The sequence below is a fragment of the Hirundo rustica genome, chromosome 2 (genome assembly GCF_015227805.2).
Source record: "Hirundo rustica isolate bHirRus1 chromosome 2, bHirRus1.pri.v3, whole genome shotgun sequence".
In the NCBI taxonomy this organism is placed as follows: Eukaryota; Metazoa; Chordata; class Aves; order Passeriformes; family Hirundinidae; genus Hirundo; species Hirundo rustica.
Genome location: NC_053451.1, coordinates 81,722,705 through 81,866,883, shown reverse-complemented (window position 1 = coordinate 81,866,883; position 144,179 = coordinate 81,722,705).

Here is a 144,179-nt window from a genome sequence, read left to right as displayed (position 1 = left end):
TTAGGATGAAAATGAATGATTCTGAAGATGCCATTTTCTTCCATTTGCATGAAGAACAGTCCACTAAAAAAAAAAAAAAAAAAAAAAAAAAAAAAAGGGATCTTTAAGAATAGAAGAACAAAGAGAAATAATTAATTTGCTTTCTAAATCCTCATGTTCCAAAGTCTGTCAATATTCCAGATAATTAGTCCAAGTGTATGTGCTCCATGGTCATGCTTTAGTAACTTATTTCCATGTAAAAATAGTTAAGGAAAGCCAAGTTTTGTCTTTTTGTGAGACAAGAATCTCCATATATATAAAATAGAGGTGTCCACTTATTTTTCAGCAGCCTGTACTGTACATTATCAGCCATTCCAGTAAAAATCAGACATTTTTTCATTTGTTGCTTAAATGAAGTTCATGGCTTATGAATTTCTATTTAGTTGTGGTGGTTTTAGAAGCTGAGAAATGATCATTCTCACACAGGCACTGGCACTGTTAATTGAGATGTGCATGAAATCATCTTTATTGGTGTGACTACTTTATTAAGGCAGAATTCAAGAGCACCATTGTTTCAACATGGCATTTTTTTGTCACTGAAGGACCTCAAAATGAAATAAACCTAGTATGGTTAGATATATTTGCATGTATGTCAAAAATTACACTCTCAGATTTTCACCAAATTGCATGCAGGATCAGTCCTATTAAGAGCAACAACATAAGCTGTAAAATGCATGGAATGAAAGCTAGTGGAACTTGAGCAATCCAACAGAAAAGTAGACAAGGTGGGCGATATCAAGAGAACTTGGGCAAAAAATATACAGCGTAGGACTGTATTATCTTTTCCAGGCCTCCTACACTTGCAGCTGTTGCACCAAAGAACTGATGTCAGTAGAACTTTAATTACCTTTCAGAGATACCCTGTATTTTTTTTTTTTTTTTTTTTTTTTAATAATGGAAAACACTTTCCATTTTGTGAAAATACAGTTCACGTTACCCTAATTAAAAGATAACCACAAACTAGCTGCCATCTAATTTTCCTTTCAGAATACAGCAGGTAGAAGAAACACTACTAAATAAGACATGTCACAGTCTAAATATTAGAGTATATAAAGATATACTTAAACACCCTTAAAGACCATTTTTATTATTAACCTTGAACACAAAATTGAAATATCATTTTGAATAGCCGTTCTGAGCTTGTTACATCCAAGAGAAACTGTAACTTTTAATTCCAAATACAGCCTTTTCTAGATTAGATTATTTTCTTGTCTCCATTGGAATTCTTTCCATTTCATTTTGCCATACTATCTTTCTTAATGCTTTTCCTCTAATATACTTTCCTTTCTTTCAGAACCATTTCATGGTATTCCCTTCCTGTTTCCCTTTCAACTTCACAGGAGCTTGTGGTTCACTTGCTGAAATTTTAGCATTCACATGTCCCTCTGAAATCCTTTGAGCCTTGAGGGATTATTTTTCTCTCATATTCCTCCTAATTAACATCTCAATATCCTGCTGGCTTTTCTTCCAACTACAGCCATGATGATATTTCTATAACCAGAGTAAAAACAGCAGAAGAAACATTTTGCTTTTATTTCTGGCATTCAATGCAAAATTCATTCAGCAAACAAGTCAACTGTACACCATCTAGTGCTGGTTGGAGCATAGTTCAAGAAATCAGAATATATCTGAAATACACTGCTTCAAGTGACTTTTTTTTTTTTGTTCAAAGAAGTAATTTTTTTATTTACAAATAGCAGGTATGCTCTTTGCACTTCAGTATTGTTTTTCATATAACAAGCATTATCTACAGCTTTTAAATCTGCACAGCATATACCACCAGAGAAAAGCTGCTCGAGTATATCGTACACCCAGGGCAGAACAGAAAATTTCTATCTCTAGACCATATAAAGCCATTCAAAAAGCATTAGATTGAAAGATTCACTAGGGAGGAGAGGTAGACTGTCCTCATCAAGAAGAGAAATTTCTGTCTCTCATAGTTTTATCTCCTAAAACACGTCAATTTATGAACAGTAAATTATGCAGAAAATTTTTCACTAGCATGTTTTAATGGTTTTGTTCTCTTACATCACTACAAATCAAGACATCCTTAAACAAAGTTTGCCATGTTTTGTACTTTAATGAAAACTGAAGAATAAGTAAATGAATCCAATGCAGTATAAAGAGTCTGGATATTTGTTATGCATTCATGCAATATTTTACAACTCCTTTAAAAAGTTCATAAGAGATCTGACTCTTTGTCATAAATTAAAGGGTTACCCAAATTTCAGGTATTTAGAAGTTGTGGCTGTGAGTTCATAGGATGATGCAATACACAAAACCACAGCTTTATCCTCTATATTTCACTACTTTGCTTCAGATCACCACCAATGTCACAAAAAATCACTTGTAGCAGGTACACCTATGATGAATAGAATGAATATGAATAAGGTTTTACAAATTGCTATCAACAAACAGTAGAATATAATCAATCAATAGTATGGTATCAATCAATATTATCAATTCATATTGTCATACAACCAACAGCAACAGCAAATACTTAGAGGCTATTAAAAACTACTACAATTTATCATCAAGCCAGCTTATCAACAATATAAAAGATACGACTATTAGAGATTACTTGTATGACTATATAAAACCACAAAAATTAATTGAAATCAATTTCAAAAGGAAACAATTCCAAAAGTGAGGGACAAACTGATCCCAGGTCAAGAGGACCCTTGAGGTGAAAAGATGAAGATAGACCAAAACAATAAGATAACAGACAGAATCTCAAAAAATTATCCATGTGACAGAGTCTGGAATCAGTCAGACATCCCACCTGGTAAGGTCTCAGAGAGAGAGAGAGAGAGAGAGAGAGAGAGAGAGAGAGAGAGAGAGAGAGAGAGAGGCATTTTTGGAAAAAAATTAAGTCCTTTTTAAAACAGCAACATAAGAGAGCATAGAATATCTCTCTTTGAGAAGCTAATAAAAGTTGCTAATTTCTACTTCTCACCTGTAACAGAGAATAAAAGGTGATGTTTGCTGTTGTTCCTGAAAAAAAAAAAAATATTTTTTTGAACTGTTTTCCAGCTCCTCAGACAATGATTTGTTACTAGACTCCCATGGTTTTGCGCTAAATGGTGGTATCTCAGGATGTCTTTGTTTCCTAAGCACCCTGTCTGCACTTCAAAGAGGCCACCTGCACTTTTCAAGGGTGTTTCAGGTTGACAGGTCTAGTTCCCAGGCTCACAGCTCCAGTCTTTCTCTGTTACTATTTTTCAGCAGACAATTTTCCCCTTCTAACCAGGCCATGTGAGGACGTGTGGATTTGTGACTGGTCACATCACCACAGCTGACTTTTTATTTGCTGATGGAATATACTTCAGAGGTATTCAAACCTCCAATAGTCAATTTCACTCCAGAAATGTTACTTCACTAAATTCTCTTTAATGTCAGTTTTTGTTGCAACATGAAAAAAGGACTTTCCTGAAAGCCTCATTTAAGAATTTCTATAAGGATAAATGCAATAAAAGTATGCTGAAGGGTTTGTTGTTGTTGTTGTTGTTGTTGTTTTTTCCCCCTAATTAACTATTACATCTGGTGCTACCAAAATTTTTGCTGTATCTCTAATGTTTCCCACACTGAATAGTTCAGTAAACATTAGTAACTTATGTTCTTGATGTGCACCTTTGCTTTCATTGATAGACACACAGGAAAAAGGTGAGGATGATGGAATGGTCTGAATGCTTTTTGTCTGTCGTAGCATCTCTCAAAATGTTTGCAGATTCTACAGAATCAGTGAATAATAATAGTCGAGAAACCTAGTTTCAAATGAGGAAAAAAAACTAACAAAAACAAAACAAAACAAAAAGCCAACCAACCAACCAACGAACCAACCAAAAACCCCCACAAATAAATCCCAATCCCACCCCACCCCCTGCCAAAAAAAGATTTTTCTTCTTGAACATGCATGTTTGAGGCAAGCTACAGACCAAGGTTCACAGAGCACTTCCTATGTAAAAGAATTTCAGTGAAAATTAGATATTCTTCTAAAACATCTTTTTGAAGAAGCCATTTCCTATGGCTCTTGGGCCCTTAAAGAGCCTCCCAAACAGAGGAAATCAAGTCTGTTGAATGCTTCTTTTTCTACAAAGAGGCTGACATTGAGGTAAGAAAATAGTAACATTTTTTCACATTTGTCACCTCCCTTTTCCCGGAAGGATACTACTTTGTGGAAGCACTAGGTTACACTTGTCAAATTCTAGGAGAAACTGTATCTTATATCCACAAGCATAAACACAGGAGAAGATGCGAGGAAAGCTTCAGAAAACTGTCGTTCTATCAGGAGATTGAATCCTCCAAGAAACAGTATGCCCACCTTGTAAGTGGCAGATTCTCAAGAAAAAAAAAAAAAAAAGAAAAAAAAAAAAGGTCAATTTAATTAAAATATTCATATTTTCATACATTAATTAATAAAATATAATTAAAATTAGAGCTATTTGTTTTTTAAATGTGTCCATATAAATCCAAATGAAGTTGCTTGTACACCATTCTTTACAACTACACTAAAGAATACATGGCATTTAATCTGTAACTGAATAGATGGCAGGCTATAAACTATGATTTAGGTTCATCCTTTTTGCAGGTTAGACATGATCTAAATTTGGTTGGCTTCTCTCTGGCACCTTTTGATGTATTGCAACTCAGTAAGTCCAGGTTCATGTCCCATATTTTCTTCATTCTCTGTATACCTACAAAAGAAGGAACTTTAAAATGAAAGCAGTTCTATTTTCAGAGCAGATTAATGGTTTTGGTAGTTGTCATGGGTTAGTACAGTTCAGTTTTTTAGTTATAGAAGAATGTGGAATCTACATTCTTCTATAACTAAAAAATCAAACTGTACTAACCCATAACAGTAGTTAAGGTGGATAACTAGTTGCAAAAAACAAATGTATAAAATATTCCACAAAAAGCAGATTATTACATCTCTGAGAATTAGCTGTGATAGAAAATGTAAATGAACATGTTCTGTAAGGAATATAAAAAACCCCAAAACTCTACATAGACCCAAACCCACAGAAGCCTCCATGAGTAACCCTTGATAAGTTCTTGATGAAGATACTGTGTAAAAATAGGTTGTGTGAGACAAATATTGACATTGATAAACAGTACAATTTCTCAGAATTTCTCCAGTAATGCTGATACTCAGTTTTCTTTTAGGGATTTTTTTTTTTTTTTTTATTTCATTTGGATGAATTCCATAGGTATCTGTTCTGCTATTTAACTTACCTTAAGAGACAAATGGAGTGGCAAAAAAAACACTTTCCAAAAATTTGGTAAGATTGACCTATATAAAGTGCTTTAAATTTTCATTTAGAATTGTTTTGAAGAAGAAATTACTGAAATGAATAAATGATATATTTGGGCCTCTAATTGATGATTTGTTACCTGCATAAATTATCAGTAAAATTATTACATTTGTGCACTAATTATCACTGGAAATTATACTGCATCTAAGAAAACATCATCTCGCTTCTGAACTGCTGTGCATTGTAAGATCAGAATGCCATTAGATCCCCAGATAATAAGTCATGCAGCCATGTTACAGCATTGCCATATCTGTGATGATCTTTCCTGTTCTCAGGACATCATCTCATGGGATAATTATTTTTGAATTCTATATATTTCATAGATTTTTAATTGGTATACAGGCTTTTCTAAACAAAGATATTTGTCAAAAATTTGATTGCTTTTAATTCTACAAAGCTGCAATCACTTGAATGAACATTTAAGTTGCTTTGCAATTGTATTCCCTTAGAATAAGAATTAAGAACTACATTTTTTTCACCCACTAGTATCTTAAAAAAAGATAATTGACCATAAGTTTCCAATATGAACCTTATTGATCAGGTCAGGTTTTCTAAAGTAAGATGATATTTGAAAACCCATACTCTCAAAGTAGGTATGTGACATCAATTTTTCTTAATCCTTCAATAAAGTGGTTAAAACTGTAACTCTCTTTCACAAATAATATAATCTCAGAGTTACTTAAGGGCATTTGGATAACAGTAATAGAAGTTTGCAACTCAGCTCAGGAAACAAAGAGCAGAAAGGACAGCCAAAATCTAGTTCTAGGTAGCAGTCCACAGTATTTATAATTGTGAGTCCCTTTACCCATTAAAATTATTTTCATTAGTTTTTGTATTTAGCAACAATATTGATTATTTACTTTTTATTTCTGCTCTGCCAAAAGTATAAGTTTATTTGACCTTCTTATTCACTATTCCTGGTGATAAGAGAAGGATGACACATCCAGAGAGATATAGCACAGCTGTTCCAGGTTCAGTGACAATTTAAAAAAAGGATTATCTGTGGAACAATTCAGAAAATAATATTGAAATATGTCTATAAAGAAATAAGCCTTACTACTCAACTTCTTCAGGAAAACTGAAAATACCTTTGAAATACAGAATAATGAGTACCCAAGAATTTATTAATAATAAAATACCACATAAAATTAGTTTAAAAAATATTTGTCTCTCTAGTAAATGTCTTTACAAAACATTGAACAGAATACATCTATTTGAAAAATTTATTGTAGAGTTATTTGAGGTTAGGATTTAAATTTATAAGCAGATTGCTACAAACAGAAATTAGGGCATTTAAAAATAACATTTAGAGTGTGCACATGCCTATTTTTATTTCTGGATTTAAGAACTTATTCAAGTGGCAACACTGCTGAAGGCTTTTTCACCCTTTATATGTCTATTACTTTCAGTGAAATTATTGGTAGGAAAAGCAGGCAGGGTGCCTTAAGGTCATGGATGTAAAAAGAAAAAAATCCTTTAGAAATGTAAAATGTTTGAAATAAAATTTTAAAACAATACAATCATGTACATCAAAATAATAATATTTTATTCACAAATGGGTCAAATAAGTTACTCTTCAGGGCATAATTTGTGATGTTAATTTAATTTAAAAATTCATGTCAGGGTAAAATTCAAGAAATTATGCACAGTATAATAGAAAACAAAGAATTCTTTCAAAGACCTGTTAGTGTTATGGAGTGAAATTCATTCCAGAAGAAAGGGTTAGGACCTTGGTTGAGCTAGGAACAGTCTCAATATATACCAATGTTTTGCACACAAGAATTAGAAGCTTCATGTTAAGATTCTTGGGAAATACAGCTGAAAAATGAAAAGTAAATCAAATAAATGCCACTCATAAAATGTATATGTTCTTAAACTGCCTATAACCCTTTATTTTGTCTTTTAATTTTGTTATTAATTTTTCTGAACATTTTAAGATCATTTTGTCTGCAGTCATTGTTGCTCGCAGTTTCACTACTTCTGCTCTTTGAGGACTCTCGTACAAGAACCTTTTATGACATTGTCATCTATCCTTTCTCCCATGGTGAATCTCTCTTCATGAAATAAGTATTTGCCTAAAATTGCCATCTCTAATATGAATGATGTATTGTAAAAAGGTTAACTAGATTAATGATGTTTATCATGATCATTGGTCCTCTCTCCTCTTACAGTTCTTGACTTTGGTAGCCTTTTCTGATCTGTCTTCAATCATTCCATCTCCCATATAGGTAATTTCCTGGATTTCACAGTAAGTGCCTCATGTTTTATTGCACTTCCGACTATTTTGCAACCTCACTGTTTTCTCAAAAAAAAAAAAAAAAAAAAAAAATCCATTATAAAATTAATCTGGTATGTATTTTCTGGGGTTTTTGTCTTCCTTTAGTCTTGGAGGTGGTGTGGAGGTGGTGACTTAAAGACCTGTCTTGTCTACTGCTTCCCCTCATTAAAACTGAGATGAATTCCTGATTACAAATGCCCTCCTGTGGTTCCTTTTCCTTATGTATTCCTACACAGCCAAATTTGTTTCAAATTTATTTCAAGAAGCCTTTCTTCACTGGAAATATTTTTTCTCTCCAAAGTATGTATTCCTCCAATTTTTCTTCCATTTCTTTCTATAGATGGATAGATGTAGATGTAGATGTAGATGTAGATGTAGATGTAGATGTAGATGTAGATGTAGACGCAGACGTAGATGTAGATGTAGATGTATGTATGATATATGTATATATATGTATATTTTCATTGACTTCTTTTTATTTGTAAAGTTGTGAAGAATCACCACTACATTTTTTATTAAAAGTAAAATTTTCCATCACATTTTCACAAACTGTGGAGTGTCTCTGGGTCTTTCCAGATGTAAGAGGACATGTGATTTCTCAAATGAGTCTGAAAGAATTTTTAATATATGGGAAGAAGTAAGACAGCTGTTTACAAGAGTCACATACATTGAATTTCTCTACCACTAAGAAGTAAGTGTACTGAAATACTTTCCAGTGAAAATGTCTTGCTTAAAGATATTATTTACTAGTTAAGAGTTGTACATGTATGTATGCTGTAATAAATACAGCAGGGTATTTTTTCATCTTGGAGTTCATATCAATCTTTATTGACATATAGTACTTAATTCCCACTTAAATTATTTTAAGAAATGTTTAATGCCTGTGGCAATACAAGAAATCCAGGAGTATTTTTTTTTCAGTCCATCTATGTGATATACCTGAATGATAAACCTCCAAATTAATGGAAAAGTTATTTTTATGACTGGGCATTATTTTTAATAGTCGTTGTTGATTTTTAAGACACTATGTTCACTGAAAGGGTTTTCAAGGAACCAACAGGCTGCCCAGGGATGAGATTGAGTCACTGTATCTGGAGGCATTTAAAGGATGTGTAGACGTGGCATTTATTTAGTGTTATAGTTTAGTGTTGGACTTGGTAGTGTAAGATAACCAGTTGGAATCAATGATCTTGATGGTCTGTTGCAACATAAACATTTCTATCATTCTATGAATATGCACAAGGATGTAGTGTTTATTTTATTAAATGCAATTTTGAGAGGTGCCATTTTCAGGAAACCTGAGTTTCATGAACCTGACATCTTTGACTAAGTTGTGTATTTGCATATTTCAATTTACTATTTCAAATCATCTTAACACTTCTTATTATTGTTTACATTATAGTATATTCTGAAATCTACAGTAGCTTCTAGCTAGTTTACCTATGATAGGATATTTTATGAAAACATTTAATTATGTACAATAAATGCACTCTAATAATAAGCTTTACCTGTAAGAAGTTTAAGTCGAAGAAGGCACAACCAGTTACTGTGAAATCAAAAAGTATCATTTTCAGTGTAAAACTGAAAATTAATTTTTTACTCACTAGACTGTACATACAGTGAATATTGAATAGTAAATGTTTAATGAGATGATCCAAAGCAAACACCAAAGTGACTAGTGATCCACCTACACACCTGAGAGGGAAAGAAAGACCTCTGCAACTGGTACAGGGGTTTTTCAGATAACGAAATATAGAACATTGTCCTGATTGTATTTGTAAAACATCGGAGTTTTGGTTTTTAATCATAATTATCTATTTCCCTTAATTGTCCATACTTCATGGAGATAATTTCTTGTCAGCCTGCAGTAAATATAAACTTATTACCTGTGTCCTTCCAAGCAGATATACCTTTACTCTTCCTTATTGTGCCAGGATCCCAGCAGGGCTCCGTTTTCTTGTTCCCATCTCACATAACCATTCTGGAACACAAGCAATTGACCTGTCCATAGAGTTCCCGGTGGAGTCCAAATAATGGCACCAAGTAAGTGTGGTGGTTTTTTTTCCTTTCTTTCTTTTTTTTTTTTTTTTTTGTGTGTGTGTGGTTTTTTTGTGGGTTTTTTTTTACCTATTTCTCTGAGGAAATACAGTAGAAAATCTCTCTCTCTCATATGATATCATCATACTGTGGGGCTCAGTCATCTCACCAACATACTTTGTTTTCAAGTCACATTGTCTGTAAATTATTTCAAGAAGGCATCTTATCCACCTGCTCCCTCTGACAAAAAGCAGATATTGGTAAGGTATTTTCACTTTCTTATCTCCAAAATTTCAAAACTATCTCTTCTTCAAAAAATCTATTCTTTCACATCATTACTTAAACCACTAGAAAGTGTTTCACAGTTCAAGCCTGAAGTTTCTGATTTTTATTCAGTGTAGGTTCAACACCAAGTCTTACCTTTTGTGTATTCAAAGGAAGAAGTATTTCATTTTGCCTTTCAGAAATACTTTATTTGTTTGAAGTCTGTGATATTCTACTTTTTAGGTTAATGAATTTTAGTTTGCTTTCTCAATTATTTGTTTTGTGTTCCTCTGGACCATTTTTAGACTTACAATTTTAATACAACACCTCAACCCTTGGTGTAATAAAGCACACAAATATCCAGCTCCATGTTCAACTATGCTAAGATATGACTTGTTTTTTACAACAATATGCAGGTTTCTACATTTTTTTTCACCTCATCAATCTCATTTTCTCAACAGACCTGCTGTATCCACTTGTCTTGGGATAAGGAGAATAGTCATCCAAAGATCCTGTATGTATTCTTTGATTGTCATGGAACAGAGACAGATTACCTTAAATTTGAATGTCTAAATTTAAGACATTCTACTTAATATTATGAAGGTTGCATTTTTACCCCTGGTTATCAGCAGTCAGAGGAACCTAAGCAAAGGCAAAAGGATGTGAGCAAACTTTCAACAGCAGTCAACAAAGAAATGTTCTTAATATCTCCCCAATTTCCTTTTGAGTTCACAATAATTTTAATGAAAACTACAAATATAGTGAAATCAAACAAGCTCTTAAATATGAATATTTCCTCAAACTTAGAACAAGTAACAACCTTCAATACAGTCTAAAAACATTTTGCTATATTTAACTTTGATTATTTTAATTTTATTTCACTGCTTGAGTGATTTGACAACTGGTGATATGAGAAGTGGGTAAAAGGTTCAAAATTGGGTCCTTGGCAGGGTGACAGAAAAATTTTAACAAAAAGAAAGCTTTTAAAACCATAGAAGTACCTGGAGTAAACTAGTGGTAAGATGGTGTGTTCAAGTACTTTTATGTTGCAAGTCATATTTAAGATGTGAATAGATACTAGGAAGCAGATGGACCATGTTCCATTTAAACATATTTAGAATCACACAATTCTTTCCTTCTAGGCTCTACTTTGTGATTTTTCTTTTAATCTTCTTTCTTGTATTTCACTATTCTCTTCCTAAATCTAGGAAAGTCTTTGCATTGGTTCCACATGGTTCTATCCACTGGTATTATTCAGTTTTCATCTGTTAGGGGAAGAATGGAATAGTCATTATGCTTGTTAAGATTACTCTTATTAATTTTTTTTTGCTGTGAACAAACTTTAACGAACCATGTTTCCTTTGCTAGGAAAATATTTATAACCAGGGAGTAAACATGGTAGTATAATATCAGATACTTTGCTAAATTTGTGTTGCAACATGCTCTGTTCTCCATTTTCTTTGCTGTCTTTATCATATACTTCAACATTTGCTCTAAAAGCTTAAATAAAACCTATATCAGGTTAATGATCCTTCAATTTACTCAATCACATCTCCATTAAGTAAATATTGATATTCCATTTTCTATTATTTCTTGATAAAGACAGGTTTATTAAAATACCTTGTTTCTCAGTCTATAATTTCCTATATCATTTTTCCCAATTTTCCTGCACTAAATATCATAGCATCCCATTTACTCTGAGATCTTGAAACTTTGCTTTCACTAAAGATGTAATTAAATTTTTTTTTCACATATTAATCCCATGAGTTAACCTGCCTTTTCCTTGATGTGCCATGCCTTCAGTCTTACTGAAAAGTGAAATACGCATTCTCTTAAGTTTTAAATACTATGCAGATTATTTATAATCTCTACTATATTTTGGCATCATTTGCTTCTTCTTTATTTATTTATATAGCAAAGAAGTTTTGATATTTGTATTAATTTTTCCTTTGTGGCTGAACCATCTTGATTTTTTCACAATACTCATTTTATCCCTATGCTTCCTGATGTGTAGGACTACAATTTTGTTTTCTAGTCACTGTTACATTCTATTCCACACAGACTTTTTATTTGCTCTTAATAACACATCTGACTGCTGGGCTGATCCTGCCTGGATGCTGGATGCCCACCTGTCACGTTCCAATGTTGGGAACTGCAAGGAATTCTTTTAATAATGGATGGTTGAGAATGAAATTAAGCCATGCAAGGCATGCATTGTATCTGAGAACTGTTTACTGGTAGGGAAAAGACAAAATAAAAGGAGTTACTCTACTAAAGAGGGCACGAGAAGGCAGAGAAAGAGGAAGGAAAATGGGAGGTAGAGAAAGAGAGAGCAGAGACAGAGGGAAAAAGAGGGCTTTACCACCGGAGGTCAAGGAGTGCCGTCAATGCCCTGAGGCAGGGCTGTGCCTGCCTGGGCATGGCTCCTGTGGTGACAGGCAACAGGACATGAGGTGAGGGGTACTCGGGCAGGAGGTCCAGGAGCCTGGAAAGGGTCACAGCGAGGATCATGGTTGTGGGCAGGCTCGCAGGCAGGCAGGGTAGGACGCAGGTGCCTCAGGCATGGATGTAGAGATGGAGTAGGCAGGACACTGTTCAGGGACACAGGGAGGCAGGACAGACACAAGGGCAAGCAAAGGACTCCAGAAACAAGTTCAAAAAGCCTCAAACATTGTCAAAGGGCAAAGGACAGAACACTCTGAAGCTTGGGGTGCAGTTACTTTTTATGCCCCCGGCTCATCCCCAAATCCATCTGCTGACAGGAGACCTTTGGCCCAGTCCAATGTCCTAGCACAGTCCATCTGCTCTGTCACCTCCGTCACCTGGGGCACCTTCTTCCTCACTGGCCCTGTTGTCTGCAGAGTTGTTTCTCTAACATATTGTCTCTCCTCTCTCTGGCTGCAGTTGCTGTTGCACACAAAATCCCTGCTGCAACCCTGCCCTCCACCTCCTTCTTATATCTGCTGATCCTGAGGTGCTGCCACCGTCACCAATGGGCTTAGCCTTGGCCAGTGGCAGGTCTGTCTCGGAGCTGGCTGGCATTGACTTTTTGTTGGACGAGGAAAACTTCTATCAGCTACTTATGGAAGTCATCCCTGGCACTCTCTTTCATCAGAATGCTGCCACACAATCCCAATACCAAGGGGTTATTAAAATTTACTTGCTTCTCCTGCAACACTGTCTTAAATCTATTTTATTTCTATGTACTTAGTCTCATTTCTAATGAAAATATCAAGGGCAAAGTTAAGTTCAATTATGTTTAAATGGTAAGGCTTAGGAAGTAGACTCCTAAAACTGAGGTAATGCAAATGTGGTGGAAAGTTCTAATTTGATAATTTCCTGTATCTGTTTTTTGCAATCATCAGCTAAAAGAGAAAAGCATTGAAACTTCTGTCTGTACAGTCTTAGTTTACACTGCTGTGTATCCTGGGCCTTCTATTACCAATAGTTTGCATTGAACCTGTCACCTTAGACAAGGCAACTGGAATAAAACCATCTTGGCAATAAGGCGCTCCTGTGGTATGTATTTGTTCCATGAAACTTAATGGTTCATAGAGATGAAAAAAAAAATATAGGCTACAGTCCACAGGGATCATTATCTTACCACTAAAATAGTTCTAGCGAAATCAAACTGACAAAGACCAAACACAGATTTGGGCAGTGAGTTACTTTTTGGGAGTAAAACTACACCTTTTTGGAGTTTTTTCTCCCAAAAGGTGTAGTTTTTTCAGAGTCATATTATGAACATACTGGTTAGAAATTAAAAGAAATATGGGCTATTGCTATCTGTTAAATTTTCTTTATAAGGGTGATCTTTTGTGTTCATCAGCTCCTTCATTACTGTTATTTACCTTTATAGAGAAAGGAAAGAGAGTATCTTCTTTCTCCCTTGTGCTTTCCTCAGTTAATAATATTGCCTCCCACAACCCACAATAAATAAATTTCATGGGAAAGAGCAACCTTCTTAGGAATGCAAGAAATGTTTTTCTTGCATTAACCTTGGTCTGGCTGATTACCTGGCTCAGTTATCACAGTGAACATATAGCAATAATCTAGAATAATTATTTCTGGAGTTGCCTGTAACTGCATTTTTTACTGCAGTAGTTAATGTGGGTAATTTTACAAATAATTAATTCTAGTAACAACAAGATAAAAATTACAGGTGAATTCTGGAGCAGTAATTACTATCTGAACATAACAATATAATCTCTTCTTATTTCTTTGGCATTCTAGGAGAGGTAGTTTTATTGAAAGTGAGGAAGAGAAACACAGACCTCATTCAAATTATTGAAACCGAGTGTTATTGTTTTCTGGTTTCAGTTGGGCGTCTTATTTGCATCCTGACTGTCCGTTGGTAGAAAACTTGACAACTTTGTTAATATACTGTACACACATAAACAAACAAATTCATGTTTCTCAATGCTCATATTTTCACTAAAGCAAATTTAGGCGCACAATAAGTGACAAAGCTCAGGTGATGTTCAATCTTGATGGACAGGTGAAACAACGTGGAGTGTAGCATAAAAAGTGTAACACTTTCCTCGGAGTTGAAACAAGGCCAAAGCCCATAGATCTGCATGTTGGGACGCAGGGACAAGTAGAGATTGGAGATTTCACAATTGTGATAACAATTATTAAATTTGAAGGTCTTGATTCAAGATGATAGTTGAGTAAGATTTAACCTATTTTGGGTGCTTGGAGGAATATATATTCTATTATAAAGTTTGTGGTTTTTTCCCTAAAATTTTTGTAGTTATAATCTGAAATTAGTATTCACTTGGTAATTTTTTTGTGACAGCACACACACTGTTGAAATGCTAATAGCTCTTAAAATTAATCATAAATGTTTTAATAGTCAGTACTGAAAATAACCATAAAATAGAGCTACATTTGTCGCATTTAAATTAACTGACATTTTCTTTAAAAACACTTTTTTTTTTTAATTTATAAATATGCCCTCAATATCTCTTTGTTCTAAAATATGCAGAAAATGTTTCTTTATAAACCTCAAACCATTAAATATTTGGTCTTTGGGGACACGTTTGTAGATTGACATTATCATTCTTAATTTACACAGTTTTGAATGCATAATTTAGCATGACATTTTTTGATTAAATTCTTGGTTATAACCAAAAAAATAATATTACCCATATCCCTCTTTAAAAAGTAGATAATCACTTTATTTTTCTCTCTTTTTTTCCCCCATTTAAATTTAAGTCATTATTGTTCTCCCATTAATCCCTAGTAGCTAAATTTTGGAATTTTTTTTTCCCTTTATTCAAAAGGTAATACAGTTTTAAGGGGTAGTGAAATATAATATTGTTGCCCCCCAAGGAAGATTATAAACAAAATGGAAGAGCTCAATTACTTTGTCTCAGCCATTTTTCTTAAGGTGCTAATTTGCCAAAGCATTTCTGAATTATTTCATATACTTTGAGTATTGTATTCTGGTATTGGATAAGCTTTTATGAAGAGCTTTGAATATATCACTAGTAAATGTTTACTCAGTGTTTTGTGTTTGATCTTTTTTGTACAGTCTTTAAACCAAAGCTGGAATTTATTTTCAATGACTACATATAAATGCAACACACGCTCTGTGTCCTAACAGATGCCATCTGTAAAAGCATTTACTTTAAATTAGTGGAATAAGTAATCAAAAGGGCTTTGTACTTAATGCAGAACTTTTGGTGACTATTAAATACTCATTAGAGGGTGTTTTTGCTGTATGACTGTCAAAATCAGCAGGACGTTTATGTTAGATTTCCTGAGTGGGTCAAGATTGAATATGATTTTACAACTTAAATAACATAAATGAATGCAGGTTATTTCAGAATCTCCAGATGTTCCTTAAACTCCCTGCCCCTAAGAAAAACTTACAGCCAATTTAAATTTTGCAGCAATATTACTGTGCAGATTTTTGCTTCAAACACTTAACAACTCTCTTGTTACATTCTGCTCATTTGTGACTTAACCATCACAAATGAAAAAGATGAATGCTATTATATTGCGAGTTTCTCTCTTTAAAACATGTATTAATAGATTGTTCAGATCAGTCTATCAAAAAATGCTTTTGGTGGGACAAAAGTTCTTTTCAAAAGTTCCATACAAAATCTTCATAAATGTTCCTAACAAAATTGGGTTGTCTGTCCATATTTCAGATGTCTTGACTAGTCTTAACTGAACTTAATTTAAAAACTAGGTAACTGCTGAGAGCATGTTCTAAAGGTAAATAGAAGCTTGTAAGTTAGCTGTACAGGCATATGAATTTTCAATATCATAATAAAAACTTCTACATTTTTATATAAAATTTATGATACAATGATTTTTTTTTTCAGTAAAAGGTATATATCTACTTGTTAGTTGTTGGGGTTTTTTATATTATAATACTTATCCCAATTTTAACCTTTGAAGATGGCAACATCTGTTAGTATGAAAGCAATAAACATGGATCAAGAACCAACTTTAAAAAGTGTAGTAAAACCTGCTTAAAATCAGCCTTTAAACAAGACACTTTTCTAGGCAAACTTTCACTGGGAAAAAAAAAAAAAAAACAATTCAGAGGTTTTGCAATGATAAGAAAAAAATGGTCTGATCAAAGTTATCTTTGAATACCCAAGCTCCAGTATAAAAACTTCAAAACATTAGAGCTTTTTATAATAAAACAGTTTTTAATAGTTTAGCTACAGTACAAGATGAAGAATTCATGACAAAAAAAAAAAAACAAACCAAAAAACAAAAAACAAAACAAACAAACAAAACCCCACAAAACCAAAACACAAAACCAAACCAACAAACAAGCAATAAAAAAACCAAAAAAACAAAAACAACAAAAAAAACCACCCCACACAAGAGAGAGAATACCATAGACCATTAACCCTGGTCCCTATGCCAGCTGCAGGTGTTGGGTCCCAGATCAGGACCTGCAGGAATAGCTCCCACAATCTTCATTTAAGTATCACTGTTTAAGATATGCAAGAAGTTTTACAACTAGATATTCAAGAGATTAAATTGTTAAGCTAAAATACAGTTTCTTTTAACTAGTGAATGCAAAGAATAATTAAGTCTGTGTATATGACAAAACAAGTCAGTTCACTCTAATTTCTGTCTACTTATTTTAGGATATGTCCACAATTAGTCAATGTCCACAATTTTATTCTCTTCATTAGGAAGCTAGGATGATTCAGTTTGGAGCCAACCTCTTGTTAACAGCATGGTTAGGTCAGATCTTGAGGACTTTAGCCAGTTCTGAAAATATCTAAGGACAGAACCAATATGACCTCTCCAGGTAATCTCTCTTTTTCTTAACAGTTCTTGCAAAAAAAAACTTGTCCTACCCAGCCTGAAGCTCTTTGGTTTAAATTTATGCCTGTTGTCCCTCATCCTGTCACGATGAACCACTATGAGGAGTGAAATTGTACTCACAGTCACCTTCTTGCTTCAGGGGTGTGGTTGTGAGGCGCCTCAAAGCCATTGCTGCACCAGACTGTACAAACCTCACTCTCCTAGCCCCTCCTTGTGGGGAAGCTACTCCAGTCTATCATCTTGGTGTTTTTCCACTAACTGTAATACAGTATGTTGATATCTTCCTGTAATGGAGGTTCCAAACTGGACATAGCATATGTGAGTGCTAGATGAGGCAGATAAAATTTTTCTTTTCTCTCCTAGTGATGCTCCTGCTGATGCAGCCCCAGATGTTTTTCCTGCCTGGGCTTGCTGAAGGTTCCTGTGTGACTCACTGCACCCAGTGCCCATTCCTCAGATCTGTTCTTCTCTCAGTCCACCCCAATCCTGATTATGTTTCAAACCTCTGTGAGTTCTGATGTAAACAATCAAAAATATTCCAATCTTCCTCCAAAAGAATCCAAACCAAATGGAAGAAATGCTACAGACCTAACCATTTGCCATAAAAACCATGGATGGATACATTCTTCTATTCTAGAAAAATTCATACTTGATTCTAACTAGGTTGTCTAGCTGACTAGAAATAAAAAACATGCAATACTCATTTTAAGGCACTCAAATGGATCCCTACATTAAAAAAAAAGAGTCCTAGAGGCACTGGATTTTTTTACTTATGTTTCCAGGATATTTGTTACTAAAGGATGTAATCTTTGTAGCTATGCCTCTTTGATTAAAAATAATGAAGGAATTTATGAGAAATCAAATAAGTAGACTCAGTGTATGTCTCTAAAACTAGAATCACAAAAGTTTATTTCATCTGGTTTAGCTACTTCAAGTTGCTCGGATTTCCGCCATGTACTACTACTGCACTTATATCTACTGGTGAACAAAATATCAGGAACAAGGCAAACACCTTTAATCAAATTTAAAAATATTATTTTAATGTAATTAAAGTAAAATTAAGCACAGAATCAATTTCAATTAGTCTCAGTTGTAGGAAAATTCATACCAGTTCCTAACTGCATTCTAAATATCTGTCCTAACTATCACGTTGTAAGATATTATGTGGAAAACACGTAAATACCACAGTATCCATACTGAATACTGATACTGGCTGATTAATTGAAACAGTTTGTGGAAAATTATAATTTTTTCATTCCCTATGAAACAGATATTTGTAATGGAGAGTAAAGTCATCTTGTTGCTGTATTTTTTTCCTCTATTCCTCCAACAGTCCTTTCTTGCCTCTCAATACTTGTTGTGTAAAAAAAAAAAAGGAACTAACAGGAAATCACATCCTTAAATATTTATGATTGCTTAGGCCACATATTAAGACATTTCAACTCAACATAAAGGTAATTATTTCCCTCACCCATGAGCCATTAAGTATTAGAGATTATTTTTTTATTTTTACTATTAATGCTGGAGTCTGAAGAAAAACCATCTTCATTGAACCAAGACAATAGCAAGTTATTGACTTTTAAGTTGCCAGTCAGTGCATGGACAAGTCATACTTGAAGTATGTCATTGAAGTATCCTTTAGAAAACAGAAAGAATGTCTCCATAAATATAGGGACAGGAGCTCTCTGTGAAATATGCATGGAGATATTACATAATCAGATGTAAAAGGACCATTTATGAAAAGTGAGAGTTTTAATTCCTTTAAATTCATCTGGGAATCAAGTTTGACTAGCCCAAAATACACTTAAGGCTCAAAACACAAGACAAAAATAGCTATCAGTAGTACATAAACCCTAAGTTTTGTGGTGGTTTTGATTTTTTATCCTTCTTTTTTTTTTTTCCCACTTAAAATTACTTCAATTTTTTTATACTGTTAAAAAAGCCCAATTTTAAAAACTTTTTATCAAGAGACTACTCCTAAGTGGACAGTTTAACATTCCCCACTCTAATGTTTAGAACCCTCTTCAAATAAAATGTCCCAAAATATGGGGTAATAATGAAAATTAATTTGTTTTATCCAAGAACTATAATTGCCTGCCTTGTTTTTGTTTTCAGTCTTACATTAGTTAAAATCAAGCTTGGTCTGTGCTCTATTACCTGTTTACCTGAAGATTTCAACTGATATATTAAAAATCCTACAGCTACTCATATATGCATGTTTATTTCAATGTAAGAGTGATTCGTTGAAAGGAAATTTCATTTGAGTTCCTGTAAAGAAGGGTCATAAGAAACTGAAATAAATAAATTTTGAAATAGAAGTCACCTTTCTGTACAGATTTTAGCACCAATGTACTATGATTGACATATTTATTTGTGTGTAGATAATGCCTTTCAAAATGGCATAATGCAAATATTTTGCACTAAGTAAATATTGTTTCATCTGAGGATAGAAGAAACATACAGTCAACAAGAAAACATACTGGATGTAAAGAAATACGGGAAAACTGAAAGCAAACACCTTTTATATGCATAAATTTTCTCAATATTGAGTCTATTAAACTATTTTGTTTGGGTTTGTTTTTTGCCTTCTTCAGAGCTAGCACGTAAGTTTGAGTAAATATTTTTGGGCTGTGTGTTAGAGTACACATTATCTGAATGAGAACTTAAAAAGAAAAATAACTTTTACATTTCTAAATAGCCCGCACGTGTGGGTTTTTTTATTATTAGTTATTGTCATTTTTCACCTGTTTTAACATTATTAGAGAGGTTATTTAATGAAATATAAATAATATCCGAATCAATTTGTGCTGCTTCAGCAAAAGTAAGTCACTGCAAAATTGAGCCCTAATATGGTCTGAATATTTTGTTAAATATAGGGTACAGGTGGCCAGTCTACACATATTTTCCAAAAGTACACCAGGTCACTTCTGTGCAGGGCCAGTGTTTTTAGAAAGCATTTCCTTTTTCTGAAAGTGAGATTTAACTGCTAGTTGTCAAAAGTATCATTGCCAGATGAAAAACAACTACAATAACCTCTCTCCAACTTCTCTCATCTACATTTTTTTTTTAATGTTAAAATTTGTATTTCAGGGTAATGATGAGAAAGTATGTGGAAGTGCCATGCTTGGATAGTATAAATGGAACTTTATATTTCTTTTGGTTGCAGTTTTCAGTTCTGAGATTCCATTGAGTCCCCCAATTAGAGAAAGGAAATCTCTGCACAAAGAAAAAGATGAGGGGAATTAATTATTTAATATTTTTTGTGGCTCCCCAAGATAGATGGTGATGATGATGATGATTGTGAATGCTGTTGAGCTTTGTTTTCAAGGTTTAGTAAGTACTAGGCACTCAGATAGTAGACACAATGAGGGCAGAAAAGAAATTTCTCCTTATGTATTTAAGTCTTCTCCTCTGTCTACTTGTATCTACTTCAATTTTTTTCATTCTCAGATATTTCTTCAGAAAACACATAATCCCTATTTTTTTTAATATTTTCACTGAATATTAAAGGGAAAAAAATATTAAAGGCTATTCAAACTGTTTTAGCCAAATGTCGCCTCATACTTTAGTGACCTATACATAGACTTCACTATCAGTTTTCAAAACATCCTTAGATGGGTAGAATTGGCATGACTATAACTCATTTAATCCAAATTCCTCTGGAACAAAGTTAAAGAAAAAGATTAGGCAGGAGATATCAGGCCATAGACAAGTAACAGAACACCATGATACAGGTCTGACCAAAGGTGAAAATTATTATTTAAATAATTTAGTTTGAAAAAATTATTTATAAAATTCTCTGAATAGAGGTTCAGCAACATCCTGTATCATTAAACCAGCTTGATTAATCAAGTACAGGCTCACATACACACAACTTTTTTTTTTTTTTTTTTTTTTTTTTTTTTTTTTTTAGATAGGCAAAGGGTTTCTTGGACTGATCTTAGTTAGCTAAATCCAAGAAAATTATTAAGTGAAATTCAAGGGAATTTTTTTATTCTTTATTTTGGAATTAATTTATATAGTTCATTTATTTATATAGTTCATTAGTTCTTTTATTAAGATGTTCCCTTTTTAGAAGAGACTCCTTGTAAAATTTAGTAGGTAAGTAGAAAAATAAAAAGATACTAACTTTTCATTGCATCAGATCTTGATTATTTGGGGCATGACAGTCATCTTAAACTTCTGTTTAATGCATAGTAATTGTGTCATACATACATGTACATATACATAAGAAAGTTAATCAATGAACTTTTATCATCAAAGTGTGTTTAAGCTACATTTATTCATTTAGTAAGTAGGATTTATTTTATTTTCTCAGGTCTTACTTTTCTCTAAAACTTTTTCAAGGATAAGAAATAGAGAAGTCAAAAGGAAATGAATTCTTGAATTGTATTATGATAAAGAACCACACAGAGTTCCTTCATGTGTAACTGTCACAGAACCGTAGAATCACAGAATCATTAAGATTAGAAAAGATCGCCAAAACCCAGTCCAAACATTAACCTGACACTGCCAAATCCAGAAGTAAACTATATCCCCAAATGCCACATCTACACATCTCTTAAGTACCTCCAGGGACTCCACCTCTTTCCTGGGTAGTCTGTTCAGTGCTGTCAGCGCTTGACAATCCATTCAGTAAATATTTTTTCCCTGATATCCAATCTAAACCTTGTCTAGTGCTACTTGAGGTTGTTTGCTCTTGTCTTTTCACTTGTGACTTGAGAGAAGAACTGACCCTCAGGTGGCTACATTCTCCTTTAAGGTAATTGAAGAGAGCAATAAAGTTTCCCCTGAGCCTCCTTTTCTCCAGGCTGAAGAGCTCCAGCTCCTTCAGCTGCTCCTCCTAATGCTTGTTCTTGGTTGCATGGTGTCTTGGTTTGTGACAAATTTGGGAGAAAACCCTTGTAGAGGATCCCTCTATGGAAGCAAACCCAAGTGGCCCCTCCCTCCAACCAGTCCGGTAAAAAAAAACCTTTTTGGAGAAAAGTGGAAAAAACTATTTTACTAAACAAATGAAGTGCATACAAGTATAAAGAATGAATAGTATGAAACAATAAAACCTCTCCTTCTGAAGTGAGATGGCAAACTGAGAAAGTCCTTGCCGTGGGTGTAGCTCGGCTCTCTCTCTCAGTCTCTCCTCAGTCCCAGTCCCTCCGGCGCTGCTGGAAAATGCCGAGCTCCAGGCCCCGGTGGGCCGCAGGTGCAGCCCCCAGTGCTCCCCTGGGTTTTCAGTCCAGAGCAGGTTTAAACAGTTCCAAGAAAAAGGAAAAAAACAGTCCAGGGAACTTCTCTGCCCTAGCTAGCTGAAACTAACCAAAAGAAAAAAAAAAAATCTCTGTCCTGCAGTCTCTCCAAGCCTCCGCCGAACACGCCGTCCGCAGAAGAATGTGGAGGAGTCAGGCAGTTTTCTCAAAACAAACTCCGCGCTTCTCCTTGCTCTTAGAACCAGTCTTAAAGGCACAGGACTCAATATACAGCACAAACAGAACAGACGATTGGGGATACAGGCATCATAAAGTTACCCTAGGACACATGGGAAGACAAAAAGTCATGGCTTCAGAAGTACCCCCTTCCTCCTTCTTCCCTTCTCTTCGTATGCTGAGCATGGTGCCTTATGGTATGAAATATCCCTGTGGTCAGTTGGTTTTGGCTGTCCTGGCTCTGTCCCCTCCTAACTCCTTGTGCACCCCCAGCCTGATCTCTGGTGGGATGAGAGGCAGAAAAAGCCTTAACTCTGTGCAAGTGCTGCTTGACAAAAACTTAAATAGATTTAACAACACTGTTTTCATCACAAATCCCTACCACATACTATGAAGAAAATTAACTTTACCCGACCCAAAATCAGTACACTTAATTTTATCCCATTTTATTAGTCTCCAGGAAGAAAAGTAACATATGCAATAGATATAAGTTATACTTCAATGGTATAGATGATAAACATATATTTCTGTGATGTATTGAACTTTAAATCCCTTTTTTGGGATTAAAAAACATAACTTCTGAATTCCGGAGTAGCTATTCACACTTGATAATTTTATTTTCACTTTCTAAAAGTGCTCTCTAGTATTAGGCTAAAATTTAATGTATTTTATTTTCTTTGAGTTTCTGTAAATTAATTGGTTCATTATGCTTTTCCTGAAGAGTAAGAACAAATGGATAGCAATAAAAAAAGCAATCACTTCTTTCATAATTAAGACTGAAATTCAAAAATATTTAATTCTTTAACTACTCTCACTAGAGTCTAATTATTTTCCCAGTGGCTCAGTCCAAAGAGTCAAAAAGCAGTTTTGCCATGAAGACAAAATAGTGTTTAGATCTTTTGTATTCCTCTATATTTTACGTGAAGACTATTTTCAGCCTAACTTTATTGGTGAGATAAAATTTTCTTCCTTTAAAAGGTTCTATATGGCTACAACAACTGCTCACCTATAATTCTATTTTCTGTTTGATTATTTATGGATTTAATTCAATATCTGCTTTAAATCAGTTTTACTTCAAGTTCCTTAGATTATGTTGCCATATGACTGACACTTGAAGTCAATAGTAAAGGTTCAATGCAATAGGCATTAGAGAAAAATAAATGTCAGTTTTATAATAAAGTTGGTTTAAAATTAATTATGAAGGTATTGTATTTAAAAAACCCTTAGATCCAAAAATAAAGACTATATAAACGACCAGCCAAATTAGCTAATTGTTAGTTGAGTGTTGAATGGCTGTAGTGTTTATGAAATATCATCGTATCTTCTACTTTTTTTGATAGAACAACTTTCAGTTCTTCTCCTAGTAAATCATACACCTGCACAATAAGCCTATCAGTAGAGCTACAAAACGGTCTCTGATATGCTTCAAGTAAAATACCTTTATTATTATTTTTACTATTCCCTAAAACTACTTCAGTCAGGAACAGATGGGTTATCACTTTTTTGAAGTCATGACTATAACATCAGCAAATTATTAATCGTATAATAATTGATCTGTCATCAGAAGGCTTAACCTTCTTAAATTGATGGTGAAACAGATGTCTAGGATCATAAAAACTTTTTTTTTTTTTTTAATAAGCCATCTGAATGTGTTATTAGGGCCTAACCCAGGTGTAGATTTTAAAAAAGAAAGAAAACAACACTGTCTATCATATAAATCTGCATTATCTTATATTTGTTTAGCTGTTGATTAATTTCTTAAAGCAAACAACCAACTATTTCCTTCCAACTGACCAGGCAGAATATTTAGGCTTCAAAAGCTGTAGCTTCATTTAGAATTTCTTTCTAAACAAAGATTTCTAAGTGTGTGTTTCAGCAGCTGTCTTGTCAGGTTTCTGAAAGAGAAAAATTAAAGCTCTACTATATTTATTCTATGTATTCTCAGTGAGTGATCTAATATGAGAGTTAATTTTATTTCCTGTTTATCAAGAATAAGGCTTATCAAAGATGCCGTATGTAAGTAATTATGAGAAACTGTCACACAGATGGTGGATAATAATGTGTAGCTGGGGAGGATAATTTCTTCCTTTTGACAAGGAAAAAGAAATGGCATTTGACTTCTCTTCAGAAATGATAACACTCAGTTCTTGACAGAGATAGTCTGCTTCCATTTTCCTAAGCAATGGAGCTTTAATGTTGGTAATAGTCTGCTTCCACTTACCTAAGGACAGAAGACCTAACACTGGTAATCAACATGTCTTTCAGAGAGCTGTTTGTTGCCCTTTTTCACGTTAACATTTTATTAGCTTTCAAATTCCTAAGTGGTTACTCTACCTTTGGGACTATGGAGTTGAGCTTGGCAGGGAGGAAATGGGCACTGAACTATATTACACTGTTTATATTGAGAGGAATTAGAGAATGAATATAGCTAAACTTATCTTTACTACTGTTCAGATGCCTTTCTTATATACATTCCATTCTGGAATATCTGTACAACTTGCAGATCTTTTGGGATATTTGAGCATGTTGGTATTTCCTGGACTTTACTGATGAAGATTAATAAAAAATGAAATTGTAGTTGGCATGTATAGTCACATGTTCAAACTAATTTGTTTGATGGGGAGCTTGTGTCTAGTGTTTCTGGAAGGACATTTTTCTCTCCCATGATGAAGGCTGAGCCAAACCTTTCAGTGACAATTTTATTCTCACTGACCCAAAGGTGCCTGCTCTTGCCAAGCTAAAAACAAGCTTCCTGAAAGTCAATGAGCAGATTTTAAGCAGGGCTGGAATCTTCTCTAAGGAATTTTTTGCAATGTGAATCAGAAAAGGCACTTTGGAGGAAAGAGATTCCTGAAGAAGTTGTTCTGGGAACTTGAATTTATATATATAATTTTATAAGATTTTTTATATTAGTCCTGTTTTGAATCTCTGCTTGATTTTGTGTTCCAGGTAAGCAGGTATTTCTGGTTTTGAAATGTATGTCCAGCTTGTTGTGAAGAATTAATTATCACTGTTTGCTTTAACTCAAATAAAGCTATGCAGATTTTCTAAATATTTCTAGATTCAGAATGACTTCGATACCTAGAGATGATTTTACCAACTCCATAATTGCCATTTATGATTCCCATCATCCTAAATGATTTTATGAAATCACTAAGCTACTGTTTTTTGTTTCAGTTTCATTTTCAAATACAGACTTTAGCATATATGTTGTCACTCTGGTTTTAACTATATCTGGTTAAAAAGAAAATTGACCTATGGATAAGGTAGAGGCAGGAAGTAGTACAGGTAAGGAAGTGAAAGTCAGACACGCTGGCTCTCCATGTACAATAGAAGCCTAAAGGAAATACAAGAATACAAAACCTCAAGAACACTTACACTACTTCTTTCTGCTCAGGCAATTGTATCAGAGATTCAGGACCTCACATGGGATTCCTGAGACATCTTCCAGTACAAGTTTTGTTAACTTTATTTTCCCCAGGAAGTTCCATCCTCCCACTTCTAAAGTTTTTTGCTTTCAAAAGGAAGAGAGATATCTGGAAGCGATAAAACAAGATGGATTTTTGCAATTAATTAAATCTGCATTTATATTTTACTATATCATGGTCACTACTCTTATAATGGTTGAGAGAAAAATATTTGAAAGAGAATTATAACATTTTCAAACCTTCAAAATTTGCATAAATCAACCTTTTGCTGTGGTGAATGCTTATTCAATCAAAGGCAGTAAATCAAATGGATGGCAAGGGTTAGAATGAGAGCTAAAAAGTGTTTTGGGCCCCAAGCTATGTATGTAGTTCTGCAAACTACATTCACTAGCAAACAGAAATTGTTAAATAAGGGAGTAGCTAGTAGAAGGAAAAGGTTATCTTCAATGAATAGTGAACACTACACAATAAAATGTCAGCCTAGGCTTCAGTGAAACTTTTGTACTCAGTAAGAGGGTTAACAAATCCCTAAGAAACATCAGATAAGGTGTCACTTGAGAAAAATAGACAAGAAGTTTTCCTACCAAGAAGTTAGACGGGGAACATTCAAGTGATAACACTATAATGAGAAGGAAAAAACTTCCCTTCTCCATAATCTTGTTTTTCTTTGTGTTGTCTGTCTACTTTCTCTCAACAAGAAATCCATGTTTTGCTAAGTCACTTCATTAATCTTTCAAGAGCAAGAATAGAAAGCTCATAGAGCACATGCTGTTGTTTTAGAGTTTCTCAGGTGTGCTGATAAGAGCTCAAGCTAGTGTTTATTCCTGATTATCTAAAACTTGATACAGTCCTTGCATTTGTCAGAAACTGAGTTATGGAAGGCCTTTACAATTCACAATACAGAGTAAGATAAATTATATTGTAGATTTCTGTAGATACAAACTAGTCTATCATCATATGTGGATGTGTCTTATGACAGTTGAACTTCGGCCTTCTAAAAATTGTCATAGTGTAATTAACAAGCAGAATATCCCAAAAGATAGGAGCTACATATAAAATTGGATATTTGTAGAGGGCAGTTTCCCCAGGGAAGAAGAGAACCCTGGAAAATGCCTTGGGAAACCCCATTTTTAGTTCCATAAGCAAAAGGCTTATTCACCTGCTCTCCATGCCAATTGTTACTAGAAAGTTCTTAGTTGTCTGTGTTATCATAGGTTAATTTTTGGTGCAAGAATTTTAATATTCTTAATTGTTGTTCCCTATTGGACCCTTCCCTCAGACCCCACCTTAATTCCCCACCCACACCAGGGTACACAAGTACCCCTGTCTAACCCAAGACCACAGCTTTTGCCCCTTGTTACTGCCTTGATCCAGTTCAGTCCAGTAGAGTGGATGCCCTATTGTTTGTTATTTTGGTATTATTAAATTTACTTTTCAGACAATGGGATCAAAGCTGTCTCTCTCTCCATTAAGTCACCATAGGGCTGAGTCCTGAGAAAACTCAACAGGGTCTGAGAGTCTGAGCTCAGACTCCAGGGAGTTTCATATATTCTTGGATCTAAGCTTCAATAAGTTAAGGCATTCTAGTATGTAATAGAGCAGAAATTACAGAATCAAAGAATATCCCGAGTTGGAAGAGACCTATAAGGATCACAGAATTAGAAATTCCATGAGGTTGGAAAAGACCTCTGAGATTGTTAAATCCAACCTATGACAGAACATAACGTTGTCAACTAGACCATGGAGTGCCACGTTCAGGCTATCCTTAAATGCTTCCAGGGACGGTGACTCCAGCACCTCCCTAAGTAGCCCGTTCCAATGTGTAATCACCCTTCCTGTGAAGAAATTCTTCCTAATGTCCAAAGTAAACCTGCCATGTCACAGGTTAAGACTATGTCCTCTCAACCAGGCTTGTTGGCTGGGAGAAGAGGCTAACACCCACCTGGCTAAAACTTGCTTTCAGGCAGTTGTAGAGAGTGATAAGGCCACCCCTGAACCTCCTTTTCTCAAGGCTAAACAAATCCATCTCCCTCAGCTGCTCCTCATAGGACTTGTGCTCCAGACCCTTCAACATCTCTGATGCCCTTCTCTAGGTTTCCTCCAGCACCTCAATGTCCTTCCAGGATTGAGCCTCCCAGAACTGGACACAGGGCTCATGCTGTGGCCCCACCAGTGCTGAGTACAAGAGGACAATCCCTGCCCTGGTCCTACTGGCCGCACTGTTGCTGATACAAGCCAGGATGCCTTCTTGGCCACCTGGGCACACTGTCTCATATTCAGTGGCTGACAACCAGCCAGCTCCTTCTCTGCTGAGTAACTTTCCACACTCTTTCATCAGTCTATTGTGCTCTATGGAGTTATTGTGGCCAAAGTTCAGGACCCGGAGCTTGGTCTTTTTAAACCTCATACAACTGGTCTCAGCCCATCAATTCAGATGGTCCAGAGCCCTCCTACACTTTAGCAGATTGACATTCTCGCTCAGTTTGTTGTCATCGACAAATTTACTAAGGGTAGAAACAATCCTCTCATCCAGATCACCAATAAAGAGATTGAATAGGGCTGGGCCCAGTAATGACCCCTAGGGAATACCACTAGTGATCAGACACAAAATGAATTCCATTCACTACCACTTATTGAGCCCATCCAGCCAGCCAGTTCTTTATCCAGTGAAGAGTGAACTTGTCCAAACCTTGGGCTGCCAGCTTTTCCAGGAGTATGCCATAGAAGATGGTGCCAGTGGTTTTGCTGAAGTCCAGGTGGACAACATCCACAGATCATTGAGTCCAGCTCCTGGGTATTTACAGCACAACCCAAAAATCACCATGTCCCTGAGAACATTGTCCAAGTACTTGACAGGCTTGATGCCATGACCACCTCCCTGGAGAACCTCTTCTACGCTACACTTCCAGTGCCCAACCACCTTCTAGGTGAAGGACCTTTTCCTGATATCCAATCTAAACCTCCCCTGGCACAGCTTCATGCCATTCCCTTGGGTCCTGTCACTGATCATTGCAGAGAAGAAAGCAGTGCCCGCCCCTCCACTTCTCGACACAAGGAAGTTGCAGACTACAATGAGATCTCCCCTCAGTCTCCTCTTGTCTGAACTGAATAAGCCAAGTGACCTCAGCTGCTTCTCGTAAATTTCCCCTCTAGATCCTTCACCATCTTCATGTCCCTTCATCACATGCTCTCTAATATCATTAGATCCTTCTTATATTGTGGCACACAAAACTGCACATGATCTATAGAGTTATTTCTGGAAATGCTTTAATGGCCATCTTTTGCTTAGCCGCTAACTTTAATGCAATAATCTTATAAACAGTTATTAGTAAAAGGAAACACCTGTGAAAATTTTTGAAAAGGGACTACTAACAAGTAATAATAAGTAGTGGATATGGAATCTGGACTCCACATAAAGGCTATGTAATTTTGCCTCTGTTTCTTCCTAACCACAATGTTTTGCAATGAATGTGAAAAATGTACAGACAATGTCACAGACACATAACAAAACATGAATAAAACCTCTAAAGGTAAAAGTCTCATAACATTGCAAGGCTTTTTCTTAATAATATAAATAGAGGAAGTCACTCAATTACAGCTGAAAGAACAAGCTTAACATGTTTCTCACAAAGAGTAGGTAGACTCAGTAAAAAAGCCAAGTAGATCCTTTGTGTGTACTGCTTTACAAGCAGAAACAAGACTAAAATTCAGCTAGAGATATCAAGAAGTTTTAAATAAAATGGATGAACTCCTGTCTACCAAAGGAAAAACTATTCATAAAAATAAATAAGTTACCAGAGCAGAAATTAACAGCCTAACAATTAATTGTGGGAACAACACTGCATGGAAGTTAAACATGAACTTCACTGTTTTTTCTACCACAAATTTAGCTGCTGAACATGAGGATTGCTACTTGTTACATTCAGAGATGAATGAATAATTAAAAGACAAAACCAACAATGAATAATTTATTCAATGAATTTGGCTGGGTTGTTTTTTCTACAGCCTAATTATCACAACTTTCTTAAATGTATTCATTATGCAAATTAATTCAGCTAATAGTCATTTACATTCTTAAGAGATTGGATTTAATTATCCAAAGGGTATGTTGCTTCTAGTGGTTTTTGACTGGTCAAAAAAAGTCAAACAAAATAGCTATATCACCTGATTGGATAAATAAATAACCAGTTAGTGAAACTATACAGCAGTACAATTATTGTCATGTATTGCTAAATACAAGTTCTGAAATACACCTTTTAAACAGTTATGCTGATGTATCAACCCTCAGACATTTTCTTTCAAGAAGCAAAAGGAATTAATTCAAAACTTGAAATAAAATATAGTTCCTTAGCTCCAGCTCTCCATCTACCTTCTGGAAGCTGAGAGAGCGTTTTAAGGAAATGAACATTGTATGTTTACCCTGTCCTATTGTAAAGAAACTGTTGCTGACCACTCTTGCAAGAATAGCTCTCAAGTAGAGGGGCCATTGGTATGACCCAGGACAGTTCTAACAGTTTAGTAACTCAAATTACAATGCAGTGAAATATAATCCTTTAAAACTGCTGCATTTAACCTACTACTATTATAGTACATGAAAAGGGCTGGAAATTGAAAATATTTCAAGATTATCTGTCAATGGTTTGCCTTCAGAGCTACCTCTTCATCAAAGTGCATCTCTTAAGCATAGTCAAATATGTTGCTACTCATGACTGGCAACAAGTTCATGAGGTGATTACTTTACAAAGGTCTACTACATTCATTTGCTGAAATTTCGAGTTTGAGCTTTAACAGTAATGTCTCAGAAACAAATTGTTTGCTCACCCATTGCCAGAAACAAGATGCTTCTCCTTGAGTCTTATAGTTCCCATGACAATTAATGCTTATCTTTGAAAAAATGTCAGAACTTAAACAAAATATTCAAAAAATAACGTAATGTTTTGATCTGATAGATTTTATATTTCTTCCCTATAAGTAGAAATTATTTGTTGGTAGTATTGTCTTAGTTGCTCTGAGACATTTAACATTTTTAAAGCATATAGAAACATAAACAATTTTTGAATTTTTGAGACAGCTTGTGGTAGATCCTTTCATAATCAAAACTCATTGTAGCCTGCATCCAATCTCAAAAACTAAGTAACAAGTTCATTAAAAAAACCCAACTAATAAAATTTCTGCCAGATGATAAAGTGAGAAGCAAAACAAGACTGATTTCCTGCAATATAGAGCATCAAGTTTTCTTGATTTTCAGTGGTCTAGGGAATTCAGAAATCTTAGCACTGCATATCATTTGCAGTTAAAAGGTGTTGTGAAGAAAGGCAAAGAATGCCACAGCTGAAAGCTTGAGCTCATTTGAGCTGTTCAAGTCTTATTTAAAGGCAAAACTGTTAAACTGAAACAGAAAATATCTTATGGCTTTCATAGTACTGCTTATTGATCTGTAAAGTCTTTTTGAGTCTAGGCTAAGAATTAAGTTGTCTGGTTAGTAGGAAACTAGTCCATGTTTCTGTGGTGTAGGTGACATGTAGCTTTCTAAGTGTTCTAAACTCTTCAGAAATTTTGATTTAAATTACCTATATGTTTCTAGAAAAGGACCTGAACTTATCAACCCAATATTTTCCATGTCTCAAAAATGCAATGGCTGGTAAAACCCAGAGTATGAGAAAGCAGACACAAGGGGCTGTCATTAACACCCCTGAAGAACCTGTGGTAAGCTAAGATTTCTCCACTAATGTGCACTATTGTTTTGCTTTTGTACAATTCACATGAATGTCAAAAGAGGTATATGTCACCTGTAGGGTCAATGTTCTCTTAGTCTCTGCCTGATATTATGACAAACTGTTTTAAAGTTCTCTTTTAAATTGTTTTCTATTTAACTGTTTATCATGTACAAACTACTTATAACCAAAAAAGAGGACGGAGCTTTGACCAAATAATATCAGAATCCCATAACAGGACCTAACACTGACCTTAAAAATTCAATGAGCCAGGCAGACTTTACATGCCTGTTTGCCACAGACAGTGCAAGATGAAAGAAATTAATTTAAAGTTTATTAAAGTGTAAGGCTTTATGCTTTTTGGGTTTGATCCTATTTTTAAATGATGCAGAGAAATAGAGAAATCAATAACATATGGACTTACCTGATTGACTCCTTGGCAAACAGCCCCTTCTTTTCAGATATGTTTTTATAGAAATAAATGAGGATGTCTTACAAATGTGCAGTTTACTATTTTAATACACAATTTATGAGATTTATTATTTCAGTTTCCAAAAGTAGTTTGTAGGACATAAGGCAGCATTACTTATTCAAAATGTGTGCCATTACTCACAATAAATTCAATAAAAGTAATAAAATATATAGTTTACTTTTTACACTTCAACAGCCTTTTCTATCCTAAAAATAAAAGGCTTAAAAAGTGTGAGAGAACCATTCTGACAACAACAGAGTAGTCTGAAACAGGCCAGTGGATGGTAGTTCAGACTGTCAGCAGATATTGTGGAAAACACATTAACTTGCAACAATATAATAATGTGATCTTATACTTGTAGAGAAAGTTTCATCCTAAAAAGTATTATAGTATCTTAAAATATATTATAGTTACTAAATACATAATTTTGTCTGCTGAGAAATGGACTTGACATATAATGGAAAACATTGTAATTTAATGAATGGGGCAGCAGATCAGAAGCCAGGAAACTTCAGTTCTGTTGTGGGTTTTGACAATGGCCTCCTCTATGTTTTTTGACAAGTCATAGATCACCTGTGATTTTCTCCTGATCCTTTGCATTTCTGGCCTCCTCATAACGTTCTTTTTGCCGAGACTGGATATTTTGATACTGCATACAGCAAGTAGTCAAAGAGAAAGGATTCAGCTTAGTCAGGTCCCCTGTTCCTCCCCAAAAAAGTGCTGTGAAAAGCAGAGTAAGCTAACATACATTGAATTATATGTGTGGGGGTTTTTGGGTTGGGTTTTTGTTTATTTTTTGTTTGTTTGTTGGTTGGTTGGTTGGTTTGGTTTGGTTTGGTTTGGTTTGGTTTGGTTTGGTTTGGTTTGGTTTGGTTTTGGTGTTTTTTTGCTTTTGGGTTTGTTTTTTTCTGAAAGTCCTACCAGTTCTTGGTTTAACTAGTGTTTCTACACATTGCTACTACTGGTGTCAATAGTGTAGTGAAAAATATTCTAAAATAAAGTTTCTCATGTAAGAAATTCAAACCTAGTAAAATCTAAAGCTGCAAGCTCCTATAGCTTGGGAAAAAAAATCAACAGTTTATATTATCTTAGATAAAAAACTTCCTAATTTTATATTTCTGTATTACCAAAAAGGGCAAAATTCATGGAATAATGAGAGAAAATTACAATTAGAATATACAGGTGAAAGAAGTCTGCTAAGAGTGTTTTTTTCATTTTTAATTGTTCAAGTATAACATTTTTGGATGCATTTAAGACGTTTTTAGCTATGAATGCCTCCTAGGTTATAAGGCTTCCCAGAAGATAAAAAAACTATTCACTGAAGCTGTTATTACCTTGTGTTCCATGTACTAAGTGATTTCTTAGCAGTTTAAGAGCTGCATTTGGCACATGAGAGGAAATGATAAGGTATCTTTACAATAACACATATAATTTATATTTAATATTATTATGTATTATGATCTCTTTACAACACTATAAAATGCCAAATAGAAAGAGTCTGAAGTGGTTGCATGATTATTCAGAAACATCTTCAGACTTGATATAGATGATGTCAGATATAGATGTATCTTGGCTTCCCCAGAATGATTCTGTATCATAGGACAGGCTATCTTACTTCAAATGCATTGTTGTGGCCAGGGCCCAAACATGAGACATTTGATTTATTATTTTAAATTACTAGATGAAGTGTAAAATATTTTTGTAACTGGAGAGGAAGAATAGTAAGGTAGCTCTTTGCTCTTAGAACAATACAATATATAGAAAACAAGCCCAAATGAATACAGATCAGAGTGTACTGCATAAAGAATGATAAAATGCTACAGCTCCACCTGGATTATTATAAATACTTGGAGGGAAATAAAAACAAAAACAAAACAATAACAAAAATTAAAACTAAAATAAAAATAAAAACAAAAACCAAACCAAAACAATTAAACTCACAAACAAACAAACAAAACCCCCAAACAAACAAAAAACCAAAACAACAACAACAAAAATTAAACCAAACACAAGCCCAGAAATAAATGGAAGCACATATTGAGTTCAGAAGAAGTAATTGGGTAGCTGAAATACAAAAAGGATTGGAAGACTTTTATTTATTAATGATATATTTGTTTGGGTTTGGCTTTCATAGCTACTCATTTTAACTACTATACCACCTTTTGACAAAAATTAGGAATTATATTATCTTATTTCAAAATTAACACAGATATTTATATTAGAGTTATATTTTAATTGATGTAATTAATTTAATCATCATCTTCAATTAATTAATTTTCTCATGATCTGTAGGAAATATGGTATTCTCAAACTGAATTTTTATATATAGGGTGCTTGCATTATGTAGATTAGAGGATTTTTTTTTTTCCTGGGGAGATATGTTTAATTACAGTGTTTTAGAGATCAGTAGGAAAAGTGTAACCCTTAACTTCATTAGTTTAAGCAAATTTAAACAGAATTTAAAGTGACTGGGGAGACACACAAAATTGAGAAGTGGAAGTTGCAGCAGTAATGTCTAAAGCTATGACTAGGGATAAGCTTCTAGCTGGCTAAGATCCGGATTAGTAGGTTAAACAATACATGTGACATCTCTGATAATGAAAAATTAAATAACACCTTCTTCAGACAACTGGAAGAAACCTCACATTTACAGGCCTGGCTCCTTGTGGGGGACTGCAACCACCCCATTATCTGCAGGAGGGTCAACACAGCAGGGCACAAATATTCAGGAGGTTTCACAAGTGACAGAGGAGCTAACAAAAAGAAGTGGTCTTCTGGACCTCCTCTTTATATAAACATAGTAAAATGTTATACTAATTTTCCTACTTTCCCCTGCTGATATGTTAAGCTGAAAATTTTTATTTCATGAGAAAGAGTTAACACCTGCAAAGTACCTGCAAAATGTTGTTATGGATATAAAAAACAAAATGTCCCAGATACAGAGGGGTTTTTTTTTCTGCAAAAAATAAATTAAAAGTAATTTTCACCTTGGAAAATAGTACTATTGTAGGTAATAGTTATTGTGAATTTAAAGACAGACTATTGTTTTTTCCTACCTGTGAATTTTGCACATAAATTTTTAACAATTAGGCTCATGGATTGTAAATGTCCCATCTTCTAATAATTTTTGACAAAACATGTAAAAAGGAAAAAGTTACATTCATTTACTAACACAAACATTTATAAACAAAGACATATGAATTAACTAATATCTTAAAATTGGACCCTGAACAAATAAATAACTAATATCTTAAAATTGGACCCTGAACAAATAAATGTCTGGTTAGTTAAGCTTCTTCAAAGTATGTTTTAGTACTTCATTAGTGCTCTGATCACTGTTCCTACTCTCTTTGGCAGCGCTTTCTCATTTATTTTTTATACTGCAGTAGCTCCCACATCTCTCATATACCTCTCTTTAAGCTGTCGTCTATAGCTGTGACAGACAGTTTAGTCTAGTGAATAGGACAGGGGAATGTGCCTAAAACTCCTTGACTGGTGTTTTGGCAGCTAAATATAGGTTTATAGGTCTGTGTGCAAAGGGAGTGAAGGAATATATTCCCAAGGTACTTTCCACAAGTTGATCAAGTTGAGTTCATGGTGATTGCTAAACTTTTTTAATTGCAGCTACTTAGCTGGGATACCCCATGGGTATCCCTTCTGGTAACCTTAACTATAATCAAAGTAATATCACAGGCATTACACAATCAGTAATAAGGTATCCCAAAATGAATCTAAGATGATTAAGTATTGGACACTTAATCAATGACATCCATGTGGTAGTCTGTATATATTCTCAGAGAGAAAAACTTTGACAAATATCCTCCTGATCCCCACTAAAAGGATGTGGTTTATATTTGTTAAAAGTGGCAAACATGAATGGGGCAGGAGGGGGAAGAGTGAATATTTTTAATTTCCTATTGAAACTAGACAGTGAATAATGTCTCAAAAACAATTTTTGCTTATGAAAAATTTGTGACTTGAGGGTACAAATTTAATATCTATTTCTTTCAATATCAGTATAAACCATGGAAAATTCCTTCCTTTTGATTCAAATCAAAACTACTAATAAAGGAGAGATAGAAAGGACATTATCCTGACTATAGTAGAGGCGACCCCCACTATGTGTGTCTGTGAGCACTCATCCCACTGATGACAGAGACAAAACCTTGTAAAGCTCCCGTAATGTCAGCTGGAGTTGCTTCAATTACCTACACATTTTGCACAGGCAAAATATTGTGTGAATGCTTTGTAAATTGTTTTAGGTAAAATCAGTCACATTGAATCTGGTCACAAGTTGAACTTTTTGAGCTGCCTCAGCAGACTAAATATCATTCAAACCACTCCCACGCCAGTTTTAACCACTTCAATTCCCTTTGCTGTATCATCCTCCGTCATTTAACCAGGTTTAGCAGAAAGTAAAAGACCTTTGATCTTTGGAATTATAGTTTTTATTTTCTTTTGCTTCTTTCCTTTAGGTTGAACATGAGGAAACATCTTCTTTGGTATAGAAGCTTACTCACATAATGCTGACATCCAGTGAACAGTTGACAATACCACTTAATACCAGCTAACATCTATGGAAATTCTGGGCTAGATTGAATTGGAATTCCTACTTTATAATAGTTCTATTTGAATATGCTAATAAAAATATATGATGTTGGAGCTATCCAGAACTGAGGCAGACACACGACCTGTGAGACTTCCTTTTGAAAAGCCAACACAAATTGACAGCAGCGCTCCTGATTATATACTGCTTTCTGAAGGATACCTGACCCAGGCATTCTTCATCCATGTCATGTACAAAATAACCGTGGTCGGACTGACTGGCTAATACAGTACTAGAAAAAGGTTAGAGGCATATTTCAGGGAGTATTAAAGAACTCCAAAGTTATTTGTCTCAGAAGGAATTGTGTTATCTTTAACAGTGATCCTCCTTTCCCTATGGACAACTGTGACTTCTTTCCCTGACCATTTTCTTCTCATTGTGAAGTTAATCTCCTTTGTTTGGAACAACTAACTTGAGAAGGCAATTGAACACAAAATACAGATACTAAACATTATTCTTATAAATAGCGTAAAAGTCTATGCATATGTCTCTTTTAAAAAACTTCTGCCTGCACAGAATAGCTGTAATCTGAATTAGTAGATGGCTGTTGACATGGTGAGAATGAACAAGAGAGGGGTACTTTAACCAGGTATAGACATAAGAAGATATCAGTGAATTTCACAGTGGGTTTCAGTTTTTGGTCATGTGCCATGAATAATTTTAGCAAAATAAATTGAATCAATTTAATTAACTTTTTTACTAAACGAAACTATCAGTATGAAAATAACTAATTTTAAATCATGTTCATACATTTAATAGAAGACCAATGTAGCTCTTCTGAAAGGACAAAACCTGAAGTGATATCTTGTTCTATTAATAAATACAAGGTCTCAGATTAAACAGCTGTACTGACCATATATATTTTCAAAAAAAAAAGTGTAATTCTTTTATTTCTCTTAAAAAATGATATAGCAATATTGATGCTATTTCACACAGTAGTGTTCTAAAATGTTACTACTTACACTAGGTTTAGGATGCAGTGATGTCAACCACCAGAAGTGCTAGCATTGTCATCATTAAAGATAGCTTCCAAATTGGATTTGCAGATCTAAACACACAAACAGATATGATTTTTTTTCAGGATAGAGAATGGATATATTAAATAAGGATAAATTTGTAATAATTTATTTTCCCAACTCTGATAATTTTTTTCTTGTCCTTGTATTCATACACTTTCAAAACATGTAACTGTTTACAATCATGATCATGACTACACAAAAGGCATAAATAAATCAGTCTCCTATCTTATTATTAAACATATTAAGCATTATATCAAATTAATAAGCTCTACTGAAAATATATATTTTTTGTTAGAGCACTTATGTCCAAAAGGACCTTATTATCATTGTGCCACTTTAACTATCAGAAAAAGAATTTCCTTAGATCAGAAGAATTTTTTTCTTTTTCTGTATAAGGTAAAATTTGCCTGTTACCTTATCTTTAGGATAGACTCTTTCATCTGAAGGTTGGTTCACATATTTTGTTTATTTGACCTCTTCTACTTGCATTTTTTGCCTTAAAAATAAGTTACAAATTAATGGGCTTGGGCATTTCAGACTACCTTTAAGTGGTATGCCTCATTTTCAAACTGTATCTTACAGAAAACAAAACAAAGTGCAAGAAAATAAGTAATTTTTTCCTTATTTCAACAGAGAAAATAATGTGGTTTCTAAGTTTGCCTTATTCAGACCTTATAGCAAAATCAAACAATTAAACCACTACTAATAAAACCTCCAAACCAAAGCAAGCAACCAATCACTAATTTTAACTTTGGCTTATATCTCTATTTTCCCAACATTATGAACACAAATATTCTCTAGCTGTATCTATAACCACGTGAGGTAGAATCAGCTTTGAAGAATTAATGTCTCACTCATATTGTAGTCTCAGAATGATTCCATCAAAAATCAGAAGTTATACATTGAGCACAGATATGAATTTCTGATGTTATTTGCACACTTTCATTCTATGTCAGTTAAATCTTTAGTATGTAATTTTATTAAAATCTGGGGTTTTACATCAAATATATCCTGTTACATATGCCTCTCTCCTCCATCCTTCCTTCCTTGCCTCCATTGTCCCCAAAAACATAAGGAAACAAAATAAACTTGAACCCTGCTAAGATTGCCTTCTGCAAGTTGATTAAATAAGCACTTAGTTGTTGATACAAGACTGGCTGACGATTGACACTCTAAGTCTCCTCTGTTAACAGTTTGTTATCATAAGCATTGTAACCAATTAGTGTCAAGCCTTGTTTGCCCAAGATTAATTTTCCAATATCTGAAGTTCAGAATCAGTTTTTCCTGAAATTAATAAAAAAACTTGGAGTCCTTGAACTAAGTATATAGCTTTGAAGATAAATCCTCTAGAAAGTAAATAAAGTTGGTATGTTTGTTTATTTTTTTTCTGATTAAAGTATGCATTTAGAAATAACTTAGTCTGTATGAGCTAAAAATCTGTAAAAGTAATTCAATGTTCTATAAATACCAACTTATTTTCTAGAAAAGTTTCTTAAAAAATTGTAATAATTTTTAATTCAAAGGATAGAAATATGGTGAGCAGTTCACAAATGGAAAATTATGAAAGTCAGTATCAGTTATGTCCACCCTCATTATTCCAACTACATTGAAATAGGTAATTTTTTATTGGTAGTGTCTAATAATGAGTCAAACTGCCTGTTATTAGACACTACAAAAGAATGTTCCGTTCTTAAAGGTACAAAAATTTTTATATTGCAACAACTATTTTTAAGAATACAAGGTTAATTCTTTTTTTGGTTACTTTATTGATTTTTAATTGAAAGTGTTAATACATTGAAGCCAACAAATTCAGTTTCACAAAAGAAAAGCAAATTTGCGGTTTAGTAAAACTGCCATTAGAAATTTTTTGAGCTGTTTCATCCATTCAAAGAGAGTTTAGAACAAGCAAGTTGAATAAACTTCAATTTCTTTTTCCATCATGTACAAAACATGCATCTGAATCTTGTTTTCTATTATGTCTGATAAAAAACTAATGCACTAGATAAGTATATTACAGGATAAGGATGCATTTCACCATTTCTGACTGTTTGGCTATTTGGAATCTGGCGCAGAGTGTCTTGTTTAATAGCTAGATAGGTAAATGGAATGTATTTGTGTCTGTGTGTGTATATGTATTTATTTATGTATATGTGTGTGTTTGTGTGTGTGTTAACAATGCATATGCATGCAAATATAATTTAGGACTTGGTTGCAATACAAAGAAAATAAAATGCATGATTATACACACCCACCCTCCTCCCTTGAAATGCAATTCTGCTTTTGGCCAGATGCATAGTTTAATTGTTGCCTAAAGTTAGCTCAGTCAATAGGGTATCATGCCTATATACATAAGCTGTTACTTATTGTAATAACAATGACTATTATTTTAACATTATTTCTGTTATTTTTATTGTTATTATTATGAAATTAACAGGATATGTTATAGTATGGCACATTATGTAGTCATAGCAATGGAGTATCTTTTCATTTTGGACAATTGTTCAGGATTTCAGATGAATAGTTCAGATCTGGCCTCATCCAATCTTAGTCAAAAGAGGGACTGTGAAGAATTTCTATATGTAACAGGAAAGACATCTTTTCTTCCTTGATTGGAAACACAAGCTGGGGAAAGAGAACGGTTGAGGATCAAGGTGAGTGCTTATGTGTGACTGCAGGTCTCACACTGAGAACCACTCCAAGCTTTTCTCACTGGTGCACCAGAACTACATTGAAAGAAAGGTCTGGTGTGTAACTGTGTTATTTAATAGGTTTAATATTGCCACACCTCAGGTTGTTGTCCCTTTCTTACAAAACAAAACAAAACAAACAAACAAACAAAAATAAAGTAGGAGTTAAATAAGCAGTGTATCAAAAGGAGCTGTATCAGATTTAGCCATCAGGAGATTTTTCTGTATCTTCAGATATATATATTTGGGTTTACAGTACTGTGATCAAAATATTTTTAAAATTCAGTGAAGTATATTTCAAATGTAACCTACTTGAACGTATCTAGCAGTAGCTACCAGATAACTGAATGTATAGGTAAACTTCTGAAACATTTCAACCACGGTATATTTACTCTACATTCAGAGACATTATAAAATACTACAATAAAAAATAAACTTATTAAGCGAATTATATCATTATCTGCCTACTGTTTAGGCATCATGTCAGCATATATTGTCCATATAAAATATCTAATCCTAGAAATCAAGCACCATTACTATGTTCCAAATATATTTCAGAAATATTTTCACAACTTGCATGCTAAAATCAGTTTAATTTCCTCTGCTTAATATGTCTTAAATTGGTACTTAATTATCCAATTCTGTGGTAAAAGCCTGTATGGAAAATGAATGAAAATACTGTAGTCTTCTAGAGTAAAGACAAGCAAGAAATTATTTCCACAACTTCTGAGAGTGGTTAATTCCCACATCCCTGTTAACATCCTGTGGCATTAACATTTAATGGGTTTAACTCTCTGACATAAATATTTTGAATCAGATAATTTGTATCAGCAACAAGCAGAAGTGTAAGTAAGTGAGAAAAATAATTTAAAAAAAAAAACAACTTAGAAAACAAATCTCTTAAAATGATGCATGCTTTTAGGCTTTTTTGAGGGGTGTGAATTTTAAGATTTCATTCAGTAATGACACTGATCCAGATCTCAGTTGGAAATGTCATTGTTGTGGTTAATCGATAGCTATACCCTACACCAGGGAAGCATATACTATTAAATGGAAAAGTCATAGATAGAGGCCAATTACCACCATGGTAAATGATCAGCAATTCCAATAACAAATGTCATTCAGGGTCTTGTTATGTCATGCCCTTTCTTTTTTCTTCTTCCCTATCCTTCCAAAGCTGTCCTATTTCAGTCTTTCATTATAAAAAATCATTATTTAAAAGATTTCTATACAATTTAAAACACACTAAATCTTAATTTCTTTATGTTAATGAAATAACACCAAAGATGAAGAGAAAGCAGCCTTCTAAAGAGTCAGCAAAGGTCAGCAAGGCTGGTTGTGAATGCAAACACTAAATTGTGATTGGAAACACATGCAATACTCAGTAAACAACATCTGAGACCAGGGCTACAATTGCTGTGTACCTGTGCGCACACAGAGGTGTCGGAAGGCAAAGAACTTGTGTTCCGTGTGGATCCAGCCTGCACTATTTCAACTTTCATTCACAGGGTGTTGGATGCCACATGACGGGTAATGGAGTTCATGAAAGGTCTCAAAGAAGATCAGGCAAAACCTCTCAAACAAAAACATACTAGATAATTTCTTTTGTTGTTTTCTATGGTTTTTTTTCCTGTGTTTTCCGGAGTGTCCTACTGGGGACAGTGTGGTACTCTAATCCACCAGTGTGGTCCCACTTGCAGGATCAGGGCCTTATTTTATTAATATAAATTGGTAATATTTATTTACTTACAAATCAGCATTTAACTGATGTTACAGCAGGCACTGTGCAAGTGTTTATTAAATATAAATTAATTTAAACAGATAGATTCAGGTTGTATAAAATATATACATTTTAGATTATATTAAATGCCTGATTTATTAAGCTACATATTTGTGCTTATATTCAACACATATTACCTTTGTAAATGCAGGCTTTACTAGGCTGGTGAGGATGGATGAATGATTATCAAGGGTTTTTTAATCACCTTTTATGTATTGTTTGATTCTGACTCTTGTTTTTCTGAAACACATAATTCATGACAGATTTGGGGACATATGGAAAAGGTAACATACTTTTTAGATCTGACATATATATAAAAAATTATATACTTAAAAGTATGCACATAAGAAATGAAGAAATATTTTATTATAAATATTTTTGTGTCTTCTATTATTCTTTTTTTTGTGAACACTTAAGGCTAAAATTCATATCAAAATTGTAAAAAAAATATGGAGTGGGCCTAAGTTAGTAGCAAATGAAAAATGGAAGAGAGAGTAAGAATACTTTGCTGGTACTAAAATCATATGTGCATTGAGGCTCAAAATCTGGCTTTATTTGCATATTTTTAACATTCACATTCCTCTAAATCTATTACAAAATGTCTTCTGTTTAAATGTATTAGAACTTCAAGATATACTTTTGCTTATATTGCACTTGACAGCATTTTTGAAGAATTTAAGCCCAAAATATTCATTTAAATAATTTATCTCTAATAACTAAATTAAGATGGGGAGAGGTTTTGAGGAGATTTAAGAGCTGCATAAAATTACACAAACCATAATATTTTGGGCAGAGTTTTATCTCAACGAAATATAGTTCATAACATGAATACTGTTTGTATTGTACTCTTTGACTTGCTATTTCATATAAATCAATCAGGTGATCTGAAATTTAAAATGGAAGTCCTGCATCACTAGTATTAACACTCCCTGAGTCTCATTGCTCTCCTCCACTTTCAAAAAGAGGTCTTGCAGTGTGTGACCTGACTGATTGTCAGATCATATAATCAGGAAAATGCTGAGTCTTCATTAATATTTTCTCCAAAGATGATTTTGTGAAGAGTGCCATCTAACACCAATATTTTAAAATTCTTTTTTTTTACCTCTCAAAATAATTTACGACTGCCACTTGCCCCTGAAAACTTCCCTCTTCATGTGTCCAAAACCAACATTTCTCAGGTCATTTGATCTTATACAGTCTTAATCAGATAAATTATTAATTATCATGATATGCAGGGTTAGTTTGATCATAGAAGATCAATTATTCTCTATAATAACATTTGGTTTTCACATTAAGTGTTTATAGGAGTGGCATGGATTTTCCAGGGTGCCCTGGAAATAAAGAGTAAAAGTGAAAACCCTTAGGCCTTCTGTCCCAAACTTCTTTGAATATTCAAAGAGCACCTTGACAAGATGGTGTACATAAACTACTCTTACACTGTTTGTCATTTTAGGTCTTTGTTTGTCATTTTACATTTCTCATCCTGCTTATTTCTTCCTCCAAAACATACCTGGTTTTCATCTCCAGATACCACCTTCTACATAGATTAAGTTGTTTCTCTCTGAGTTCAGATGGTTTTGTGTGGTTTGGGATGTTTCTTGGTTTGGTTTGGTTTGGTTTGGTTTGGTTTGGTTTGGTTTGGTTTGGTTTGGTTTGGTTTGGTTTGGTTTGCTTGGGATTTTTTTGCTTTTGCTTTACTGTGGTGAAGTTTGTTTATTTCAGTAAGGAGATTGGAGTGTATCCCAAAGTAAGCCCAAAGATACTCATTTAAAGTTGATTTTTTTTTTTCCTATAGGTTGCACTCTCAACAGGAAGTAAGAAATTATTCAGTATAATGATCAGGACTAGGTCAAACAGCTGATATTTCAATGTCCTTCATTTTCTAATACAAAATAACTTCTATAAACCCTTATTAATATATAAATAAAATGTACCATCACAATAATTGAATAAATGAAATGGAGAGTGTTTTAAACCTTTATCTAATAATTTCAATATCTGGATAATGTTAACAAACACTTTATCATACTCCACCATGGTATCTTAATTAGTCTAACACTTATATTTATTTTCCAGCAGTGAATGATGAAACATCACAGAAGCAGATGTTACACCATGTTAGTTGGCTGCAAGAAAGTATTGCCTTTTCATGCGTGCTTTTGTGTTTCTAATGATGTAGCAATACTTTTAAATTTATACCCTCCATTTCAAATGAACCACATCCACTAATAACACTGAAAAGCCATTTTGTTACTTTTGCCTACATCTTGGAACCTATTCACTGATGTTTGGTTAATATGCCCTGTGTCCATCGGATATTCATAAAATCACAAGATGTCAAGAAGGAATGTTTATAAACTAATTTGCATTACTTATGATTTGTTCCTGTGTAAGAGGGAACACATCCATATTTAGTCTAGGGGGGGGTAGAAGGGGAAAAACTGGGGTAGGCGTTATTATTGGCTCAATTCCACACATACCAAATGTGAATACTTATGTTCTTCCCGCAAAGCATTAATTTCTTCAAATACTGTAGACTTTATTCTTTTACCAGGTTCCAGATAGCAGACAGCTCTTGTTTTTCACTTATGTTTTCCTTTTAACAACAGTCATTAATTTACTGATATGCTGTCTATCAGAACCACATCATCTTGATTAGAGCTGTTATCCTAATCAAAAGGCTGATAATTAAGACTATCCATCTGTAGAGTTCCAAGTGCTGAGATGAGCTGAAGATCCTAATTAAGATTATTTAGGTGTTACTTAAATGCCATCATTTGATTCAGCTAATCATACCAGCAGGTACATTAGATTTGCATTAATGTTCTGCTGAAGCCAGCAGCTCTTTAAACAGATCAAAAATGTAGATTACAGGCACCATTTTCAAACATCTTTATACCAATAGAACACTGATACAATGCATTAAAGTAAATGGAATATTGGAAGAAAGAGGCAATTTCAGTGTTTCCCAGTCTGCTTTATGATAATCAGTATAGTATTTAAAATAAATAATTTATTTACTGAGTTTGTGTGTCATAGCAGCTCCAAGCTTAAGTTTTCACTCATGCTTTGAATATATGCTGTATGGATGACTTTCTATTTAATGTGTATTTTTCTAGCCTAAATGAAATAGTACAGTGTGGAGGAGTTCATTAGTTCCTGCTGATAAATTATTAGATAGGCAGTTTGCAAATAAGTTATTGAAGACATCATAATACTTACCCAATAAGGAATATGAAGCTGAAATTCTCAGTCATGATTTTTAGTTTAAAAGTGAGCTGTGTTAAAATGTTTTTGGTTTTTTTTTTTTTTTTTTTTCCTCTTTCATCCAAAAGGTAAATCTATTTTCTTCAGAATTTTGGTACATTATGATTTTATAATTAAAACAATTAACTTTTTCTTTCAAGTTTAACCTGTAGATAAATCAGTTTCTAGGAAAGAGATGAATCAGTGCTACTTGATAGCAATGTACAATACAAGATCTTCATGCAGGCATGTTCTTTTTCGGCCTTAAGATATGAGTTATAATTAACATACCACTAGACTAAAGCCTGTAAATATGTTTTATGAGAGATCTTACGTAAAAAAGCAATGTACTGGTTTACACATATAATGGGTTGGGCATAAAAGAGGCTATGAGTGTGCTTCAGAGTGAGGTCAGCCCCTTAAAAGATGATTACCATAACAGCTTTAAATATGTATAAATAAATAAATCTATTAAAATACATGTTTTATCCAAGACTCTATTCACCTACATTAGAGTAAAAGAAGAGGACACCTTCTCTTTAACTACCTAATGAAGATGGAGCCAGGCTCCGCTGAGGGTACATTCTGCTTGGAGGAAAGGCAGTGGACACAAAGAAGCTCTAATCAGAGTTTCACCATTAAAAAAATCACTCAGAATATTACCAAACATTCCACACTTGTCTGTATGCAGAATTTGACTTACAAGACCCTCATCTGATCTGGAGGCTCTTTGAGCAGAAAGTCACTAATTCAGTCCATCAGACATAGCCCTTTTAAGAATTAGAGGATGGTTTAATCTCTGGAGGTGAATAATTTGGTATAGAAAGTGTCTAGGCTTAGAGGTTTTCTAAATGTCTGAAGTGAAAAGAATCACATCCTTTTATTCTCATTCTGGTTTTCAGAGCCATATTACTATTACAGAGTTTGCTCTGGAGGATAAAAAATTCCTGTACACATGAACTACTCTCCAGTCCAACCAAGTACTTAAGCATGGAGATAACTCAATAACTCAATTGCATTGAAGAATTTCCTTTAAATGAGCATTTGCCTGAAGGAAAACTGGACTTTACGACCTAGTTCCTAAGAGTGCTTGAGATTCCAGAGCTTTTTGAGAATAATATGCTATCTATAGTGTAAAATACTGGCCCAATTCACAGAATACAGACATAATTTTCAGGCTTAAAAACGAACCCAAATACTACAGTTTCTGGGATATATGCTTACCACTAATCTGTAAAAGTGAACATTAAGTTTATGAGTTTAATGTTTTTAAGGTTCCTTCAGGAAAACTAGACTCAACAACCACAACATGTAGAGAGGAAGAAAGAAGAATACGAGTGAGATGTCTAAGGAGAGAGGGTTAAGTTAATTTGGGACTCTTAACTTTGTATTTTTTTGCTATGAAATGTTAATTTTGCCTGAAGCTCTACCCTATATTTTTCACTATTTTTGATGGTTTTGCAAAGATCTTTGCTTGCAAGCTTCTGATGCTATCTTTAATTTTATGTTAACAGATTCTATTATCTAAAATATGCCCAGCACCAGTTGGAGATGGACGGAAATTTTCAAAGAAATTATAGCAATTACACCAAAAGAACAAAGATATTACAGTGTATTTTAGTGGTTACATTTAAGATGTGAATCATCTTTAAAAAATCCCTTTTTTAATATTCTGTTTTATTTGCATATAAACAGACATATTCACACTGAATTTGCATAGAAATAGATGCATTCAAAACATCTTTACAGCAATCATGAAATCACAGAAGTTACAGATGTAACAGTGTTATTAGTTCTGATTATTTAAACTGGGCATCTATTTTTCTGAGTGATTTTTGGGACAGTTGCACACCATTTTGCACCTGCAGATTCAGACAATGGATTTAAATATTTAATTTAGATTCTGCACACAGAGCAGGCAGTAATGCCCAAGTTTTCCAGACTGAACTCAGGTTAGGAGAGAATTTCTAGAGCATTCAACATAAATGATCTATGTATTTAATTTTATAGTCTCTGAATATTGGGAACAATTGGCAATAAACTCTGATGAAAAGTATCCCTTACAGTTTTAAACATTTGCGTTATGCTCAAGAGGACAGGACACATTCCATATCAGGAGCTTAAAGATTTTGCTTTAAATATTCCAGCAGTAGTATCAGAAACACTACACTATAGTTTGTTAAAAAGTTGTCCAGGCTGAGAGCTAAGACAATTATGCCTTGGATACCGTCGTCTCACAGCATACTAGTTTTTCCTAAATTTTTATTGTTTAGAGGTTTTAATAATGTATTTACTTTAAAATTATCTTACTAGTTGTCATTTGCTTTAAATAAGATCTCTGTAGAGAAATGGCTAACATGAAGGTGAATGGGTAACATTTTCAGATAAAGAGTTATAGGTACTGAATCACCAGATCCATAACATTACAAGTTGTCTTTCTAGTATCATTTTCATGGATGGATAGCAGTTAGATTTATTATTTTTCTTCATATTTGGACAGAAAACAGCATGCCTATTACAAGCTATCTGAGCACTTTACTCAGTCTTCTTCAAAACTTAAAATGCAATAAATTCTGGGATGAGCAAAATCAATATGAAGGAAAAGATTTTTTTATTCCATAAGTTCTTAGTAACATCTTTGCCAATTAACAAGCTTTATAAATTGATGGAGGAATTTCCCAAACAAAGTCATGATTTTGCTCAAGGTCAAGGAAGAGCAATCTTTCTATTTTTTCCTTTATGTTTACTAGAAATTCTCACTTTTCTGAAGAGACAGTGCTCTCCTATAGAAATTATGAACCATAAAGTGTTTTATTTTGTGTTCCAAGGAAACAGAATTCTCTCAATCTATTTGACCTAACAAAAGAGCTTTCTTTAAACAGTGAGACCTAATCTGATACTTCTATTGACTAAAGCTAAAGAATCCTCTAAAAATATAATGTCTATTGACTTACCTGGGTACTTCCTAACAAATGCCTAATAGACTTCTAATGTTATATTTTAAGATTGTGGTTTTAAGCAATATTTCCTGTTCTGATATTTTATTCATGCTGTTAATGCTAAGTTGATTAGCTGTCACTATAATTTCTTTTTGGAACATATTTCTTTAATTACTATTTCATCTTTCTGCAATTTTTATCAGTCTGAAGACATAAACCTGTTATTGTTTTTACTACACTGGTGTGACAGTGAAAATTAAATAAACTGTCTGCAAAAATACATATTTGGCGGAAAACTGCAGCAGGTGGACCTTAAATCACAAATTTCAGAAATACATGTGTGTAAGACTTAAGAAAATGGGCTCTTGAAAGTGATGGAAGTACATATAAATAAGAATGCAAGAAATGTTCCTGATGTGGAACCATATATTTAGTCCTTCTTTCAGATGTGTTAGTAGGATATGCCATTTAAAACTAGTATACAAGCCTGGATACAGCAGTCTATTTCCCTTGTAAATTCTATTATCCACAGTCATTAAATTAAGGATGTTATAATATACATTTCCATACCTTTGCTTTAGTATCTATCTCTGGAATTGTTATCAGTGAACTTGTCTAAACCACTTTAAAACCTGATGATACAATTTTCACCCACAAATTACTGTAGCAATGAATTCCAGAATTGTATTGATTCATGTTTTAAGTACTTTTTAAATGTTCATCTTGTACTAGCTTCAGTGACAGCCCCCTATGCTTATTAGCATGGGATTTAGAAAATAACTGTTCTGTATAAACTTATCCACTAACTTCATGGTCTTTTGAAATCTTACTAATTGCCCTTCTGCTCTCCAAAAGGCTAGTGTCCTAGCCTTTTCAAATTCTCCTTAAAATGTAGTGGTTTGTTCCCTTATAAGTTTGTTGCCCTTCTCTGTAACTTCTCTAACTCCTTGGAGTCTTTCTTGATGGAAAAGAACAGCTCTTAGTAAACACTGATATGAACAATCACATATTTTGTAAAAAAAATTATATATATATATATATATTAAAAATTCCTCAGGATCCATAGTTTGTTCAATCAAACAATTAAATATCACTTTAAGGAGATGAAGGGCTGATGATCACCTGCAAGCTGAAGGGAGCCAGTCTTTCCTACAAATTCTATATTCTTCTAAGAAAACTAAACTTGGTCTGAGGGCTCAGATCCATAAGGGACTTGCTGAATTCAGCAACCAGAGAGGAATAGCTTCAGCAGCTCAATGCCCCTGGGCTGAACCAGGAGTGAGACTGAGAAGGGGCTCCTCATAGGCACAACACAAACCTTTGGACACGGCCAGACAAGTGCCCTTAGCTGCAACCTGTCTTCATGGACTCTGTTCTCTTAGCTCCTTATCTCTCTATTTGACCACATCTGTCTTCCTAACCCACCCTGATACTGTTATTACAACGGTAATACTGTTTTGTTCTTCTGCTAAACATTCCTAAATAAGCATTACACTATCCCCAAATATTTTTTACTATGCATCCAATAATGTGTCTCATCCCTATGTAGACAGTAACACCCTTCTGTTCAAAAGATGCTCCAGAGACCTGCTGCAGATGATGGTGGCTCACCCCATGGGGTTGGAGGCTCCCCAGAGACAGCTCCAGGAGGGAAGAAGATGTTAGGGTCTTGTGTCTCTGGTTGGATTATTGGGTTACCTCCATCTCCTGCCATTCCTCTCTACTCTGTTATGTGTCTGGAGTAGCTTTTGATAAGATGGTGGCTCTCCTGTGTGAATGAAGAAGTCTTTAATGACTCCCCTGTGGTGGACAAGGAATAGCCAGGGATAGCTACTAGTTTGGTCCCTTTCTGCCTTTTTTTCCTCTGTGCTCCATTATGTGCTGAGGCCAGCTTTTTATTAACATAGCCTAGAAAAGACCTTTAAGATTTTCTTACACCACAATAATGTAAGATATTAGATCCCATAATATCTTTTGGAATGTCAGAGCCACTCACTACTTGCTTACTTGCTTGTAAATCCTGGAGTCAGCACACCTCAAATTTCATTAACCTTGCTCTATGCCAGTAATATTTCTGAATGTTATAAGTAAATATATTGAAAAACCTTTGTAACTGAAAAAAGAGTACTCTTATAATCCTATTTGTTAATAAATATTTTTAAAATTAGGTTATAATCAACATCAAACTTTGTTATGCACCTAAAAACAACAACTTGCTACTTCTAGCTACAATCCAGATAAATTTCCTAAATCTGATCTAAAGCATGCCAAATATTTGCTGATAGTTCATCATATCCTATGTAAGTTCACTCAAACACAGAGAGATAAGTGCCATAAATACAGGAATTTAGCTGGGTTTAGTTTTATATTTTTTTAGTTAGTAAAATATTTTCCTTATTTTTGCAGGCTTACTAAGACAAATAGATTAAAGACACTTGAGATATAATTTTTCCTATTATTCATTTTTTTTCCTGCAAATATCCATAGTGTATTTTATTTGTAGTATGTGGAAAATCTGTTGCAATCTTCACCAAGAAAATACTGCTAGTCCTCAATTACCTAACTCTCAAAAAGATAATTTCACCTGGGAAAAAAACAACCAAGCTGACTAAAAATCCAACCAAACCCCAAACAAAAAAATCTCATAAAGTCTTAAGTAGTCTTGGTTTAGAGCAATGAGGACATGTGAACTAAATAATGATATAGAACCCTGATATTTTACAGTATTTTACTTTTTCCCTCCCCATCACTTTGTTCTTCATTAGATTGAAATTAAGAGGAATCTTAATAATTCAGTTCCCTAAACAGTCTATCCTATCATTTTTCAAAGTAATACTTTTGCCCCAGTGTTTATTAGTGAGCTATCATTTAGTAGAATTTGTTTTACTGACACTTTCAGAATTTCAGACTTCACAGGCTTCTCCAACATGGTACTACAATTACAAAACCCATTAGAGAGAATATAATTGCTGTTAGTGCACAATGTTTGTAATATATATTAGGCATCAGATTACCAAAAGGCATACATATTTAATGAACTAACTCTGAATACAAGGTTACTGATGATTAATAGCCTGAAAGGACACAAAAAGCAACACGCATTTTCCCCAAGCCATTATATGCTGCTAAATGCATCTCAGAAATTATGGGTGAGGGGCAGTGAAAGTCAAAGGAGAGAAATAAAGTGTTCCATGAAATTATATCTCAATGAAGATATTCTGTGCAGTATAATTTCAACACTAGATTACCATGAAACTTTATGAATCGCAATGTAATGTTTTAGCTAAACTAGTGATGATTGTCTGTATGATCTTAAAGACACTTTTTTCACAGGCTTCCTGCAGAGTTTTAAGCGCAGAGAAGAAAAAACAGTTTGGGTGCTCAGTGTGGAATACCCAAATGTCATAGGGTCTGACTGCAACCTGCTTTTATTTTGAATGAGGAGAGCAGAAATCTGGTTTTATATTCCTTCTAAAAGCCATGCATTAGAAAATGATTGAACTTGATGACCACGGTGGGGGACAGTTAAATCGTGTGTAGTCTGTTAACTTTCCTTAGCAAAACCTGAACATACTTAAATAAGCCTGGGCAGTTGGCAACCAGTGCCTTTTGATCCTTTCTGTTCTTCACTGCCATGATTGCAGGAGGTGGAGGGGGAAGTAAAACTGAAAAACAGCAGTGAGAATGAAACAGTTTGCTGTTTCTTAAAAACTTTTATTGAAAGCAAGGACTATGTTGAACTAAACTAAATATCAGGATGGATAGAACAGTCAGTGGTATGTAGCAGCAGGATAAGAAGACATACTTGGACTGTTTTTCATTTACATCCCTGTGACACTGGATGAGGCTATGAGTTTCTGATGGTGCCATTTTACTGTTACTTACCCATTTATGGTGTTATTGAGCTACATTCACAATGGAATTACTGGGAAAGTGTATTAAATATTAATTACTAGAATAACATCTTAAATGTAGTGATATTCAATTTTTTTTAGGTACTTGAGCAGTTCCTGACTTGCAGTCACCCTGACAAGAGAAATCTATCATTTGCATACACCAGGTTATTTCACAAAACAAGAAGATAGACATAAAAAATGATCTTGATAGTTCTGGAAAATCCATTATGCAAAACCACTCATAGAATATACCAGCAAAAAAGGTCATTAAAGGAGTGGTATAAACGGTTTTGAAAAGCTGATCTCTCATCTAAGAAGAAACAGGTCTAATATACTTGATACAGAGCAAATATAAACAAAAAAGTCTGGCTTTCAGTCTTATGTGCTATAGGATAACCAAACTGAGTTGCAACAAAGATTACAATGCAATTAATAACTGTGACTTGAGAAAACAGCAACTCTGACTGGTTGCCAGAGTTATATATTTGTTCTCCATGCACAGGAAGGAGTTCTGTCAGGTGATCTGTTAATCAAAGTGACAGGTCCTGCTTCCCTTCTCACTGACATTAATGTTGATGCATTTCTTTTCTGATATTTCATGTGTTTCTGCATGCCACAGATAAGAGATTGCCCACAAATTCAGACCTTTTTCTTGCATATCATCTGGGTGATAAGCATTTAGGCTTTCTTTGCAGAGGGAAAGCTGATTCTTGTTGATAGTATGTAAGATAAATGAGGCAAAAAAGTAAGCATTAGTGAAAGGTTCTTTGTTTTTAAGCAGACATTCCATTGACCATGTAGCCAAGTATAAATAAATAGCAAAAAAAGATTATTTTTTTTTTTTTTAATTTACCACCATGTCATTTTTAATGACAAAGATATTTGACATTTGCTTCTATATGCTATGGCCAGCAGTGGATTAATCATTGCCTTTCCGAGACTTCTGTATCATAAAATACAGCAACTACTAACTTTTGAGGTTTTTGAATTTTATCTTTCCTTATTTGTAGGTACACATGTATAACATACAGAAACAAGTAGGATTCAGTGATAAGGTACAATATTTAAAATTGAACTACTCAGTTTATTATAACATGGAGGACTGAATTTATGGGAGAACAGAATAACAGAATATTAAGCATTATAAAATTTCAGGTAAAACCATTAAAATAATGGATGCTTTATTTTAATATAAAACAGCACATTGTCCAGCCAGCAGCCAAGCCCCACGAGGCTGTTTGCCCATTTCCCCACCAGTAAAGTCAGTAAGAGAACTAGAAGAGTAAAGCTAGAAAACTCAGGTTGAGATAAAAATAGTTTATTAGGAAAAGCAAAAGCCATCCACACAAGCGAGGAAAACAAGGATTTAATTCACTGCTTTCCTTGTGCAGGAAGATGTTCAGCTGTTTCCAGGAGGGCAGGGCCCCCATCACACATAATAGTTACTTGGGAAGGTTCATCACTCCAACCATCCCCTCCGCCTCCTCCTTCTTCCATCCCCCCAATTTATATACTGAGCATGATCCCACGCGGTCTGGAATAACCCTTTGGTCAGTCACCTGCCCTTGTCTGTGTCCCCTCACAACCTCCAATGCTCCTTCAGCCTCCTCACTAGAAAAGGCCTTGGATCTGTGCAAGCCCTGCCCAACAGTAACAAAAACATCTCTATATTAGCAACCCTGTGCTCAGCACAAATTCAAAACACAACCCCATACTAACAACTGTGAAGGAAATGAAAAGCTGGAATTCAGTTTTGATATTTCAATTTGTTACACATATATGCATTAATTCAATCCAAATAAGTAAATACTTTTAAAAAAAAATCATTAGAGTGCATATTTTGGACTTAAAAAGCTAATTTAAACTCTATAACATATGAGGTTTTTAGACCTGCAGTCTACCAGATAAATCATTCAGACACTTAAAAGAAGAGCTAGAGCAAGACGGGTTTTTTTCTATCATTTGTTTTTCCAGTGCTTTCTATTCTAAAGTTTATATTAACTGGATTTTTTATCCATCTCATTTTAAATACAGTCAGCATTAGATAATTTCTGATCTACTCAAACTGTCTTCATGAAATTTTCTCTTGCATGTATAAAACATTTCTCCTTTTGCAATGAACATGTATGGATGATTAAATTTAGTGCTTCAGTATCACATATTGGTTAGGCGTTTTCTATTGCCAGGTAATATTCATTATAATACTGAATGGCAAGTGATATGTGTAAGTTGATGCCTGCCTCAGAAGGCGCCTACAGGCATTTGGGATACAGGACATTTTGTCTGGGGACAGTCCCTGTGGGCAGAATTAGTAAGGAGACTACTTCCTTAGTTAAAGCTGAATCTATCATTATAGACCAGGAAGTGTGTCATAAAGGCTGGAGGTCTGATGAGTGAAGTGACCACTTTTACTTTTTTGGGAGAATTCTTATATCTGAATATAAGATATCTTCAGAATAATATGACAAAGGTGGGCAGACATAATTTGAATCTGAACTGGTGGGTGAGTAACTAAAGAAGAAAAAAACAAATATGGGGTATCCAATGCAGTCATATAAGGCATTAACCTTTAGACAAAACATGTTCATAGCAATGGTTTATGTTTCTGGCATCTCAAATTGCTATTCTTGATTAGTATCTTCAAAACTTGAAATAAATTAATTCACTCATTAATAGTTTTTTACTAATACATACCTGTAAAATTTATACTGTCCAATGAATTTAAAATGGATTTTGCATCTTTTACATATGTACAGGTTGCATTTCATTGATGCTTCAACTGTTTACATATATTTGTCCTGGCTTAGGGCAAATTTGGGAGGAAATCTCCGAATAGGATCCCTCTGGAAACCAAAAACAAATGGCCCCTCCCCCAACCGGTCTGGGAGAAAAACTCCTCAGAGAAAACGGGAAAAAAACCTATTTATTTAACAACAACAACAAAAAAGTGCCCACAAGCATAAAAAATTAATTATATGAAACAAAAAGCTCTTGTCATTCCGAAGTGAGATGGCAAACTCAGAACATCCTTGCCATGGGGTGTAGCTCAGCTCGTTCAGTCTCTTATCAGTCCCTCCAGTGCTGGAAAATGCCGTCCTGGGTCCCAGTGGGCTGCCGGTGTGGAATTCCAGTGTCTCTCTGGGTTTTTCAGTCCAGGACAGGTTTAAACAGTCCCAAGAAAAAGAGAAAAAAGCAGTCCAAGGAACTTCTCTGCCTCAGCTAGCTAAAAACTAACTAAAGGCAAAGGAGATCTCTGTCCCGCTGTCCGTGCTGCAGATGACCCAGTCCAGGAGTGGAATGCGTAGGAGTGAGTGCAGTTTCTGCAAAAAACCTCTGTGCTTCTTCTTTCTCCTCCTTTGCTCTCAGAACCAGTCTAAAAGGTACAGAATAGAATATCCAACATAAACAGAACAGACGACTGGGGATACAAATATCATGAAGTAAACCTAGGACAATATTGAATGAAATAAGCTATGCCTTTTATGCCTTGATGACAGATGCCTCTTAGACAGATCCTCTGCAAAATTTTTTTTTAAATTATTTTAATACTCAAACTAAAAAATGTACAAGATTTTAGCTGTGCCTCTTTTTCTTTTTTTTTCTTTCCTTTTTTTTTTTTTTTTTTTTCTTTCTTTTTTTTCTTTTTTTTGCTTGTTTGTTTGTGGGTTTGTTGTTGTTGTTGTTGGGGGGGTTTTGTGTGTATTTTCTTGTTTGCATGCAGTGCTTACTATAGGTTGTTCACATACTTGTAGAGGTAGAGCAAAAGCACTGTTGCTGGAAGTATCTCACAGCATGTATCAGTCCTGACCTAGAAAGCTGAACTCCTCAGTTCAGAGGGGCATGCACCTTGCATGCCCATGTAGCCCCTTCATCGCTGTTAAGTTTGACAACAGCAGCAGCAGTTGTGACTGTCCCTTTTTGATGTGGATTAGTGTCCAATAAGAACACAAAGGAGACCCTGAGACTATTTCACACAGGTCACCAAGCCATAAGATGCTGACAAGTTTTGGTTGCTGTTGACCTTGGCTAAATTTGAAATAATGACCCAGAGGTGAACAGGCTCATATCCCATTACCACCACTCGAAGTCACTCAGAACTTCACGACAATAACATCTTTGAAGACCTTTTAATTTGCTTGAGCATGAGTTTCCCCTCTTAAACCTGTGGTGAATGGCTCTAATCAAATTATGTTTGCTCAGGCTATTACTTCAATAATATCTTAAAATCCTCTGGAACTTTTCCCAATGTTCTCTATTGCTTTCTTCCTCACCCAGCAGCCAATGTGAAACTGAATTATATTTGATAGCTATTTTTGTGACCTTTTCAGTATTTGATTTCCTGGCTTATGAGTACTTGATAATGGTTTATGAGATCAACCTTGCAATCAGATAATATATTAAAATACCTATCAATTACTAGCTTTTATTTAATTGTAATATGTTTACTTGTCTAAAACTTTGTTAAGAACCCAAAATTAGGCATCAAAAGAAGGGAAATACAGAACAAAACACTTTTCAGGGGCTTAATTGAAGAAGTAGCAACTGATTTTAGTCTTCACTTAAATATATTTCATTTTGGTGGATTTTTAGCTGAAGCATCATTTCATTATATTGCTTATTTTTTATCCATGGTAACTTACAAAAGCTGTTTCTGTTGCTGCTATATAGGAGAGCTTTTTATTCCTGCCACTTCCAATTACAATTATTCTCTAAGCATAATTTATAAGCTTATAAAATGTCCATGAAATAATATTTTACTTAAAAAAATACCCACTTCAGACAAAGAAATTTCTAGGATTTCAGAGAAACACTGAAAAATTTATCCAAGAGAGCACAATTGGTACAAGGAATCACTTACCATTACAGAGTATACCACAGGGTGTAGCTGTATCTACCAAACTCACTCAATGGATTTGTAATGACAAAGTCCCCATTACAGCCTGAGGTAGTTTAGTGGTTCACACAATACTGATTGCTGGCAATTTGGATTATTAAAGAACACCTCATTGTGGACCAATCCTCTGCTTTGCCACAGGGTTATTTGCAGTTTAGGTATGCTTCAACTCTACCTTCCTATGCAGAAATTCTAGGTTAAACAGGAGAAAACTTATTTTCTGAATCTTTCATGAGTGCTAGATATTCTGTGTCTCGAGCCGCCTGTATATTTCTGTGTTATAAAATACTATGTTAAACATTAATTCAGCGAGGTTTTCTCTCTTTTTTTGATCCCCAACCAAAATAAAGGCTCATTTCAGAGATGTGTTGGTATGGTTCTTCCAACAAAGCTGTCTTCAAGAAAGGAATAGACCTCACCATTTTTGTGTCAATCAGCTTAGCCTCTGTGGAGGACCAGAAAAAGCTGAAAGATCTTTACATAAAGTTCTCTGCTAATTTTCTCAGCATTTTTACGAATACTGAAATTAAAGCTGTACTATTTAAAGAGTATAGGATGTCTAAACTACATGAGAATAAATTATTAATTCCAGAGGGTTTAATTTGCTTTTTTTAAAGCCTTATGCTAATATTTTCATTCATTGCTATTTTTGAATGGCTAGGCAGAAAAGACAAATTGTTTTGAGGACGACGGTTGCTTGGCTAGCCAGGATTTACTGATGAGTCCTTCCAAATTTTTAGAAGGTTCAAGGAAGGAACTGTAGCCTTCCCCACAAGACTAGATGGCTGCTGAAAGTAAAAGGAGAGTCTTGACTCTCTGACTTCGGGTGGGATAGTTCTGCTTTTATTCTTATGTCCTGCTCAGCTTTGGAGACCTTCCTGATGGAGAGACGAGGCCAGAGAGCGCTGGTGCCTTCCCCGCCGTGGCTTTTTCCCCCAGGGGCAGGGCCCAGAGGCGAGACCCAGAGGCATCGCCCAATCAGTGATAAAACAGGATTAGGTTACATCTCAATGAGAGGGGTGGGCACTGCTGGGCAGGGAGAGATAGAAAAGAACATTACAAGTATAAACTCAATTAATGCATTACAACATCTCCCCTTTTCTTATTAAATTAAGAAGGAGGAAGGCTTGGTTCGTGGGAGATGCTGAGTTTGGACCTTGAGTACCTTTAAAGTTGCAAAAGAAAAATGACCTTTAGTGCAAACTGTTTAGAAAGACACTGTCAAGGACTAATGATAATTAGAAGGAGAAGGTTCGGCACTTTCTCCTCCTCCAGACAGCACCGGCCACTTGTGGGCCCTCTGCAGGGGGTTTTGCATTTTTGGGGATGAAGGGTTTCACCCACTCAGCTGGCACCCACTTGAGATCTAGGGGAGTGGACACATAGGCGTACCCACGATCGCAGGTGACCTGATCATGAGGACTTTTTATTTCTCTGGTCACTGGATCCTTTATTATCATATCTGGTGACATTTGCTGAAAGGCAGAACTGGTTAAAGCAGGATTATTTAGTTTAACATTTACATTTTCTAGTTTCTTTGAAAAATTCCCTTTAGCCCTTTGAGACATTCCACCCCCATTGTCCCAAAAGTCCAGAAATGGCTTCTTCAAAGGGCATTGAGATGCCCAATGTTCAGCCTGATTGCACAGGAGACACTTTGTTCTTCTCTTGGGTGGTGGCCGTGGCACAAGCACAGGAAGCATGGTGTTTATAGCAGCTTTTTGTAGTGGCTTGTCTCTGGAATTGTGGTTTTGATGAGCTTTTACGAAGGGAATCTTCCTGGCACACACCTGGAGCATGTCATGTAAAGCTGGAGCTGGTTCTGTGGACAGGCTGAGGATAGCTGCCTTGCACCATTTGTCTGCATCGGCCAGAGCCATCTCCTCCAGGACCTGCTCCTGGGTTCCCTTACTCTTAGCCTGTAACTCGATAGCTCGTGTTAAACATTCCACAAATATTACTAAAAGTTCTGATGGAAGCTGCTTTGTTTTACTATAAGGTTGGAAAGACTTATCGGGCTGGGTTGCTAATTGAGTGGCAGAAAAGTTGGGATCGCTCCCTGCTTCTGGGCTCCCGGCTCTCTCTCCCCCTCCTCCCCTCTCCGGGGCGTGGGAACCGGGACTGTGGGCGGGGAGACCGTGGGAACCAGGGGCAGGGAGGGGCTGGAGGCTTGAGTCACACGGGGAGGAGTCGGAGGGCGGAGGTTTGAGGGTAGGGGACACAGTCAGAGGAGAGGGAAGTGCCGGGGGTGGCACCGAAGGGACAAAGGGCTCCTCATGGCTCGCGAGCACATGGCTTTGGCCATTTTGGACAAAGGAAACCCCTCCATCTTGTGACCCCCCCACCTGGGGACCACCGAGATGGAAGGTTTGAGCACTCGGACTGCCTGCAAAGGTACAAGCTGGGGAAAATTCACAATGAACTGGCCTTTTTTCCTTTTAATTTTGCTTTTGCAATGCAAACTTAATTTTTAAGCTACAAAAAGCAAAATTTGCATCTTCTTTATAGTTTGAGGGGCCAGATTCAACTATTTTTTTTTTGGTATAGCCTCCCAGAATTCTGGGGAGCTTATTTGCTCTAATGATAAGTGTGGAAACTGAGAAAACAACCACAGGGTTAATTTTTCCAGCTGTTTCTTTGAATAATGGGTCTCGTTATTATTCAAGGTATATAAAATGTAATAATAGACTCTTTTGTGGGGAACAGACAATCTTGCACCCATTTTTGGCTCTGATTTTGATTTTCTGTGTCCTCCCTATTGTGATTGAGAAATTGAAAAGAAAAAAAGCTTGCTGGAGAGAAAAAAACCAAAAGGGTTTCCACCTCCCCCAAGCATGTGCTATCTCTAAAGCACTTTGAAGGTTCACTCTGAAAGCAAAACCTTCCCTGACAGAGAAAAAACCCTTTTCCCTGAGGAATTCCACCTCTGAAAGGGATTTTCCCTTAGAAAACCGAAAGTAATACTCACCAAAATTCCAGCGTTTCTTTCCTTTCTTTCCCAATCACTCCTTTTACCTAGAGACCCCTCTCTGGTGCATAAAGAGCTTTCAGTCTCTGATCCTAGGGTCATCTTTCCACAAACATGTGGTCGTCCCTAGGCAGCTTGCCAGTCGTGGGCTTCTTCGCAGCACTCCTATGGGATTTTTGAGTCCAAGGAAGAAAACTGCAGCCCTGGCCTGTAGAGTCCTGTATCTGGAGTCACCACAGCGAACACCAAGCCTGACGGGTCTGTCTCTGCATGGGTTTCCTCAGCCACGTGCTCTCTGAGTGGTTCTTCCAGCTTTTTGGGAACCTTTTGTGGCTTCAAGACCCAGTTCGGGCCCCAGTTGTAGCCTTCTGTGCTGGCTTGAAGGCAAAACCAGCGAGAGACTCCAAGTCAGAAAAAACAATTTAATAGGAGAGGAAAAAAAAATAAAATAAAATAAAACACATGCAATGGTACAAAAGATCACTGACAGAGTCAGAATACAACCTGAAACCGTGGTGGTAACAGTCCAGATGAAGTGGTCTTGTTGAAGCAGTGTTCCCACAGAAAGGTCTGGTAGCTCTTGTCCTCTGGGAATCCAGTGGGTAAGGCTGCCTGTGCTGTCCCAAGGCCCAGATTATATCCAGGTGGGAATGCTTGGCTCCTCCCCCTGGGCGGAGCATCTCACAATGGACTGATATCATTTTATCAGTTTTGTAATGGGTCCTTGATTGCCTATTGCACAGAGATAGCTCCTGGGGAGAGTTATCTATGAGTCATGCAGGACGGCATTGATGGGCCATTAACAGAAGATAGTCTGGAGGGAGGGGGCACGGGAAACAGTGGTGCACAACTTAGTTTCAACATTTCATGTAGACGGTGATAGAATACATACTTTGGGCACATTTTACATTGTAACCTAGGACACCTTCCCCACGAGACTAGATGGCCACCAAAGGTAAAAGAAGAGTCTTGACTCTCTGACTTCGGGTGGGATAGTTCTGCTTTTATTCTTATGTCCTGCTCAGCTTTGGAGACCTTTCCCGATGGAGCGCCAATGCCAGAGAGCGCTGGTCCCTCCCCTGCCGTGGCTTTTTCCCCCAGGGGCAGGGCCCAGAGGCGAGACCCAGAGGCATCGCCCAATCAGTGATAAAACAGGATTAGGTTACATCTCAATGAGAGGGGTGGGCACAGCTGGGCAGGGACAGATAGAAAAGAACATTACAAATATAAACCCAATTAATGCATTACAACAAGGAACCTCATGAAGTTCAAATCATACACCCAGATTTTTCTTTTATGTTGATTCTGACAAGGCAAGTAAAGTCATAAAAGATACCTTTGCCAACCTCTATAAGGCTTCTATTACATTTAAAAGCTTCTGTCTCTGGCACTGAGCCTGACTGAACTTTTCTTATCAATTTATCTTTAACTTAAACCTGACACAGACATGAAATGAATCTGGCATACCAACTCATTGATCTGCAGCTAGTGATATATAGCAGGTGCACATAATTAGGAAATAAATACTGCCCCTGAAACAACCAGAGTTTAAGTAACTCAAGGAATAGTAAAATATTTTCATCAACATTTAGCATTTTTCATTTTCTTCCCATAATTTACACTCTTCTTTTAACTACTGTGTTTATGTCTGTGATTTTCAAAATTTTCCCCATGTTTCAGCTGCTGTGTAGTTTGATTCTTGGGTTGAAATTTGACCCTAACTAAGCCTTCTGTTATAAGTTAATTGCTAATATATGGCACTGACTTAAGAAAAAATCCAACATTTCAGCCATGTAATTTTATTAACCAGTTCCTGGAAACTGTAATAAACGGATTGACTGTACTTACCCTTTTCTTTCTAGCAGTGACAAATCTAATTTTATAACTATTGAATTCTAAACTATTTTTTCTCAACAATAATAACTTCTAACCGGGTAAGTTGTAATTTTGGATTTGATATCTTTTTAATTGAGAAGGAGCTCTATTTCCTCTTTTGTTTTTTTTGTTTTTTTTTTTTTTTTGTGTTGTTTTGGGGGAGGGGGGTTGTTTGTTTGTTTGTTTTTGCAATGAGACAGTGTTTATAAAAGACTACATTCCTGGAAGCAACAAGTAGAAGGTAACCTGTGGTATTGGCTGCTTGCAGCTGTGGAAAAATTTCAACAGTTAAAACCACAAACAGTGAATACACAATAGAGCCTATGGAAACAGTGGGAGATGGGATTGTTTGTCAGCTGGGGGTCTTTCTTCCATACATAGATGGATTTCTATAGGGCCAAAAAATGGTGGATTTCTCAGTCCTTTGCCTAACAGGTTTCTTTTATGCTGAGCAAGTTCTTCAGTATCATCAGGTAAAATTCAAAGGAGTGAACTGCCATCATAACTGCCATACAAATGTTGGAACACCCTCAGAAGCATGAGTGTTTAAAATCTGACAAATAAAATAAAAGAATTTTTTTTTTTTTTTTGGTGTTCTGTACATTCTATAATACAGATCATAAATAAGTACCCCATGTTCTGAAACTGGTGCCCTCCAATGGTGCAGCTCAATCAGATAAATCGTGTCCTTTACCTTTGGTATCAGTAAGGAAAAAAAGGTATTCTCTGACCATGGTGAAACAAATCAATATCAATGTTATTTTAGCTATGCAAAAATCTTTGGATAAAAATATAATTCAGTGTATGTTTATTTGATTTCCTTACAAAATCAGTATCCTCAGTGGTGATACTGATCTATCCAATCAAGTTTTCCTTGAACATTTGCATATTTTTTCTACTATAAATAGTTTGAACATCTGCAGCAGTAATTTGTAAACCTCATTTATATTATATATAGTACTTTTTTATTATTTTAATACCAGTACTTTATAAAAAGGATCCACTGAGATGCACCGGAGAACTTAGAAATTAATCAAGTGGTACCAAAAATATTTACTTGACCAAACAGAGAAACTACAAAATAGTAAGGAAAGCATGAAAAAAGATGAACTACAGCTCAACAGACCTAATGGAGATAAGTACTAAACATATTTTTTTAATTATGAAAATGCAAATCTGTTTCTTTATAATATTGAAATTAAGACTTGACATTTGATTATTTTCCCTGTAGTTTTCCCCTTTTATGTTTAAATTTTGATATAATAAGGAATATCTTTATCCATGACAGTCCTAATTTTAGTTGTTTTTTGCCAGTGGCTGCCTGAAAAACACTATATGTGAATCTCTGTTTCCTTAAGGAGTTGTTTCTTAAGTCAAAAGGACAATATAAATATGTCAATATTATTAAAATCTTCTAAGATAAAAGAAAATTACAATGAAAAATCCTGGATATTTTTTTCCTCACTCTATGAGTTAAAATTAAATATGACTAGATGTGTCTTTAACAAAACCATTGGGATCACTTCTATATTAAAATAAAAATAAAAAAAAAAAAGAGAGAGAGAGAATTAAGTCAGAGTTTTTATATCTTGCTAGTAATTCATCACACATTGCAAGATAAAACAAGTAAGTCCATTCCTACTTGTCTAAATTAAGTAAATTTATTCCACTCAAATTATTTAAGAAGTACATGCTTCTCCACTATTTTAAATATTAAAAAAAATCAATTTACTTGTTAAGATTGAACAAACCAAGAGATTCCTGAAAATATTTCCATAAGAATATATAGAATAAATCATAAGGTAACCTACTGTTCTCATACTGAGAATAAAATTAAATAAAATTAAAGCATATTATATTCTCCAAACTGGTGACTGCAGAGAGTTTTAACTTTTTTACGTGTTTCATAATGAGTGAGTAGGTAAGGTAAGGTTAGTATAAACTAGTAAAACAAACTAGTAAAACTGTGGAATGTCAAGCTTTTCAGAAGCCAAATTTAGTAGTTCTTGAGAGGCTGCTTCTCCACAAATTCATGTTTGAATATTAATATTGGTGGTTCATTCCTCAACCCACCTTTTTCCTAAACTCACAGGAGAAAATACAGATTTCTTGTCATGTCTACAGAAGTAATCTTTTAAACACTTTTTTTTTTTTTTTTTTTTTTTTTTTTTTTTTTTTTTTTTTTTTTTACTCTTTATTATGACATCATAAGACAGGTAAAGACAGATAGAAAAAAATTAATTTTCTTTCATAATTAGAATAGAATTTAAAATTGCACAGAGATGGATGTTTAGGTTTGATGAAACAATACTGGATAGGTTAAAACATTGCTAAGACTGGAGAAAGTTTTTGTCTCAGATCTGCAAGAATTACTACTGGGAAAGACAGCAGGGGTGTGACAGTGTCCAAGGCTCTACCTATACCCAGCCTTGGAATAATGTCTTCATAAATGGAAAAAAATCAGAGAATACCACCAACTGTACCCTGGAAAATGTAAAGGTTATTTGGAGGGAAAAAATGGCTTTTCATTAAAAACAAACAAACAAAAACAAAAACTAACCAAACAAACAAAAACAAAAACTAACCATTCAAACAAAAAAACAAACAACAACAACAACAACAACTTATCTTTATAATCTACTAGATGCATTGTCTCGGAGAAAAAAAATCCATTTCACAAAACAACAACAACAACAACAAATCCATGTTTATAAATATATTTTGAAAGACTCTGTTTTGGAAAAAAAAAAAAAAGTCTTATTTTGCAAGGGAATAGAAGTAGGAAAATATGGGAAAAGGACTCGGGGAAAAAAAAGGCAATATGCGTTTTTGAAGTATTTTGGCTCCCAAATAGCATATTCAATCAAAAGCATCTGACAATCTCCACATTGGAATCTTCTGCTTGTCAGTGAGAATACTGTGAAAAAGAGAACAGTTAATATAATCAGTTCAGACTTTCAGAAAGTCCTTCCTGATGTTCAGTGAAGGAAGCCTGGTACTATCATTTTGTTCCAGGAGCTAACAAAGATCACAAACTGTCTAAATAAAACTTAGAAATGGAAGACATAGAAATTTGGAATCCATAAATATCTCTAGTTAGTTGGTTTTTGTTGTTTTGTTTTTCCTTTTTCTGAATAAGAAAGGTAATGAATTTCATAGAACCATAAAATGGCATAAAGATCATCTAGTTTGAAGCCCCCTGGGCAAGGGTAGGGACACGTTTCACTAGACAGGTTGCTCAGAACCCCATCCAACCTTGCCCTGAACACTCGCAGGTGTGAGGCATTCACAAACTGCTTTGGGCAACATTTTTCTGTTGCCTCACCACTCTCACAGTAAAGAACTTTCCTAGTACCTAATCTAAAGCTAGCCTCTTTCAGTTTGAAGCCATTCCCCCTTGTCCTGTCACTACATGTCTTGTAAAAAGTCTCTCTCCATCTTTCTAGCAGGCTCTCTGAAGGTACTGGAAAGCTGCAATTAGGTCACATCAAAGCCTTCTCTTTTCCGGTTTGAACAAACCCAATTCTCACAGCCTTTCCTCATAGGAGAGCTGTCCCATTTCTTTAATCATCTTTGTGAGCCTCCTCTGGGCTCACTGCAATAGGTCAATGTCCTTCTCATGTTGGGGACTGCAGAACTGTGCACAGTACTCAAGGTAGGATCTCACAAGAACAGAACACAGGGGCAGAATCCCCTCCTTCGACCTGTTGGCCACACCTTGTTATGATGCTGCCCAGGAAACAATTATCTCTGTGGGCTCCCAGCACATCTTGCCAGGTCACGTTCAGCCTCTCATCCACCAGTACCTCAAAGTCCATCTTGGCAGGGCTGCTCTCAATATATTTACACCCCAGCCTGTATTGATACTGAGAAATTCCCCAAGCCAGATGGGGCACCTTGCACTTGGTCTCTGTGAGATTCCCATGGGCCCACTTCTTGAGCTTGTCCATGTCTGTCTGGACAGTTTCTGATCCTTCAGGTGTGACAACTGCAACACTCAGCTTGGTGTCATCTGCAAGTTTGCCTGAGGGTGCACTAAATCCTTTCTTCTGCGTCATTAGTTGAAGATACTAAATAACATTACCCAATACAGAACCCTGAGTGACACCACTTTTTATTGATGGGCATCAGGATCCTGAGCTGTGGACCACTACCCTCTGGATATGACCTTCCAATCACCTTCTAATTTGTCTAATAGTCCACCCATCAAATCTGTCCCTTTCCAATTTATAGATAAAGATGTTGTGGGAGAAACTGTCAAAGAGTTTGCAGAAGTCCAGATAAATGATATCTGTAGCCCTTCTCTTGTCCACTGATGTAATCACTCCACTGTATAATGTTTTTTTTTAAATAGGAAATGAAGGTTAAATTTCAAATAAAAGAAGTAACGCAATGATTAAAATACAGACTCAGTTGATAATTTCCTTTTTTCATACTTGTGTCTATAATTGTCCATTACTAGCTTACAATTTAATGTACAAAGTGACTATAACAATATTTGGAAAGGCTAACATATGGGGATCACCAATAATTAACAGATAACATGTTTTTTTTTAACTTACATCACTCAAAATCAGACAAGAATTAGTAAGACATTGAGAGGATGTAGACAAAGAGAATAACACAACAGAAAATATTTAATTCTGACAATGTGAGTCAAGCACACACACTTTGTCCTACACTTTGGCCTATTTGAGAGCTGGAACTGACAGAATGAGAATTTCATCAAAATGTAACAGCACAAATGAAGATTGAGATAAGGGGAAAAAAGGAAGGTATCAGTATGATTAATTTCTATAAAATATGTAGTTATTCCTCAGTTGAAATGCTAGATTTAATTTAATCAGCCAGTTCAAACACATTAGAATTTTGATTTTCTCTGCATATCATTTTTTAAAGAAAATTATTAGAGCAAGAGCAAAATTAGTGTGAAAACAATGGTCTTATTTATGCAAGAGTGCACAACATTAAAGAGTATCTTAAGGAGGCATATTGAATAATGGATGGCATAAGTTACTCTATGGCAATTCAAAACTTTTCTCTCCTTATTTAAGTATAATGTAAGATTATAGAGACAAGAATTGAATTGTGAAGTAAAAAATTAAACATTCCACCAAATATGATATCCTTTTAATTAACTAGTATTAATTATTGCTACAAGTTATTAGAGGCTAGGAAACTAAAAAGAAGTAAAATTAATATTAATAGGATTAATAAAAACATCTATAGCTATATTAGACAGGCTTACATATTCACACATGTATGCTTTCATACTCTACAGAATAAATGAATGCAAAGTATACAGAGCAGAAGTTTTCCACGTGGTGATTGTATTCACAAGTTCCAACCAACATGTGGTCATGGTTCTGGTCAAAATGAAAGCACAAAATATAACTATGGACCAATTAATTATTTAATTTAATAGGAGTTTTGCAAAACATTGGATGTCCAGAAAAGACTTATTAAGACCTTGGGGAAAAAAAAATAATTATATATATATATATATGTGTGTGTGTGTGTGTGTGTGTGTGAGACAGGGGTGAATGATAATGGATTGATTGACTTTACTAACTGCGCTGGCTTGAAGGCTAAAGCAGCAAGAGACACCAAAACAGAAGAACAAGTTAACAAGAGAGAGAGGGAAAAAAAAGAAAAAAAAGAAAAAAAAAAAAAAAAACCAACAAATGCAATAGTACAAAAGATCACTGACAGAGTCAGAATACAATCTGACACCATGGTGATAGCAGTCCAGGTGAAGTGGTCTTATTGAAGCAGTGTTCCTGCAGAAAGGTTTGGTAGCTCTTGTCCTCTGAGAATCCAGTGGGTAAGGCTGCCTGTGCTGTCCCAAATCCCAGATTATATCCAGGTGGGAATGCTTGGCTCCTCCCCCTGGGTGGAGCATCTCACAATGGGCTGATATCATTTTATCAGTCTTGCAATGGGTCCTTGATTGCCCATTAAACAGAGATAGCTACTGGAGGGAGTTATCCATGAGTCATGCAGCAGGGCACTGATGGGCCATTAACAGAAGATAGTCTGGAGGGAGGGGGCAAGGGAAACACTGCCCAGCCTAGTTCCAACAGCTCATGTAGATGGTGATAGAATACATACTTCGGGCACATCTTACATGGTAACCTAGGACATTAACTGAACTACATCTACTTACATGTTTACAGTATAGACAAGCTGAGCTGGTCACATAAAGCTCCTTTAACAAGTGCTCTAGTGGCATTATACATACTTTCCTAAGGCACTTCACACAGGCTCAATGAAGCTGTTGAGATCTTTATGTCCAGGTCTTGAGCAGATTGACAGGTGCAGTTGATAAGCTTCTCTTCATATTTGAAAAGTCATGGCAGTCAAGTGAAATCCCCAATTACTGCCGAAAAAAGAAACAGCAGACCCTTTTTTAGAAAGGGTAAAAAGGAAGATCCTGGGAACTACTGACTAGTCTGCCTTACATTATTGCTCAGTAAGATTATGGAACATTCCACATATCCCTGGAAGACATGCCCAGGCATATGCTGTGGATGACACGAAGGTGGTTTGAGACAGCCAACATATCTTCATAAAGGTCAAATTGTGCCTGACTGATTGGGTAGCCTTCTATGATGGACTGACTGCATTGGTGGATAAGAAAAGAGAAGCTGGTACCACGTTATCTTGAATTCTGCAATATTGTGGTAACCCTCCATGAGACTAGACGACCGCCGATGGCAAAAGAAAGAACCTGCTCTTTGTCCGGGGGGAAAATATTGCTTTATTCTCCAGTCCTGCCCTGCCTTGGCTGGAGATCTTCCCCGATTGCTTTCCAGTGCCAGAGAGCCCTCAGCCCCGCCTGTCCGAGGACTTTTTCCCCAGGGGGCAGGGCCCAGAGGCAGGGACAAAACTTCATCCAGTCAGGGAGAAGTGGCAGTGGAAGAGTTAAGTTACAGATGAGTAAGGAAAAAACACAATACAGATTACAAATCTGATAAAACACAGTATAAACCCAATTAATGCATTACAACACAATATAATATCATTTTTTCTAATTTAAAAAGATACAGGTATTACAGACAGAATATTAGATGTATAAGAAGTTGGTTGGATGGGTATGTCCAAAGAATGACAGCCCACAGCTCAATGTCCAAATGGCATTACTGCTGTCCTTCCGTCAGCAGATTTTAGTGATGTCCAACAGTCCCTGTTGGAGCTGATATTATTCAATACCCTTGTTAGTGACACCAAGTCAGCATCCTCAGCAAATTCACAGATGCAACCCTGTGGGAGAACAAACAGAGACAGTGCTGAAGGCACTCTTGCCGCTGATGTGTTACAGCTGTGTTAATTACCAAAGAGTGGGAACAGCCTTGCCCTCACAGCTATGGGTGATAAAAGAGTAAGTTAGTGGAGTAGTCAGTTAGAGTGAGTCAGTTGGAGTCAGTGTGCTGTGCCGTCCCATGAGGGGCAGGAAGGGTAAGTCATTGTACGAGGGATAGGCAGCTGTGTGAGGGACAGGAAGTAGCAAGCTGAAACTGTGGAGGAAGGAGGGAAAGAGCCAGAGCTGCTGTTCATAGAACTGCAACATCTAAAAGGTATGGAAGACTTTTTGATAACGTGGGACTGATACTTGAGGCCCTCTGAAGTTTTTAAAGGAGCATTCTTGACTACTGTGGCCATCTCGGTGATGACACCACCCTATTGAGTGGTGCAGCAGGAAGGGATGTCATCCAGAGGGATCCTAACAGGCTGAAGGAGATGATCCTCCCTTCCTACTCCAGTCTTTTAAGATGTCACCTGGAACACAGCATCCAGCTTTGGCATCCCCAGCGCAAGAAACAGGGATCTGTTGAATGTGTCCAAAGGACAGCAGAAAAACTATCAGAGAGCTGGAACATTTTTACTATGAAATAATGTTAAGAGTATTGGGGCTGTCCATCTTGTAGAAGAATGTGCTCTGGGGAGGCCTTATTGTGGCCTTTCAATACTTAAAGGGGGCTTATGAGAAAGAGCTGTTTTTCTCTAGTGCCTGCATTATAAAAGGAAGAGTAATGGTTTTAAACTGAGAACTATAGATTTAGATTAGATCTAGTGAGGCATGGGAACAGGTTACTCAAAGAAGCTGTGGATGCCCCAACACAGGAAGTCTTCAAGGGCAGGCTGGATGCAGCTTTGAATAATTTGGTGTTGTGAAAATGCCTATACCTATGGTAGGGAGGTTGGACTTGGTAAGATTTAAAGACTCTTTCCAACCCAAAACATTCTATGAGTTTAGGTAAGCAATCAAATACAAAAAAAACCCAAAAAACAACCAAAACTAAAAACAACAACAAAAAAATCCTAGTAGAATAGCATAGTGCTCGTTTGATTTTATATTGTGATAAGGAGACAAGAAATATTTAAGTAGCCAAAGACCTAAATACTACAGCTGTAAAACAGGAGAGCTTTGCTAGTGTTATTTTTATTACCCGTGTTCATTTTTCTCAGAGTAGATTTTAAAGAATTTTGCATAAACAAAAGGAGCAATTTGTGTTCTAATTCTACCCAGTACTTTCCTGATCCTATTCTAGGGGGTTTTTTTTTCTGTTCTGGGATAAAATCTTTTCTACTCTATATGTATTTGTATAATGCATGAACTGTCATTTTCTTGCATTACCACATAGAATAGATTTGACCATTTTCAGACTGGCAACAAGTTTTCAGAAAGATTTGTTGTGTGAATTTTTATTATGCTGTTTCAGAAATCACCTCTTTGTCATTTTCTTGGCAAGTTAATTGAAAGTTGATAACATGACAAGTACTAAAAACATCCTTTTGTTCTACCATAGAAGAATGGATTATATTTTGTTTCTGACTCTTTTAAATTATGCTTTTTCTTATATTTTTATGATTATTTATTGAAATTCAGGTAATATTTTAAGACATAATGCATAATTCAGTACATATTTTTTTACATTTGCTTTAATCACCATATGTCAGCTCTTAAGTTTGAGAGCAAATATAATCAATGTGCATGAATTCAGCTGTGAAGGGTAATTATTATTATTTTTTTTTATTATTATTTTTTTTTTTTTTTACCTTAGCTGCTGCTTATATGTTTTTGGTATACATTTACCTTGGTATTCAACAGAACATTGAATAGGATTCACATATTTAATTGTTAGAAAATCTTGCAAAATAGTTAAAAAGATTAGACAATTTTTGTGATAACTGGTCCATATAATTGTAATCTTTTCAGTTCATTTTTATAGGGGTTTCTACTTTAGGGTTTGTCAGATGTAGTTGGACCTGTGCTCAACAAGGAACATATTCACTCTAATGTCAAAGAATGCAATTTCCATGACTTGTAACATTATTCCTTTATATCATTAACAGATTTTTAGTTTAAAAATAGCTTCTTAAAAACAAGCTTTGATGAATAACAAAGTAGGAGCAGCAGCTAGACTGAGGAAATAAAGACTTGTAGAAACAGCTCTTTCTGAGTAAAAATGGCACAAGAAATTATCCTCTTAATATATACTCATAACAAATCTCTCTTTTTAATTCAGCCATGTAATTCTGTTTGTTCTTTATTTTCTTTTCCCAGACATTTCTTTAACAGGCAGTTATTACAGAAGCACACACGTGTCCTTATCCAGGAACTCCTCTCTTGAGAAGTATGTGCTTATGAGTGAAAAGCAGGTGTTCTCCTTTTTGCTCATCACCACTTGGACTGCTTTCAACTGATAATGCCTTTAAAAAATGTGAAGAACACCTGCCGTCTTTATATCAGAACTGGTATAACTAGTCATATTTTTAGTTTTATTGCCAAGAATATCTTGTTTCTTGAAAGCTTATATTGGACTCTCTTACAACTGATGTCAGTCTGGATCAGTCCAGCTGTACAGTCAGCATTTCTTGGCAGAACATTGTACGAAGCTGGCTGTACATGCTCTTTGTCTTTGAAACACTTAAACTACAACTTAAGAAATAACTTATTTTGCTTTTCTCCCCTTTACCAGAATTTTTCTTTATTTTACTGCTATTCTTGCCAGTTGAGTCTCGTGATTTTTACTTATTACCTCCAATGCAAAGAATGGTTCTAGGAATAAAATTTATTCCTAGAATATATTTTAGTTTATATTTAGTTTTATATAGTTTATATTGCTGATGCATTTATCCTGAGATATGGATTGAATTCCTGATTCTGGTATTTTTAGGTGGTGATCAGCTATGTACTCTAAACATCTAAATATTGACTTGTGTAAGTGGAGTCCTTGGGTTCTTGTTATGTTTCATGTAGACTGTGGCTCAGTTTAATTGCATGTATTTCTATATGCATTTGGATTCATCTGAGGAGTTTCAGGATACCTAAATGCATCGTTCTCAGAGATATAAGTCAGTACCATAGTGAGAGTTGTACCACTCTCAGTAGAATTTGGGAATGGGAAGAAGACCACACTCTGAATTAAACATCTGTGTCTATTGTCAGAAGTTTAAGCTCCCGTTATGATGTGGTGAAATATAAAGTTTGATTGAGTTGCTTCACAGTAGTGTCTACTGCCATGTGAGAGGCTCTACAATATCTTCTCTCACTTCCTGATTCCAGTATAAGTCTGCTCTCCTGAAATATCTACCAGTCCCATGTGGATATCTCTTACAGAGTCAAGTATCTTAAAAAATATGAGGAGTGTTGGCATGATTAACTCAGTGGGATCTTTATGGTCTGTGATATACAAATGAAATATTTATTTTTAGAATAATATATGTAGCTAAATATTTTACTTTTATTTTAAAGAAAATTAGTAATCTTTTGCTTACTTATTGGAATGTTAGAATGAGATTAAAGATAGACTAATTAGTACAAAATCTTCCAGTCTTGCAAAATTGAGTATTTCCATGATGGCTCATGGAGAAAAATCAACTCTCTTTTTCTTCATCTGTGTACCAATCAAACTTAGGCAAACCATTTTCTTTGAAAATTATCATTTGTTTTCTTAGAATTAACATCCAAATTAAATTTTTAGACCCTTCAAAAATCAAATTATAATTCAAAGTATTTTGAGACATATTCCATTATTTGGTATATACAATATACATGGAAATTTTGAAAATCCAGTAGGCTACACCCTATTTATTTAGGTATTTTACAATATCTACCTGTTGAATAAATCAGATGGGCAAGAGCTATGACTGCCTTGATATAATTCTTAAAATGAACCCTTTAAAACTTAGAGTTGCCCAGAGCCATTGGTTTTCAATGATCAGCACAATTTCTTCTTCAGTGCATAAAAGCTTTTAAAAGTATTCCAATAGGAAACTTACTAATACCATGGCATATATAAAATAAATGTCATAGTTGCTTTTTTTCTTATTTAATTTTCCAGAAAGCTCAAAAGGATACTGATGAGGAAGAAATGTAATGATATGTGAATTAAATCTCTTGAAAGGGCTTAGAAAAAGTCCATGTACGGTAAAAATGATGGTTAAATTAAAGTTAGTGAAACTTGGATCCATTAAAATTTCAGAAATATTTCTCCATCTGGATCCTGCTCTCACACAGTTTTGATCCCTAATAATTGACTCTTTCCTATGACCCCCAAAATGCCACTGTCATTTTTGAGCTCTTTTTCTCCAAGGTTAAACAACTCCGTTTAATTTAGTAAAGTGCTGGCCAACATCAATCAGCTGCACTACCACAGCCTTACTACTTATCTACTTCCCCTTACCACCACTTATGACCATGTGGCGCTGAGCCTGGTGTGTGGGTGCTTTAATCTATCCCATGCCCCTGAAACTTGTACCTGTTGCCCAGGATCAAGCAGAGAGATAAACATCAGCAAGCCATAAAAGCCTTTCAGGAATCAAAACAGGGGCTTACAGAAGTGCCTAAGTTTGGTTGTGTTGCAAAATTACTGCATGTCTATTTCATTGATTGCAAAATGAAACTGCCAGCCACAATAGGAATGCACATGACATAGCATGATCAGTGAAGTATGTTCTCTCTGATTAGCAAATGTGTTTTAGAGATGATCATACTGTTGCCTAACTAGTACAGAGAAAATGTTCTGCTACACACAGTCTAAACAGAAAGAATGTATACCAATGTTACTACATATCACTTTTTTAATCATGTTTACACAGAAATAATAGGAAATCTTAGTGGGTTTGTATCAATATGCACAATTCAAAAAAGATTTTACAAATGACTGCCTTTTTCAGGTTAACTTGGCATTTAAAGTAATGGCATTGAGAGCTGAAAATGTCCCAATTAACGGATTTTAAGCTCCTTGCAAGGATTATATAGTCAATTCTTAAACCGCGACATTCTTGAATAAGCCTTATGTGGCTAGACTCAGTTTAACACCTTGAAAGCCTGTGAGTCATGCTGTATGATCGATTTCAAGTATACCCAAAATAAAAGCACCCCACTGACAGTTTCACATAGCAGTTGCATCATTGGCCATTAGAGGTTTTGCTCAAAGTAATAGTGGAGGCTATGGGGACTAACAAACTCTAAGAGTTACCAGTCAAAAGGTGCTTTTTCAAACAAGAATAGTCCATTAGACACCTGGTACCTTAGGCACTTGAAACTGTTCATATACACTTTCATTTTATTTGCTATTTTTTAAAGAATTTGAATAAATAGAAAATATTACAATATTATATGGATGTTATTTTTAAATGGTGGATAAACTTTGGAGATGTACAGAATTCTATTTATCTTAAAATATTAATTTTTGTACAATATACCCAATATTTTGATGTTTAGTGATCTTTCAGGTTTTTTTAATGTGTAATTACTAACCTGATGTGACAGGCGCTGATAATTTTAGCATAAAGAAAGGAGTATAGATTTTAAAAGTTCAGGTGAAGAGAAGGATTTTAAAAAATCCAAAAAAATTCCTAATCTGGACTGAAACAAGTTATTTACAAAAATTTGCCAAACAGGCAAAGAAATAAACCTACAGACACAAACAAAAGAGTTAAAAACACCCCAAAGCCAAAGAAACCAACAAAAACCCCAAATTAAAACCAAACGACTCAACAAAAAACCAAAAATAAACACAAAAAACTTACCCAACAAAACAAAGAAAAACAAGAACAAACAAAATATTAATTAAACATAGAAAACCAGTGGAGGTAATTTAAGATATTACTAAAGAGTTTTAAAATTACTAATTCTTTTCTAAGACTCACAGAGTATTTTTGCCTTTCCTCTTCCTTTGAGGTGGTTTCACTTGAGAACAGAGAGGTATATGGTATTTTTGACTCACCACAGCCAAGGCAAAATAAACATTGAAAAAATATTTATATATAGTATTTCTATATAAAATATCTGTTTTGTTTTGTTGAATTTCATAGATCAAAACCTTTTGTCTTTCTGAACAATTTGCTGGCAATTTTAATTCAGTATTTTTCATTTTAATTCAATCAGTTTTCAAGTGACAGCATAACTATTTACAGGATGCACTTTGGGAAACAATTTGATTATATTCTTATCTCTAGTACTGAGATATAAATTTAGATCTAATCTAAGTTTTTAAGAACTTTAACTAGGATTTTAAGAATTTAGCTAGGATTTAATCCTACTTTACACCAATGTAACTAAGAACAGCATTCAGCTTACTGTTTTACTGAAAAAAAAAAAAAAAAGTCTCCCTTGGGGTAGCTTCTCATTTCCCAATATTGAAACAAATCAAAGCCAGGAAAGTTGTAAGTACGTACTTGCCTAAAAGGAAAATGCTTAGCTAATGCTATCAGTACTCAGCTTGAAGCTACTTCCAGAATCAGAGATTAATGTACCCAATACTCTGGCAATGGCCTGAGGATAAAAACTTCCAGTTACTAGAGCAGAAAATGCCATAAGGACCTTTTCTTCCAGCCACACTATATCCCCCCTCAAGGACTGAAGGTGGATAACTAAATGATGACAGGGACTGAGCTTCCTCATATTGCTGAGATTTCCAAATTTCATATCAGTCTGTATGAGCTATAGATTAATTACTGCACTGATTACTCAGAAATGGGTAATTTTGTTGATACAAGACACTGTAAGTCGCTACCTGTAAGTGAATTGTATACCTTTAGTCAAAGCATATAAACTTGTATACACTCACGTACTGTATTACCAATCAAGGAAAAAAACAGAGTAACAATATGAATATGCAACAATTGGAGGTTCTTTTGATGCCAAGTGAATCAATACAAGTGTCTACACAACTGCACCTTTAAAACAATTAATCACAATTAGCATTTTCTGACTTAAAAAGTTAAATCCTGAATCTGACACAGAAAATGGTTTTGCAAGGGAGATGTAAGACAGATTTGGCATGAGGGAGGAGTAGGTATAGAATCATGAGCAGAATCTAAGAATATAACAGCTGGCCATAAAGCAATAAAGAGACCAGTTAGACAAAAAAATATTTCCAGGATAGAAAATAATTACAGACAACAGACTGAAAATCCAGAAGTTGTTCCACCTTTATTTCAACAAAAACATACAAAATGTAAAGGTTTTCTCTGGGAAATAAACAATTTTAATTACCAATGTAGAATCTGTACTGTGGAAAAAATTCTTTTTGGATTGATATGAAAGTATCATCTTCATGTTTGTGATTGCCTGTGATTCCCCTTTTCCTTCTATTTAAATTAATGTGGGTATTATTAATTCTATTAACATAATCATATAATTGCTTTGTAAATTCTGCCTTTTTTTTCTCATTGCTTATTGTTATTGATTTTTATTGTCAGTGTTAATTGTATTAATAGTTATTTTAATTGGAATGATTAGAATTGCTAAGTTTTCTAGTTAATTTAGAATCTGAAAATAATCACTTCAGGTTTTGGAGTCCTGAGGCTACACAATCATTCCATATGTTGAAATACATGTAATCACAGAGAAAATTGAAAGACATTAACAGCAAAAAAAATCCTAAATGTAAGTTAAATAGAGGCCTATTTTTAATGATTTTTGTTTTGTCTTGTTTCGTTTTTGGTTTTTGTTCTGGAAATATTGGATTGCTTAGCTACTTCCCAGATTAACTGTTTAAATAGCAGTAGTGTTGATTAGTTTAGTAAGTTTGCAGGTTTAATAGTGCATAGATTAAAATAATAAAAAATAATGACAACATTAAAATATAAGAACTAAAAATGTGTCTCTAAAAAAATTGGCATGCCTTTTTCCAGATTTCTGAATTGATCTAATAAATTTAGAGTTATAACACTCTAGAAAGTTTTTCATGTTATGATAGTCTGATTCTCTTTCAACTAAGGCTATTTATTATAGGGATTATTGTACACTGTGGCCAGGGGAAGGTAATACACCTCTTTCTCACGGAAAACAACTTCACAGCGAGAAATTAGAAAACCTTTGAAGATATGGATAACTCAAAGGAAATTAAAAAGATGACACAAATAATACTTTTGCAATTATCTTGTCACAAAAATCAAGTTATACCTTTAGGCTGTTAATACTACAGATGGAAGCACCATTTACAATTTTAAATTCTGTGAATGATAACATCACTAGAACAGTGGTTTAATTCCTCTGATATTAGATATCTGGAAGCTTCTACTCCCTGAAAGTTCAGTCGAATTTGGAAGAACTCACAAACCAATATATAAATATTAAACTGAAGTAACAAAAGCAGCAAAAGAGATTGAGGGTGGGAAGTAAATGAGTAAAACCTCTATGAGGCAGAACTGATGATGGTTTTGTATCAAATTTCCAGCTATGACCCAATTTATTGTAACTGTTCCCTATGTTTTTAATGTTATAGTTATCAGCATAAAAGTCAGCCTACTTGAAATCCACTTCTGCTGTATTTCTCTGCATTCATTTTATTAATCTGCCGCACATATGATATTATTTTAATGGTTTAAAAAAAAAAGTTTTTAAACCAGTATTTGCTAATGTAGAATTCTAGATATGAAAAAGAACTAATACGTATTTTATCTCCCTTTAATAACTTCAATATTCTTATATGAATTTAGAAAGCACAATGTTACATAAATATTCATGGGTTATACTTAAACTGGAAATGTGTAGGAGGAGGGCATACCTTATTTCAGTAATAGCAACCTGTCCTACATATGCAAATTGCATTTGAAAGGGTTCTAAATGGACATATATAAACTCAACTCTCTCCCTGTCTCCAACACATCTATGGCACAGACTTCACCTCAGCATGTAAAGAAACATGTAAAACCTCTAACAGAAGATTTTATCCAATTTCAAATTCTCAGTTCCTCTGTCCCAAAAATCACTTCCTTTTTGGATGTCACTTTATATTTAGGTAACACAAAACAAATCTCAACGCTTTTCTTTTAAGACTTTTTCTTAATACATTGCCTGTGGCAAGTCAGGATCCTCACCTACTACATATTAAGAGAGTTTCTCTAGTATCAGTAGAGTAAATACTCAAACATTTGTACTTGGACAGGCAATTCTCAAAACCAGTGAAGTAGGCAGATGACCTGGTTTTAGAAGTCATTTTTAGAAATGGTTTTAGGACCAGGTTTTTAAATTTAGCATAGCTGACATAACACATAGGGAACTTGACATCACTATGAAAAAAAGAAAAGAAAATCAAATATTGCTTAATCAGACTTTAGCAGATAGCGATAAGGAACTGCAATTGAAAAGTCCCAGCTATTTACTCCAAATCATTTTGCTATACCTGGAATTTCTATCAAATTCTTTATGCTGAGTTATACTGAAAACTGCCAAATAAAAATGGTAGCGATAAGTCTCTAGTCAGTTTATTTCAGTGTCAAGGCTTCTATTATTCTTTATGGCCTGTGCTGATTATAACTGAGTGATAGATCATCATTTTTCCACTAGAGAGTCAGTAAGACTAACACATTTGTTTCAGAAATACTGGAGAGTTGAATAAACGCATTCCCCTGATTGCATTTGTGTATTTCATGTGTCAAACATGAAATGGAACATTAAGTTGGAAGTTAAAGAGAAAAAAGATGCTGTGAAAGAAGAATGAAATATGGCATATCAATATCACTGCATGTAGTTTTTATTCTAAGTGGACAAGATGAAATGGATAGAAATGGCTAATAAACTGTCTTTGGGGACAATTTTTTGTATTAATTCTCAATTTACTTCTATTTTAAAACTTCATTTGCAGTATTTCAACAGTCCATGACTTATTCTGAAAGGACATTTATGCATTAGCAATTTAACACATACATGTTATTAAAAAAACAACAAAAACACAACAACAACAAAACATCATAAATAGAATTTTAATAATGGAAATATTTATGGAAGTTTTGGGTATGATGTTTTAAAAAACACTTTGCTATCCTACTATATCTTGGGAACCTCTCTGCATATATCTAATTATGCATTTAAGCTTCATGTGAAGCATTCAAAAGAATGGCAATTCTGTCATTAAATGATGTGGTTCATTGTTCATTTCATCCTGGATTTTGATGTACTCCATATATTTATTAAATTATATTTATATTTATGTTCATGTACTCATCTTCCATTCATATTCTTGAGAGAATTTAGAGTGCTCTTTGAATTGTTTAAAGAATATTTCTTCAAGTACACAACGCTTAAGATGTGAGCCTGAATATCATTTCTACTCCCATAATTGTCCTCTGAAAATTTCAAGATGTATACTTATCTTATATATAAGATACATATTTCAAGATAAGTATAATATATATTACTGTTGTTTCACCCCAGCCAGCAACCAAGCCCCACAAAACCACTTACTTCCTCCCCCATCACCAGGTTGAGAATCAAAAGGGTAAAAGCTAGAAAATTTGTGGGTTGAGATAAAGACAGTTTATTAGGAAAAACAAAGGCTATAGAAACGTGTAAAGCAGAACAAGGAATTAATTCACAACTTGGCATGGGCAGACAACTGTTCAGCTACCCCCAGCAAAGCAGGCCCCCATCACATGCCACAGTGACTTGGGAAGACAAAAGCCATCACTCCAAATTAATCTTATTTCCTCCTATTTCCCCCCACTTCATATATTGGTGATGATGTCAGATGGTCTGGAGTATCCCTTTGGTCAGTTGGGGTCACCTGTCCTGGCTGTGTCTTCTCCCAGCCTCACATGTTCCTTCAGCATCCTCGCTAGCTTGGCAGTAAGAGTAGCAGAAAAGGCTTTGTATCTGCGTAAGCCCTGCTCAGCAATAACAAAAGCATCTCTACATTACCAACCTTGTGTTCAGCACAAGTCCAAAATACTGCCCCATACCAGCCAATGTGAAGAAAATTAATTCTACCCTAAGATGTACCAGCCCCCCCCCATATATATATACATATATTATATATATATAAAGTCAGGTTGGATGGGGCTCTGAGTAACCTGATTTAGAGGAAGGTATCCCTTCCCATGGCAGATAATCTTTAAGGTCCCTTCCAATCCAGGCCATTCTATGCTATGAAGGTATACATTTTAAATTTAGGATTTAATATATTCTTAATTTGGAATTTCCTGTGGGATTTTTTTTTTGTTAGATAGCTTTATTTTCTCCTAAAGCCGGAATTCACAACAGTCTCATGTTTGATGGTGTGCAATGATGTAATTTTTCCTCTTTTGGGAAAAAAAAAAAAAAAAAAAAAAAAAAAAATTTATGAACCTGAATTCCTTGTGCAATGAAAATAGAATTCATTATGGTTCACGAGTACAGACCTAGCTAAGTGTTGCCAATCACGGCTTTCTTCAGTAAGTGTACTATGAAGAATTTATTTCCCCACCTTGTGCAGCTATTAGAAGCTGGGTATGTAGGTGTTTATCTCTCACTTTCATCTATGGGAACACCTCCATATATTAAAGAGATCACCCATAGCATGAAAGACATGTAACAGATGACACAATAAGCCCAAAAGTAAAGTGGTTTTAAAATCCTACCTCTCCCTTGAATTTAGTTGTCTAAGGTGGTATGGTATCTTTTTTAAATAAATATGAGTAGTTTATTCTTTTATTTTAAAAAGACCAGCCTGAATGCTTGTGTTGTTACTCCTGCCTATGCTTTGTAATACAGCAAGTTATACTTCTTGTTCAACAAATTAGATTGGTGGTCAGTGCCCTCTTCTGCCTGAACAAATTCATACCCATCTGCTGACTTATAACTTAGGCTTGTAGCCACCACTTCTGCAAAATCTAGCCCATGGTACAGTTGTGGATACAAAACCCATGAACCTTTGGAAATGCAAATAAGGAGTGTGACCCTTGCAAGCTGTTGAGTCTGTTCTCCTCAGGTTTGTCCCATCAGTCGTAATGTCAGCCTTGAAGGAAAAATGCTGAAGCACTCTAGAGCAAGGACACAAATTGGACTGGTTTTCCCCAAAGAACCTTCCATGAAGAGTACTGTTATTTTTATGCTGAATAATCATGCTATTTATGTGCATTCCAGTAAAGAAAAAAAAAAAAAAAAAATTCATAGAGAGACAGAGAGGATTTGGATGATTGAGAGTTCACCAGGCAGTGCAAGGTTACTTTATAATGCCACAGAAGATGCTGAGTTCAAAACCATGCTCTTAGTGTATACAACTGATCTCAGTGTCTAAATGAACTTTAGTGATGAAGAAAATCAGAATTACTAATAGTGAGTATCTATAATATATGAATGTATTTTATGATTTTCTCAGTTTCTTACTTCTAGAGGAAACAGGGCAGGAATAGACTCATTTTCCCAATTTTTGTCTTTGTAGGCTGTGTCAAAGAAAAGTCAAAAATCTAATGCTGTTATGAAAGTTTAGTCTTCCTGTTTTCTCCTTCATCTAAAAAAAATAATTGCAGACAGGTATGAGAAAAAGAAAGGTAAGTCATATACAGTCAGATGAAATGCATTTCTAATAGTTTGAAATTTTGTCAACATTATGTTATGTTTCATACAACAAAGTTCAGCAACATTTCATGCAGAAGTTTCATTAGAAGCAATTGTACAAGAGCATAGAATTTTTTGAGTAAAGCATGTTTACCCTTGAAACAGAGGTAAAATAATGTGGGGTTTTTAGTACAGCATTTCCTCTGGTTCTCCCTCTATGACCTAGAGTCATGTCATGCACCCTGAGAGATCAATTACAGGATTATGGTATATTGTTACTATGTCTACATGTATAATGGAAAAGTATTTCCCAGCAGTGTGTTTGTAATTTATGACTGAGACAGTAGTACAAAATAAAACAGAATATTGAAGATCAGAAGATCATTCAGAATTCCTTATTTCAATCCAAGATCTGTTTCCAAGTCTAAAGAAAAGTTCACGAGATCACTCCATCCTCCATATTTTTGGCTAGACACTTGAAGCAGAAAAACATTCAGCTGAGATTTCAGAACCACTAGGAATGGTGTTAGTGTAACAATCATCACACATGAGGAAAAATATTATCTATTTTATTCTGCCGAATGTTAGCTAAATTTGTTTAAGTATCCTTAAAAATTACAGTTATATGTATATTAATACTTTGAAAACAATCAGAATGGAATTGGACATGATTCAGAGATTAATTTTCCTCTTTAAACCAGCTAGTCTTAGCTAACTGTATGGTTTCCTAGGTTTAAAAAAAATGAAATTGCTTAGTATGGCAGTTGGACAAAAAAAAAAAGTCAACAAGTGATGGCTTGCATGTAAAAGTTACAATTAAAGAAAAACATAAAGGTATATTAGTGAAGATCTAAAGCTTTTAAAACTTTTAATCATTTTTGCTACTATGAATCTTACATTTACAAACTAGGTGAATCGAGTCAAGACACTCAGATACAACGATTTTTAATGCTTTCACTGAGGAACCAAGAGATTGGTATTGTTAAATTACGTTAATGCTTTAATGCTATGCTGTATAATGCATAATTTATAACTCCAGTGCCAAAATGCATGAGTGCAGTTCTCCTGATTAGATATTTTAAGAGCTGAGAAATCTGCAAACTCTCTGGCTGACTTTATTTTATTTAGCAAATCTGCTAATGGAATGTTGTTTTAACATATTCAGAATGAGTAGATTTTAGAAGAATGATGGATGTATCAATAAATTTTGTTGTGAGGAGTGTACGTGGCTAATCTATGACAGCGTTAATTACAGCAGTGTATGATATTAACAGAAATAAATTAGGAATAGATTATCACAGACTACTACACCTGATTAAGATGTCTCATACTTGTTTCTGTAGAATATGTAAAATTCTCTCTGTACTATGCATTTAAATATAACAGCATAACTGTTAAAATTAACAGAATAAAGTGTGAAGTGTCACTTGATTCTGAATTTTAATGCTGAAACCATGCTATTTTTTTATTCAGTGGAGTGCTTCATAAGCATTTCAAGTGGTGACAATTTTTTAGGAATTCCAAATCTCATTTGCAGGTGAAATAACCTACTTTAATGCTGCAGAAGCAAGTGAGGAGGTTTGGCAGTAAAGGTGATGTCAGAAGACAGTTTCAAGAATCTAGGCTTCTCTAAATTTAGGTCATACATCAGGCTAGATAGCTATAGTTTGAAGAAAACTCCTGGCTTATTAAATCTAGATCCTCTCACCAGTTATATTACTATATATTCCTTTAGATATAACAATCACAATCCGTCCCATATCAATATAGGGGGCTTGACTCCTCTTACCACTGAGAATCCATGTCAGAGACTTGTCCAACAAGTGGAAATTTCTAGCCTAAATTTATTCACAATTAGTCCATTCCTATATGTTCCAAACTACCAGTTTTCTTTATTAGAAGGTAGTTCTCAATTGCTTACTACTCTGGCCATTCTTGTACTTAGGATTATCAAACTATGCTCATTTTCTGTCCACTTTTGAGTGTCTTTATGCAGTAATACTCACCTTGTAACTTTCTGAATATAAGAGACTCAAAACCATATAAAACTACAGAAGAAACACCTTATGAACCAAAAGTATATTTCCTCTTTTTCCTGAGATAACTTTCTCTGAAAGACCAATCTGCCTTTTCATTACCTTGTGATCAATATTAATCACCCAGCCATGACTCTTCTGATACCATCACTTTATGATAATATACAAGATTACAGCAACTGTTTGTCAGTCCATTAATTTCTACACATGACATGTTGTATTTTGAACTATCAGGATATATTAAATTCTTATTAATCCAGGTTGATGTTCTTCCTGCTCTCCTTCTTATTTTATATAATTTGAAATCCATTTCTCCCCAACAAAGAGATAAGAAGGAAAAAACACACAGCTGCAACTAATGGAAAGCTGTAAAAGATCAAGGTACCTTGTAGCTGGACTAACACATGCAGTCTGAATAAAACCTGAAAATTTTGCTTCAAATGGTGCATATAACTAAACTGTATCTAACAATTAATCATTACAAAAAGGAACATTAAATTATTTTCCCCCTGTGATTATAGCAGTTTAAGATTCTTATTGTTTACACCTGTTGTTTGTGTTTGTTTTTGTTTTTTTTTTTCTTTTTTTTTTTGGTTTGGGTTTTGTTTTTTTTTTTGTGGGTTTTTTTTGGTTTTTTTTTTTTTTTTTTTTTTTTTTTTTGTGGCACTCCTCTGGAATTAATTTTCCAATATTAAAGATTTAGTAAATGAATGATATTTTCAGCGGTTCTGAATCTGAAAATATCAGGTGGTACCTGACTCTTTATCCAGCTATACTGGATACTATTTAGAGGACTATTTAAGGACTAGAAAATGAAGTATTGCTTTAATAAATTTTTCATTGTCTTTGGGTATGACATCTGCCAGAACATGTAAAGGAATATGGCTTGAAGAGGCAAGGGAGATGTGATGTGATGTGATATTTGGTGAGGCTTCAGTTGTGAAAAAATTATATCTAAAAAGCAACTATATTATTCATATGGACATAAAATATTTTGAGAAACGTAAGTGTATGACTATGTCAAACACATGCTCTTCTATGAGCTGCAGCATACCTGATAGTTTCAGTTGTCAATAAAACTGAGAGGTCTTTACATAATTCTTAGGTTTTTTCTTTACTGAGAAAGTCACATTGGATTCATTCTCACAAGAGCATTCACCATTATGATTTTCTGACTTCTAATCCCTCTAAGGAGAAGTTATCTCCAAGTACAGTTTTTGAGACACAGCCAGGCAAGTATTTTTTAATAGGCTCGTTCTTCACTCAGATTTCTATACAGCTACCATGTACGGATGTGTCCGCTCATCTCAGTAAAATTATATTCTTAAGTACATTCAAGAATCAAAATAAGTTTGTATTTAGTTTATTCAGCTTGTCTGGAAGGCCACTCATAAGTGAAAAAATGATACATATTTCTCTACCCTTCTCTTCCAGAACGAGCCTGTTATCTAAAATTTCAGCAAAGTATTTCAAAACATATGAGTAATATGAAAAAAGCAACTTTAGAGGACCAAAACAGAATATACTATCAGGAAGAGTGTTTCTGGAGACCATTTCTTTCACTGAGACAGTGAGGATACACGTGTGCCAGTTTGTCATCCAAAGAAAAGGAGACACATCATTTACTAATCCATCCTGATAAATAAAGGAGAAAACCTGACTACTAATTATAATGAAAAAAATTAATATAAAAAACCTGTAATAACTGTTCTTATATATAAGATGAAATGTTAGATTCTTGCCCAAAATACAGGGGGTAAAATGAGGGAATATAATTTTTTCATTTAGATTATTGTGAGGGAGTTATCCTTCTTCAGCATCCCATTACACAGATAATCCTCTGTGGTAAGGAAAGAGAATCCTCTTCATCCTTTGTACTAATCATCAGGGAAAGTATGAAAAACTACCAATAAATTGTAACTGTTAAGATGTGGGGGTTTTTTCCTTCAAGTTTTTATTATTTTATTTCTCTGTAGTTTGATTTCTTACACTCAGGAATCACATGGAGGAGGTATGTAATTAAAAAAAAAAAGTCTCCCATTTTGCTGGATGAAATCACTCTTCTGCTGAGGTTGATTTTCATGAGAAAAGCAAATCAAGAGATATTTTGAATGAGCTATGGTTTCCAATAGTGGCAAGGTAAGAGCACAAGACTTACAGACTCAACAAAATAATTTGCTTTTTTAAGATTGGGATAAGATTTCCTTCATTCAGTCTTGGAAATAAGTGGAATAGAGAAAAGAAAACTATTTTTTTAAAACTTATATCAGTTAGTGATTTCTATTTATCTTATTAGTCAAAGTGAAGAAAGCTGAAAATTTAATAAAAAATATCCAAACTATGTGATAGAGTCATGAGCGTACACAGCCCTTTCCTCAAATTTGGGACATGCTGAAGAGTGAAAGGGAAGTGTGAATAATATGAATAATATCTTTATTGACTCATAGGATAGAATCATAGACTATTTAAAGGTTGAAAAGACCTTAAAAATCACCAAGTCCAATTATTAAGTTTTTCAATACCTTCAGAAAAGGTCATTTCACCACTTCCCTTGGGAGCTTTTGCTAATGCCCCAAAATTCTTTTGATCAAGAATTTTTTTCCTAATATCCAATCTAAACCTCCTCTGGGGTAACTTGAGGCCGTTCCCTTTTGTACTGTTTCTTGTTACATGGGAGAAGAGACTGAAATGTACTTTGTTATAGTCTCCTTTCAGGTAGTTGCAGAGAGCAAGGAGGGATTCCTCTAACCCCCTTTTTTCCAGGCCAGACAACTCCAACTCCCTCAGATGCTCCTCATGAGATTTGTGCTTCAGATTCTTTCCCAGTTTTGTTTCCCTTCTCCAGACTCACCTTAATGTCACTCTTATAGTGAAGGGCCCAACATCGAACATAGAATTCAAGGTGTGGCCTCACCAATGGTCAAGTACAAGGCAAAATCACTGCTCTGGTTCTTCTGGCCACACTTTTGCTGATACAGGCCAGGATGGCATTGGCTTTTTTGGCCACCTGGCACACTGATAGCTCATGTTTAGCCACTGTTGACCGGAATCCTTTTTCTCCTGGCAGCTTTCCAGCCACACTGCTCCACTCTATCATATTGCATGGGGATGTGGTAATCCAAATGCAGGACTTGGCACTTGGCCTTGTTTAACCTCATGCAATTGGCCTCAGCCTGTCCTCAACCCATCTTGCCCAGATCCCTCTTAGGACCTTTCCTGTCATCCAGCAGACCAACACTCTTGCCCAATTAAGCACTGTTATGCAAACTAACTGAGAATGAACTTAATCCACTCATCCAGATTGTCAATGAAGATTTTAAACAGGATTGATGCCAATACTGAGCCTTGAGGAACACCACCAGTGACCAGCCACCAACTGGATGGAGCACTAGTCACCACCACTCTCTGGGACTGGCCATACAGCCTGCTTTTATCCAGTGAATAATGCACCTGTCCAAGCCATAAGCAGCCAGCTTCTCCAGGAGAAGGCTGTGGGAAACAAAGACTTTACTAAAATCGAAGCAGACAACATCTGCAGCATTTCCCTCATCCAGTAAGAAGGTTACCTTGTTATAGCAGATAAGGCTGGTGAAGCAGGACCTCTTTCATAAACCTGTGTTGGCTGGGTCTGATACCTGGTTCTTCTGCACATATTGATGACGGCACTCAAGATGATGTGGTCCATGACCTTTCTCAGCACAAAGATCAGGCTGACAGACCTATATTTCCTTGAATCCTCTTTCCAGTCTTTCTGGTAGGTGGGCATCACACTGACTTAGCTCCAATCAACTGGGACCTTCTGGTTTAATCAGGACCGATAAATGATGGACAGTGTTGTAATTATGGTTTTGTGTTCTAGTTCGTCCAAGACAACAAAGACATGCTACAGAATATAATCTCTTCCAATCTCATTTTGGAATGAAGCATCACACAGAAGAAATACAAATACCCAAACTCCACAACTTTCTTTTTGAACCATTTGCTTTTTTTATTACTTCTTGTAAGTTAATTTGGAAAATAGGCTACTCTGACTGTAAGAGATAGAGTTGATTTCCTACCAGGAGGTTCAATTGAGAAGTAATATGTTGCTCGTCTCTTACAGAGCTGCTGGCTCCATTTTGCCCAGGCTAGCTCGAGACTGTGACAAGACAGGAAAGCTCCCCTGGGTCCTGAAAACCTGGGGAGCAGCAGAGGGGCTTTTCCCTCTTATCACGAGAGAGAGAGACACCCCGTCTGTGGAGGAGGAAAGGAGTCAGACTTGATCTCAGAGTAAATCCAAGGTCTTTATTCCAGTCTTTGTCTCATCCTGTTTGGACATCCGCCTCAGACTGCAGCTCCTGCTAAATCATGGCCGAGGCCTCGAGTTCCGGTCTTATAGGGGAAGGGCCAAAGGAGGGGACAAACCAACACCCAGTGAGGGATAAGGTGGGAGTGGAACAGGGTTGGAGGGACATTCAAAGAAACCAATGGGGAAAGTAAAGGGAGGAACCTCCTTGGCTCCTGCCCTATCATGTAATGTCCTTACCCGAACTCTCCAGAAGCTGGGAGGAACAGCCAAATGACAGACAGGGCCCTCAGGAGGGGACTGGGAGAAGTGTGGGAAGATGGACAGGGAAGAAAGGGCAGGGACAAGCCTCGGGATATAGCATTTGTCAGGAGAACAGGGGAGTACAGAACAAACCATTATAACATAAAACCCACTATAAAAATGAAATACAATGTGAAAACAACACAGCAACAACAATAATATTCTGACTTGACAAAGTAATTCAAATAATGGTGTAAATCTCATTAGAAATAATGCATGTTTTGAGAGGTAATCCCAATCTTTTCTTCACTCAATTACTTTCTCTATTTAATTAAACTAATTTGGAATATTTTTAATACAAAATAAACATCTGAGACCAACAAAACCCAAGGAGTGACCAGTAGCAAAGGATTAAAAATTTCAAGGATGTTTGGAATAGGTGAATAAATATAATAAGATATTACATTGTCCAAAATCCTAATTAATTTCATTTAGTGTTCTAGTCAAAACAGTTTGTTGTTTAGGTACTTGCAGTTTTTTTATATGTGGCTAATGAAAAATATTTTCTCAGTATAGTCATCATCTCTGTATAGTCATCATGAAAGGCATGCTTGTAAATATATTAGTGTTAGCTATCTAAAGAACTACTGAAGTTTATCTACGCAGAAAAAGCATAAACCACTCCTCTATTTAGTTGAATAACAAATTATGGGTTTTTTTAACAGAATGTTTTTATCATCAAAAATAATCATTCTGCCTCCAACATGTCAAGATTTGCTGGAGATTGTGCAAAGTAAACTATACATACCGTACAAATTTATAATAATAAAAATATGCAAAGATGCAGCAATGAGTGAGATATGTGAAATTAATCCGGTCTCAAGTTTCAGCTCACTCAAGATAGTTGATTTTATATGCTGACCTTTGTTCACCTCCCTCTTTCACCAGTTGCATCAACTCCATGCTTTCACAGGCATGAACTTAGGGTTTTAAACTAAAACCACTTTTGAACTTAAGTGTGATTATTTCTTCTAATATGCTAACTGCATTTGTCTTTTCTTGTCAGTGATCACTTAACAGTCCTCCAGTGCCCTCTTTGAAGAGCCTAAGTCTCTGAGCTTCCACATGGAACTTTTCACAGGCTCCTTGTGGCTACTGCTATAGCTGCTCCCATTCAGCCAGACCAAACATTAGCCGGCCCCAGAGGACCTTCTCCAGACCAACTCTTCCATCTTTAAAGGTGTAATGGTTTTAATTTAATAAAACCGGGCAGAAACACCAATTAATGTAGAGGTTTTAGTATTAATTTTTTGTGGGAGGGAGAGATTAGGAGAAAAATAAACAAAGCAGTCTTAATCTTAAAAATGAACAAAAATAGTTTTATTAACATATATTAAGAGAATGAGGAGGAAAGAAAAAAAAAGAGAAAAAGAAAACTTAAACTAAAACAGAATGATACTTTAAAACACGCTTCTTTCCTCTTACAAACTATTAACTTTCTTATTGAACAACATAGAAAGACACAATTTAGGATTTTCAGCCAGTTTTACTATTTAGACATAACCACTCATTATTTTAGGAGAAGAGTCCTTCTAAGATATTTTTATGAAGATGTTTGCCACAAAACAAAATAGTCCAGTGCTCTTAATGTCACACATCTGCTGCCGCCCTGAGTTTTTGCAGACTGTGATGTTCTATCAGCAAAGCTTCTCAGCATATCTGGGGTATTATTTACGAATACTTCTTCTGATCTAAAATCATCTTTGAGACAAAGGTTGAGACCTCCCTTTGACCCAGGAGCGGGGGCTTCAAAGTTCCCAAATAAATCTCTATTACATCAGTCCTCAATTTTGATTAGAATAGCATTCTACTCAAATAATACTAAGATGCTGCAAAGAACAGTTCATTTCTTCATAATTTACCTTAGAAAAGTCTGGTCAAAAATGTCCACTTCTTCAATCCTATTTCAATATTATTAGTTCTTTCACTTCTAATCAAACTGACTTAATGTAGTGTCTATTTCTATGTACCTTCTAGTTTTCTTTCTTCTTTCTCTCAAGGAAAAATTGTGCTTTAAAAGTTCCATGTTGCTAGAAAAAGGGTTAAATTTGTTAGGGCTTGCAAAAACTACACAAGGCTGCAGGAGCTGAAGAAAATGCAAAGCCGTGCTGATGGAAGAAGCTGGAAGATGTCCTTTTTTCCACCCCTTGGTCTCATCTAAGGTGACTCAGCTCAGAGTTGTTATGGAGCTGCAGGCTTTCTTTCTCCGCTGCCAGCGGTGATTAAGCCGGGCCATGTTCTGGTCCTTTCTGCCGCGGTCTGAGCACATGGCCCCGCACTGCCGAGCTGCCGCTGCTTTTTCCTTCCCCGCCAGCAAGCAGGGGAAAGGGGCTCAGCCGGCCCAGGCCCTCCCTGTGCAGGCAGCGGCCCTCAGAAGCCGACTGAGCCTGGCCCGGCTGCCCAGAGAGGCAGCAAGGCCCAACCCGGGCCCGGCCTGGGCCGACCACGATGTTACCTCATAGCAGACCCCTGAAGACAGAGAGAGAGAGACCGATTTCCTGCAGTTAGTTTTTAAAGGTCTCTTCCGAAGTCGCATTGACATTTCCTATTGGTCAACTTAGCTGCCAATATCTCAGCCAGCTTTTTGATAGGTCCTTGTCTTCCCCCTTGTCTTCCCCCTCCCCCCCCCCAACCCAGGGCAGGGAAAAACATTTTACATTTCTCTGTATCTAGAAAACAAAATTGTGCCAGCCCATGATAAAAGGTCTTAAAGTTTTTAAAGTATGATGAACTGAACCTTTCCTAGGTCTATATCTACTTTTTCTTTATGAGGCATTCGATTTTTAAAATATGTATTGACTATGAAGATATGAGAAGAAATTTGGAAGGCAGAAAGCACCTCAAAAGAAAGGAATCACTATTGGAAATATTTTAATTTACAGGCAGAAAATCAGTAGACACCGAAAGATATTGGCAGGACCCAAGGGTTTCAGCAGATCTTGTTTTACGCTTGCCTTTCTTGTTTCTTCAGCAGTTATCACCACCAATTGGCATCTATCTATTCTTTTAGAGTGACCAGTGAATTCACAGGACAAAGATTTTTCTTAGGGTAGATATAATACAAAGATTATTATTTGCTGGGCACCTGAGAATTTCCAAAGACATCCATGACTTTTCTTGACATATTTTCCCCAACAGGGCTTTGAGGACATCTGTGTAGCGTTCAGCAGATATACAATGGAGTGCTTATCTATGTAAAGATGAACTGCCTTTCTTTATAATGCAAAGCCAGGTCAATTTATTGGACAATAACAAGTCCAGGTTGGATGGGCTTTCAGCAGCCTGGTCTTGTGAAATGTGTCACTGCCCATGGCAGAGGGGTTAGAACTAAGTCACTTTTAAGGCCCTTTCAACACAAGGAATTGTACTGTCAGGATAGTCAAATATATCTTGTCAATGATGTTTAAAAATTCAGAACCCTTCAGCCAGGACAAGAACACAGTCTATTACTTGATTTAAAGAGGAGATTTAGTGACTTTTCCCCCTCAGTGTCTTTTTCTAGTGTTTTCACTCAAGCAACAATACGTATACCAGCTTTCATGTCAGTTCCTCCAGAACTGCAGTAAGAAATACAGATGGCAGATTATATTTCATTTTTTAAATTATCAGCTCCTAAATCCAGGTAGTTATCTCTGTGAGGGTGGCAGGGACTGCTTTCATCAAAAGAGGGATGAGCAGAGTAAAACATTTAGCATGTGAAATCTGCTTATGGTTTTAAAGGAAAGGAGCAAATTGCAATATGACACTTTCCACCTCCATTTTTAAACACATGAGTACTTCTGTTTCTATATTTTCTGATTTTTTTTTCTCTGTCCCCAGATGTCAGCATTCCTCTTCTACAGTCATTATCCTCAGCTTTTTCATTTTTACTGTTTCTTCAATTGTTGAAATCTGCCTTGACTTCCTTCTCATCTTTTGCATTCAGTCAGGCTGAGCTGCTCATAAATCATCCCCCCAAGAGTATATTCTCTGGTTTTATGGCTTTCAGAGCTAAAAGCTTGCTAATGTGACATTAGTGATTAAAAAGAATATCTCTTACTTTAAAAAAAAAAAAAAAAATGAAGACAGGGAGGATGGTCCTTCCTTTCCAGCATGCAAAAAATTTCAGCAATAGACGCCACGATTCCATGAACTTCAAGACACTCTACTAGACGCGGTGGAATTATAATATTTAATGTACTTCATATGCCCTGCTTATCCCAGACTGAATATGGGTTAATTAAAAGAAAAATTGGGCCAAACTTAATCTTCAGAGAGGGAGTTTAATAAAATAAATCATTAAAAACTCACTTCAAGCTATGGCAAATTCTTTCACAATATTAACCATCACCACGTATGCCAAGGTGGTCATGTTTAACAGTCATATTCCAAATTAATTTTGAGTGTGCAATAGCACTGATATAGAAGAGTCTTAGTGGTCCTGAAGCACCACAGCTAAGGTTATGAAGCTTAAGAGCTTATTGGCAAGAGAAATTGGAACAGAAATGGTCTTGCTTTTCTTTCTTGCCCTTTCTCCAGAAAGAGATGTGGAATTGGTGTGTGTCTTCTGCTCCTACTACTGCTTATTTCATTTTGTCTTGTGCATTTGGGAGAACGTCCTGCCTGTTTACAGTCTGTTGTGCTTATCTTGGCCTTGGTCTGGCATTTTTTTGTTGCTTGGATGCCTCTTAAATCCAGCTTGTTTTGCTTTCAGCTGGGATAGAGTTGATTTTCTTCTAGTAACTGCTATAGTTGTGTGTTTTGGATTTAGGATGAGAGTAATTCTGATCACACTGGAATATTTTCATTATTGATGAACAGTCTTGCAGAGTCAAGCCCTTTTCTGCCTCTCACCCCACCTCACCACAGCTGGGACAGCTGACTCCAGTGGACCAAAAGGATATTCCATACAATTTGGTAACATGGTCAGAATAGAAAGCTGAATGAAACCTGGACAAGGGGCTACTGTTCAGGAGAAGGTTGGGCATCGGTTGGTGGTGAGCATTTGTTTTCTACTTTCATTTGTTGTTTTTCTTCTGTTTTCTTTTTCTATTTTTGGTTGCCTCTTAATGTTACTATTATTATTATTATTAATTACTTTATTTACATTATTAAAGTGTTTTTACCTCAACCCATGAGTTCACTTCTCTTTACTCTTCCAATTTTTTCCCAATCCCACCAGGAGTGAAATTGTAAGCAGCTGTGCAAGTCTTAGCTGTAAACTGAGGATAAACAACATAATTATATCCTTTCTTTGCTTCTTTGAGGATGATATTGTTCACATGCACATATAATATTGTATCTGACTATGCTCTCAGAATGGTACAAAATACTTAAAATACTGTTGTTAGTTACGTAATTTCAGTATGTCTCCAGTTGAGTTCAAGGTAAGCTGGTTTTAGTGATGTATTTTCAATAGTACACTTATACTTCTTCTCAAGTTACAGGTCTCTGATTTGGCTAAAAGTAACTGGAAAGATAGTGCCCTCCCAATCAGAGAATAAGCACAGCTAAAAAGGGTACCTGAAGAGATAAAAAGCAAGAATGCTATAACACAGCTTCTTCCTAATGTTAGCAGCAGACAGGAAGATACTATAAATAGCTTTGGAATTAAGTTCTGAATAAGAAAGGGCAGGCTCACAAACTTCCTCAGACTCCAACAGTTTTTTTGTTTGTTTGTTTGTTTGTTTAAAATTTGCCTACAGGAGGAAAATAAAATGTAGCTTATAAATAAAAGCACTTTAAAGTGATTGATTGAAGTTGCCAGAGAGAATTTGATTTTAAAAGCACTATTCCCACTTTAACTCTCACTATCAAAAGAGTGACCTATGCCGTGTTACATACTTCAAGCCACACTCTCTTGCTGGTTTAAATCAGTAGAAAGAAATTGGTAACTACATTTCCACAATAAAATGTCCAAAACATTTCCAAAAAACCAGCAAATCCTGTCAACCCAGGAAGCAATCATGCCTTGGATCCAGGTTTTTTAATAGTAAGTTTGTTTTCAGGGGATTTACACTGTACAGTTCAGGACCAGGCTAGGGTCTATGAATGAGATCTAGCCCAGTGTCCTTGACCTGCAGAAAGTACCAGGGAAAGTGCTGTCACTGCTATATTTTGAGCTTTACAAAGTTGACTGCCAAGGCTTCCCCATTAATCTCCCTTTGTTTTCTTCCTTCAAAAGCCCAGTTAGCCAAAAAGGAGACTATCGCTGTGTGCCTGGTGGTATGGAACTTGGCTGGGGTGTGACACAACCCCTGGGGTCCTGAGAGTCCCAAGCAGTCACTGCAGGATCAATTGAGAAAGGAGCAAAGAGGGACTCACATGCAAGTCCGATGAAATTGCTTATTAGAACAACATAAATCATAACATAACTTGAACAGGGGCAGGACCCAGACAAAAGCAGGGCAGTGGGTTTTAAGGAGCAAAATCAGGGGGGAGTTTAGGGTAGAGGGACCAATACGGAAAAGTCTGGGGAGGTGCACAATGTGGAGTTTACAGGGTCAAACCAATGGGGAGGCTAATGGAATGAGATTATTATAAACAAACCAATGGGACCTCGAATTATAGGGGATTCCCCAAGAGGGCGATCCAGGCAGGAGTTGGCACAAGGGAGGATTAACAGAGAACATTCAGGAATAAGAGGTAGGTATCAGGCAAGACTGACAATTTAATGGGTGGATACAACTTAGGCTAAACCAACAACCTGGGGGGCGGGGGGGTGGGGGGGGGGTGGGGAGGTGGGGAGTGAACAAATCATCTGGGATTAAACCACAAAATTATATATCACTACAGGAGACATTAAGAACAACTATTAAATGAGAAATGGGGCTAAAAAATCCTCAGCCTATATTCAGCCACCTTAATAAACAAATATTTCAGTCTTGGAATGTGTTGAATTCCTGCATGTTCCACTGCTGAACCAACAGCATTTTCAAAGACAAATATTCAGAAATATTTTGAAAGAATGGACCAAATTTCTAATTTAAAATTTTATTATATTGGGGTTTATATCTCTTTTTAAATATTAACCACTAAAATTTTGTATGCCATTGGTTCCAATACATTTCTTGCAGAACCTCTTGCATGACTGTGGTGGTTTAACTTACTAAGAAGGAGCTCACTACTCTTTTTTATGTATGAGGAAAAAAGCACAAAGCAAAACTAAACAAAAAACCCTACCCAAATCTGAACCCCAAAACCAAACAAAGAATTGATATAATTTGAATTAATTGATATAATCTTGATTCAAATCAGCCAACTCATGAACTAGGAGCAGTAACTTCTCTGGGGGAATATTTTTAAAAAGTCAGTTGTGCTAGATAGTTCTGTATGCTATAAAGTATGTGTAATTATACTCAATATGGATATTAATTTACTTTCTCCTTTCAGGAGATGAACATATTAGCTATGAGTATACAAAATTTACAAGGGTCTAGATACCAGTAAAATATGCAAACTTAAAATAACACCTGCAAATCAGTTACTTTCGATGAACAAAAGAATCTTGATTTCTCCCCTCATGCCAGGGGAAAAAAAAAATAAGTAAAAAGGAAAGCACCAATTATATATAAAATGCTTCCCTCTTCTGACACCTAACCCTGCACAAAAAAAAAAAAAAAACAAAAAACCAAAACCAAACAAACAAACAAAACACACACACACACAAAAAACCCCAAACCAAAACAAAAAACACACATACACCCACCAAAAAAAAACAAACACCCCCCCCCCCAAAAAAAAAACACACAAAAAAAATAACACCACAAAAAACCAAAACCAGCCAACTAGCCAACCAAAGAAAAATATTATTAAGATCTATAGCTAGCAATAATTTCCTGCTGATACCATATAGGCTTCTGGTTAGTTCACTGATCTGCAAGTGAGAGCAAAGGAGTAAAAGCACTGATCTTGGACAAAACTTATGTAGATAAATATTCTAGTTACTGAATTCTCATACAAGTAGTGGCAAACATCACTGCTTTATTTAAATTAATTGAAAATATGTACTTCCACCCGTCAGTAACCTGTCCTTTAAAGGGTGATTGTCCTCAAGACAGAAATCCACTCTGAATAACAAAGACAAGGAAAAAATATCAGTTCCCCAGTATCACTTCCTTGGATTATGGAGTGTATTTAATGCTTTTGTATCAATTAATTTGGGGAAGTTTCCTAATCACTGTTAGGGTTGACTGTACTTCCCTTTGAGATTTTCATGGACTGTAGAAGCTGCTAAGCATCAATTAAATTTCAGAATTGGATTAAGTGAATCTTGTGTGAAAGTTTGTGATGTACTCTGAGATTCTATGAAGAAAATGTAAAGCAGTTTCTTAGTTCTCCATCATGAGATGTACTATGTATTGTACTGTGATTGTATTGTACTGTGATTAATACTGTTGGAGCCATCATTGTTGGCAAAATAACATTAACTGGATTACCACAAATTTTGCATAACTAGCACATTTCAGCTGGAAAAAACCCATAAAACTGAACAACCTCCAAACTCTTCCTTGAAGATGTTTTAATCAATAAGCTAAGTGAAGAAGAAAAATAATGCTAAGGGTTTGTTAGGGTTTTTTTGGTCACTCAGATAATATAATAGATGGTAAGTTTCATTTATTTAAACATAGCTGTAGGTATGATTTTATTAATTTTGGGAGACAAATGTTGAGTTTATTGAAAAATGTCACTTTTTAATTAACTTCTAATGTAGTAAAAACATTATTTCTTATTAGCTTTGCTAATTTAGTGCACACAAGACCGAACTAATCAGTTTTGCAATTATTTGTCTTATGATTTTTATTAGCTCATGAATCTTAGTTATCCTATTCTTGGTGTATTGGTTATTTTAGCAATACCAAAAACCTCTTTTTTGCTGGCTATGCTGTTGTTGTAAGAAAATCTTAATCAACTTCAGAATACTTTCTTATGGTAAATAGTGAAAAACTGCAATTCACCAAAACTGTATCTGAATTCTGAAACAAATTTTATACTCCAAAGAAGATGCTTTGCGAGGTAAACATTTTTTTTTTTTTCTCTAGCACACTGCTTCTTTTTACTTGCAAGAGCACTCTTTTGTTTTCCACAAATGTAAAAACAACTTAATATTCAAGGTAGAACTGAAATTATCAAAAGTACTGAAGTGTAAACCCAGCTTGCCAAACTACCTGGGAAATGCATAGAAATGTTTCTACCATTATAATTAAATATTCTGTCCAAATAAAATGCTTTTTAAAGAGTCTGAAATTTCAGCCATGTATGGAGCATCATTAAATGCAAATGAAGGACATAATAAAATCATGGAATCATAGAGTGATTTGGGTTGAAAGAGATCTTAAAGATCATTTAGTTCCAAGCTCCCATCTGTGGGCAGGGCCACCCTTCACTAGACCAGGGGCTTCAGAACCCCATCCATCCTGGTCTTGAAGACTTCAGGGATGAGGCATTCACCAACTGCTCTGGACAACTTGTTTCAGTACCTCAATCACAATTAAAAAAAAAAAAAAAAAAAAAAAAATCTAATACCTAATAGAAACCTACTCTATTTTTACTTTGCCATATCACCTTGCTTGAAGTCATTCCATCTTGTTTCATCACTACGTGTTCTTGTGAATAGTCCCTCTCCATCTTACTTGTAGACGACCTTCAGGAGCCGTAAAGCTGCAATTAGGTCAACCCAAAGATTTCTCTTTCCCAGGCTAAACAAATCCTCAGCCTTTCTCTATAGGAGAAGTGTCCCATTCCTCTGATCAACCTGGTGTCCCTCCTCTGAACTCGCTGCAACAGGCTGATCTCCTTCCTGTGTTGGAGACTCTGGACTGGCTGCAGTACTCTAGCTGGAATCTCATCAGACTGGAGTAGAGGAACAGGACAACCTGAATTCAATTGGCTTTCTGGGATACAAGAGTGTGTTGTCCAAACTCTCATCCCCCAAAATGCCCAAGTCCTTCTCAGCAGGGCTGCTCTCAATCTGCCCCTTTCCCAGCCTGTATTAATACTGGGGGTTGTCCCAGCCCCAGTGCAACACCTTGTATTTCATCTTTAATCTAACGGGATTCCCATGGGCCCATTTCTCGAGCTTGTCCAGGTCTCTCTGTATGACATTCCATCCTTTAGGTGTGTCAATAGCAGCACTCAGCTTGGTGTCACTTGCAAATTTGCTAAGGGTGCTCTCTTACTTTTTGTCTGTCTGTTTAATGAAGATATTTAATAACATGGGTCCCAGCACAGACCCTTGAAAATCACCACTTTTCACTGATGCCTACTGGGACTGAGTCATTGACCACTACCCTCTGGGTGCAACCATCCAAACAATTCCTTACCTATCTAACAGTCTATCCATTGAATCCCTCTCTCTTCTGTTTAGAGAGAAGGATGTTGTGGGGCACCATATAAAAGGCTTGAGAAAAGTTCAGATAAATGACATCTTAATACTTCCCTTGTCCAATGATGTAGTCACTCCATCATAAGTAGGTCACTAGCTTGGTCAGGTAGAATTTGCCATTACTTCACGTGAATAGCACTCAGGTGAATAGATAAAATTGCTAGTACTGTTCTGTGAGCTCTGAAAAGACTGCATCAAAGCATTTAAAAGCAAATTGATTTATTTTCTAGGTTAAGCACATTTTGAACTCTTTAGAAAGAATTAAAATATCAAGATGAACATGCAAAATTAATATTGCATCTTTTTAATGCTAAGAACATCTCAGCCTATTTGTGTTCACTTCTACCTATTAGAAGAATACACAGAAATCAATAGAGTCAAAACCAGGAAAATAAGTTTTCTCTTTACTTTCTGAATTATTTTTCTCCATTCCCAACAACATAATCTGTCACAAAACAGTTATATTGTATTTTAAAAACTGTCAATTAAAATATGACTTAATATGTTTTTCTTCCCCTTAATGCAATCCATTATCATTTATCTTAATCCACGAGACAGTCACTCAGGAATTAACTTTAATGTCAAATATGGCTAGGATCATAAACTGCTGGTATCACTGTTGTTATTCCTGATATGTCAGGGGAATATGGAATCCATAACATTCCATTACACTTTCTCGAAGAACATCTCAGTTTCCACTTCCACTGAGTTGGACTTCAGTTAACCCAGAAAACATCTCTATTTTTTCCGGAAAGTTAATATATTCTTGGGAGATAAAAAGATATTTAAGACCGTATATCAAGTGGAAAAACAGGAGAAGCTATAGGAAGGTGTGGGAAACACTAAAAGTAAAAAGGATTTTTAGGAGCTGAAGAAGCAGGCCTCAAACTGAAAAGGCTGAGAACACAGAATTTGCTGCAACTGAAAAATTTGAAACTAGAAAAAAATACACTAGTATAACAAACAAGGACATGAGAAACAAAGGCTGAATTTCTAAATTTGGCTTGAATAAATCTTAACACTGTCAAAAATATATAGACAAGATAGTAGAACGTCCTAAGCTTAATAAGGGTATTGTGTATTGTTAATAAAAAAGCATACAAGCGAATATTGTTTGAAGCAGGTATATGTGTGCTATAATTGATTGGCTAAAACAACTGCCTGTAAGCTTTAGCAGTATACTGTTGGCTGAAAAGTTTTTAAGTTGCTGGGTAACAAAGAAATTTGCAGCTGCTGCTGGCAGGCTGTGAGCTGTTGTTTTTTTTCTCTCAATTGTCTCTACCCCTGTAATGAGACTGATGCTTCATTAAAAAGATTAAGAACAGCTACCCTGACACTTCTGTCCTGTTCCTGCCCTATCACTGAGACAGGAAGGTTAAAAGAAGATTTATAATCAGGACAGTTTTTAACTTCTTCAGTTTTCTGCAATAAACCTCTTTTATCTGCTCCAGTAATATTGCTGGTTTTTAAGCAGGTAGACAAAATTAAAGCATAGTTAGAAATGCAAAAGAGTGAAAATCATTTATCTGGTTAGGAACATAAACCCACAGTTTCATACTTAATTTCAAACATTTGAAATGCATGTGTGTGAGCACCTTCTTGCTAGTCCTCAATTTTCTTATTGCACGTGAATGAAAATTCAATATTGACTTCTTTTCAGTGTAATTTCTCTTTTTTCTTCTTGGGCGTATACACAAGTTGTTGTAAAGAATTTTTTTGTCCTTGCATGTACCAATGAGTCAATTATTTAATTAATCTTGAGAAATGAGAGATACTTTTTCACGCTATTGTTTATTAGCCCACATCTCTAAACCTGCTTTTCTTCAAAAAATTGGTAAATTCAAGAAATGTACCTCATAAGAAACTAGTATCAAGGTGGCAAATTCTGTGTATTTTATTGAAAATACTTAATTACAGGTATATTTTAAGAATTATGTTGAATTTTGTATGCTTTGAAAAAGATGAAAAATAATAATGAATTTATATCATTCTACGTGAAAAGGTGTTTGTGTTAAGTACAGTAAGTGTTAAGCACAGTATATCACATTTGCAGAGTCATGGAATCAAGTCAGTAAGAAAAACTTTTTGTGTTCTTATTTTCATATTTTCAATTGCCTACCAAGATGTAAGACTTAGAAGAATTCCTTTTATAAATCCTTACTGTAATTCCAGTAGTTTAGCAGGGGTGCTGGAGACCTCATGACTGGTAATCTGGGGAATTAAAAAAGGAATATCTTGCATTTGTTTAGAGAACTTTTAATGATTTTAAAAGCATCATTCATAAGATTATTGCAGGTTTGGTTTTTTTTTTTTTTTTTTTTTTTTTTTTTTTTTTTTTTTTTTTCCCTAATAGATTTAAATTTCTAGTAGCTTCATCTGCATGTCAGAATAAGTCACACCATAAAATAACAAAATTGTAGAAACAACTTTTGGAAAGCTGCATCCTTCCTTGTTGTGTTAACAATACCAGCTCACCATGAATACACAGAAAATTAAAAATTAATAGTTTTACCACTGGCAAGATTACTTCCTTCTCACTTTTAAATGTTTTTAAAAACATGATAGAATTAATTTGCAGCTGGACGGAAACCAAGATACATTAAGGTATCTAAAAAGGCATTAGGCAATCAAGTTTAAGAAGTTAACCCCCAATCTTTTAATCCAAATTTATTTATCTATCTATTTATTTATTTCTTGGAAAAACAAACAACAACAACTAAAAAAGAGACACTGAATGTAAGATTTTGCCTTAGCTAAAAAGGATGTTTCACTTATTTATATTGAAATTCCTACTTCATTTTCTTCCTCAGCCATCAAAAATACACACATATATGTAAACAAATGCACATAGGCACTCACTCTATTAAATCCACCCTGGTAAAAAAGGCTTTGAAAACAAATGTTTCTTCCACTTTTCAAAATAGGTCTTAAACATTTAGTTTAAACACAGATAACTTGTATCTTTGAGATAGGGAGGAGGTGCATTAATGCTGATTAATGAATTACACTTATAGTCCTGGACCTAGAATTCTTGTGCACTACTTTTCTCGTACTCACTTCTATACTCGTGCTCCCACATTTAAATACAAAGCTGGCTTTGGCATTTATTAACGAGAAAAAGAGAGAAATAAAATAGTAAGTAGGATAGGATTATATCCTCTCATAAATGAAGAACTCATCTGTGAGAATGAGTGCTGCACACTGAGTCATAATACAGCTCATTACTGGAACAGAATGCATTACATTGGGAAAAAACTGGAATTATGTATTTCAGAGAAGCTTTCATAAAATTTTTCAGAAAAATAACTAATGAGGGTGTTGGACAAACACTTAGAACTCCTAAAGAAGAAATCAGGTTTATTTTCCTCTGAGATCTAAAGTGTGTCTTTGAAGGGAAGCAGGTCAAATAGTACTTAATGTGTGTAAGAACCCCACAGGATTCCATGAAAATTGGGGTACCTTGTTGAAAGGAAAAGGAAAGCCTAACAGATGAATCTTCTGAAACATCAGATGGCAGGTGGTAAATCTCTAACCTGGACCAATAATGGATGAAGGGCTGAGAAGCAGTATGGGAGACAAGAAGCTTCTAATTATTTTGTGATTTGTTTTAATTTAAATCAGATTTTAATTTGTTGTCACAACAGATTAACAGTGGCTGCACAAACAAATGTAATGAATTCAGGGTGCTTCAGAGCCAAAGGCTAAACCTGGATTTATTGTTGGCATGTGCTTTCTTCAGCTCTCTGTCCTGGGTAGGACTTTTTTTTTTCCTTCTTCTTCTTTTCTTTTTTTTTTTTTTTTTTTTTTTTTCTTTTTTTTGTTTCTTTTTCTTCTTTTTTTTTTTATTTTTCTTTTTTTTTTATTTTTCTTTTTTTTTTCCCTTCCTTTTTTTCATTCCCAGAGAAGTCAGTGATTTAAAGCAAACTAATGAGAAATAAATAAAATGAAGCAAGCTTCAACTTGACTTGGGGATTTGTATTTGTGTGGGTATTTTAAAGTAATGCCATAAGCAGCTGTGCCTTATTCCATTTATTTATTTATTTCTGATTGAGCAAAGAGAAAAACTGCTCTCCACCATGGCACTGATTTGGACCTAATCTGGAATAGCCTTTTTTTATTAATATTGTACTAAACCCCAGGAAATGATGCCATAGGCCACATATTAGTGCCAAAATACATATGAAGTCAGTTGATTCTATTTATTAAGACCATACAAGGCCTTTGACCTCCTTACAGTGCACAAACATTAGGCCAGCTGGCTTACAGACATTCTTTTATACTAAATCTGCACACTCATATCTGTTAGCGACTTTTCATTTCAACACGTCACAAGGAGTACCAGAAGTGTGGTTTATATGGTTTATGTGGTTATATTTAGACAGCATGACTGGCCAGCAGAAGTACATACTGTGTCATTTTCATGCGTTCATTAGTGGTGGCTGATAACAGCCATAACGCTTCTTTCAGGCAGATAAATCACATTGAACTGAGATCCTGGAAATGATCAGATTAGGAATTGACTCTGAACACCCATCTCACTATAAAGCACAGAAATATTTAATTTGGCAGGAATTTATCACTGAAAAAAAAGTGTCATCTGAGTGCAAAAGCATTTATGACTGTAGTTTCAAAAGCTTGAATAGGCACAAATCCCTTTCTGAGGTGCATGTATAGGCTAGAGGTGTTGCTGATTTTCGAAGAGATTACTTGAATCTATAATGAAAGGTGCGAAGTGACTTTGTTTAGTAGACATAACCCACATTTTCTAAGCCCATCAGGTTCTGCAAACTGCAAACAAATGCAATCTGTTTATTTCATGAATGGCCTGTCTGTTCACAACCTCAAGGTCTCAACAGAGACCAAATTCAAAACATTTTGTCACCATTCATATTCCTTCACTAGTTCTCCAAGCCTGTGTGGGAAGGTATCATATTCCATTCCAGGGCTGAGTATGTAGTTCATCACTATAATTATGTTTTGTCTTATATTGGGCATAAATTGCAGACTTGTGGTAGCAGGGTGAGCTGTGTGGAAGAAGTCAGCGAGCTGCCCTATGCCAGTCCCAGTGAAACAGGCCAAAAAAAGATCACTGAGCATCAGAAATTCAACCAGGCAAAGGGGTTTATGGTGCCTCTACTCAGGCATATTTAGAAAGAGCAGTGGGTGTGAGGCACAGGAGGCATGGCTGGAGCCACCACCTCTGAAAGAGACCTTCAACGATGGAGGAGACACCTCTGAGGCAAATGTTGCCATGGGTGATGTACACCAAGGCAGACACACCATTAAGGGACCACAGCCTGTAGAGGACCCTTGCTGGGATAGGGACGCCACTAGGAGGGCAACAGCAGGTGAACCATGCCAGAGTAGGAGAGTATTTTAAAGAGCAAGAAGCAGTGGAGAAAAAATAAATAAGAAGCAAGGAGCAGCAGAAAGAAACCATTAAGTACAAACCCCAACCTCCCAGTCAGCTTGTTTTACTATAAAAAGGATTGAAAGGAACTGAGTGACATATAGACCCTAGTATTCTTACAGTCAGAGTTATTAGGCATTCCTGTGAATAGATGAAAAGAGCATCATGCAATTCTTCTGAAACAGTAGTCTTCCTTTTACAGAATGGAAATAAAAATATGAGGCAGTGAACAAAAAAGCAATAAAGGATCATAACTGGATGACAATAGGATGCTAAATCTCTTTGCTATGATAAACCTTTCTCATGTAGAAGAGTGAGTTCACCAGTTCACAGAGAGGAGGGGATTAGATGATGTTTACTGTTGTTTATATATTCTAAGATTTTGGGATCCCTAGAGGAATTCACAAACTCTGTTTAAGTCTTCTTTAAATCTTTGCCACTGTGACCTACTTTAAACTCTTCTTGTAAAGGGAATGTTAAAACAGAGAACATCAAGGCTATTTGCAGCTTCAGTGTAGGAAGAGAGGGCACACAGCAGCACTCACACTACCTTTTCAAAAACAGAGTACAGCTCTTGTTCTTAACAATGCCTGCTAGATTAAATTTTAATAGTGTGCTCTGAATGACTAGTTTGTGTAAGGCAGACAGGTTCAGAACTTCAAGTTTTGTTTTAAGATTGGCTCTTTTCTTAATAATAAAATGAACCTGATGCTAGGAAGTCTTACCCCTGCAATTAAACAACTTAGATTTTTCTTTTCCCCTCTTCCTTGTTAATGCTGTTCCACGTGGAGGAATGAAAAAATTACTTCTTCTTATGATGACATTATAGGATTTAAAGTACTTAATGAAAATCCATGAAAATCAGTGCAGTCACTTTTTATTTACAGAAGTAGAAAAGGAAGAGAGTTGAGCCTTTTGTTAACAGTGTCCTAGCTCTGACTAAGACTTTCTGCTCCAAAGTTACTTCCAGGAGTTTGCTTAAACTGTCACTGTTAGCAATGAGAATTTCTGCAGTGTCAAAACCAGGTGTTAAGTAATAGGAATCAGCAAAAAGATTCAAGACAATGCTAGAAAATGTTTTCCCTTCCATTTCTAAATATAAGCAACTCTAAACTAAATGTGTTGGTCATTGTTTAAATTAATTTTCATCCAACAGGACTGAGACTTTAATTCCAAACTAATGTTGTATTCAACTACTCTTCCTCAATATCTCAAAGAAAATCAAAGATTATGAGACCTTAGCATCCTGTAGGGAAAACAGTCATGTCTGAATATCCAATGTATTAAAAACATTTCAGGTAGATCTTGAAACACAATATAATATAACACCTTTATGGCATAGAATTTTCTGTTCATTAACAAAATATTCCATGAATAGCCGGTATTCAAAGGCAGACTGGATAGGACCTTGAACTAGTGGGAGGTGCCCCTGTCCATGGTAGAGGGGTTGGGACTAGATGATATTTAAGGTCCATTCCAAGCCCTTAACATTCTATGGTTCAATGATTCTGTGGTGCTATAATTCTATGATTTCATGGGAGATTTAGAAGTCCATCATACAAAACTGTAAGGAGAAAGCCATAAGCAATGGTAAGCGGAAAGCAGTAATAGCCTACAAGTGCATCTTCAATGGTGAAGCAGGGGACTCCTGTCCACTTTTTAGCTCTCACGTATCTTTGTACATCCAGCTTTATTCTGACATGATATCACTGTGTAGTTCCCACTTCTGTTTTCCAATATAAACATATCTTAGACTAATAGAAATCAGTGCAAATGAGATCTGGTCTTTGGTGTGGATAGCTGGAACACTGCTCTCAGGTTTTATATATACAGATAACCTTAGACATAAACATTCTTTTGAACCTTTTTCCTGAATTATTTTCAGTAAAAGTTCTATTTACACTGTTGGATTGCTTTTGGGTCATGTAAAATTAATGCAAGATGAATTGTAGGTCTTTCCTGACAGCCATGAGAAAAAATAACTGCATTCTGAGATACTTCAGAGCTCAACAGCTATGCTTTTCTGGAATTCCTGCTGCCTCTAGAGAACATTAAATTTATTGCTAATAGTGGAAATGTTCATTTGTCCTTTAAGTATGAGTAGTGAGGGAATGTGTTCTTTATTTCCCACCTTAATACCATTCCCTTGAGCTCTCCCCAGCAATCAAAGGTATGTACACTCTCATAAGAGAAACAAATAGAAAACTATTTCTTTTGAAAAATTTCCAGTGAAGATATGAACTGCATTTCAGAACATCAAGAAACATTGTAGGAGAAAAAATAAAATCAAATTAAATTTTAAAGAAGTATGTTCAGTGACTCTGAGATCACCATTTTGATGTTTTCTCTTTCCTCTTATAAGAATCATCCACACTGAATGATGCCTTGGATTTTTGCTCTACTGGGTATTCTATCATATCTCACCATTTGCTTGTTTATGGCTATTACATCTTTATATTCTTTTTGTGAGCAAATGCATATGAGAGAAATAGCTGTCTGAATAAAGTTATTTCAAGATAAAATATTTCAGATAGATAGATGGATAGATAGATAGATGTACTTACTTCTGCTCACATTAATTAATACTTCGGATTGCTCTCTAATGCATGAATTAATTTGTTGCTTTTTTTATGAAGACTTTAAAAAATCTGTAAGTTGGTACATATTTCAAGGATTCCCTGCTGCATGAGGTTGAAAACAGTCTAAAATTGGCATTTCCTTTATTATTTATTTTGGCAGAGAGAAATAAGCATAGCATTCATACTGTAATATTAGAAAATGTTTGAGGAATTTCGTTCAACAGTGAATGATGAGTTCATTAAAATAAAATAATAGTAGTACCCTATAATTGTTCCTTGTATGAAGACGTGTAAAAGAAGTTAAAAGTTTTTTTCAAATATGCTTCTTTCAACACAGCTAGAGAAGCTCTGAACAGAATTTCATATGAGGTAAATCCTGTTGTAAGAGATGATATGTGGTGCAAAAAAAGCTCTCTAAAACTTCAGTAGCTCTCTTTATCAGGGTGAATTTTTAAACTGATAGGTGAAATAGATAATTAACAGCCTGCAATGTTAAATAAATTAAGAGGTTCAGAACTGAATTTTTTACTGGAAAAAGGGACAGGAATCCCTTCTGCTGGTTATTCCAATGTGCTGTGTGTCTGGTGGCATGTACGTATTTATAAGCATTTCCTCTATAGTCAATAGAGAGAACTTCATTAGGGTCCTAACGTCCAGGCATTTGAAGCCTGGTAAGATGAATCCAGGCTCGGGTCAAGGAAATTAACTACTTTTTTTCTTTAATGAAGATTAGTACTTGTGAGTTCACAGTACAGAAGTGCCAACAACTCTTTCTGGGGACCTTGCCTGTGGTTTCATTAAGCAATCAGACTAAGCCTGTTCTTTTGAGAGCAAGGAGCCTTACTGAGCTGAAAACACTAACAAAATATCTTTTATTGTTCCTGAATAGCTAGACAGTAGTATTATTTATTGTTTACATTGCTATCCATGGTTTTTTAGATTTTACACTAAGCATCTGTGTTGCCTAGCAATTTTCTTAAAAACTCTGAATAATGCATGAGTGTTTGTATACAACTTACAAGCTCAGTAGGTTGTATTATATTAATATATGCATTATAAATCTTTCCAATCCAAGAAGTATTTGATTACCAAATCATGAGGCTAGTGAATACACATTTAATCAGTTTGAGTATTAGTCCTCATATAATATTTTCCACTTTGAGAGTAACTACCATCTGTGGACCTCAAACATTCCATATCTGCTAACAATTAAACCTTCACACCCCTGTACTGCAAACAATCTATGACATTTTTTCTCTCTGTTGCTACACAAGAATACCTTGAGTACACTTTGAAGTTTTGGGCACCACAATATCAAATATTTAAGATATAAAACTATTAAAGAGCACTGAAAGGAGGATAATGATCATAGTGAATGAAGGGCCTTGAGGGGAAGCCATATGAGGAACGGGTGAGGTCACCTGGACTGTTCAGCCTGGAGAAGAGGAAACCAAGGGGAGACCTCATTGCAGTCTGCAACTTCTTCTAGAAGGGCACAGGAGGGGCAGCCACTGATATCTTCTCTCTGGTGACCAGTGACAGGACCTGAAGAAATGGCCTGAAGTTGTGTTGGGGAAGGTTTAGGTTGGATACCAGGAAAAGGTTTTTCACCCCAAGGTTATTTGAGTACTGGAACAGGCTCCTAAGGGAAGTGATCACTGCACCAGCCTGACAGAGTTCAAGAAGATTTTGGACAATGCTCTCGGGGACATGATGTGACTCTTGGGGCTATCCTGTGCAGGGACAGGACTTGAGCTTTGATGATCCTTGTGGGTCCCTTCCAATTTGGGATATTATATGATTCTATGATATGTATAGAAAATGTAATACATTAGCATTTCAGTACCTCTTATATGTAGAGCACAGCTGAACCATGTTTTATAACTGGAATACTTCAGTGACTTATCAAAAGATAATATTGCCACAATGATTTTGTTTATCAAATAATTTCAGTGCAAAACAGTCTCATTCATGACTATTCCAAAGATTTTTTTCTCCTAAGGATTAAATATCATAACTGAGCCACAGTGAAGCAGAGCTTATGTATTCCTCCAATTATTAGAATGCTTATCATGGGTCTTCTGGAACTGGACATTAGAGCTTTGGAGAAAATAGTGTAACATAACCTGATACGGTAGAGCTCCTTTCCAAACATAATTTTGTTTGTTTGTTTGTTTGGGATTTTTTTTTTTTTTGTAAATATTAACTATTTAACAGCAGATTTAGCTGATTTTCTAGATATCCAGAAAAAAAAAATCATGTTATAATCACACCTGTGTAGCATATAAAAATGGGAATTGTACACATTTAACATCTGAAATTACGCCAGTTGATATAAATAATTTCACAGTCCAGGGGCATCAACAGGACTAGAGCTTTGTCAGAACTGCTTTGTTGACAGAAGCAATATAAACAAGATTAGGTGTGATGATGCACAACTATACGGAGAGGGACCAGTTTAAATGGATTGTAAATCAATCTCATAATGCATTAAGTAAACCAGGAATACTTTACGATGGTGATGTAGGAAAAAAACGTCTTCACAGGCTCACTGTTTGGCAGGGGATGTTAATGTTCAATGAATAACAGGAAATAAAAGGATTTCTGTAATTTTGAGATATTTTAGCTTGTTTCTATGTCTAGCAAAACACACACTACAGCACTGGTATATTAGTCACCTCAGAAAAAAGGTTGTAAAAAATTTCCCATTATTTCAAATTGTTCAATTAACTAAACAGGAAATACGAACAAAAGACTGCTAAGAATGTTCATTTGGATTTTATACAATTTACTCATTTTTAAAAGAGACATTATTAATTAATTATAAATCAATTTTGTTTGAGAAAAAAGTGAACACAGGAAACTTTTTATCACAAAAATTACTTCTAGCATCACTTAAATAATTATCAATAAATTTTTCATTACTTCTTTATAGCAACTTTGTTGCTGAGAAAAAAAATTATCTATAAAACCTAAAAAATAATCAAAAATCTATAAGAACTAAACAGCTTAAGAGAATTCATTAATTCCTAGGACAAATATATACTAATTATTTGAAATAAAAATTATGATTAAAACACCTACATAGTTATTGAAGAAAGTAAAATGCACTGTGTAGTTCATACAAATTAGTGTTTAATTCCAGTTCATCCATCACAGGTTTGCTTCTATATCTGCCATAGAGAGGTGAAAGGAATGCTGAGTGATGTGACAGATATCTCAGTCTGTGACTGTGCATATCTTAAATTCATTTGTGCTGTGTATCAGTAACCTTGATGACCCTGTGAGCATACACATGCCACTTAAATAATTGTCTGTGGTTGTCCCCTCTAACATACACTTGAAATGTATAACAAACAAGATCAGCTTTGGCGTCCTCAGTCTTCTGTGACCAATATCAATAATTTTAAGTAAAATTTCACAGTGAACACACAGTGGAAATCTGAAAGACTTCCTGCAGAGACAGGTTTGAAAATTAGAATAAATTTGTCTTTATTATGAGATGACAAAGCATTTAGTTGAAAACTGAAAGTTCAGCAAATGTGTTTGCCAGAGATTTCAGCTGTGCTAAAAAGCTGTCAGCCTCTTACCCTCTAGCCTCTACACTGTTCACAAAATTCACCTGGGAGGGCAGTGAAGCTACAACACTAAAAGGCACTACAAATTCTCAGCTTTTGTTCTGTACCCCCAGGGTTGGCTGACAGCTATGCACACTTTAGAGGATTTTCACATGAAGTATTTCTGTGCTCTCTAGGTGAGGGTGAGAAGTGGAATGATGGTTTGTTGAGAATTAAAAGGAGACAGAGGAGAATCCCTGTTTACCATTAGACTGTATAAATCAAATGCAGTATTTCGAACAGTGAAAATGTCATTGTTTTTAAGCTGGAGAAGAGAGGACAGATGGATACTTATTTTATAGGCTCAACTTTGCTAGTGGCACAATTTAAATTATTAGTAGACAGATCACTGTATAAAGCCATTTGCACACATAAGAGGGCTTTTCTTCAAGACTTTTTTGACTAGACAGATTTTTCCTTTTCTTTTCTAATACATCTTAATTAAACTCCTTCAAAAAGTTGTACAAGCACTCTGAAGTACAGAAGTGAGCTTTCTGAATGTATAAAAGATTTCTCCAAAAGCTTTTATATAATTTTTAAGCTTTCAAAGGTAAGATTTATGTTATTATAATCTTCTTGGAGGCAAAATGACACCGGAGTTATCTTGTTCAGGTAAACTTATACTGCATTATGGTAAAAGAGACATGAGCTTAAGATACGAAGCAGAAAAATAATCAGAAGTGTATATATAAAAACTAATACAAAAATTATAAACTAGAAATAAAATTAATAGACATAAACAGTGGAAATAAAATATTTACACCAATTAAAAGGTACTAAAACTAATAGTATTGCAAAGACTTTCTGTAAGGCATTGCATAATAAAAAATGCTATTTTTGATACTTATTCTATACTCTTAAGCATATTTCCATATTAATAAAACTGGGGATTTTTTTGTATAGACACTAACACAGAGAATCTCTGAATCATATAACCATAGCATTGTTTTTGTTAGAAAGCTGCTTCAAAGTTCCCCGAATCCAACCTCTCAGACGTGTAGCGGCATCGTTTGTTAGAGCAGGTTGCTCAAAGTCAAAACTTGAACACTTGCAATGACTGGGCATCCACAACAACGCTTCCAGTTATGGGTCCCGGGAGGGACCCTGGATGAGGCAACCTGTTCCAGTGCCACATCACTCACATTAAAAAAAATACCAAAAACAACCCCAAACAAACACCACCTCTTTATGTCCAATCTAAATCTACCCTCTCAGTTTAAAAACACTGCACTTTTTCCTTTTTCCTACAGGGTCCAGTAAAAAATCTCTCATTTTCTTTCTCAAAAGATCCTTTTATATGTATTAATAGGCCACAATAAGGCTTCCCTGGTGTTCATCTTCTTCAGTCTGAACAAGCATATATTTCTCAGCCTTTCCTCATAGGAAAGGTGCAACCTCCTGATCATTTTCATGACCCTTCTCTGGACCAACTCCAACAGGTCCATGTCTTTTTGTGCTGGGAATCCCAGAGCTGAAGACAGGTAGAACACCCTCCAGGTGAGGTGTCATGAGATTAGTGGAGGAGAAAAATTACCTTGCTCGACCTGCTGCCCATATTTTCTTTTTTGCAGCTTAAAATATGATTGGATATCTGAGTTGTAAGGGGGCACTGCTGGCTCATATTTTACTTTTGTTTTACTGATATCCCCAAGTCTCTCCACGTCTGCTTTCAGTGTATTCAACACTTAGTCTGTACTAATATTGAAGATTGCCCCAACCCAGGTACAGGACTTTGCATATCGCCTTGCTGAGATTCTTGAAGTTTATGTTGTCTTCTTTGAGCCTGTGAAAGTCCCTCTGGGTGGCCTGACTTCAATCTAGATTATCAGCTGCACCACTCACCTTGGTGTCGTGTGTAAACTTGCTGAGGGTGCGCTCAATCCCTCTGTCTATGTGATTAATAAACATATTGAACAGAACTAGTCCCAACAGGGACTGCCAAGGGACTTCAGCTGTGACTGATATCTGCTTGAACTTTGAGCTGTAGACTGCCATTCTTTGCATGCAGCCATTACAATTACAGAGAATTGATAATATCTCCTCAACAAAGCTGAAAGAAATCCTACTAAATCATAAAGCTGAGCTTGGAAACAATCTGTCACAATAATGAGGGCAGGCAATACTGATACTCTCTCAATGTAATTCTGATTACTGATCCATACCTCTCAATAGAGAGAAGAGTAATACTCACGGACAATATACATTTATCAAGGAAGATGGAATTTTGATCATAAAAATGATAAAAAATATAAAAATCCATCTATTGAAATATTTGAAATTTAATGTCCAGTTTCTTCATTATTTTCTTTAAGGGATTGACTCCTTTTTGGCTTTGTTCTTAGTGATTTTTTACCTTATTACAAAAAGTTACAGAAAAGAAACAGCCTTAGACCTATTCCTATTTTGCCCTTAATTTTTTGAATGTGACAATTAAATACTTACATTTTTTTTTTAATAGGTTTCGTAAGAAAGTTTGACGTTAAAATGCTATATATGATTTTTTTTTTTTTTTTTTTTTAAACCTAAGTTTTTGACCAGGTTCCTCTTAATCTCTCTCCCTTACAAACTTTGACCCAAGTGGTGTTTCAGGTTTTTAATTTGCAGGCCATTAGTCACTGAAGTAGAAAAAATTGTTATGTTTTCACACATATTTACACACAGATGTAAATCTGTTTCTTTACAGATATATATATATATATATATATATATGTTGTTGTCTGTGTCTACATAAACACAAAGATCTATCAGGGAAATATTATGTTATGTTGTGTGTCTATCAGGGAAGTATTATGTTAATGTCACTGAACTGCATGGTAATGTTGGCCTCAGATAAGCTATAAACTTAAACCTGGAAAGGGCTTTCAAAACTGTTTTCTTGCCAACTGTCTGATGTACTAAGTTATTGTAATTTATTGCTGACCTTGGTTAGCAGGTGTGAAATGCATCGGGGGAGATACAGTGAATCATCATGATTTTGTTTTCAATTACTATGTTTTCTGTCTGCAGCTGAAATATGAATGAAACATATTTTATATAGCTTTTTGCAATGACAGCAAAAGAAAATGCATATAAGGCAAAACAATTCATGATGTTTCCTTGGTATTTTTAAAACTTCTGCTATGAAATAATTCCTTCGAAGTGCTTAGACACATTGTACGCCCAGGTTGTATGTACTTTTCCTGTGGTTAAAGAAAAGAAGCAGTGGGAAGACTTCTGTGGTAAGACCACTCATTATCTGCCTCACATAACACTCATTTCCCCAAAATCTTGCCAGAGATTCACATCAGATGTAGAATACTGCTAGATACAAACTTGACAATTGCTCCAAATGATTACTGAATCTTCTTTGGTGTCCCCAAACACAGTAAGATATATCCTTACTGAAATAACAAGAAACAGAAGAATTCCCTACTACAAGGTATAAAGACAACATTGTCACTTTCCTATCAGAGGATAAGTCTAGAAAAAATGGATTCTGGTTGTGAGTCACAACTGACCAAAGTTTTTCTTGGGTTATGCGGAATTCTGTGATATTTCTTTACCAGTAATCTCTTACCTTCCCCTAAATTTGCTGAGACTTACTCAGAAACACAGGTATGGAAAATGAGGCTAAACTGTTAATTTCAGCTATTTTTTCCACAGTTCAACTCCTGACTTTCTCACTCCTTTCAGGGTCAGGAGAATACCAGCTGCACAAAGCAGACAGCCATCTACCCTTTCTTTCAGTGCCTATGCCTGGATACTACTAGTGATGCACATCATACTAAATTCAGGTAAGTCACAGTCACAGAGTATTTTCAAGAGGCTGGAGAGTCTTAAACAGGTAGACAATTCCCTGCAGTTGTTCAGATGTGCTAATACTTTAGTTGAAAATAAAGAATAGAATTTGAAAATAGCTACTTGTTGAAGTTATTTCTTTTAAAGAAAGATTTAAGGATTTGATGTTGCACTAGCTCACCTTGCACAGAGAGAATCTTTGGTAATTTCCTCTTAAACCAGGCTAATTTTGTCTTTGTAAATTTATGCACCAAACTTACTTATCGTATGTACTTTTAGATTCTACTCTTCAAAAAATGTTGCTGCTCCAAAATATTCTACATTTTTGCTTTTATCTGTGTGCAGATGTAGAAGGGTTTAAAACAGATATAAAAACCACAAACACAATGCACATGTTCATCTACATATGTATATATGAATAGTGATTTCATATAGGAAAGATTAAAGATCATATTTGAATTGCTAGTTAAAGACTTACAGGAATGATGGGCTTAATCTGAAATTTTACATACTTAAAAGAAAAAATGAAGAGTCACATACCTTTAGTTATTTGCCTTAAGCAGTTTTAAGTTGAGATAAAAATTACTCTGATGTAAACCAAGGAAAAACAAATATACAAAAAATATAAGCCAAAAGCTTGAGTTTACAATTAAAGCTACATTGGCCTATGAGATAGTTATCTCAAAGTACGCTATAAAATGAGACTACCCTACCTGTATTTAGGGCATAAATTTAATAATTTCAATGCAAAATTATTTTCTTATATAATCAAATATATATATATCACACTTTAGTTGAACATATTGATTTTAGAAAGAAACAAAAGTTTAATTTGTAGAGTTATTGTTGAATTGCTGAAATTTAATATTTGGAATATTATAGCCTTTTTCTTTAGTGCAGTCAGATAACTATCAATGCTTTAGCTGGTATTTCAAGGCAGAACTTCTGGCTTTTACACCTTAATATATATACAGACAAAATTAATTTCATTCTATTCTTAACTCCAAAACCACAAACTTCAAAAGGTTTAAAAAGAAGTAATCTGCTTCTGTAGTAGGAGTATGGCACAGTAACCATATATCTGCTGTACATAGGGACTTGTTAACTAATTTTCTTGCTTTCTATTTTCATCCTCTTTCCTACTTTTTTTTTCATTCTATGCATAATTCTTAGAATTCAAACTCATAAAAAACTGTTGATGAGATTCAGCTTCAAAGGAACAGTTTTTGACTCATAATATTTCAAAAAACACATTTCTGGAAATTTTACCATATTAAATCTTATTAATATAGGGGTCTGGCACAGTCATTATTGAGTTGTCATCATAGTCTACAGAATATAAATCTAAAAAAAATGCCTCCTGTATAAAGAGAAATCTTTATTAAAACCATCTTTCTTTGAAACTATATTACATCAATATGTGATTTTTTTTGTGAGCAGAAGTTCCTTTTATGTCACCATGGTTGGTCAATTCCCTGCTTGTGTTGCATCAGTAGTAGAGCTATTAGAAGATGTGGAAAGCAGCTTGAACAGGTGACCTTTTAAATAAAAGCTTGTCAAACCAGTGATCTCAGTAAGATCTTCATTAAAGTGAAAGGATTATCTGTCTATTTTTGTTTTTTACACTTGAGAATTGAAATATCCTAGGATGTTTTAGTTTATTTATATTTGATAGCTCCTAATTTTATAGTCCGCGTCTGATTCTGTATGTACTCCAAGCAGATAACTTTAAGAAGCAAATTGTTACTTCCATGCGGTCATAATCTGACTGGCATTATTTCAGTAAAAATTCTCTACAATATATAAAGTTCTGCTGCAGATTGTTAGACAGAGCATAACAACAGAGGCATCAGTTTTATCAGGGCTCTCTGCTTAATAGCTGTAGATATATAGAATTTTCCTGTAAGCAAATATAGTTGAAATTAGCCAGCAGAAACCAGTAAATATTTCAGATGATATTGTTAAAAATGTGAATATCAGCAGGTTAAATATGACTTGTAGGGATACCTAACATGTATAACAAGCTTCCAGCTAATGCTTCCATCTGTTTATCACTAATACAGAGTACACCAATATTCCACATTTAACAGGCGTCTGGATTCAAAATAGTCTCTATCTTACGTGCCAAGTCCCTCTAGGCTGTCAGTTGAACACAGCTTGTTTTACAGTTTGCCTAGATTTCACAGATTGCCTAGTAGATTCTTGCGAATCTACTCAAGAATTTTGAATGCTTGTACAAGGAAATTTTTTTTCCCTGTGTTTCTTCAGCTCAAGGAAGTCACTATCTGCTTCAGTCATTCAAGAGAAGAGTTCGGCTAATACAGCTGACATGTGAATTCCAGAGCTGTTGTGCTAACACTTCCAAAGCCATGGCTATGTCAGTAACTGGACAGTTAGAAACTATCATTAGGTGCTAGAATTCTAATTAGCAACAACTGGATGGTTATTGTTTTTCCCCGTTTAAGCAGCAGAAGGGATCCACCCTCTTTCAGAAAAAATGCATTAAAAAAAAAAAAAAAAAAAAAGGTAGCACTATGCAAAAAATGCAATACAAGATGAGGATAGATTGTATACCTCCAAATATTGAAATATAGAGGTTTTTCTTTAAACATTTGATATCCTGAAGCAGTATGAGAAATTTTCTCAAGTTCATAGTTCATCGCTGCTTTACACTTCTTACTCTAACAAGCAAAGCGGAGTCATCTTTTCCAATTCTCTAGAACACACTTTTGCACAGGAATAAATGCAGTGCCTGTTTTCTTCATTGTATCTGCCTATGACCATTTGTACTGTAAATAAAAGTGCAGAGAAGATCTTGTTGCTAAGCTGCCAGAAGTTGCATCGCAGTTAGATAAAAGACCTGGTTATTAAAAAAAGGCTAGTGGCAGGAGAAAAGTAAACATTTTCACAGGTGACTTGGCCAGAGATTTAGTTCATCAAAGACTTTTTTTTTTTTTTTTTTTTTTTCTTTGAAAGAAACAGGAGGAAAAAAAAAAAAAAAGAAAAGAAAGAGAGGGCTTTTTAAGTGTTATTTAGAAAGATCAGAGAGAACTAGCAGAAAAATTGTCTAGAAACATTTGAAGTAATTATATCAGAATGGGCATTAAATAAAAGAAGATAGGAGTAAAAATAGCCATAATTATAATAAACAATAGAAGACCTACGCAAAAATGGAAGTAATTTCCTGAACTGGGGCTCTAAGAACACTTACAGCATATTTGAAGAGAAAAATAAGGCTTCCCTTGTTACTTGGTGTGATTTTTGTTTTAAGCTCACATTAAAACAGAATCTTTGTAAAGGCTACCAATAAGAGAATTCTTATATTTCTTTATTATTTTTAAAATGGTAATTATAGTTGAAGCTTATAAAATATACTATGACTTCAGTTAAGGACCTGTCTTTACTCTGAAGAACCCTTTTGATCACTCATATCTTTCTTTCAGTTTAATTGCCAGAATTAATATTTGAACAGGTGGAGAGCCACCTGAACATGGCTTTTTAATATAACTTTCTAAAGAAATAAATTTTCTGAGATAATGTTGGTCATCCTTCTTCCACTCCTTCCTTTTGCCAAAGCTGTTGAGTGAAATGGTACTGAGTTAAACTTAATTATTTAAAAATAGTTCCTACAAATTTTCTTCAAGTGATAAAAAATCATTTATTTTTTAATTAAATTTTATAAAAAATGCACAGATTGAATTTGTGAGCTTTTTAGATGGATTATTATTTTCATTCATGTTTTTAAATGAAGAATTTAGCCTAGAAATATTGAGAATTATGAGTATTGAAATCCCAATTATATAGTTAGTTATTGAAAACACTGAGATGCTAATCTTTAGATTATTTTATATATTAACAGTTACAAAGAACATTTTAGTTACTGTTCATTTCATCCTAGTATGTGTTTAAAGCTGATCAGATGAGCTCCTATTACTCTTGACTCATTATAGAGGATTAAGGACTCAGCAGAATATGCTCACAGATTTATTGCAGAGTGCTTCATTTGCAATAGAAAATGTAGAAACCTAATTAAAGGGGTTTTTTTGTTTCATTAACAATACTGAAAAACAAGACTAACTTTAAGTCCATGAACTTGCCATGTCTTTAAAAGTACACTGTAGATCCAATGTAAAGTAAGAACTAGTATTTTCTTGTTCTTTCCCAGTAATTGATGTTAAAACCCATCCTGAATTACCAGTTTCAGGTTTACCTTAGATATATGCAAATAGTTTAGATATCACCTTATATTTTGCCTTTTTCTTGGATTCTTGTAACACAAATACAAAAATCTCTTGCAGATTTTGCAAATGGTTTGCCTCTACTTAGAATCAGTTTTATTACAGTACTAATACTGATAATTATATAAGGAATAATTGTCACCTTACATGATAACATTAATTTTATTAGTCCTACTGCAAATAGTGCAGAACTCAGAAGAACTAGTAATAACTTCTAGTCTCCAAAGTTTTCCCAATTACTAACAAAATTTAAAATATTGTGACGAGTTCTACAGTTTTAGTCACAAGGAATGGTATAATTGTCTAATTAAAAATATTTTGTGTTCTTGCTTCATATTTGCTGCTTTAACATGGAAGTCTAGACTTGAACTGAGGTAAAGGCACAGTTATATCAAAGATTTCCAAATAAGAGCTATAATTCTTTTTTTATTTTTATTTTTTCATTTTTAATGGTTCCTTTAACATAATGAAATCACAGAACATGAACAGTGAAAAGTGGATAAATAGTAAATAATTGATATTTATAAATTGAATAGAGGTATTAAGATTATGGTTTTTTTCCTAAAATGCATTCTCAATGGAAGTTCCTTGGAACCAGTTTTCACTTAGAAGCTGATGGTCCCTTGAAGAGAAATATTATTTGCACCAGACAACTCTTGATCTACCTGTTAGGTTTTCAAACACAGTGATGCTGAATCCCATTTTATGCATATATAGATAATTCTGTAAATTTTGCTGATCCTTTTGGGGAACAAACAAAAATATAATATGAATGCAGTATAGCATAAGCCAAGGTAATCAGTGCAAGCAAATATTCTGCCTGTCACTGCCAAAATTTGTAAAAGGAAAGCTATTACCATCAGAGACACTATCATCAACTTTACGAATAATTTCAAGTAATAATGTTCAAGAATTTGTATTTCATTTGAATCTATAAATTAAATTTATAAAAGTATCTTTTTACTTATATTCCTTTTAACTTAGAGTGCTTTTGGTATTAAAACCTCGGAAAGGGTTTCACAAAGCATTTCAAGGAGGTACGTGGAATTTTTATGAATGCAATAATACCCTGGGTTTTGTGGCCAGTCTTTACAAATTTCAGTGGCTGGTATAGTAGAATGAATGTTATGTTTCTGTAGTTTATAAGCTAGTAAATACAGAGGAAGATGAAGGTGCATAGTTTTTCAACTTTCATGCCCACATCAGACAGACAGCAGAATAGAAGATAGTTCTGTATAACTGTAAAGTTAAAAATATATAGATGAACAACCACAAAACAAAACAAAAAACCTAAACTAAACCAAACAAACAAAAAAAAAACCAAAAAACCAAAAAAACAACCAACCAAACAAAAAAAGTGCAGAATACTTTACCCTTGAAATTGATTCAAGTAGACAAGAACTCAATCTCACTAACAAAAAAGATAAGGTATGTAAAACAGATTTTGAAGTCTGATCAAGTGTTGTGGTTTTTTTTTTTTTCTTATATGAACACAAGAGAAAACTTAGTCATTATTTTCAAAATTTGATTTAAAATACCCCAAAACTCAGTATTGCACATAAATTCATCTGTGAATGTCTTTTAAGATGTACCACTTCAAAGGACTTAACAAGTAAATAAGAATCTTGGTCTCAGTCTTTACATCAAGAAGTTATGTAATTTGTCTCAGTTATACATAAGCACAGCACAATCCTCTTTTAAATACCAAAATTAGCAGTCTGAATGATTTCAATAATCTTAAAGATCTTTCTGTGAAGTTTGCAGTTCATCTTGGTTTTTATTATTGTACCTTGTTAAATCAGAATAGCTTTCCTGGTCTTTTTTCTATACAAATTTTGAATCATCACAACCCTTGGGCTTTTATCCTCGGCATTTACTTACTGCTCACAAGAGAAATTTTACTACCCTTCTCCCAATACTGCAATGGAAAGCTAGAAAAAAAATTGATCAGGATTGAGAGTAGCATCCAGAAAAATGGAAAAGTATGACCATGGTTTCCTATTTATGGAGTTTTAGAGACTAGAAACGTTCTCCTGTTCTCTTTTGCATACCTACTGGACTCAATCCCCTGTCAGCAGAACTGTTATGAAAAACAGTCCATCATTATTTGACTCATTTCTCTTTGCTGCCAAGCTGTAGCTGCAGAAAAAAATATCTACAAACGTAAGTGATTTTTGAAGGTGTTTTAGCATTTGAACAAGCATCTGCATTAGCATCCCTGTACCATTTAAATCTCATCAATTTAAATGGTAACCCATACCTCCACCCAAAAAATTTAACATCATCCTTAAGATACTGAGCTGCAACAGAAAGGTTTCTAAATGGTCCCACAAAGAAAAAGATTTTCTGTTCCTCTCTCTATTTATGCTTATGTGGATTTTCCACATCAGGTCCTCCAAGAAATGGTTGAAAAACTTCAGCTCGAGAACATCACTCCTTATGTCATTGTTAATATGCTGAGATGCGTTGTTCCCCTTTATCCCCTGAAAAAAAAGGCTTTAGAGATCTGACAACAAAAGGCTGCATAGTACAAGCAGCTTCAGTTCTGCCAGTTAAAAAGCATTCAGACTTCCATCACGCTCTTTCTGTTTTTATGGCTCTCTGCATTCTGAATACGAAGTAAAACAGGATTCTTTCAAAGTCCTGGGCATTTTGCCACCACTTTGGGCCATGGGGCCAATAAAAATCATTAGCAATACATAAATTTTATCCAGTGGGCTTTCCTGAACATGTGCAAATGTTCATAAGGTTAGAGAACAGAAATCCATATGTTGTATCTTACATGCTTGGAATGCATTGAGTTTAACTAGTTTAGAGTTAAGTTCATATGAATACCCTGATATTTTTATATCAAATTAGGACACATGTGGTTCAAGTACTACAATAAGAGTCCCGATTAAATAAACAGATTACTATTACATTCCAAGAGATAAAATCAATCATTGCAAAAAGCACTGCTTTTTCATCTTTACTGTATTATATTAAGCTACAATATTTGAGAAATATCCACATTTTCTTAGGTGGAAATTTGCCCTTTTAAAATAGAGAATTTCCATCTAACATTTCCTGCGGTAAAGCAACTCTCTTGAGTTATTGGGGGGGCAAGGGGAGGGCACTGCAAAATCTATTATTCAGTAAAACGTTTTCATGGGATATAATGGAATATTTTGGACCAATTTTAACTCATCTGTAAGTAGCTTTCTTAATATGACTACCTGACTTACTCAGTACAAAGCACATACTACTGTTTAACTGTAAGTTTGGTACACCTAGAAAAAAAGTACCCTATTTCTGGCTTGTTCTTTAGATATTTTGAATAAGCAAGACAGCTAATATTTTGGAAATTTGGTTTGCTTTGGATTTTTTTTTTTTTCCAAATGTACCTCTGTTTTCCAGGCTAGTGTCAGGTAGTAGCATAATTTTAATGTGAAAAGCAGAAGAAACCAGAAGACTTTAAATAATATAAATACCTTTGCAGCACAAAAACTTTTAACATGTAAATATATTTGGTCTGATAAATACAACACTTAACAGAATCCTGCACACATTGCTCTGTAATGATCTTATTTTACAGAAAATTGTGCCATAAAAGAGCATTTTAACATTCTACAACACATTTTGGGAGTACACTTGAAAACAATTTCATAGGACTTTTCGGAGTTAAATGGAACTAGAGCTGAGGTGTTCTATAAATGCATTTTATTGTGGCTCTGGCTATGCACCTATACTCCCACACCAGAATTATTCCTTTCTTTGGGCTATCAGATTTTGAAGTGAAGATATTATTGTACACGGCAGCATTGAGGCAGAGCTCTTCTGAAACAGAAATGAAGGCCACTAAAACTATTTTGCTGAAGAGTTTTAATTACTAGGATGATACTAAAATGATTATCAGTGTAAACATATTTTAGAATCAAAGTACATTAAGATAAAACCCCCAAAGAACTAAAAGAAGCCCCAAAAGAAATAAATTTCCCCCAAAGACCCATCAGAAGTAATAGCTAAACTATTGTTGCTGAGATGTCAAAACCTCAGAATGAGTAGGAAAATATTAAAATAATATAATTGCTACTTTAAGACATTTAATTTGGCCTGACGAGATTCTTAATTTTTATATGTTGTGATCTCAGGATTTTGGGGTCACAAAATGCCACAGTGTCTGGTTTGCGCTGACCAGCGCGGCCACAGGCTAGCTCAGTGGGTCTCACCGCGGCAGCGTGGTAAGGTCGGGGCGGCAGGCAGGGCGAGCCGCCTCCTCCCTGTGGGAACTTGGATCCCAGCACCAGCGACGGGCACGTGGATGGAGCAAGCAACCGCGGCAGCTGAATGAAAGGTGGACTCCTCTGAGCAGGATATTAACGAGGGTTTATTGAAGCGGGGGAGCACAGAGCTCTGCACTCTGTAACCTGCTGCCCAGAAGAGCCCCCGAGAGCAGGCGTGCGGCAGTTTTTAAGGGGGGGGTGGAAACGGGGGTGGCGACAACCGGTCAGCCAGTCACAGGAATTGGGGGGGGGTAACTGGGGGTGTGAACCATAGAACTGGGGACCAACCACAACACGATGGGAGGGGGTTTCCAGGGCCCCAGCCTATCACTCGACGCCCTTCCTGGAGTTTTCCAGAAGCCAGGGAAGGGTCCCCGAGTGACAGACAGGACGACCATGAGGAGAGAGGGGGGGGGATTGACAGGGACAGGTGTAGGGAAGGAATGACTGACAGAAAACGTCTGGTTAAACAACCTAACTCATAAGGGGAAAACCAATACAGAACACAGGGGTATACAGTGGACTAAACCATTACAAAAGTAACTCAAAAATCTTACAAATATAACTTAATAACTTAATAAAACAGCTCTCACACCACCACAACAAAATTTTTGTATCCTTAGACTGATTCCAAGTGACTGTAGAGGAAATGTACTGCATTTACGTTCCTCTCATGTTAAGTCATCATGACCTGAATTTTCTGAGCTGTGCACTGGTTGTGAGAACAAAGTGTCCTTATAAAATGTGAGCATTTTTCTTTGCATGGTGTTACAATATTTAATCTGGGTAGGTTGTCAAAATAATTTGTCTATATATCCTGTTTCTTTTAGTTGTTACTAACACCTTTCTTAATTTATTGAGTAATTTTCAGCTGTGCAAGAGTGAATAAATAAACAGAATATACAGTTTAGTTTTACTAACGTGTACAGTATTCCAGACACTTTCATTAAAATAAGAAAAAGCAAATGTGAAATAACTGGACCATTGACTGGATCATATTAGAAATATAGATCTGATAAAATATATTATTACATTTTTTAAATTGATTTTTAAAATAAATAAATGTTTGATTTTTTTGTTTGTTTGTTTGTTTCACATAATTCTGTATCTAAGATGAGTAGAAATATTGCCAACTAACCATTTAAGCATAAGAAGCATGGAACATAGTTATAAATAAATTTGAATTACCATAACTGGGGAAAACTTAAAATTTTATCGTATTAATGTATATACATCTCACTAAGTTGGAAAAAATTAGGGTTTTCTTCTTAATGTTATATGTTTTAACTTAAAATAACATTGAACCTGATTGTTTGAAAAGCTTTTCATTATAAATTTGTATCTGATTATTCAGTTCATGCCCATTGTTTAAGATAATAGTCATTCAAGGTTAATTCAAATCAAATAAATTAAATTTCAAACAACAATCCAAAAAATCATTGATCCATTTGAAACAGCAATGGGATTGTCATGTAAATAATATAAGTGCATACATCTCTAACTATCTACCTTTAATAACATTTTAAATAATCTTTAAAGAAAGATAATTTTTTATTAGATAGCTACATCTTCACTGAGATTACCATTCATTTATAGAACACATGGAACATTTTTCAAGACAAATAGGATAGGAAGCGTATATGTTTAGCAACACACACCCACATCTATAGTATTTTTTAATTCTTTTCTTTCTCCCCTTTTTCCTCTACCCAGGAAATTAAATATACCAGAGTTTCATGCTGACTGACGATGTGTTGGACTAACCATTACATGCCTTGCAGCAGCTCTTGCTCACACTGCAGCCTGACTCATTTATGAGGTTACTTATGTAAGTCTTCAGTAAAAATAGTATGTGTAGTGAGTTAAAACATACTGTCAAGCACAAAAACGGAGCAGAAAGGATGTTCTGAATTGTCACTTACCATCCCTTACATGTAAATATCCTTTATTACCTTAGCATAGTAATTTAATTGCTGTGGATGTTGGTAACCACAAAACCTGTAACCACATAAACTGTAGATCAATGTGAATTTTCCCTTCTGCTCCAGATTTTGAAAACAGAGTGGCTGAGATGCACCAGTACATTTTGCAAATTATAGCATGAGCAGTTGTGCTGCAAATAGAGGGTAATGTTAAATCTTGAAATCACCTGATAAAAGGAAGTCAGCCCTCAGCTAGCTCTTGGCATCCGGTGTGCACCAGCTCAGGGCTCCTGTCAGAGAGATCACCCATAGAATTCTCTGCTGTGTGTCTGTCACATGCATCACTGAAATAATATCATTATACTCCACTGCGTTAATTAAAAGGACAGTATCAGTAGTTACTGATCATTCGCCACTCCTCAACCTGTATTTTTTCTTACAATAAAATACACCTGATTTATCTGGATTGGGGGATTTTTTTTTTTTTTAACTTTGTCTTTCACTGGATAATATTGTTGTGCCACAAATAAATATAATCTTGGTTATATTGGTTTTACCTATCCAAATATTTAACTGTAACTAATTAATTTTCAGCTATTGATATGAATGTTAGCTCAATATCTTGTTCTTCCCTTAGTTTTTGGGGGGATTTTTTTTGTGATGAATACTCTACAAAAGTAAACCACAAATTACTAAGAATTTTATCTTTTAAACTTTTTGCTGTTGTTGTTAATTTCAGTTCACTAGTTTTAAAGTGACAGGTCTGGATTTGGTTTTTCCAACTAGAAAGAAATTTTAAAAAAATGACAAGGTTTTGTATTGTGGTACAATGACGGTTTTGTCTTATTCAAGGACTATAAATCTAAACAGTCATAGAAATAATCATTATATTTCAATTTATTTCAGTGGTCTTTGTATGTTTTGTATTGCTTTTACTTCTGCAAAAAAAGACTTTTTTTGCTGTTGTTTGCTTTTTTTTCCAATTCTCACAGTTCAGATCAGGAGAAGTGTATGAAAAATCAGGATTGAATTTCTGATGAATATAATAGTTAGTATAGGACAACTATAACAATTTAGTTCTTTGCCACCAGTACCACTCTGCTATTCATATTTCTACACATACCTGGCACAAGTTAGTCCCCAACATTTTTTCATTTTCAAATGGAAACATTGCTCTACCCCAATCTAACTGGTATTGTCATTGTTGAATGCTCTTTTTTTTTTTTTTTCTCTCTATAGCACTACTGTTTTTGCTAGACTTTACAAACTTTCTGTCCATGGAACCTTCTAATTGAAGTATTTTTTTAAAGTCTAAAACATCATTTGAGTTTGAATTTCCCTTAACAAAAAAACAGAGTCTTAGGTACCTGCTTGGAATAAATATTTGGAAAAAAATAATATGAACGAGCACTGGTTATAAACATCTGTCCTTCAGCACTATTTCAGGACCACATACCATTTTGAAATAATTCTGACTATTTTATTTTAAGTGATTAATACAACAGCATTTAAGAAAAATATCTATGAGATTTACTGTAGGGAACATTTATTGTAAAGAAACTAATAGACCTGCTACTGTATGAAGTTTGTCTTTTGTCTTCCTTCACTAGTATCATTTTTTTTTGTTGTGTAATTTTATGAGAACAAGATACACATAAGCTGTGCTTGAAGTTTATATACAAATATATATCTCTATGTCTCATGATCATCAAAAAGGCACCTCCATGTCCTTTAGCTTTTTTCTTTTTCTTTTTCTCTTTTTCTTTTTCTTTTTCGTGCTGGAACACAGAGCTACAGCATTGTTCTGTATAAATAACATAAATTACATTGCCATGATCTTTTGGGAAAATAAACCATTTCTCATCTGCTGAATAAAATACCATTTTCACTTTCGAGGCTATGCAGAACTGTCGTATTTTATGCATTAGAGAATGTTTATACAAGTATACTTAAAAAAAAAATATCTGGATGAACAGACTTTATCGGGTGTCAAAAAGCATCTCTTGATAAATGGCTTTGTATGTGTTCTGAGGTAACATTAATCAAAAAAGGAAAGTATTCCTTCTTAATCCAACCTCCTAGAATAACCATACATTTAAGCAGAATATAAATTAACAAGAATACATTTGTAAGGCAGGTATTCCAAGATTTTATTGCAGAAATAAGACTGGAACAAGTAGGATTATAACCACAAAAATGACAAATATTTAACTTATTCTTAAAAGCTAGCATAGTGTTTAAATTTCAACAATCCTATTTATTGGAATAATGTTAATTTTATGTTGTAAATGGATTATTTCCTCTCTACCAAAGCAAAACCACTGTGCAATACATTAGGTATTATTGTTCATAAATAAAAATAGCAGGGTCTTGCTCTGCCTTACAGTTATGCGCAGCTCTGCTGTGCATCTTTTAAAGGAGGTATTTGTTAAGCAAATAAAAGCATTTGTTAAGCAAATAAAGCATAAAACAGAGCAAAGAGAAAAACATCAAAACAACTCTAAAGAGCAATGCAACATTAATGATTGGATGATGTGTACTTCTGTGTTAATGAATTCATAAATTTTTTAAACATAACATTTTGAGATGTGTTAAACTCATGGAAAATGAGGCTGAAAAACTTCTCAAACACTTCAGGAATTCATCTGTGGAAATTCCCTCCTGAAGAGAGGGTCACTATATCTAAACTTTTCCTGACAGATGTTTATCTAACCTGTTCTTAAAAGCATCTAAAGATAGAGATTTCACATCCTGGAACAATCAGTTACTTTGCTTAAATAACCTCAAGGCTGGAAAGTTTTTTGAATGTCTAAGATGTCCTTCAATGCAATTTAACCTATATATTTCTTTTTTCCTCTCCCCTTGGAGATAGTTGTTTTATTTATTTTTTTTTTCTGCTGTAATCTTTCATGGATTTAAAGGCTGTTATTTTGACTCCCTCTAGTTTTCAGTCCTGCAGATGAAACCTCACTTTCCTCAAAAGCAGTAGCTTTCTAGATATCTGGCCGTGGTAACTACCTTCCAGATATCATACTTGATCAATTTTTTTTTTTTTTTTTTTTTTTTTTTTTTTTTTTTTTTTAATGTAAGGTCCAAAACCCAGGCAAAAAACTTAGTTGAGATCTCAGTCATGTTGGACAGACAGGAAGGATTTGCTGAAAGGTCTAATTCATGGAAGCCTTCACACAGTCTTTTATGTTCTTTGAGGAGTAGAACAGGGACAGCTCCTGTATTGGGAGTGTCAATCATTCACCTAGGACCTGTGCAACCAGGAGAGAGACTCTAAGGACAAGATACATCATCCTTTAAAAGTTAGATGCCTTGCTATTAGGATAACCTCTGTTGAGCAACAGTCATTCCACAGGTAGCACTTCTGTAAATGAGGTTAGCAACAGCCTGTGAGAGAGGGCTGAAACATTTCCTGTTCAAGCCTAAAGAAGGTCTGCTTTTGGTCTGAAAACTTAATCCTGGCTCATTATATTCCCACTTGACCCTGAAAAATCTCTCACCTTTAGGAGAGAAGGGATTCTCTTTAGGATGCAAATGTGATCAGCACAGATAGTATAAGGATGGGAGTGACTCTGATGCATCTGATCAGCCTGGTGCCAGGATTTGTCTCTGCCTTTTGATGCTCCAGGTTTCTCTGTCAGTAAGTTCAGCACCATTCCTTCATATGCACACTTAGCTGCACTCCAGATTTCATCTCAGTTTAGAGTGTAAAATATATATTGGCATTGTGGCAGTTTAGTAATTTATCTGCTCCTTAAACAATTAACAGATAGTTAATCTGGTTTGTATATACAACACACCTTTTTATTCTAAAATAGAGACTATTCATTCCCTGTGAGAAGTGCATGTGCCCTGTTTGCCTTTACTAAAACAATAAAATCCAAAGTCTGTTTATAAAGTAAGAATAAATAAATTTTCTACTTCACAGGAACACAGAGACTTTGTTAACCAAATCTCTTCCTTGTGTACTCCAATCTGGTATATCCCTGGTCTCTTGGCTAAAGCAGAGGTTTTTTTGTTTGTTTTTTGTTTGTTTGTTTGTTTGTTTGTTTTTGTTGTTGGTTGGTTTTTTGTGTTTGTTTGGTTTTGTTTTTTATTTTTTGTTTGGTTTGTTTGGTACTTTGGGTATTTTTTGTTTGGTGTTTGTTGTTGTTGTTGTTGTTGGTTGGTTGGTTGGTTGGTTGGTTTTGTGTTTTGTTTTGTTTTGGTTTGGTTTTTTTATAACCTGACTTGAGATTCTTTGAGATGATGCTGGGTTTATTATATTTTACTCTGTGTTTCTAATGCAGAATCATAACCAAATTATCTGTTTCTTTCTCCTCACAGGACCTCATCTGATCTTTAATCTCCCTCAGAAGTAGCTCCTGTTGCCTCAAAACAAACAGATCTGACATTTTGCAAACACATTGTCCTAATCCACTAGTTCCCCAACTAACATCAGCTGGTAGGCAGAGTTGATTAGCAGCTCTGTGTGGAGCCTCTGCCTGTTTGCAGAGCTATTGGCTCCTGCCTACCCTGGTGTATAACAGAAATGGGCTTAAAGGAAACAGCATTGCCACACTGAAGGTAGGGAAACATGTCTAGATCAATTTAACTTGCAAGCAATTTTTAAAAGGATTTTGCAATGTCAAACTCTTTATTTTCATCGACAAATTAGAACAAAAAGCGGGGGGCAGAACCAGCTCTAAACTTAGTCTTGATCTAGTGGCACAGAAAAGAAGGCTTAGAAATATCTGACAAATCAGAAATACCTCGTAAATGCTTAAAACATATAAAGATGTTATAACAGAGAAGGAAATTATATGAGTTCAGCTTAATGATATTAAGATCATTATTTAAAACCTGTCAAATACAAATAGAGTCTTCTTCATTAGATTAAACTATATCATATATCTTATATCAATTTAAATTAAGATTGATATATGTTTTGTGATTTATGTCTACCAGTTCAACCTCTTCCTTTTCATTCAATTCAGAAATGATAGCTCACATATATATTCACAGGTGTGTGTCCCCATGTGTGCTCCTGCTGTTTTTTGATAACAGAATAATTTAAGGAAAATTATGTAAATTAAAAATTACACCTGACACCATAGGCTCAAGGAAAACAATGACAGTCTGGGAACTAGGAAATATCGAGGATTTACAATTCCAGCATCACAGGTTGCTTCATTTTATAGTAATTTATAGCATTTCATGTTGTAAATAAGTTATCTTATGGTGATGTATTATACCATGAAGTACGACAAAAATAAATGCAGACAATATTTGATTTATATAAAACTTTGAATTCGGAGATTCATATAGAATGTGAAGTCAAGCATGAAAATAGTTCTTTAGGTTTGGGAAAAAATTATTTACAGAAATAATATTTTACACACACTTCATTGGCTTACAGTAGTACTGCATAGGATATGCCATCACTAAGTTTTCTTTATGGCATTTCTTCTTTGGAAGTTGCACAAACTGAATCCAATGAATTATGGAAAATTTAATAACCTCTTGGTCATGCAGTAGTTTCTGACACATGGAGCCTTTCTGCTACTCAATGTTTTTTGTGTTTCCTGGCATTTTCCAGGACAATGGCAAACAGGCATTTTGGTTTTTCTGGAAAAGTTCACAAAATGAGTTACAAGGCAGAAATAATCAAAGTTGCAGAAAATCAAGTAGATAAACAGTAATTTGCAAACCCTCATAAAAGACTGTGTAGTGCATAGCAACTGTCTACGGTCAAGAAAATAATAATGATGTACAATTTGTAGGGGAAAAGTGATCTTACGTCATGCAAAATCATTTGTGGTACCACTTTGATCTTATTCTAAAGGAACTCAGTTAGTAAGCTTTATCACAGAGTATTTCATTGCACCTGTTCTTGTTGACAATACTGCATTTTCAAAAACTTTTAAGAAATACTTATTTATGCCTGCATAATGTACTTATCTTTAAATACCTGAAGATATAGACCACACACATTTGTGGTCATGTATTTCAAAAATGGTCAAATATTTCTTTGTATTACATTCTGAATTTTAAAATACATCAAATTATAGTACAAACCCTGCTGTTTTTATTACCTAGAAGCAACAGTTCAATGTCAAAATCTGCAGCAGGATATCTGATAACTTCCATCAATGTGCATGCATATGACCCAGCTGTTCTGGATTTGCATGGCCAGGTTTTGGTAGCCGGGGCTAGAGGGGTGGTTTCTGTGAGAAGCTGCCCAAATTTTCCTCCACATCTGGCAAAGTCAATGCCTGGCATCTCCAGGATGGTCCCACTGGTGGCCTGATAAAATCTTAGCATGTGTCCAGAGTAGGAGACACATAAAGATTTATCAAGTCTCTGAGGCTGTCCAGCACTTCTCAGAATAGCTTAAAATAATAGCAAGACAACTTCTCTGGACATGCTTTGTAAAATAAAAAGTTTTAATAAAAGAAGAAAATAATAAACATAAACAAACAAAATGTAAGTCAAACACAGTGTAGAGAGCACTCTGCCACAAGTAAGGCAGTCCAAAAAAGCCCTGAGCTCTTTTGTTCATTCTCTTAAGTACTAGATGGTCTAGTACTTTTGGCACCTTTGCCAATGAAATTGGCAGTAGGCTTTGAGGTACACTTACAAAGTTCAGTCAGTTCTTCTGTGCTGGAACTGAGCCGATACTGATGAAAAGGGCACAGAACTTTTTAGTTTGGTTTCCTTATATGTTTAAGGTAAGCTGTAATATTTTCCCTTTTATAGAAACATCTGCTTGGGTGTGGGAAATGCATTCCTACACTGGCCAAGGCTAAGCCAATCAGGAATTATAGCAATGTCCCTGTCATAACATGTTTAAGTAGGGAAAAATGTTATTGTTAAAATGTAATTCCTCACAGAGAAGCAAAGAGTGAGAATATGTGAGAGGAACAGCTCTACAGACACAAAGGTCAGTGGTGAAGGAGGGAGAAGAGGTCATCCAGGTGCCAGAGGTGAGCCTGTAGTTCAGGCTGTGGTGGAGCAGCTGTGCCCCTGCAGCCCATGGAGGTCAATGGGAGTGCAGAGATCCACCTGCAACCCATGAAGAAACCCACACTGTAGCAGGTGGATGACAGGGAGGAACCTGTGAGCCGAGAAGAAGCCTGTGCTGGAGCAGGCTCCTGTCTGGGACCAGGGCACCTGCAGACCTGTGGAGAGAGGAGCCCATGCTGCAGCAGGTTTCCCTATGACCCTGTGAGGTACCCAAACTGGAGGAGGCTATGCCTGAAGGATTTAACCCCGTGGAAAGGGGTTGGAGCAGTATGTGAAGAACTGTTCCCTGTGGGATGGACTAAAACTGGAGAAGATCATAGAGAACTATCTCCCATGGAAGGGACCCACACTGGAGCAGGGGAAGGTCTCCTCCCCCTGAGTAGTGTTAGAAACAGCATGTGGTGAGCTGACCATAACCCCATTCCCCATCTCTCTGCACTGCTGTGGGGTAGGAGATAGAGCTGGGAAGGAGGGAGGCATGGGAGGAAGGTGATTTTAAGGTTTGTTTTCCCCTCATTATCCTGCTCTGATTTTGTTAGCAGTAGATTCAATTAACCTCCCCAAGCTGAGCCTGTTTCGGCCATGATGGTGATAGGTGAGTGATCTCTCTCTGTCCTTATGTCAGGTCATGAACCCTTTGTCATATTTTTCTCCCCCTTGCCCAGTTGTGAAGGGGTGTGATAGAGTGGCTTTAGGGGGCATCTATCATCCAGCCAGGGTCAATCTACTACAGCAGAAAAGGAGTTTACATCTTCACCAGTGAAAAATATCTCACTTGGTGAAATTAATTGGAAAATTTGAGCAGGTAGGTACTACTCAATATGAGTAAGGTCCTCACAGGTAAGGCTAAAATAATTAGAAATAGTACTTGCTACATACTTATTTATATCCATCGCTTCTTATATATAGAATGCTGTACAACAGCAATATTTCTAATTTATTTTTTTTCAATTACCAGTTTAATTTTGAAAAATATTTCAGGTTTGAGTTGCAGGGTTGTTTTTCCTATTAGTTTTATCTCACTTGTTCACTGTGACACTTTGTGTTTTAATAACCACAGTATTAAACTCTTTATACTGTAGAGATATCTCAGAACCATGGTACAGGTAAGTGTGAAATGAAAACCCTTCATTATCCTTTGCAGCAAATCTGTAGAGTTTAGAAAATTACTTTTCAGTGAAAGATATCTATTGCATCAGGAAAAGTTACTTGATAACTTATTAACTAAACTGATGGGTAGGGCTCTCTCTAGAATGCTTCAGCTAGGGTCAGCTTAAGGATTCTCAGCCATGTATCAAATTAATTTTGTCGGACTGAGCCTGGCCCAGAGGGAAAAGTTTGGGGAAAAAAGATGGAAATATGATGCCTTGCTTCATCTGTTGTTTTCAGGGAAAAGCATAGCTGGTTGGCCTCTATGGCCCATGACAATCATCTTCCCTTAATACTAAAAATACCAGGATGAAAACCCAATGCCTCACTGACGTGAAGACAATTTTGCAAGTAACATGTTTAACCTACCACATTTTCACTGTCTGCACCATTTTTATTAGGAATATAACTCATGGATTTCTAGGATTTGAATTCAGTTGTCTAGGTTCATTTCATATTTTCTAAATGCTGTGGATGGGCAACAAAATTAAAGGATTTGTGTGGCGGTGCGGAGTATGTTTTGTTAGGTTAATTTACGGTTCTTATAATGAGTTTTGGAATGGTTTGTTCCAATGTACCCCCATGCCCCTAATTGTTTTCCCCTACCTTGTTTGTTATATAACAGTTTGTTATCTGTTAATCACCCCTACCCCTCACCTGTCCCTGTCTGTCACCTCTCTCTCCCCCTCTGGCTCCTGTCTGTCACGTCAGGGCCCTGCCCTGGGGTCTGGAAGGTTCCAGGGAGGGCGTTGAGTGATAGGCTAGGGCCAGGGGAATCCCCTTCCCTCTCCTTGGGATTGGTCCCCTTGTTCATGGTTGACACCCCTTGCCACACCTTGTTATGTGTTGATTGGACAGTCCTTTGTCACCTCCCCCTGTACCACCCCTGAATAAAAGCAGCTGTCAAGGCTTTGTTTGGGGCTCTCCCGAGCTGCAGCTGAGAGGTGTGGAGGTTCTGTCTGGGGCTCCCCAATAAAGTTTGATCGTTAACCTGCTCGGAGAGCCTGGCTTTCTTCTGCTGCCAGTGTCCCTTCCATCATGGTCTGGTCTGTTGCTGACTGGGGGAATAAAGACCCCACAAGGAAGAGGGAGCTAGCGAGGCTAGCGACCCCGACCCTCAAAGCATCCGCCACCGTGTGACTGAGCTAGCCCGTGGGCGCGCTTGGAGAGGCGCAAGGCAGACACCACAACAGATTTGGTATCATTTGCTTTTATTCTTAAATATATTCATAAAACTGAACTCCATGATGATTCACTTTGGCAGTATTATCAGGTCTGTTGGCTACTACAAAATGAAGTAGGAATGAACAAATTCAAATTGATCTCTTTCTAATTAGCATTTTTCTATAAAATCACAGCAAGATGTAAGACCATGAATACAGAAAATTGGTCTGGGAAAATACAGACTGTGTTAAAAATGGTAACATTCTAATAGATAATAAAACTAATTAGGCTGGGATCTTCAAGGCAATTTACTTACCTTCCTGTCCATTTATGAAAAGATATCTAGCATAAATGCTGTCAGTGTGGGAATCCTCATTTGAATAACAGGCCATAAAAAAAGTGAGCGCCAGAATGTAAATAATATATCAGCCATAGAATGTTAAGATGTTGGAACAGACCTTAAAAATCACCCAGTCCTAACCCTCCCCCAACCCTAACACTGGACCAGGTTGCTCAAGGCCTTATCCAACTTGACCTTGAACACTGCCCATTAACACAACCTCCCTAGGCAACCTATTCCAGTATCTAATCACCCTGTAGATGCGTTCAGGACATTTCTGGATTTAACACAGAATTTTGGAAGGCCAAAAATCCCTTATTAATGACACCAAAGTCCTCAGCTAAATTTAATCCTGACTGGAAAAAAAAGTACACTTGTAAGAAAAGATTCATTTGGTTTCTATTCTTATTACATGGGTCTTTATATTAGCACCTAGAAAATTCAATGCTACCAGATTAGAAGATAAGTCCATTATTTGGCTTTCTCAATACCATCTGTTAAATTTCTTCAGTTTTCTCTTATAACACTAGTCAAATTTCTAATTACCTAATGAGTGACTACATTTGACCAGCCAGAATATATATTTTCTGCATCACTAAAACCAAATTTAAAATCTCCCACTGTTAATTGCAAGTATGTCTTCACTAGAGTTTAAACAAACTCCTCTTTAAGTAGAAACAGTAAGACAGGAAGCAACTAAAAAGCATATCTCATAAATATCCAGAAATATTACATATTGGTGTAAACTTACAATATGTAATACAGCAGTTTAGCTTTTGGGTCATGTGTGTTTAGAAAGAGAAAATGTATATACTGTCAAATGAATGTTAAAAGACACTAATATAAACTTTGTTCATTAACTCTGGAGAGTTATCCTTTTTCACTCTCTGGTTGGCCACTACCTGTGACTTCTCCCATCAGACTCTCCAAAGACAATTGAGCAATTACCCTTTGTCTGTGAGGTTAATTACCAACAATACCCAGCTGACCACTAAGGACCTACATAATCAGTCTTTGGGTAGACAGGAGACAGAAAATGTGAAAGTAAAACTAGAAAATGTTGGAGAAGGCAAATGTCCACACTTTAGGTATATTATGTACATTCATCTAGCCATAGAATATGTAGAATCCCATTACTTATTAATTCAGACACAGCTAACCTTTATTTGGCTGTAGCATTCTGAGGGTCCTCCTAACAATTTCTTTTTGATGCTGTCCCTGGGGGAGGGGGAAAAAGATATTCACATTGATTGATACAGTTTTTCATTGCAAAGAAATTAACCCTCTTTAAACTGTGACATCAATGAGTTTTTGAAATGAGTTTTTGAAAGTGAATTTTTCAATATCAAGTATTTGCAAAGGAAGAAAGAAAAAAAGAACTAGAATGAAATAAAAGTGACAGTGTCTTTTATTATTTTAAAGAATTTACCCGACACATCATGTTAAAATTCGAATCCTGTTGAATAAGCACTGAACCAAAAGCTTGCTGTTGTATTTTGTATAAAAAATTAAATATCCACAGTAGAAGGGGTTTGAACCATGTGGTGTACAATCTCTTACCCAAGGCTCCAACTTTGTGATCACTTAGATCAAAGCACACATACCAAGTTAGTTGTACCTCAAATCAGTTTACCAATCAGCTCACCCTACAACCAGGTAGAACCCCCAAACAAAAAAAAAAAAAAAACGGAAGGGGTTGAGAGCTGAACTGTCAGTTGAGTCAGGAGGAAAGGTTAAGTCCTTAGTCCCAGCACAGTCACCCTGACCACACGAGGAAGAGTTCAGTGAACACAAGTGAATGACAAAGTTACCTAAGAAGGTACTTAAGCGCATTTCAGAATCTAAGTTGCTTAGGTGTATCTTGAACCCATATCAGAGTACAAGTAAGACAGGCACATTTTCTGCCACCATCTTCCTGCAACCTGTTTCTTGCTTTCCCAGTAAATGAAATTCCAGATGTGCTTCAGAAGAGAGGTAGAACTAGGTGGATTCAAAAGAGAGGTACAAGGACTTCCTGTCCAATGCCTGATCCAGATGCTTTTAAGAGCACACCATGGACTATTTTTGCATTTCAGTATAAATGAACATGCTGTATTCTAGCATAAAGAACATTCCAGGAGAGATGGTAAAGTTCAGAAGAGATTATACTCCTTGGTTTATCATTCTTGAGGGGAATTATATCCCCTACATTCCTGAAAAGAGTGGTTTTTAGTTTGTTTGGATTAATCCTTACAATTTATCCATGCCAAAATCCTTTCCCTGACAAATTGACAAAAATTCAAAGTTAAAAAATATTTTTGTGATCTGCTATTAGAAATAGTTCACTCCTAATAGTTATTTGAATTAATCCTTCGCTTGCAGAAAAATATATTAATCTAAAAATAGTTTTATTCATTGGCTTTAGTACCTATTTATATTCCCAAATAATGTATGTGCCTAATTTGTTCCTCAGTCCTGTGTATTAGTTCACTTCTAGCTCCCCTTTGGTGTGAACCAACCAGCTCCTGCAAAACAAAGTCTTTAAGCAATTCCCCAGATTACTCTTCCTATGGAATTTTACTGGAAGGCTTAAGGAAAAAAAATGAATGGAATTTGCATATTTGCTATCCTGTGACTTTTTCACCATTTTGCCAGAAGAACCTGCATTCCCAAATGCTTCAATAAGATCTTCATTCTGATGTTTATGCAACCATCTGGTCTGCACAGACTTAGTCTACTATCAGACAATTTGAACTGAAAAAAAATCACATATATAGATTATGAGGGTCATAGAAAAATAACAAGTGCTGAAAAAAATCTCTGTCCTCCATGTTATCTGTTGTAGAAAAAAATTATCCCCTCTGGAGAAGTGAACTGTTCTGGACCATTTAGCATTTGTGCCTGCATGCAGCTGTGAAGTGCCAAAGAGTAAATTCTCACCATGGCCTGCTATTTCTTCATTATGCAGTTCCATCACTTTTTTCCATACATGTTGTACCTTGGTTTGTGTATGTAAGTAAAGAGAGCTTTTGTTATTTTGATGAAGGATGATGCAGAAAACATGTCTTTTATTTTGATCTACTTTTTTGGGTTCTGTTCAGAAATAATTGAAAAAAAAATTAGTTTCTATTGCTGTTTTTAAAATACTAGTATTCCTATTCCCATCTCCTTTTTTGTGTTGTTATTTATACACATTGCTTGCTACACTTGATGTATCTTTGTATTGATTTTTTTTGTGTCAAGAATATCAATTTCTTTGTACTTTAATACTTTGCTATACTGGCTTTCAGGTTTTTTTTTTTTAGTTTTGGTTGGTTGTTTGGTTGGTTTTGTTTTTTTCTTGTTCTTGCTTCCCTTCTGGTAGAAAACTAACTTTTCCAGGCCTATTATTTTTTGGCATATATGTACTTCATTATATATTTTGAGGAAAGAGATATGTTTATCAGCCTGTGATTAGGAGATTACTGGCAGTATCTTTCAGTTTCTGTTTATTTAAACCAGGGACTTTTATAAAGAGGAATAGTAGTACCCTCTTCCAAAGTGATGTTGAGTGAATAAATGAATTAATATGAATAAATGGCTTTATATACTGTCATGGGAAGATACACATTATGGTAAGACAAGAGACTTATTTGTTATTATGACTGTTGCTGAAGAACTTGTCATGCATTTAAGTGAGATAAATAGCATGTAACAAATTCTGTGAATAATACAGAAAAAGGGGGTTGGTTTGTTTGTTTAATAAAGTTGTGTGGTGCCACTTATTCTGGGTTTTCTAGCATTTAAATACAACTTGTGTGTAATTAAAGTTACTGAGAAGATCCAATTTGTTTTAAAATTGGGTTTTGAATTGATATACAATTAGCTTACCATGGGATTTCAGAATTGTCTTTTTAGAATCCCTTAACTGACAAGATGGTTAATGCACCTGAATCTTATTTTTCTCCTTTCTCTTTTCATTATGTACTTTTCAGCTTCCCTTCCAAAACTCAGGGTAATTTTTTTTCTTGATGGAGGACCAAGTATGGTCTAGTTTACAAAGGCAAATCAGAAGTCAGGGAACAAATAGGAAATAATGTCTGTGATTATACGCACATGAAAAACCCCTTTTGTTTGTTAGGCTCTAGCATGGTTGGATTTTGCACAGACAGAGGCAGAAACAGATGTGATATATAAGGAGAGAAGAAGTGTTAAAATACCAAGTCCAAAATCAAGCAATAGTGGCAGACAGTAGGCTGTATACTGCTCTTCAGATCTGAAGTGTTGGCTGATACAGGCTGTAGATAATCAATGTGTCCATTTTGTTGACATTTCTGGGAAAGAAGGGGGATGAAATTCTTCTGAGCGTGTTGTGGGGTTTTTTTTTTTTGGTTTTTTTTTTTTTTTTTGCAACAGCAGCACAGATGACAGCTAGTAATAAATAGTGTTTTCATGGGTGAAATGTCTGCCAGGCGTGATCATATGCAGTCTCTGCTTGAGGGAGCAAAATACTGAGAAAAAGGTTGGGGTAGTAAAACAACTTCATTAGAGGTACCTGTAGCCCCACTTTCTCTTTGCACATTCAACACATTGCTAATGTTTAGGGTGATGGGCTTGTATTGAATTCAATCTCAGCTCTTGATCTGCCCTTTCCTAAGACCTTTCCCCTTTACACTTTTGTCAATGATTGTAATGTTTATGTGAAATCAATTTTTTTTAAAAAGTAGTTTTTTGAGAAAAACCCTGAAGTCCTGACCTTACTACAGAGCTGAGAATTCAACATTCAGTTGAGGATGATATCACCCACTGTGCAGAGCAACTGGCCAGCTGGTGAGAAATTCCGGCTGTCATCGCAGTGCAGGGAGTTAACATATTTATCAGATACTTGAGATGAAAAAATGGTAGTTCATGGGGACTTTTTTCCCCTAAGCCATCTGGTCCTGAGGTGGCTATTACATCTATTATTGAATCATTAAAGTCAATGAGGTGAATAACACGATTAAACTTGTTTACTTGTCATGTAACAGTCGGTTAACAGTGAAATGTAACTTCTACATTCTGGCTTACTCTGCATTTAAAATACATCTCAGTTCCCCTAAGTGATACCTAAAATTAATGTCAGATAAATATCTTTTAATTTGGAGTCTAATTTAAAAGTACATTAATTCTTTTAATTCTGCTCAACATAGGAATATTGTTTTGCAGTCCCTGCAAAGACTGCTCCTTATAATTAAAACAATAAAACATAAATAATTGGCAATAAGTACAGATATGTATACTCATCATTTCACTCTACTAATCAGGTATGTGCACATTTATGGAGATTCTGCACAAAATACAGTTTGTTCATGCAATTTTAGGAAAGGCAAAAAGCAGTAAATCTGATAAATATATAAAAGTCTTATTTGCATAAAATGGTTTAAAGCATTTCATTAGATACACTCATAAAAGTGTGAATAACCAGTTATTGTGTTACCATAAATGGATTACACCTCTTTGTACTAAACCAAGATTTAAATAATATGGATTATACTGTTGGAATTAATTTTTAAAGCCAGGAAATCTTACTGTAGTGACAGTGAAATTTAGTGCAAAGGTTTCAACAGCTATAATTAATGCTACCCTAGAAATTAGGAACTAAAGATTCCCTTTTATATTTATGTTTGCAAAATTTTGAAAGTGCAGATATTCTTAGGCTTAATGTGAAATATTTCTGGTCAAGGGACTCATGTTCCTAGACTTCAGTAGGCTTTAATCAGAGAATTAATGAATAATATTATATAGCAATGTAGATAACTATTCATAACAAAAATGATACGATTAAATAAAGATTTTTTTCAAAAAATTAAAAATGTATGTATAGTCATTGAATTTGCTAGAGCCAGGTCTGTGTGGTCACCTTTAAGTAGTCTCAGTGTTAATCAGCAACTTCACACTTCATGCATCTATCACACATTACACTATAAGAAAAAAGTATCATTCAAAATATTATACTGATAAGATCTTCCTCTGATACCTTATTCTGGTAGCTTGACCTCCAGATACTAGTTTATCAAGCAGGTAAAGTTGTGATACTTGGAAAAACTGTATCTCATTTTCCAAAAAAGTGGAATTAACTAAGTAACTCTATCGAGGTTTGTTTGAGCTAACAGATTTGACTATACCCAGAAGTATACTGGGAATGCTCACAAAATCTTTGAATCATAGCAACATCATAGAATGTGCTGAGTTGGAAGGGACCCAACCAGGATCACTGACTCCAACTCCTGGTCCCACACAGGGCACCAAAGAGTGATGTCCCACATAATCTCTGAAGCTGGTGTTGGAATGCAGTCTTCTTTACTTTGCAGGGATTTTAAACCAACATTAGCACAGTTCAAAGATTTACTATTAGATCAAGATTTACTATATAGATCAACTATTTAGCTTTTCTGCTAAATGAAGCTGTTGTGGATCACAACGAAATCACTTATCCATAATACCTATGTCACTAACTCCAAGGTTTATTTACAATGCTAATCTATTGTGATGTAGTCTTCACAGAAGAATACTTATTAACATTTGAGTCCTTGTATTGAATCAGAATATGCCTCATCAATAACGTTGTTATTGTTTTATCACTCAGACTTTTTTCCATGCTGAACACTTTTTTTTTGTGTGAGAGTGGTAGTTTGGATTGGTTTGTTTGGGGTGGTTTTGTTGTTTGCTTAATTGTCTTTTCTGACTATATTATAAAAAAGAATTAGAGGTGAGAAGGTGTGCACCTCAGTAGGCATAACAAGATTTAATAAGAGGCCTAGACTCAGATGAAAGCCCAATGCATAAGATTTCATTATTATATTCAGGACACTAAATGTAATATTATTATTAAATGTATTATAATCTCAGCTGTTCTTCCCTTTACTGTCTATTCCAGTTCTCCATCTAGACACAAGAGAATGGATTTTTTTTTTTTATTACATTGCATTAATATTGTCTTGGTTTTTTATTATTTTCTTGATATTAATTTTACAAAAAATATTTTTTTAAAAAAATTAGAACTACAGCAAAATGTTAGGAGATTATTAGCATATTGCATTCCATTTTTCTGTGTGCTCTAGATCTTCCACCACTTTGTTGATTACTCAGTAAAAAATTACATGGTAGTTAAAAGATTTTTTTTTTCATGAAGACAAAACTAAAAAATTCGTAGAATCAATCCAACAGTTTAACACAGCTGTAGATAAGTGATGTAGAGAGTTAATTTGAATTCCAAAGGGGCTGATAATTTTTATGCATATCACCTTGAAATATCCACCAGTTTTTGCTCAGATTTTAGAATGATTGGAACATTGCACAAAAAAAAAAAAAAAAAAAAAAAAAAAAAAAAAAAAAAAAAAAAGCAATCACAGAAGATTATCTATGATAATATCTTCCATTTTGAAGACCAGATAGGAAAGTAATATAAATAAAATAGAACTGATGTCTTTGCAATTTAATGACTGAGAATTAGATGCAGGAGGAGAATTAGAGGCAGGAGATACACCAGAATCAGTCCATTCATAATTTTAAAAGTGCTAAAAGAAAACCCCAAACAAAAATTATCTCATTACCAGAAACCATATCATCTGTTCCCTTACCACAGCAGGAAGTTTCTAGATTTGAATTTTTCCATGTTCCCTTTCTGAAAGGAAAATAAGGTGTTCAACATCCACTTATTTATTTTTAAATCAAGAAAGTTCCGTTTAAATTTTAGAGTTCTTTCAGTTAAAAAAAAAATACAGTAAGAAACAGTTGACACGTTTTGGCTTATAGTCTTCTAACACCCACATTTCTCCATCTCTTACACCTGGCAGCTTGGGAAAGCTGCCCAGGTTATACCAGAATGCTTTGGAACAAAACCAGTCCTTTAGCATACTAGGTGTTGACAGGCCAACCTGGTTAACACATGGTTTTGCCAGGAAAAAGAAAAAATTATGCTCTCTGGATAAACTGAATCATATTAGCTTTGAACATGTCAGATGATCACTTGGAAAATGTAGTTACAATCGTAATGTGATCCTATCCATACTGTAGAAAAAATCTGAGTGACTAAAAAAAATAGTAGTCATCACTTCATCCTCAGGTTCTCAAGGCTTCTGGGGGAAGAAATGAGGAAGTCAGGTCAGAATAAGTATTTAATGTATTATTTATACTTTTTTCTCCTTGTTAACCCTAGCAAATAGATGCATCACACTCTAGAACAGCTTATTTATTTGTATTGATTATGAAGGGAGCCTAGAATGGAAAGCTGTGGGGTAGTAGTCTGCATTGCTGATGTCTGCAGCTGATCAGGCAAGGCTTGTCTTTGCAGACATACTCATGACAAAGTGTAGAATAATATATTATTCTGCCTTGGTAGCATCCAAACTGATCTGAGTTCCAATTACAAAGGGAAATATAATGCCACAATATTAATTTAATTTCTTGTGAACATCAGAAATTATTCAAATGGATCTTTGGGGTTAGGGTTGGGAGTTTTTTCCTGCTATTATCATTATTATTCTTACTGAAGTAATATCTTGTGGTTTTATTCTCAAATGTCTGGAATGATGCAGACTGGATAATTTCTAATTTTTAAAGCTGCTCTTTAGAGGTTTAGTAAAAACTCCAGCTTTTAGTAAGAAAGTTTATCTTACTAATGAGATTAAGAAGGTTTTGTCAATTTCTGTGACTTTTTCAGGTAAACAGTATCTTTAAGCACAGACGTAGGAAACACCATTTTTATCATTTGGTTGGTCAAAACCACATCCAAATATCTATCAGTGTTGATGCTATTTAAAGTGCACAAAGAAGAATCCTTTTTACAGGTGCAGAGGGCACAATGATTTTTTGGCAAAAAGAACAGTGTAGCTGGAATGTGCTGTGTCTCTCTGCTTAGATGTTCTGCATGATCAGAATGTCTTTAGATAACAGAACTGGACCATTTTGGTGCTGTTTATGGAAAATTATGATACTGCTCTGTTCACAGAGAATTATTTCATTTTCTGACTTCTCTAAAACATAATTGATTTATACTTCACTTACTTTAGTTAAAAGAATTACTTTAGTCTAGAGTTGTATAAAGCTTCCAAAGGTAGAGCAGAGAATTTTTTCCCTATTTGTTCTGATTTTCTTTGACATTTGTATAAAGTGGTATTCTAAAAAAAATATGCAAAAGATGTGAAATGTGTCTTTGGAAGCATTCACAATCTGCATAAAGTATATCATATTCAATATACTATTTGATAATTTATGCACCTGAGGAAATAAAAGGATGCTGTCCTGTATCAGACCAGCATCCTGCATCTCTGTGTTTCATAGCTCTTCAGAAAAAGAATTAAATTTTCAAAGACAATCAGCACCATCAACAACAATATTTTTATAATTTGAATTCTTTGTCAGTGGACATCTTGACCCTTTAAGAAACAATCCAAATATTTTTTTTCAAATCCTCTCTTTAGTAAACAAACAAAGGACAAAAACCAGAAAAAATTATGAAACCTCAAGACATTATTTTATTTTTATTTCCAAAAAGACTTAAAGAAAAAAAAAGCAGATGCAAGGATCGCCCTGTTCCTTGCTGTGTTAACTAAACAAATATATGCTTTATTTTCCTGGAAGCAAGATCAGAGGTTGAAAATTGTAATATCATAGCCACAGTTCACTTCTCCCTGCAAGGAGAGATTGTGTTACTGTTTACTTGGGACTAAAATGTTCCAAGAACTTGCATTATCTGATACCAAAGATATCCCTTAGGCCATTTATTCAACCTACCTATATGCAAGATCTCCAGCAGCTCTCTAAAAGCTACC